The sequence below is a fragment of the Telmatherina bonti genome, assembly GCF_933228915.1.
Source record: "Telmatherina bonti genome assembly, chromosome: 15".
NCBI lineage: Eukaryota > Metazoa > Chordata > Actinopteri > Atheriniformes > Telmatherinidae > Telmatherina > Telmatherina bonti.
Window position 1 is genome coordinate 10,304,963 of NC_136613.1, and position 144,179 is coordinate 10,449,141.

Sequence of the window (144,179 nt, forward strand, 5' to 3'; positions counted from 1 at the left end):
TGGAAAACAGGGGCAACACGCGCATGCCCTTGATTATTAAAACGGATTGGAGGATAAAATCCGGTCCAGACACCCGATTACCGCGGCGCCGACCACTCGACCAGTTCCCTTCTCTTTTTTTTAATCTAAAACATCTAATAAAACTGTAAAAGAGAAGGTCCAAAACTTTGATCAAGGGTAATAAAAACAAGTACCTGAGCCGAGCAACTCTTCCATAAATAACCCGGCTGAAGGAAAGGCGGGCTCCCAAGTTGGGGTCCAGAAGAAACGTGGTTCAGGGTGTTCCGTTCCGTTCCCACCCCTTGCCCTTCCTGGCGCAAACAACCATTGGATTAGCGGCGGATCGAGGGGAGGAGAGCAGACTCAAAACTGCGCCATTATTAAAATGCATCTAAAAATACACAAAACTAACTCAAATACACAATAACACGAGCAAATATTGCACATTGATGACATAGCATGACACTCAAAACACAACATCAACGCTTGTTTTCTGCAACGCAGCCCATATTCCTCGTTTTGGTTGTTATGTCTGGTCCCAGTCACGCCAGTGCCATGAAAGCAAACCCGAAATCAGTATAAAAAGGCCCATTTTTATGATACCTGTGAGGCTGGGGGTTTTAATTGGAAAGTTACCCTGCACGGAGTCCACCCTGGCGCAATCAGTGGCAAATATAACCGGCTACCGCTAGGAGGCGCCCTACCCTGCACTATCACATGAACTGCCTTTTATTTGTGCCATGCTGCAACGCTGAAAAGCGATACTCAAATAAAACAGGCATCGAATTTGTATCAGTCTGCTGGGTATCTCGTTAGACTTTATCAGATAAAATCTTAACCCCAAGTCCACCCCTCCCCTCCACACCTCCCCCAGCGGAAAACAGCACTGCCTGCCGTCCGCCATTAGGGATCCGAACTGAACAATACTGGAGACCACAGGCGGCAGCAGCCGCAGCTCGCGGAGCGGAGCAGGAAAATGTGTTAAAATAAACTGTTTATTTGGTCCTTTCACGTGTCTCCTCGCCCCCGGTGTGACTCAGGGGAGACTCCACGGGCATCCAACCGATGCTCAGACAAGTTCACCAAACTTTGACCAATCAGGTGAGAAAGTGGAATATAGAAAAAGGTCTGTGGAAATCTCTTACCGGAGTAGAGCTGGAAACGGTGTAGCGCCACTTTTGTGCCCTGACATTAATCCCGGGGAGCGCGTGCGCACAACGTAGAACTTTCCACTTTCCGTCCGAAGATCGTCTAAGCGAGTCGATGACTTACTCTTAACGAATTTAACTTAATGTAATATTGCGCAGCGGTTCTCGACCTTTTTGCAACACAGTAAAATATTTTTTCAGCCAAGTACCCCATAACCAGTGCAAAGTACTTTTGGTTCAGAAAAAAAAAACACGAAACACAGCATATTATCGTTTGTGTTTGGCCTTTTAAACTTTAATTGCACATCTCTACTATAGGCTTCAACCAGGACGCAATTGTTTTTTGTTGTCAAGGCGACAGTGCAGTTCAGATCACGTCGGCATCTGGGAATTTGGGAGGAATGAAATACTGTAAATCTAGATGTAAATTCAGTTTATGAATGTACACTTACATTTATAGGAATATGTTAAATATTTACATGATATTACATTTATATTATTCTATTTAAGGTTGTTTTAAAGAAAACAAAAAAATATATATTTTTAAAAAAATATTTCAAGTACCCCAAGGAATGCCTTGAAGTACCCCAAGGGGTACCCCCATTTGAGAAACAGTGACATAGAGTGATCTTTCTCATGTCTTGTGGACATTTTCTTTGTCTCAGCGGTAAAAAAATATAAAACGAAAGAAATTCTTGTTAATACGTTCAATCAGTTTAACATTTTAGTAGATTTTTAGATATTATATTTCTCATATGTTCTCACATACAAATGAACAGGTAAACTGTTAGGGTTACCTTTCTGTAGTGTACCCTGCTGCTCATGGTACCCCTCCTACCCCGCTGTGGAATAAGCCATTGACATCCAAAATTAATAATAATAATAATAATAATAATAATAAAGATCCCTTTTGATCTTTTTCATATTTTGTTTTCATATCAAATCAAAGATACTTTGTTTATCCCCGAGGGGAAATTCAAAGTTCAAGCCAGCTCGTCCAAGGTTAGACATACAGACATTTACATTTGGCAAATTTACAGAACCGAACTGAAGCTGCAACAAAAAAAACACACCTCTATATACTGATTTAATGCAACCGATTCCATCCATCCATCCATCCAGTACTTATATGAACTATATAATAGTCTAGGAAACCAATGGACTGCTAAGAATCTTTTTTCCTATTCATCCTGAGCGTACATGTGGTGTCTGTGGAGAGGAAAACACTCTTCTCAGGGAGGAATACCTCCAGTAGAGCCAAACTCAGGAAGAACAGCCATCTGCATTGACCAGCTAGAAATTGAGAGCAAAAGAAAGAGGAATGAATGAGCACCAAAACTGTACATCAGAGATATCTCCTGACAAAAAAAAGAAGCACACAAACTAAAAAAGACCATATACATGGAGAATAACATGTAAAGGGGGAAAAGTGCTTCACACAACAAGAGACAAAACTCAGCAGCATAATCTTGTGGCATCTTTCCAGCTTGTATGCTTCATAATTTTGTGTTGAACATACAAAAATTAGACCAAATAAGCAAAGTTAAACAAAAAAAAGGAAAAAAGTCTAAAGATAAATGACTTTTTTTAAAAAGAAAATGAAAAATATGAATATGATGGATATATATACATATATATATATATATATATATATATATATATATATATATATATATATATATATATATATATATATATGTATATGTATATATATATATATATACATACAATATTCACAAAAAGTTAGGGATATTCAGCTTTTGGGTGAAATTTCACAACAAGCCTAAAATGCATTCAAACCTGTACAGGTGAACTTAATGTGATCTTCTCTAAGCTTTTAAATGCACATGTCCAACTGTTAAATGTTTCAATAAATTTTGCACAAGTTGCTGTTCTCTAACAAGGAGCTTAACGGCAAAAATCACGGCAGGTGTGTGATCCTTGAATTGACCAATAAATGTCCTGGTTCAATTAGAGCTGGTGTTTAAACAGTTGTCCTCATCATGCTGTTCACATTTTGACATCATGAGACCAAGACGACACCTAACAATGGAACAACAGTCCCTTGCCATTGCGATGCTTCAAACAGGACGTTCTCAGACAGAAGTGGCCACTGAGCTTGGAGTGTCACAGAGTGTCATCAGCAGGTTGCAACAGAGATATGGAGAGACTGGAAGAGTCACAGAAAGGCCTAGAAGTGGACGTCCTTTGGCCACATCCCGTGCTGATGACCGCTACATTGTGAACACTGCCCTGAGAAACCGGATGATGAATGCCACTCAACTCCAGGCACGTTTAAGAGAGGTGAGAGGCACCCAAGTGTCACGTCAGACCATTGGAAACCGTTTCCATCAGCGTGGTCTGCGTGCTAGACGACCTGCACGGGTACCTGACCACACCACCAGGCACAGGCATCATCCTCTTGCATGGGCCAGGGAGCATTTACGCTGGACGAGGAACCAGTGGGCCTCAGTGCTGTTCTCTGATGAAAGTCGATTCACACTGAGCAGAAATGATGGCCGGCAACGATGTTGGAGACGTCAGGGAGAGCGCTATGCATCAGCCACTGTTGTCACCAGGCGAGCTTTTGGTGGTGGCGGTGTTACAGTGTGGGCAGGGGTGTCCACTTGGTACAGAACTGCCCTACACTTTGTGAATGGTACAGTGACAAGCCCGTACTACCTGAATAACATCATTAATCCAGTGATTGTGCCCCTACATGAACAGCACAGGCCTAATTTCATCTCCATGGACGACAATGCTCCTGCTCATCGAGGCCGCATCATCAGGGAACGGCTGTTGGAGACTGGTGTACCTCAAATGGAATGGCCTGCACTCTCTCCAGACCTGAATCCCATTGAAAACCTGTGGGATCAGCTGAGCCGTCGTGTAGAGGCTCGAAACCCTGCACCCCAGAACCTCAATGACCTGAGGGCTGCCCTTCAAGAAGAGTGGGATGCCATGCCTCAGCAGGCAATAAGTTGCCTTGTGAACAGCATGAGACGTCGTTGTCAAGCTGTAATTGATGCTCAAGGGCACATGACGAGATATTGAGACGTTCAAGTTTTTTGTTGTGGTGTAACTACCATTGTTGTTACCTTTTGTGTTGAATGAATTTTTTGAGATGAGGAAATCAGTAGTGCATCCTTCTACTTAAATGTCTTACTTTTATGATATTATATCACTGTAGCATGAACATATTGCATTTTCCATAAATTTCACCTGAAAGCCAAATATCCCTAACTTTTTGTGAGTAGTGTATATATGTGTGTGTGTGTGTGTGTGTGTGTGTGTGTGTGTGTGTGTGTGTGTGTGTGTGTGTGTGTGTGTGTTCAGTCCATTAGCTTTGACACTCAAATCAGGGATCCTGGTCATTGAAGGCCATTATGTCTCAGGTTTTAGAAGCTTCTCTGCTGAAACACACCTGATCCAACTCAAAAGCTCTGAACAAGTCTAATTACACCCATTAATTTGAGTCAGCTCAGGTGTGTTAAAGTATGAAAATCTCTAAACCCTGAGGATGCCTTCCATAAATGTTGAGATCTGGTGTGGTCATGTACTGTTCATTCAGAAAACCTATTTCAGTCTTCCAGAGAATATAAACAGGGACGGACGTTTGGTCATGAACTTTAAGCATGCAGCTACTTTGAACAGTTTAGGAGATGTGACTGAGTTAAAGCCCATCTTTCAGTGTCACAAAGAATCTGAGACGTGACGGCTTCACAGCAGCAGAACCTTTTATATACTTGTCCAGATGTCCAGATTATGAGCAGAAAATATCCACCATGAAGGAACAGAAGAAATGTATGAAATAGACAAAAAAAAAAAAAATTTTCTTTAGATCTGTATTCACCACATTTTACAAAAATTGTGCCAATTTAAATAATTTGCCATTACAAGATTAGATGTGTTTCAGTAATCAAGACGTGTAGCCGATGAATGACTTTAAATCTGATGAGATGGGGGTTAGCATGGATAGAAAAGGCTGAAGCCAACTTTAGGCTCTTAGAAAAAGCTCAGTAAGTCCACCTGCAGCGCACACCTTGTTAATATACCTGAGCTGAAATCATGAAATTCAGCTTAATTCATGATGTTAAAGTGACAGTCTGTGAGAATGACTGACATCTAGTGGTGAAGTTGAAGATAGCAGCTATCTCAGATTACATCCATGTGCTGTCTAGCAATAAACCATGACTCTATCATCCCCTCACAGATCTTTGTTCTTCATCTGCCACACCAGTGTTTATTTGTTTACTGTTCTCATTTCAAAATCATGTTGCCTTCGTATGATTTTTTCTCTTTTGATCAGTTCATTTCATTCTGCCTGTTGATGTTGTGTACTATTTGACAAATGTAACCTGTTATGTGCATTTTATGATGTACACAGAGGGGGGCCTGCTGCAGAAACTGATATTAAAAGGTTAATTGAAAGTCACACTACTGAACTTCCTCAGTGATGGCTTATACAGCATCCATCATGCATTCTACCTGTACTCTGAGCTCTCTCCAGTCAGTAATAGTCAGTCTGATGTTGACTCGTGTTTTATCTTTTTTTTTCTGTTCCTTTCTGCGTTTCTTTTCACCTCTTCTTCTGACAATGTCATCTTGCAGTGTCCCAAAAGAAAAAGTTGTCTCAGCCTCAGGTAGGCAATGACATCTCCAGAAATGTACTTGTCAATGCCACTGAGCCATCACACCAAATCAATAACACATTTTTCCAAGGTCAGATAGTAACACAGTACTACTACTACTACAAAGGTGACAAAGGTTGTACTTTTTCTGTTTAATAAATTCTCACATTAATTTTAGCTTGTCATAAAATCTGTTATACAAATTGTATGATAGCAAATTGTTAAATTTGTTAACCACATTTGTATAACCTTTGTATGTTATTTATTATCTGATCATTGCATTTTAAAAGAACTGCATGCTAGCTATTAGTTTTTAATTAAACAAAAAGAAAATTAATTACAAGTTTTGTATTTAAAAAAAGAAATAAAATGAAAAAAGTAATTTACTAAAAATGAAAATTCTACAATTCACCCCCAAAACAATTACATCTGGAGCTCCCGTTCATGTTAACTGGAAATTCAGGCAGAGTGAGACCTCATTTTAATTACGCTCTCTGATGTCATCCATTCGTAATTCTTAGTATTTTTTTTTTCGCTGCGCAAGCGCAGAACGGGCAATCAGGGGTTGCATGGCAAGCAAATAAATTGCCCCATTAAGTTAATTACATTTTACACATACGTATCATACCTGCGACACCAATTTGCTCCAGTTCAGCTTTTGAATAAGAAAATATTAACATTGAAAAGCTTTTTCCGTCTCCAAACTAACTTAGTAAGTGTTGAGCGCAGGTCCAATCAGAAACGGGGATGAGGGTTGAGAGAGTTCATGTTCCCAGCTGTGTCGGTACAACATCGGGTTTCCTCACTAATTTCATCCAGACGTCCACCAGACACCAAGCGGCCAGTTAAACCACTAATAACCACAAGGCATGTGTGGAGATCCTGCACGTGCCTCAAAAACGCTCCTTATACAACTGCATGGGCACGATGGGGATTAACACATTTAAATGATTAAATCTCACTGCTGATCAGAGATGGTTCCTAACAAATAAAATGAAAACTACAAGCAGTCGTGTGTGTGAGTGTTTGCATGTCTGAAATCAAGATGAGCAGATGATGATCATGTTGTTAACATGGCGGATCAGGTGCGTTCAAATGTCAATAAAAATGCGCAGATCGGATTCATGTCCTGGACCAGTGGTGCAGAAAGCAGTCGCTTCTCTTGTAGCCTCCCACAATTAAAAGAAAAAATTCACCAGATTAAGCGAAACATGAGAGGTAGACATGATTATATTTCTATGTGTCATCAGTCGGGTTGCCAGGTTTGTCTGTATGAGATGACGCTTCCATACATGTGCAAATTATGCATACATAGAGACAAAAAAAAAAAAAAAACAACAAAAAAAAACCAAACAAACAAAAATAAAATCCACCCAGGATCCAGCTTCAACATGGAAAGGCACAGACTATATGCAGACGTGACCAGTGGGAGTTGATGTGGTTGTACAACAGATGTGATGGATTCATGGCAAGCACATGATGCAGAATATCTTGAAATGTAAATGCAAATAAACTGATTTCATAGGAGCCTATACCTGCTATAATTGACTTAAGATGATGGTGAACAACCAGCTTTATACTGAGAAATTAAAAGAGACATTCTGTATAAAGCCAGTGGACATAAATATGGAGTCTTTTGTTGGATTAAATGTATAAAATGATGCCACATTTTTAAGGAAAAGGCATTTACAGGACGAGCAGCAGAACAGCAGGAATGAAAATTTGCCAAATGTTCTGTTCTAATCCCAAACAGCTTATTCTGCCATTAGACCCTTGTTTGCATCTTCTGGTACCCCAGATGCTGATAATCAAGTCCCTGGTTGGTGTCTGGGAAACAAACCTGATCTAGTGATTTATTGCCTAGAAGTGTAAAAAAAAAAAATGGACCAAAACACAATTTCTTTACTTTTTGTGCTCTTAGTTTAGATGAGTTTTGTGTTGTTTATGGAAACTGGGGAGCCAGTGGCTCCAAACCTGAGCTAAGTGATCAGATAGATTTATGGTTGTGTATGTATGTAAGAAATATGGCTGAATTTTCACAGGTTTTTCAAGGCCTTTTTAAAAAGTATTCCTCTTGTAAAAGCAACTTTACTTGCATATTCTCTGAATGAATAAACTGATCTGGTGGTTGAAAAGCACCCAACTCAGATAGCAGGAACTTTTCATGTCTTTCTAAGTAGAGGAAGTCTCGTTTTCTCTTTTTTTCTCTTTTCTTTTCAGAGAGTTTACAGATTTCATCAAATCAGCATTGCACATGTAGCTGATAGCCAGATATCTGACAGTAGTCTGTAAACAATGTATAAAAGAGGCTCATGGAGCAACTGTGATGTCTAGCACTTACTAAGCTTGGATGCAGCAATTCATGAAGCAATTTTCCCTCCTTTACCTGCTGACTAGCTGCGAGAATATTGAATATTTCTGTACAAAATATGCAGGGGTCATTTATTTGACAGAATACCTTGAAGGTTTTTGTCCTTTGGAGAACTCCAAAGTCTAGAGAACCCTCAACAAACACCAGAAGTGTCTGATGGATCCATACACAGTTAAGTTGGGATATAATTATGTCTAGCTTAACCTCATGGTGCTGACAGGTGGGCTTGTATCTGGAAGAGCTGGGCTGAGCCAGCGGAGGTAAACCCCTCTGGTTCCCTGTGGAAAGCTTGTATTCCCTCAACTGCTCCCTGGCTGCTGAACCATGGCTGCACACTGCTCTCTTGCCTAGACAGGTAAAATGCAGAACCTGATTGGAATAAATAAAGCAATAATTATTATTATCAAGGCGTGGCTTGATAGTTTAGTCAGGATTTGTTCCTTATCCCGGGATAAAACTATTTAGTTGGAGTGGAATCGGTTTATAACTGGACGTATGTGTTTCTGATCACTCTGCAGTAGGTGGATTTTCCCTTTTAGCCTATGGGCTGTTTTTAGTTGACATACTGTGTTTTATGAAATGAAAATTATATGAAAAATACTTTATTAATCCCCAAACGGAAATTCGATATTGTAGTATACAATAATAATTAATTTGAGGAGGTCTTGTTCCAGAGGCTGATGGCTGCTGGCAGGAATGATCTTCTGTATCTTTCAGTCTTGCATCGGACCTGAAGAAGCCTCTCACTGAACACACTTTGTTGTTTCTTCACTCTGTTGTGGAGAGGCTGTGAAGAATCCTCCATCATCTTCATCAGCTTGTGCAGCATTCTTCTTTGGACAATCAGCTCCAGCAGCTCCAGAGTTACTCCAAGCACAGAACCAGCTTTCTTGATCAGTTTATTTGGCTGGTAATAAATTTGCATAAAATCAAGCTGTAAATAGGACTTTTTTACAGCTCTGTAAACGTTATATGTGCTTTGAGTTTCATTTCCTACTGCTTAGATGGAGAACATCCCTTGCTGGGCTGTTAGCAGCTTCTTTCTTTTATTGTTTCTGGCTTTAGGTGGGAACTCTGGATGAGTTTGAGCCCCACTGAGTCAGGTGTGTTGAAGCAGTGACACACTGAAAATCTGGAGGATTTTTCTCCCCTTCAAAAGACTGACTTTGGACATCGCTGATGTAAATGTATCAACAATTGTTTGCTTCAGAAATAATTAAAGTAAATGTCCTCCTTCAGCAGATAAAGTTACAATAAAAACTCCTGGTTTTTCATCAGCTCATTGGCTTTACCTCAAATCTAGCTTTCTAAAACTCTATTTTATTGTTGCTTCAATACATTAACTGCCTCTGGTATAGGTGAAAGAAGTGCACTCACACATTATGATAGCACCTCTGCCATGCTTTAGTGTAGGTTGGGCGTTTCTTTCCTTATAGACTCTGTTTTGTGGTCCATAAACAAAATGACCACCTTAACCTACAAGAAACAGCATATGAGAAATACAGTTTCTAAGATATTTGGCATCACAATTATTCCAATTATCACAATTATCTGCGGCAATATTGAATTTCCCTTTGGGGATTAATAAAGTATTTTTCATTTCATTTAAATTTTTCATTTGCATTTTGTTTATGGGACAAATAACAACCTCACGTTTAAAATAACTTGGACCTTTCTGATGATTTTTTCATTAATTGTTTGTTTATGGGTTAATTCCCAAAGAGCTCTTTGGTTTCCCCCTCAGTTGTGCTTATATAGTGTTTGCTTTTTGGATTTTTTATTTTTTTCCTCAACTTAATTTCCTGGAACTGCCAACACATTTTGATAGTTAATAAATGATTTGATAACCAGCCAATAAAACCGGCATATCTTTTTTTTGTGTGATTACAACTAAAATAATTAATTTCAAACACGTATAAATGCATGATAAAACTCATTTTCTAAAAAAAAAACAACAATATTTATTAATTTTATTATAAACATTTATTTTGTCAATAATCTTTAAACATATATTTCAGTCCAGTGACATGTTGCCATGACATAAAACTGTTATTAATGAGGATTTTTTACATGGGACCATCTCTAGGTTTTGCAGAGAAACTGGTCAGTAGTTGTCTGGACCAAAAGGCCTTGCTGAGGTCAGAGGTCAGAGGGGAATGAGTAAAAGTTAACAGTTGCTAAAATAACTACTGGGTTCAACCCCGATAAGCAGAATCTTGACTGTGGACCCATGTGTGTCTTTAATAAAGTAAGACCTGATCGGATGTCTGATCAACAAGCCTAACTGTCAAGCAGATACCTGGTGCCACTCCTGTCGAAAACAGGTTATAATCTTCAAGTTCCCTCTGGGAGACAATAAAGTATCGTTCATTTAATTTCAACTCATCAAATTTAAACAAATGAGGTGGATGCGGAGCAACTGTGTGATGGTTCATGTCAATGTGGAGAAAAATCTCTGAGGAAAGTTTCACCTTGATGAGTGTCATGTCATGAACATATTCCTTTCATTGTGCTGCTTTCTTTGTACTGAAGACTGATGTTTTCCTGAGATCATTAAATCCAGTCTGTCTTTGTGAACTCTAATTTGTGACTTCTGAAGATAAATGACAGAAACAGATCATATTTTAGGACTTTAGAGGAAAGAAGGGTAAATATACATACACTGTTGCGGCAAAGATCAATTATATGAAGGCCGCTGTGGGCTAAACTCGGGGCTCTTTGTCCGACGCGCGTTCCAATGAATTCCAGTACTTCTGTATTAGCAACACATTTATTCTTTCCATTAAGTTCCATAATTATTTCCCACACATGAATAAACGTTACACTGATTATACAGACTCCTCCAGAATGTGTGATGCGATACGCGCTCAACAAAAAATGGACAACCTCCGGCTCACCCCACTTCCTCATCCATTCATCTAAACACCGGTGAGTTGGTACCTTTCAAACATTTTGACACACACACACACCCACTAACACGCCCATACCGATGCTGAGAGTCCTGTGCCACCTCATGAATATCCACACATACTATTATGGCTCCTACATTCCGGCCCCTAATTATTACACAATAATTACCCAGTATCTAATACACAGGAGACAAATTATGTACATACTAATAATAAACAGATTAACATCAACGACTCAAGAGCCAAACACCCAACCCAAGTGATTAGTCAAGTAAACAAGTCCAACAGTCAAAGTCAATTGAAAGAATCTTCAACATGCAGGTAAAGAAGTCCATCCTGAAGATTACAGTCCATCAGCTTCTTGGAGAAGACACAGCTTGGTAACAGGTCTTTTCAGTAAGCTAGTCTTTCTCTTAATCCAAACTTGACGCACAAGTCCTCCCTTATCAGGAACAGTCTCCACAACTCTACCAGTCATCCATGAGTTGCGAGGTGCAGATTCATCCAAAACGACAACAATGTCCCCTGGAACCAGATTTCTTCTGATGCTCTGCCATTTCTGCCGTTCCTGAAGCTGAGGCAAGTACTCCTTCAACCAGCGCTTCCAGAACAAATCAGCCATATACTGTACTTGTTTCCATCGACGACGAGCATAGACTTCATCCTTGGAAAACACTCCTGGAGTCAATGAGGGCTTGGACTTCAGAAGAAGTAGATGGTTGGGAGTCAAAGCTTCTAAATCATGAACATCAGTGGAGGCTTTGGTAATGGGGCGACTATTAATGATAGCTTCAGCTTCACACAGGACTGTATGAAGACCCTCTTCATCAAGACTCTGTGACCTCAACACAGAGTTTAGAACCTTCCGTACAGACTTTATCAGTCGCTCCCACACTCCACCATGATGCGATCCAGCAGGGGGATTAAAATTCCACTTAATTCCCTTCTGAAGCAGAGTGTCGTTAATTTGAGAATGATTCCATCTTTCTACTCCTTCTCTTAGCTCACGTTCCGCTCCAACAAAGTTGGTTCCATTATCTGAATGCAGCTCCAACACCTGCCCACGCCTGGAAAGGAACCTTCGGAGGCCATTAATAAAAGAGTCAGTGTCTAAAGATGACAACACTTCTAGATGCACAGCTCTTATTGCCAAACAGGTAAAGATGACTCCATACCGCTTCACCATGCCTCTGCCTCGTTTGACCTCGAAAGGACCAAAACAATCAACTCCAACGCGAGTAAAAGGAGGTTCATCTGGACGTACTCTCTCCAGTGGAAGATCTGCCATTTTTTGCCATCCTGGTGTAGCATGTAGTCTGCGACAAGTAATACACATAGATAGAATCTTCCTAATCGCAATACTGGCGCCTGGAATCCAGAATCTTTGTCTTAGCTCAGCCAGCATGTGGTTGCGTCCACCATGACCTGTCAGTTGATGCACATATCTTAGAACAAGTTCAGAAATGTGTAGATCCTTGGACAAAATAGCTGGATGTTTTGCTTCAGCTGGCATGGCTGCTCTACTGAGCCTTCCCCCAACTCCGTAGGACACCATCTTCTCCCAGAATGGGATTAAGTTTGTAGAGATGGCTTGTCTTCTTCACACTTCCTCCTTTCTGCAGACTTGCCACTTCCTGTGAGTATCTCTTCCACTGACAATAACGAAGGATAGCAGTTTCTGCCTCCTCAAATTCCTCCAGTGACAAGGAACCAGATCCAACATGCATCTTGACCAAACCAATCTCTGTCAATTGTTGCTGGATTGTCACTCCAACACCAGAGTTTGTCTGATTCACTTTCAGCTGTCTCTTTCTTCGAACAAGTGTCAACAACAATGATTTGAACCTGAGTAGCCAACCAACCATCCTTTTCAGTTTGACCCAACAAGAAAAATGGTCAATGAAACTCATGAGTGGATCCACCTGCTTACTGACATCTGTAATATTCACAGTCACAAAACTCTTCACCTCTGGATCTTCTGGAGAGAGCTTACTGAAGCTATCAGGATGTTGTGGCCACTTCTTTCCAGGCTCCTGCAAAAATTTAGGTCCTGCTACCCAAGTACCAGTCTTCAAGAAAGACTCCATACTGGCTCCTCTGGATGTAATGTCTGCTGGGTTACTGTGGGTATCGACATACCTCCACTGAGATGATGAGGATAAGGTAAGTATCTCTGCGACTCGATTAGCCACAAAAGTTTTGAACCTTGATGATTCATTCTTGATATATTTCAAGACAGAGGTACTATCTGTCCAGAACACAGACTCTTGCAGGTCCATCCTTAACTCTTTCCTCCAGAGTTTATCCATTCGACTTGCAACCACTGCTGCTGTCAATTCCATACGTGGTATGGTGATGGGTTTGAGTGGAGCAACACGTGCCTTCCCCATTATGAATGCACAGTGCACCCTTTCTTTACGGTCATGCTGTAACAAATAGGTCACCGTCCCAAACCCCTCCTCACTTGCATCACTGAAGTGGTGCAGCTCAGCGCTTGCAGTTACCCCAAAGTCCAGAGGTTTTAAGCATCACTCGACTCTAAACTCTTCAAGCCGATGAAGTCCTTCTAACCATTCTATCCACTTCTGAGCAACATCTTGTGGCAGAGGATCATCCCAACCAACTTGCCTTCTACTCAAGGTCTGAAGGATTCCCTTTGCTACGAGTACAACCGGTGCCAAGAATCCCAAGGGGTCAAAGATGGAGCTTATGATAGATAAAACTCCCCTTCTTGTCAAAGGTCTGTCTTTAAGTTTGACGTTAAATTTGAACAGATCAGACTGGACACACCACTGCACACCCAATACACGCTCCACTGGCAAATCATCACTGTCCATATCCACGGTTTTCATCTCTGTGGACCTTTCATTCTGTGGTATGGCAGCAAGAACGTTGCGTCGATTGCTAATCCATTTAGGAAGTTGAAAACCTCCTTTGTAGCAAAGAGTACGAAGTCCACGATACATTACAATTGCCTCCTCTTCAGAGCCCACTGAAACCAAGCAGTCATCCACATAAAAATTGTGAAGCACAGCGTCTGTCACATCTGAGCTGAACAGTTGCTGGTTATCCTCTGCACATTTCCTCAATGCAAAACTTGCACAGTTTGGAGATGATGTAGCACCAAACAAATGAACAACCATCTTGTATTCCACGAGATATTGCTTGTAGTCTCCATTTGGCCACCACAGAAATCTCAATAGATCAGAATCAGATGGTGTTACTCTGACCTGATGAAACATAGCTTCGATATCCCCCATGATGACCACAGGCTCCTTCCTGAACCTGGTGATGACACCAACCAACGAACTGGTGAGGTTGGGACCTTGTAAAAGTAGAGCATTCAGTGAAACTCCTCTAAATGTAGCACCACAGTCAAACACAACCCTTATCCTTTTCTTCTTAGGGTGGTAGACTCCATGATGTGGTATATACCAAATCCTCCCATTATCTAGTTCAAGATCTTGAACTGGAACTCTCTCAGCATAACCCTTAGAGATGATGTCATTCATGAAATGCGTATAATCAGTATGATACTGATGGTCTTTGACAAACCTCCTCTGTAACATCAAAGCACGCTGTTCTGCCACTTCTTTATTGTTTGGCATCTTTAAATTCATCTGCTTCAAAGGTAAACCAATGACATAATGACCATCTTCCAATTTGACTGACTCTGTGACTAAGTCCATAAAGCGATGATCTTCTCTGGACCATCCTGGCTGCTCATCTTTAACACATTCAGGGAAGTCTAGTTTCATCTGCTGTTGCCACAGATCATCAGGCCTAGACACAGATATCCTATTAACAGTGACACTTGACTGTGTATTTGATGTGTCCCCTGCACTGTGAACTCTGAGTGGCCCGTTTACTGTCCATCCAAGAATTGTCTTAACTGCATATGGACCACCATCTACACTCCTTATGACATGCCATGGCTCAAGTGCTTTAGGGACATTTGTTCCAATAAGCAGATCGACTCCAGAATAAATCTCTGTAATCCACAACTGTGTCAAATGTGGCCATCTTTGCAGGTCTTCTTGATGAGGAATATTACCACTGTGTACAGGCATGATCTTCTGTGTAAATAAATCAGGTAATTCGCAAAACACATCTTCATCCAGTCCAGCAATCTCCAGATCTGACACAATGTCACTTCCAACCATCTTCTCCTGACCCATTGTCCGTAAAAGGATATTGGTTCTTCTGCCAGTGACATTCAATTTCCTCATGAGTTCTTCTGTGCAAAATGATGCAGAGCTACCAGGGTCTAAGAAGGCATAAGTTATCATAGTTCTTTGGCTCTTCTTGGACTTGACTCTTACAGGCAAAATTGACAGTGCAATCACGCTCCCCGGCCCCGGTTAAACCACTGGATTGGACAGCAATTGAAACCTTTTTACTTGTTGTCTCAACATTATCCTCCTTATGGACTGGACCAGTTTCCTTTTCTTTGGAGAAAACATGCAACATTGTGGGATGCTTTGAACCACACACTTTACAGTGAAGTCGTCTTCTGCAGTCTTTACTCATGTGCCCGGTGCACAGACAGTCAAAACATATCCCCTTTCCTTTCAGAAATGTCATTTTCTCCCCATGTGTCCTCCTTTCCAGTAGTGGACACACCTCCAAGTGATGTCCTGATCCACAAAAAAGCCAGTTCTTAACAGCAAGCGAATCTCTTTCTCTCATACCGAGCTCCACCTTCTTCTCTGTTTCTCCAACAGTGGTAGCAAAGCTACTTCTTTTAATCTTTGCGTGTGACTGTGACTTAGAAGCTCCAACATTCCTCTTTGTTGATGAAAAGGAATCTTGAACATCACCAAACAGTGGATCACTCGCAATCTTCACCTGTTTCTCAATAAACTGGACAATGTCCTGTAGGATGGCTCTTCTGTGAAACCTCTCTTGTATATCACAAACAACATTCCTCCATTCGTCTCTCAGCTTATATGGCAATTTCCTGATAATTATTTGCATATTGCCAGGAACATCCAACTCATGCATAAATTCAGTGTCCATCATAACATTGCAGCATTCTCGTAGCAAAAATCTATATGCTTGCAAGGCTCTCACATCCTCAGATTTTATGTCAGGCCAGGATAAAACTTTATCCATGTAAGCAGTGATTACTTTTATAGAGCTGCCAAAATGTTCCTGAAGTAATGATTTGGCATTGACATATCCAGAATCATTGGGCATGTGAACACAGCTCCTCACTAGTTCCCGAGGCTGACCCCTGGTGTATTGTTCCAAGAAATACAGACAATCTTTTGCATTTTGTGTTTTTGCTTCAATGCTATGTTCAAAAGCACTCATGAAGGTCTTGTACTGGAGAGGATCACCATCAAATATTGGAATGTCCCTTCTTGGCAGTGAAAATAAAGACTGTTGATTAACCAGTAACGATGTAATTTCGTTTTGTCTTTCCAACACTGACATTAATTGCATATTTTCATTAACTGTTGCTGGATGTGCTTGACTTGTTGATTGGGGGAAAGACTGATTCTGAGTTTGAACTCCATCTTGCTGTATTGTTAAGTTGTCCTGACTTAAAGATGTATCTTGTATATCTGTACATCCACTTGTTTTATTTTGTGGCGGGCACCCAGATGTGTATAGGACTGCCAAGCTGAAACACTGTCACAAGCTTGTTGTCCAGTTACTGTTGGCATAAATGCTTTAGCATAAGCATTCAATGTTTGAGATCTCTTCTGTTCTTTCTCAAAATAGGAATTCATTCCATCTGATCCAGTTTGTGAAACAAATGCTGCTTGAGAACAAACAGATCCCTGCTGTAGCACCTTTACTTTAGCTATTGATGCTGCTATTTCAGTCTCTAAATTCAGTTCCTCTTTCTTCTTCCTGAGCTGTTCCACTTGCTCTTCCAAGGCGTGCTTTTGTTTTAACATTTTTTGTTGACTTAATTGTTGCGGCAAAGATCAATTATATGAAGGCCGCTGTGGGCTAAACTCGGGGCTCCTTGTCCGACGCGCGTTTCAATGAATTCCAATACTTCTGTATTAGCGACACATTTATTCTTTCCATTAAGTTCCATAATTATTTCCCACACATGAATAAACGTTACACTGATTATACAGACTCCTCCAGAATGTGTGATGCGATACGCGCTCAACAAAAAATGGACAACCTCCGGCTCACCCCACTTCCTCATCCATTCATCTAAACACCGGTGAGTTGGTACCTTTCAAACATTTTGACACACACACACACACCCACTAACACGCCCATGCCGATGCTGATGCTGAGAGTCCTGTGCCACCTCATGAATATCCACACATACTATTATGGCCCCTACATACACTATATTTGTTCTGAATCTGACAAAATCCAGAAATATAAATATTTCAACAAAATAGTAAAATTAGCTTATATTTTCTCAATTTGTATATGAATATATTTGCAGTGATTACATCTGCGACATCATGGATATTTTATTATTTTGCCTTGTTTTGGGGTTTTAGTTCCTTATTTTCTACTATCTTATTATTTTACGTTTGACTTTTATTTTATTAGAATATATTATAAAACTAACATTGCAGTTCTGTAGGGTTAGAAGGACAAGAAATAACATTTACAAGATGGCAAAAAACTTGTCAGAAAGCAGCAAATAACTACCAAACCTTTTTATTTCAAACCAGGATAGTTTATTCTCCATTTATTCATATTCTACTAAAAGCAAACAATCAAGCAGGTAGCTTGTATTTTAATATTAATGTTCTAATGGTATTAACTTCACATGATGAAGGAATACAGGCAAAGAAATTACTGTTGAAATCTACAGATTTTTTTTATGACGGACAGAGACACAGCCTTAGGGGTAAATGGCAACTGTCTGCAGCAACTCTACAGCGAACTTTCACACTTACATGCACACACACACACACACACACACACACACACACACACACACACACACACACACACACACACACACACACACACACGTCTATCTGCAGGGAATATTCAGAGACAAATGATTCAGATTCAAAAGAAAGCCACTTCTTCACTTCGTTCTTTAATGGAGGATAGCCGTTTACTTCTGTCATGATCGCAAAAATATTCTGTGTATTTCACCACCAATTGCGTAAAAAATATTTCACTTTGTTGCAACGTCAAATAAAATTCCAGTTAAACTACAGACTACTCCTACTGGGATCTTTTCTGCAATGATGCTGGATTTTACACTCACTGGGATTGTTCATACAACCAAAGGAAGAGCCTATTTGACTCCATTTGGAAAAAAAAGATCAACCAGTGTGGTAAAAGGTAGCAGAAACCTGCTAAATCATCTGTGAAGTAGTAAAAACAATCAAGTCTTTGGTTCTTCAGACACTGAGGGCTTCATGTGATCGTCTTTAAGTCCAACACTTTCCATCACAAAGGTCCTGGCAGTCAGCTGCACAAACCCATGAGACAATTATACAAAAGCAAATCAGGAGCTGCAAAAGATAGTTTTTGTGTAGTGCTGTTTTCATTTTTTACTCGTTGCAGCCTTGTAAGGTAAAAAATAAACTGGATGCATGAATCTACTCTGGAAAGTGAAAGAGAATAAAGTAAAAGTCTCATTAAACTAAAAGCTGATGATTCATTTCTGTAGGATGTATGTTTGGTGTCCAAAGCTGTGGGTTCCAGCTCTGTAGTAAACTGACTGACAAGATTATGGTGAAAATGTTTAAAAAAAACAAAACAAAAAAAAAAACCCTCCCTGAGCCGTCACCTTATCATGGTGGAGGGGTTTGTGTGTCCCGAAGATCCTAGCAGCTATATTGTCTGGGGCTCTATGCCCCTGGTAGGGTCACCCATGGCAAACAGGTGTCTAGGGGAGGGACCAGACCAAGCACGGCTCATCGACCCCTATGATGACAACAAACCTGAGCAGAAATGTTCCCTTTCCCGGTCGCGGGTTACCGGTACCCCCCTCTGGAGCCAGGCCTGGTGGTAGGGGAAAAACAGCGAGCATCTGGTGGCCGGGCCTTTGCCCATGGGGCCCGGTCGGGTTCAGTGTGAAAGGGTTACATGGGCCCCACCTCCCGTAGTCTCAACATCTGTGGGAGGAGCCGTAGGGGTTGGGTGAAGTGTGAGCTGGGCGGCAGCAGGGGGCAGGGACCCTGGCGGTCCTATCCCCGGCTGCAGAAGCTGGCTCTAGGGACGTGGAATGTCACCCCTCTGGTGGGGACGAGGCCTGAACTTGTGCGCGAGGTTGAGCGGTTCCGGCTAGATATAGTTGGACTCACCTCAATGCATGGCTTGGGCTCTGGAACCAGTACCCTAGAGAGGGGCTGGACTTTCTTCCACTCTGGAGTTGCTCATGGTGAGAGGAGCCAAGCAGGTGCAGGCATTCTCATCAGCCCCCAGCTTGGTGCCTGCACGTTGGGGTTTACCCCGGTGGATGAAAGGGTGGTTTCCCTCCGCCTCCGGGTGGGGGGACGGGTCCTGACTGTTGTCTGTGCTTATGCGCCGAACAGCAGTTCAGAGTACCCACCCTTTCTGGAGTCCTTGGAGGGAGTGCTGGAGGGTGCTCCTTCTGGGGACTTCAATGCTCACGTGGGCAACGACAGGGAAACCTGGAGAGGAGTGACTAGGAGGCATGCCCCCCCCCCCCCCCCCCCCTGAACTCAAATGGTGTTTTATTGGACTTCTGTGCTCGTCATGGATTGTCCACAACGAACACCATGTTTCAACATAAGAGTGTCCATATGTACACCTGGCATCAGGATTCCCTGGGTTCAATGATTGATTTTGTAGTCGTATCGTCGGCCTTGCGGCCACATGCCTTGGACACTCTGGTGAAGAGGGGGGTGGAGTTGTCAACTGATCACCACTTGGTGGTAAGTTGGCTCAGATGGTGGGGGAGGAAGTCGGTCAGATCTGGCAGGCCCAAACGTGTTGTGAGGGTCTGCTGGGAACATCTGACTGAGTCCCCGGTCAGAGCGAGCTTCAACTCCCACCTTCAGCAGAGCTTCAAACATGTCCCGAGTAAGACGGGGGACATTGAGTGCGAATGGGCTGTGTTCTGTGTCTCTATTGTTGAGGCGGCCAGCCAGAGCTGTGGCCATAAGGTCGTTGGTGCCTGTCGTGGCGGTAATCCCAGGACTCGTTGGTGGACACCAGCAGTGAGGGATGCCGTCAAGGCTAAGCGGCATGCGGCTTCGGCTGTCGCCTAGGCAAAAACTCGGGCATGGGAGGAGTTCGGCGAGGCCATGGAGAAAGACTTCCGGAGGGCTTTGAGGTGATTCTGGTCCACCATCTGGCGGCTCAGGAGGGGGAAGCAGTGCTCCATCAACACTGTGTACAGTGGAGATGGGGAGCTGCTGACCTCAACTCGGGACATTGTGGGTCGGTGGAGGGAATACTTCTAAGACCTCCTCAATCCTACCAACACGTCTTCCGATGAGGAAGCAGAGCTGGGGGACGTAGGGGTGGACTCTCCTATCTCTGGAGCTGAAGTCGCTGAGGTGGTCAAAAAGCTCCTTGGCGGCAAGGCCCCAGGGGTGGATGAGATCCGCCCGGAGTTACTTAAGGTTCTGAATGCTGTGGGGCTGTCCTGGCTGACACGCCTCTGCAGCATCGCGTGGACATCTTGGACAGTGCCGCTGGATTGGCAGACTGGGGTGGTGGTCCCCCTTTTTAAGAAGGGGGAATCAGAGGGTGTATTCCAATTACAGGGGAATCACACTCTTCAGCCTCCCTGGTAAGGTCTATTCAGGGGTCCTGGAGAGGAGCTCTATACCCTCTTTGGCATCCTGGAGGGGGCATGGGAGTTCGCCTAACCAGTCTACATGTGCTTTGTGGAGCTGGAGAAGGCATTCGACCGTGTCCCCCTGGGGCTCCTGTGGGGGGCACTCCGGGAGCAGGGGGTGCTGGACCCCCTTGTGTGAGCTGTCCGGTCCCTGTACGACAGGTGTCAGAGCTTGGTCCGCATTGCCGGTAGTAAGTCGGATTTGTTTTCCGGTGAGGGCTGGACTCCGCCAAGCCTGACCTTTATCACTGATTCTGTTCATAACTTATATGGACAGAATTTCTAGGTGCAGCCGAGGTGATGAGGGGATCTGGTTTGTTTGCTTCAGGATTGGGTCCCTGCTTTTTGCAGATGACGTGGTCCTGTTGGCTTCATCTGGTCGTGATCTCCACCTCTCACTTGAGAGATTCGCGGCAGAGTGCGAAGCGGCTGGGATGAGAATCAGCACCTCCAAATCTGAGACCGTGGTCCTCAGCCGGAATAGGGTGGATTGCCATCTCCGGGTCGGGAGTGAGGTCCTGTCTCAAGTGGAGGACTTTAAATATCTTGGGGTCTTGTTCATGAGTGAGGGAAGGATGGACGGCGAGATCGACAGACGGATCGGTGCGGCGTCTGCAGTAATGCGGACTCTGTGCCGGTCTGTCGTGGTGAAGAAGGAGCTGAGCCAGAAGGCGAAGCTCTCGATTTACCAGTCGATCTACATTCCTACCCTCACCTATGGTCATGAGCGAAAGAACGAGATCTCGTATACAGGCGGCTGAAAATGAGTTTCCTCTGCAGGGTGGCCGGGCTCTCCCTTGGAGATAGGGTGAGGAGCTCAGTCTTCCGGGAGGAGATCAGAGTAGAGCCGCTGCTCCTCCGCATCGAGAGGAACCAGTTGAGGTGGCTCGGACATCTGGTTATGATGCCTCCTGGATGCCAAAAAAATCATAAAGAGGCGGAGTCTTCAGAGAATCTAGGCAGCTGCGTGGATCGGTATGCGTGCGTCTTTGGAGAAAACCTTCGAACCTGCACCTGAAAGAACGGATCTGTTTACGTATTGTCACATCTAGACTCTCCGCTATCTGACCCTTTGAAAGACGAGATTTATGGATTAGTTGCAGTGATTTTACTGCTCAGTTTTCTTGTGGATGGGAAAGAACGACATCGTTTCATGTTTGTATCGTTCTGCTTGCTTGTGTCAGGACTCCCTCCCTTAGTATCCCTTTCAATATGCTGATGGAAAAAGATCGTCAGAGGAAACAGGAGGAGAGAATTAAGTCAAAGTTTTAATAGACCTTCAGAGAGCCATGGTACATTGTTGGTGTAAAAATGTCTGAAATCTCTAGCGGTCACACAGCAACTACAAGGCTTTTTTTTAATAGTAAAATATGTGGAGAAGAACAACTAACAGGTCGGTTTGAGACATTTGAGCCTTTAAAAAGGTACATTTACAGAGCTTCTTAATGCACAAAATAATTTAACTTACTCCTATAGTGGCAAAAAAAAAAAAAAAAGAATTGCAACCAGTCATCACGACATTTCATAGCCGCATTTATGTTTATATTTATATATAGTATGTGAATATACACAGACCAGAAAATATAAAAAGCAACTTTGTGCATTGAAGGCAAAAGAAACCTCATTCACTAAAACATCTCACTTTAAAATGAAGTAACTCGTGTATTAACAGGTGGTAGACAAAACAACAAACAGAAAGGACACACGGTGTGTCTGCGTCCAAGAATCAGTGTTTCAACTTCTGCCTCTTCTCTCAGATGAGATGTAGTGACAACCAATAAACCATCTCTGATGAGCACAACTAGCACACACCCGTCAGATCGGACACATTTAAATCTAAGATGAGTGTAGACAATTTACAAAAAGAACTGGTTTTCATGTGTTTTTGTGCCTTTTGGAAATGTTGGCAAGACCAGACAGAATTTTCTGGGGAGTGTACTCCAAAGTAAGCCTGTTGTAACGTTACTTTTATCCATGTAAAATGCTAAAAATGGAAGAAACAGTGATGCATAATCCCCTCTTTATGTTACTCAAATGCAGAAACTAAAGTAGTAGGTACACAAATGCACCAGCTAGGCTGATTATCAACACACACACACATCTATCTCCTCGACACTGTCAGGAGGTGGAACTCAGAGAAAGGCACAACATAGGAAGGTTTTTAGCTTTGAGAGCTACTCCAGGAAGAGAGAGAGAGGAGGGATTATACTCCTTCCTTCCTCCCAGAAGCTCATGGTGATGGCTTCACTACCAGAAGCCGGAGTGCTCACAGGCTGATCTGATGGCGCATGATCCTCAGAGTAGCGCTGGGATCAGGTGGCAACATGGCAGACATGCTTCTACATGATCGTCACTGCAGCTGGACTCTGTATGCACAGATGAGGAGCTTCACCTGAGGACGAAATGTTGACAGATGGTTAGCATACTTTTATAGATTCAAATCTGTTATGAAAGACTATTTTTTTGAAAAGCTGAGAGGAACAAGATATTTGGTTTTTGCCCGCTTTAGAGTGGAATCACATTGATTTTTTTTTTCTAAGAAGCCTTTACAGAGATGGGAATAAATTCCCGTAAATATACTGTTTGCATGTCTATATCTAAACTTCAATAATATTTCTTTGTGCTACTAAGTTATGTTACACAGAAATGAATTTTGGCTAACTTCCTCATCCTGTTTGCAGATGTAAACACTTGATGCCGTCAAACAAATGCATGGTTAAAAACTCTTTCACTGGAATAGGTTTTCAGGGAAACCCGCCGTCCGACTGCAAGCTTGCTTGGGGCCAAAGACAGCAGTGAAAGTACACAATAAACTCTTTAATCTTTCAAAAAGAAACTTCTAAGAAGAAAGTTTAACAAATATATATAATAAAAACATGAATACTGAAAGTGTCATTGATCACATCGACCTCAGCTCATTTAATCGATCAAGGCAGCAACCAGAGTTGTTACACAAACACGGAAATTTGAACATTATTATTAGTTAACATTTATTTATTGATAGAGAAATAACCCCTTGAGAAACACCATCTCATTTTCAAGGGGGTCCTCTAAATAAAGTAACAACACAAAACAAGAGCAGCAGTGTCTACAAAAAAAAAAGGAAGAAATTTACAAACAGGAAAAAAAAGAATAAGTAAATAGATAAATAACAAAAGAACAAAATAAAAATAAATAACACATGTAATATATGTAATAATCATCATCAATCATACATACATCTTCCTAAGTAACTTCAGTGGCTCCCAGTACAACACAGAATCCTTGTCAATAAAGTGACTGATTGCAACCTGACCAGGTCATCCGGTGCAGACCTGCTAGCTGCCCCCAGAATAAGGTCAAAATCTGCAGAGGGACATTTCTATAACTGTGGTCCGGCTGTCTGGAAGTAGCTGACATAAGTTACAAATACAATGCATCTACAGTTGTGCTCACATTTATTTATGCCCTTTCATTAAGGAAGGAAAAAACAGCTGCCTGTAAAATAAGCTAAAATTGACTAAAGTAATAAATAAATACAAATTCTATGAAAATCATTACATTATTTTCTAATTCTGGTTCAATAGAAATATTTTTTTAAAAGCAAACAAATAATATAATTTATGACATATTACAACATCACTCATAAACTAATATTTTGTTGAACAACCCTTTAATGTTTCCGCTACAGTCAGGTGTTTTCTGTTCCTCACAGTCAGACTTCTGCACCTGTTGACAGGTATTTTGTCCCACTGTTCAACAGAAAAGTGCTCTAATTTGTCCAGGACCAATTTGTGTTTTTTTTTTTTTTTTTTTTATCTTTCTTCAACTCAATTAAATGAAAAAACAGTGTCTTATATTACTAAATAATATTTTTGCAAATTTTTAGTTATTGTTTCTTTTATAAGTCTCCAGTTATTTGAGTGACTGTTGTAAATTCAGCCTTTTCTTTAATAAAAGGGGATGAATACATATGAGCACAACTGTACATTCATTGTGGCTCTACAACGACACACAAGCTGTACTGTACAGGCCTCATGTTAATGCAACACCACCACACGGCTGTATTGATGAGGACGGCATTCCACATTAAGGAAGTTGTGCATATTAACATGCCTGACAGCACAAATGGAATGCAGCCATGGTCAACCCAACCTGAAACTAGCACCAAATATTAACCACAATGGTTTTTATAAAGCAAGTCATGTCATCATGACAGCATTCAACTATAATGCTGCATGTTTTCCGTGACGTTAAACACATTGATTTATGTGTGATGAAATGTGCTTCATCGATAAATGGCCCCTGCCTCCTGCAGCACCTCTCTGTGTGACTAAAACACATTTATACGAGACAACATTTCATCCAGGCAGGAAGAACTGACGTTTCCCGAGCTTTTTCCTCTCCGCCTAGTTCTTTATCACTAAAGTCTGACCTGAAACTCCTGAAACTGAAGCTCCTGAAACATGTTTGAGTCAAAGCTTAAGAGCACATTTCACATGATTTACGGGGTCATTTGGTTGATCTTTGACATTATGTAGGTCTTATTTGTGGTAGCTTGCTCTTTAATAGATAATGCAACCAAAAACCTTAAAAAATGTTCTTTTTTTGTTTTGACACTCTGAACTGACTCCAAACACAATAGTCTGTTCTTCTTTTGGGTTCAAGATATTATAACTATTTCACCACATTTAGAGGAACATTAAATAACCATGTAGAGGCACATGGCAGATTTTTACAACACTGAAGCTAAAATAGTTGAAATCGCTCGTCTTGATATTACAAGTAACTGGTATCCAGGTTACCTTTGCTGTTGGTGCTTCTGCTAAACGAATGAAGAGCTTGTTGATGCCTGGAACCGGGCTAAAGGAGTAGATGAAATGACTATCCTGAAACATTCAAGACAAAAAAGGAAAGAACATGAAGGAAGTTTTGCACATCGCCACTTGATACTTAATCTATCAAGCTAATTCTAAGCAAACTTTAGAAATGCTGCATCAGCATTTTTCGGGCTGAAAAGTACTTTCATGGACTGTAAAACAGATGTCATGGATGGCAGCGGTTTACTGGAGGCTAACTGGAAACAAACTTCAGCAAAGACAATGCATACATCACCCATGTCTGCATACTGGAGAAAAATAGAGACAGGTCTAGAGTAATTAGTATTCATCAAGTATTCTGTGTTTAATCTCTCAAACATGGGTCATGATTATTGTCATGACATGTACATTCCTATGATCAGTAGGACTACTATCCTCTTAAAAGGCATTAATCCCACTACAAAAACCTGTGGAAGAAAATGTTCACATTTGGTAAACTGCTTTAGACAGTTCTGCATTTATTCCTCATACACTGCTCGAATATTTGACACTTTCAAAGCTACTATAAAAGATGCTAATTGTGGAGTGACAGTGGAATGAGCTGCCCCTCCACATTAGACAAGCTTCATCATTGTCCATTTTAAAACTTATCTTAAAACCCTTTTTCATTCCTTGGCTTTAAGCCCAGTGTGAGACTGCTTCTGGTCAGTTTGCTATAGTTTGGTTTTAATTATTGGTTTTATTTACTATTTATTCATTTTGCTTGATTGTGTTATTTATCTCTCTTTTAACTGTTTTATTCTCTTGTTGTTTTGGCTGATTGTGTACAGCACGTTGTCCCAACTCTGGTTATTTTACATGGCTTTATAAATAAATAAAGTTTAGTTGAGTTAATTAAAATAAACTAGTCGGTCATGGAGGGCCGCTGTCCTGCAGGTTTTCAATGTATTCCTGCTTCAATACACCTAGGCAAATGAAATGAGACTTCAGCACAGTGACTCATTTATCTAAGTCAGGTCTGTTTGAGCAGGGACACGTCAAAAACGTGCAAGACTGTGGCCGTTGTGGACCAGAGCTAGTTACTCCTGTAAAAAAAAAAAAAAAAAAAAATTTCACGACAAAAACCAAAAAAACTGCCATCGAATGAAATTGTTTTGATTTTAAAATCCTCAGAACATTTTAATCCCGACTGTTTCTATTTGTTCTGGGAAGGCGAAGAGTGGCATTGAAAAGCCGTTGAACCAACCAGGAAAATGGGAAGCTGGAACTTGTCGTTGAGCACCACGGCGTGAACGCTGCAGGGTCCGCAGAGCCTGGCTGTGATCTCATTCAGGAAGTTGGCATGGAAGATGAAGAGGAGGATGCCTGAGCCTAGAACAGCAATGAAGAACAAAGAAACTGTTGGAAAAGACAAGTTTCACAGGGAATCCACTTCTAGAGCTAGAAGGAATTCAACGCTGCTGAAGGTCTCAGTGACTTTACTGGTTTGACCAATGGCAGACATGAACACCAGTCAGGTGATTTGACAGATTGAAGAAAAGAAAGCCACTATTACCCATTAAATATTTATTTTATGTGGCATTTAGAAATGAGATAACAGGACAGTGTGACATTTCACAGGTCTAGGCGTAGAACAGGGGTGTCCAGTTCTGGCCAGGGAGAGTGACAATCCTGAGCCCCTTTGCAGAACTTCATACACTGTTGGTCCTCAAGGGTCCCTCAAGAACAGACTCTGGACAGCTGTGGTGTAGAGGATTTATCTCCGCAAATGTCTGTCTGGATATTCACTGTATACTGGGTCTGGATATTCACTGTATACTGGATCTGGATATTCACTGTATACTGGGTCTGGATATTCACTGTATACTGGATCTGGATATTCACTGTATACTGGGTCTGGATATTCACTGTATACTGGATCTGGATATTCACTGTATACTGGATCTGGATATTCACTGTATACTGGGTCTGGATATTCACTGTATACTGGGTCTGGATATTCACTGTATACTGGGTCTGGATATTCACTGTATACTGGGTCTGGATATTCACTGTATACTGGGTCTGGATATTCACTGTATACTGGATCTGGATATTCACTGTATACTGGGTCTGGATATTCACTGTATACTGGATCTGGATATTCACTGCATACTGGGTCTGGATATTCACTGTATACTGGGTCTGGATATTCACTGTATACTGGATCTGGATATTCACTGTATACTGGGTCTGGATATTCACTGTATACTGGATCTGGATATTCACTGTATACTGGGTCTGGATATTCACTGTATACTGGGTCTGGATATTCACTGTATACTGGGTCTGGATATTCACTGTATACTGGGTCTGGATATTCACTGTATACTGGGTCTGGATATTCACTGTATACTGGGTCTGGATATTCACTGTATACTGGGTCTGGATATTCACTGTATACTGGGTCTGGATATTCACTGTATACTGGATCTGGATATTCACTGTATACTGGGTCTGGATATTCACTGTATACTGGATCTGGATATTCACTGCATACTGGGTCTGGATATTCACTGTATACTGGGTCTGGATATTCACTGTATACTGGATCTGGATATTCACTGTATACTGGGTCTGGATATTCACTGTATACTGGATCTGGATATTCACTGCATACTGGATCTGGATATTCACTGTATACTGGGTCTGGATATTCACTGTATACTGGGTCTGGATATTCACTGTATACTGGGTCTGGATATTCACTGTATACTGGGTCTGGATATTCACTGTATACTGGGTCTGGATATTCACTGTATACTGGGTCTGGATATTCACTGTATACTGGGTCTGGATATTCACTGTATACTGGATCTGGATATTCACTGTATACTGGGTCTGGATATTCACTGTATACTGGATCTGGATATTCACTGCATACTGGGTCTGGATATTCACTGTATACTGGGTCTGGATATTCACTGTATACTGGATCTGGATATTCACTGTATACTGGGTCTGGATATTCACTGTATACTGGATCTGGATATTCACTGCATACTGGATCTGGATATTCACTGTATACTGGGTCTGGATATTCACTGTATACTGGATCTGGATATTCACTGTATACTGGGTCTGGATATTCACTGTATACTGGGCCCCTACCCAAGCTCAGGGAAGAATTACATTGTGATCAAAAGGCAGAGAAAGGATGGGTCTCCTCCTCTGACTGGCTCTGACCTGACATTGTAAACCCACTGAGTGTTCATATGAAACTGTGTCCTGTCCGAAGAACGAGATGGGAGGGGGATGTGGAAACTGGAATCCGTTGTTTAATGTGGAATACAATAGAGCTTGCTCCTATGTGGGTGTGATCCATTATTCCCAATTTCGACTCCTGCATTTCCCTACCAGTGTTCTACCATCTGAGCTGATGGAGATTCTTCTCCTGAAGTGCAGCTGTGGCTAAAAGGCTGGAAACAGTTTGCATTATAAGAAAATAATTCAACGCTGCGCAGCTCTAAGTAAGAATGAAAAAGTTGCATCTGGTGAAGCATCAACCTGAGAATACAAAAAATGTAAAAAACAAAAACAAAAGCAGCCTCGAAGACTAGCGCTCTCAGTGTCTGAGCTGCGATCGTAGGCTCTCCTGCACAAGATCCATGGAAAAGAATATTAATGATGCAAAAGTGTGATCAAACTGCTGATAAAAGAGGCTGCTGTGAATTTAAAACATACAAAAAAAAAAAAAAAAAAAAAAAAAAAAAAAAAAGCCATTTATGGCCAGAGAGGATATGTCTTACTCAAAATTCAAGTCCAAGTGGATCATTCTGATGAAAAAGATGAAATGTAAACCTGGTGGTTATTTTCAGAAGCAGCTCAGCTTCACGTTTTCCAAGTTTGAAATGTTTCCTTTCTTTCTGTTTGTTGAAGCTATCAAGTTAAGTATGTGTTTCCTACTTAACATTTGTGCTGTAAATACATAAATGCTTTTCCAAACTACTTTCTTTCACAGTTACTTAAATATCAATGTCTGTGGGCAAATATCAAAAAGCAGTTCATAAAATACAAGTTATTAAAAAGTTAGGCACACCAGTGCACCCAATGCAAAAGGTCAGTGTTAAAATGGACTGTAATCCGTTTTGAGAAATTAGTGACTAACTATTATTCAGCACAATACGGCATCAGACCATCATTCTGCTGTCATGATGGTACAGGACTGGTTTAAAAAAAAAAAAAAAAGAAATTAGCATCTGATAGTTGTTAAAAAGACCTTTTTGGACAAAGTCTCCTTAAAATTTAACCTCAGTGCAGTTTGCTTCTCAAATGGTTTTAGTTAAAAGCAAAAGCAGATTATTACTCATGATGTGTGAGATGATGATGTTTTACCTTCTGGTTGTGGCTGGGCCTTGAAGCCAAACTCCAAAGAGAAGTCAGGTCCTTCACAAAGTCGGTGGCAGGCCAAAGGGAAGACGGGCTCCAATAGCACCAGACGGGACTCAAAGTAGGCTCGGATGGTGTCTTCTGCCACACTGGACAGCCTACAGGATGAAGACATGCATAGGCGTATTTTACACTGATTTATAACAAGCTGGTACCACCGAGCTCACCTCCAAAAAGGTTCGATGAAAACATCAAACCTTGATTTATTAAAAAGATTTTTTTTTTAAAAAAAGCAGTAAAATATTGTAATTTCGTCAACGGTAGACTCTATGCATCTGTTATCAGTGAGGCTGAAAGCTGTCATAAGAACTTACATGTTGATGTGGTCTTTGACGAGGTCATACACCATCAGATTGTTGCTGACTTTGGCAAAATACAAAGCTGTGTTCTTGTGTTTAGACATGATATTGCAATCAGCTCCATATTCCAGCAGGAGGCGCACTATGTCAGTGTTCCCTCTTTTGCAGGCCTGAAATGAAAGACAGAATTTGTATAAATTCCACCAAAATGAACCAAAGTGTACATTAGATAATCTACACCCAATAACTTCTTATAAAAAAACTCCTGGATAATGTAGATACTCAAAAAAACACTCTTTTCCCAGCAGCCTCAACCACATGGTCTAAAAACCCAAGTTTAAATGTTTATTAAGCAAATTTTTATACCTTGATGTCACAACATTTAGCAATAACAAAGCAGACAAGTTTGACCAAAGTAGCAACAATGAACAATAAAAAAAAAAAAGAAAAAAAAAGAAAAAAGAAAAAAAAGCTTCAGGAACTTGGAAATGCAAATATATAATTATGTGGTGGACAGAAATGCAATTTGCCAATATGTATATGTTTTATAAGACCTGCAAAAATAAAATGGTCTTTTTTTTCTTTTATAGCGTACTATAGTTTTAACAAGAAGATTACATTATGAGACACTGCAAAGTGAGCATGGATGGATGGATGGGTGGATGGATAGATGGATAGATAGATAGATCATCACCAGCTGCATAAAATATTCAATAATTATTCCCCAGAAATGACCGCAAACCAGATTTCCTCATCACACTCACCTTGTTGAAAAATAAACTACACCGCAGGGTGTAGTTTACCATGATTTGATGCTGAAAATTATGATTTCATAAAGTGCTAACGTTCAATTTATCATAAAACCTGTGTGAAAAGTTGATCAGCTGCATTCATGTAATATGAATGCAGAAGTTAACATCTGCAGAAGAATCTTTGCAATGCAGGAAGTATCAATAAAATTCCTTTGGTTCACATTTTCAAGTGAGCTTCACCTTCATTAGTGCTGTTTCCCCTCCCAGTGTCTGAGCGTTGACGTAGGAGCCTGCCTCCAGGAGGATGGCAACAGTCGTCAGGAAATTCTGATGGTGAATAAAAAAAAACAAAAATACATTTAAAAGGAAAAAAGTTTGAATATTCTGATGATTTATTTACACCAGAGGTATCCAAAGTCGGTACCTAAGAGCCGATGTCCTGCAGGTTTTCAATATATCCCTGTTCCTACACACCTGCCTGTCATTAAATGGATCCAACAGCCATTGAAGTTCTGCATAATGACTGATTCATTTGAGTCATGTGCATTGGAGAAGGGATATGTGGAAAACTTGCAGGATTGTCACCCTCAAAGTCCAGAGCTGGACAACCGTGGATTAATAAAATGCAACATAAGTTACAGGGCAAAAAAAAAAAAAAAAGAGACCCAAATAATCGTGTGTGGGAGGCCGAGATACCTTTTCGGCAGCATGCATCAGTGCTGTGGTACCATTCTTCTGTCGAGCATTTACCCTCACCCCTTTCTTAAACATTAGCCTGAGTATGTCGTCGTGCCCTCCTGCTGCTGCTAGCATGCACAGCGACATGCCGCTGACATCCTGTGGAAAAACAGATAGAAAGCTCCAGAATTACAAACCAAGAAGGTAAAACTGACAAGCTCCTGCTTCCACTGGATTTTCATACTGAGGAAAAAAAAATTACCATGAAAGCAAGCTATTAGGATAAACTCTATAAAGTCAAACATATCATATTTCATACACAGTTTGAGATATTTTGCATGACTTTATAATAAAAACTTTTCTTACAATCCTATTAAACACAACCTAATCTAGTCTTTTGCCTCCTTATAGATACCAGGAAGCAGAAGACTACAATATAATAACTGACATATCACATATTGTAAATATCCTCCCCCAAGAATGTTATGGTTTTTTTTTGTTAAAAGGTCAAATGAAGACCTCACATTCAAAGCATTTTCTCACCATTTTTTCATGGCTCAGGCCTTAAAGGGTTAAAGGAGGAGCAAAAACTAGTGTTTGTGAGCAGATGTCTCTGATGAAGCAGCACGGGGAGGGTTCATAATTTCTTTGTATCACATTTAAAGCATTACTGCAGAGGTGTCAAACTCCAGTCCTAGAAGGTCGGTGTCTGGCAGGTTTTTGTTGTTTCTCTCTTCCAACACAGCTGATTCAAATCAAGTGGATCCAGGAGCTTCTTATCAACCCATTTATGAATTTTGGTCAGGTGTGTTGGAGCATGGGGACAACAAAAACCTGCAGGATACTGGCCCTTGAGGACTGGAGTTTGATATCTGTGCATTACTGTATAGCAAAATATAAAGTATGTAATAAAAGGCAATTATTTTCATGAGTTTAACACAATTTTTCTTTACACAATATTGCATTTTGTGTCATTTTTCTAGAACTGAACATAAGTATTTTTATTTCCTGTATTATTGTCTACCTAGATGTTGCATAATTTCCTTTATTATTTCCATTAGTATTACTGTCTGGCTTTCGTAGTAGTTATTTTCTATTTAATTGGTCAAGTATTTTAGCTAATGACTTTGAAAGAAAGCTAAACAAGAAGATGGTAATGTCAGTTAGACCAGCTACTTTAAAAAGAGAAAAAACAAAACAGATGCAACTCAATTAAATATCCCTCCTTTTGGCAAGGCTGAAGAACTGGACAAAGACACAAATAAATTCAACTTTCGACCATCCGAAAACAAATAGATTTCCTTTTCACAATGAAGTATCCCCAAATTAGGCCAAGAAGCTTTATTTGTACAAGCTGAAGTTAAGTTCCTTACAATACTTGATAGGAGGCATCACACGAAGGCAATATACAGCAACAGGGTGAATGACAAAACATGCTCATATAGCAGCAATAAAATAAAAAATACTGCATTAAGTAAACAACAAAAGGATGCAGTATATGCTGAAACACCAACAGTATACAAAAGCAGCAACACAGGAAACAAACACACAAAAAAACAACAAAAACACTCCTTCTGGCATTAATGAAATGATTTGAAATAGGTTGTATGACCCGGTTCCACAGAACTTTTCACAGTTGGGATTTTGTGCATGTCTGACACTAATGACTGGTACAAAAGGGTGACCACTGGTTTTTTAAAACAGTTTCACTACAGCTGCTACAGAGGAAAACACATACTTCAATGACAAAAACAAGTGCTGTCCACTCCTCACAATAATACTTTCCTCTTTATTTAATCACAAAGAAAACTTGAAAACCAAAAACTGTGGCTAAAGTATGCTTGTGGCTAAACAAACAAAAAAAAAACCTAATTCAATGATAGTTCCTCTACCTACCTCCAACTTGCTGAATATTTGGTGCAACAGAAAATGTGTGGTAACAAGAAAACATTTTGGACCTAATATAAATAAAAATGTCCAGCCAGACCAATGGATGCAAAGCCAAAACAATCTGTTTTTAGAAAAATGAAGACTGAACTTGTGCTCAATATTTAATCTTTAATCCTTCACAATTAACAAACCTCGAGTTCGACCAAAAATAAAATGGTGAATACTTCTAGTAATAAAACTGCATGTTTAAAAAAAAAGTTCTTCTGGGTATGTTTTGTTATGTATTCTCAAAATCAGACAGTATTTAATCTTTGTAACAACTTGACCTTTTTTAAGATATAAAAAAAACCATCCTATACTACTGGATTACCAGTTCTTTTTTCGGTTTTGCCTTTTTTTTAAAATCATATTTCTTTTGAAGTTGCTATTAACAACTGTTAGAAAACAAACACATAATAAAAAATGCACATAAGGCAACATGAGATTGACAACTGGATTATAAAAGTTTATGAAAAAAAGGGAGATTGCTGAAGTGTACTCATCTCAAGGTAGACCAAATACAATACTAAAATGTTCTAGACAGTCACTGTGTGGAGTTACAAAAAGTTTGGCAAAGCAAAGCGGAAAGAAGATGGTAGGAAAATAAAAAAAACAAAAAAACCCCAAACATAATAAAAACACACGACTACTCAAAACTTCCTTTGTTTCGGTGACACATATATACACTTGAGTTCCTATTTTCGAGTGTCAGAAAGTAAAATATACTGTTACTTCTGCAGGCTACTTACAATACAGGCTAGTGGCTAAAGCAAGAATATATTTATATATTTGTACATTTAATACACCTGGGTTTGGCATTTGGGAATGATGCAAAGGAAGTGAACCCACTTCTCACGTCTGAGGGATTAGCTACAAAGATTTGCTGGTAGGTTTCTTATTTCAACTAAAATAAAGGAAATGCTAATGAACACAGTTTAAGCAAAAAAAGGTAAGTGTTGATCAGCTTTCAAGTAAAAGTCCCACAACAAATGCGGCATCATAAAAGCTTTGATCAGAAAAGGTGAAAAACGCCCCGTTTACTACAACTGGTCATTTCAAGCAGCTCATACATGGGTTCCATCACTGTGAAAGCATGACCAGGTAACATTGTTACTACTTCGCACAGCTAATGACTACGCTATTAAATGTTTAATCTCAGTTGAAACATTTAATAGAGATAACTTGTGGTGGTCCAAAAGACACAGTGTTTTTGTAAACATACCACTACAAATCAGCTTTTTCTACACCAAAACTTCACCTATTTGACTTTTTTTTTAACCAGGTAACTAACTAAGAGCAAATTATTCCCACTGATGGCCTGGCAAAAGCTACAATACAAAACATCCGGGCTTCCACCCATTTAGTGTTTCATTACTGCAACAAATAGCTTGGTCAGCTGGACTTGATATTGAACACATTAGGAGACCTTTGGAGATGTGTATAATTTGAAGAATGGCAGTACGGACTGTAAATGTAATCATTGACATTGCAACTGAGACCAAACTTTACCAACAGTCAACAAACAGAAAAGATCTGCTTAACTTTGAAGCTACACTTAATCTGAAGTTAAAGCCACATCCCTAAAATCCTAGTTTTCATCCATGTCCATTAAGAATTTTTACAGGGAGAGATAAACTGGACCATCCCAGTCAGTGTTTGAAGTCTGAGTCTCTGGTTCTGTTGGGCTAGTGGTGATCTGTTTAGAGGCGACTGCATGACCTCTTCTCTTCAGTGACTGGATTGAATTGTGTACATAATATTTAATTTCCCTCCATGTTCTGCTGCTTAGTACAGGTTCAGCATTCAAACATGCATCGCAATCCCTTTTCCCTGGTACTTTTATCAGTTTACAGAAGTCTCCAAGCTGACGCCTCACTGCTGCTTGTTCCTCCTCACTCCACAACCGCTTGTTTCTCTTTTGAGGTTTGACACCTGGAGTGGCTTGTTTTCCTGCTGAAGACATGGGTTTGCCTTCCCGTACCATTGGTGCTCTATCAGAAACACTATGTCCATGAACTGATGGGACGACCTGTGCAGATGACAGGACCCCCGTTGGGCTTGTATGATAAGCTGGTGCATCTGAATGGTTTAGATGTGTGAATGAAGACATGATGGGTCTATTTCTGTCATTTAGTGCTGAGAATGCAGAGACCATGGGTGGACTTGGGGTATTTAATTGCGTATATGTTGGGACCATTGAGGTACTTGGGGTATTAAGGGTAGTATAAGAAGGAATCATTGGCAAACTTGTGTCATGTGGGGTGTACACAGAAGGGGGAAGCATACTTGTAGCATTCTGTGTATACAAAGATGACATTTGCAGACTTCGGTTGTTGTCTGAAGTGTAAACTGGAGGCATTAGGGCATTTGTAGTGTCGTGTGGGGTAAATGTAGGGACCACTTGAGTATCAGTTGCGTTCAATGGTGAGAAGTTAGAAATCAAATGTTGATTTGTATGGACCATATTTGTACTAGAGTAACAAAAAGATGCAAAACTTGCAGTCATCTCTTGGGAGAAAGGTGAGTCTCTCAAGTTGGTTGGTGGTGGCACTGTCATACAACAGTCTGAACTTTCTCTCAAGTGATCGGGATTCACTGTAGTCATAGTGCACATATCATTAGTGTCTTCCATGTCTGTCTTTGCCGTTTGGTCTTCAACTTTTGGACTCTTTGGATTCAGAAGATTTCCACAACCATCAGACTTTTGTTGGTTATTTCTCCTTCGTATTGTCTGTAGTGTGTTATGTACATAATTTTTTACATCAGTCCAAGATCTTCCTCCAAGATCTGATTCAGCAGCTATGCAAGCATTACATTCTTTTTTCCCCGGAACCTTCATCCTTGTGATAAATTCACACAAGTAACGTTTAACAGCAGCTTGTTCCTTGTCAGTCCACGGCCTTCTTTTTAGAGCAGGTTTCTGTCCAGTCCCTAAAAAGATTTAAAAAAAAAGTACTGAGAATCCATGTGGTCTAAGAGAAATATAATATATTACAGATTCAATAGTCTGATAGTGTAAAACTGATGTCAAAAGCTGCCTTACCAAAAAAAAAAAAAAAAAAAAAAATCTGCTTTGTTTCAACATTTAATTATGGGATGAGAAAATTGAATCCGTCAATCCACTGTGACTGAGCAAACTTTATCTTTAGTGTCTCGAGTTGTATTAGAAATACCAAATGCTGTGTAGTCATGGAAACAGGTAATCTGCCTCACAACCTTAGATATACACATCAATACATTAAATAACCAATTGAAGAAAATATACTTACCATTTTTTACAGTGCTGGGTGGATTTGATGGCAATGCTCGGTCCATCTTTAACAGCTGTTGGCTAACTTCCTCTAGCTGGGATGCATTTTGAGAGACTCTGTAACACCCCTGGCTGCTCTGTCCCAATAACTTTGCCACTTGATCCAGCTGAGGCTCACCAAGGCTCATTAGCTGCCAGCAGCTGGCAATTTGCTCTCTTAATGATGAAGACAGTAGTGCTTCTGGGTTTTTAACTCCACATTCCACTGCAGCCCTTCGGAAACAATCCAATCCTCTGATGAAGGAGGGTCCTTCAGTCCTTGCAAATAGGTATGGGTTACTTTTTGAAACACCTGCTTGCTCTCTATGTTCAACAAGCAAGTCAATGGACAAAACCATTCTGTCTGTTAGCAGCACCAGCATATTTCTTCCATACTGACCTTCTAGTTCCAATCTTGTGAAATTGGAACCGAGGTCCATCTCCAACTTAGTTATTTTCCTTACTTGATCTGCAGATGGTGCAAATACCCCACTGCTCTTTCTTTGAGTGTAAGTTTGCAAGAGAAGTCTTCCAATATTACCTACCCTGCCCCTGTTGAAGAGACACACATCCGCTAAGGTGGCTTCACTGAGCTTTTTCCATGTTGACATACTTGGACTTTCTTTTAACTCCTTTCTTGCTTCATCCTCTTCACCAGTAATAAACTTGTGGAGTTTCATTAGATCTTCTGTCACAGTTGATTTGTCTACTTCGATTTTCTTGACCTCTTGTTTTGTACACTGGATGAGCGTTTTGCGAGAAAAGGACTCACTCAATTTGGTATCAAGGAGCTGTATGAACTTTTTCAACTCACTTTCAGCTCCACTGTCCTCTGTCACACGACTTTCTCCAAAAGCTATCTCTGCAGCTCGCTTTAAAGAGTAGCCAATCTTTGAGACAAGAGAAATGGTTTTAAACTTGCTGGAACTTGGGTCAAATCCACTAACTTTTTTGATCCCTTTAATCGCCAATTCAAATCTGGATGGTAGACATATTTCATGCAGGTACTTGACGCTATTGTCAAGTTCATTTACCGCAAGCACAAATCTACCCAATTCCCTCATTTTTTGTGCAATGTAAGCAAACTGAGATTTATCGTGGTCATACTTAGCAGACAGTGTATTGCCGTATTTACAAATAAGGGGGTCAATTCTAATATGGTTTGAGATTTCATCTTGGTGCATGATTTGGATGATCTCCTCACAGCTTCCAGTTAGGAACTCAGACATTGGATGCACTGGAGATGAGCCATTGTGACCCAGAGTTCTTTTTGTATTCTCTAAGGATTTCTGATCCCCCTTTCTAATTTTACATGATCGTTCATGTCTCCATAAATCTGTTTTTCGATAAAATGCAAAACAGTGCTGGCAAGGCAGGAAGTCCCTAACAGATGTGCTTGGTTTCTTCACCTGCTTCTTGGTTACAATTTCTCCTTCACCACTTTTAAGAACTTGGCAATTATGTTCATAATCTCCTTTATTGCGAATTTGGTCAAGCAATGTCTGTCTGACTTTGGAACCTCTTGGAAAGTGTATTGCATGGGCAACATCAGTTTCCTCTGAATGCTTATTTTCCAAATGCTTGATAAGTTGGGTAAAAGCCATTTTGCAATACAAACAAAAGTGCTTTTTGCAAGATTCTTTCTTTGCTTCCTCCATTTTGGTGGCCTTTGTCTGAAGTACTTTCTTACAGGTCCTTAGACTTGTTCTTGTTGGTAATTTGTTCTCCATAACTTTTCTGCGTTGACGTAATCGTGTTTTAATCACTTCTTTTGTGCTCAACTCAGAAGAAACGTGATCTTTGCCATCGGATTTATGTGCCACCAATTTCTTCGCACCACCACGTGAGCGCTTTCCTCGCTTGGCAAACTTGCGTTTTTTAGCTGTGGCTCGTTTCTCCATTTGGTCATCTTGCTTTTCCCCCAGGAAAAGGCTTTTTGCCTTTCTGGTTACATCTGAATTGTTACTGTTTAAAGTCATTTTGGTTGATGAAACACCCTGGGTATCATCTGATGCCTTCTTTTCCTCTGCTGCCACCTGGTCTTCCTCTCCTTTACTTTCCTCAGGGGTGAATGAACCACATGCTTCACTTTTGGATTCCGTTATATTGTTCCCACCTTGTATATTCTCATGTTTCCCCTCTGTCCCTTGCTCAGCATTAGCACTGGCAGAGTAGCTTGGTATTGTACTGTCATTGCTTAAACAATCCAATGCTTGTGGGATATTCTTATTTGGTTTAGGAGTACTGTCTTCATTTCTTGCACTTTCAATCAAAGATGTGAATTCAAGACCACCACTCGAACTTCGCTCCTCAATCAAGCTCCTTTTGCCTTCAAATGATCTCTTCTCACCAAAAGTACACGCCTGTAAAAGAACAAGTATATGTAAGACTCGCTGCCAAATCAGATCTCAAAAATATTTTGAGTGAACTTAAAACATATCAGAAAATAAATGTGGGTGGAGAAACAAAATCTTTGTTTATAATTTTGCATTAGTGGCTATTTTTGGTTGATTGCTTCGGTATTGCGTTTGGAAATTCTTTGTGCATTTTTTATTGCTATTTTAAACACCTCAGCACCTTGGCAATGCCCCAACAAGATCCAGGCTCATTCAAACAAAAGTCAAGGTGACGGTCACAGATAATCTTTTAAAATCCAACATCTGTACCAAAACCACCCTGACACCATATTCAGTACAAAAACCACATGTGACCCATTCAAGAACAGTTAATGGCTTTATTGGATCAAGCAGCGTATTGACATTGTGAGTGTCTAATCAAGTAAGTCATGGGGTGTCGGATGAAATGCTACATGAAGCAAACAGAAAACACCAATGCTAAACCCACATGCAGAACTTATAATTACAATAAATAATTGCTACTTTTTAAGTCATTTACATAAGAATTTTGGCTTCATATACCAGCGTTGTTACAACCTAAACTGGTAATTCAACATAGCATGTTTCCAATATGGTTAAACTTTCAAACAGAGTTTAGGACATGGCAAGGTACAGATGCAAAAAACTAACACTTTGAGTGTCCGGAAACGTACATTTTTTCTACACATAATTTAAGTGAAGTATAGTTTATTTAGATGTGACATGTGCTTCATGTTTTCAATCAAAATAATAAAGATGTTGGCAATGTAATAGTTCCTAGTGGACGATACATTATGAATGATGATACATGTTCTGAAATCACTATGTACCTGCTTCATCTTGTCCAGATAATTCATGTGTTCACCAGGTTCCTCCACAGACTTGTTTACTGCAAATAAAGAGTATACTATAATATCTAATGTGCGAACTTTGCATAAATATCAAATAAACAATTGATAATATTAGAAATATACTGTCAATGTACAATTATGTTTATATAGTGGCATACAACATTATAATATAATTTGGTAGTACACACTGGCATGTAATTAGTATTAATGACACAAAAATTAAGGGTGTTTTTTTTTTTGTTTTTTTTCTCACTTGAGAAAGCAGAATGTGACCGAAGTTTACAAACCATAAAAACATGGATTGACACTGCCAAAGATGGAATCAAGAAATGACATCGTAACTATGTCTAAAACCGTTAAACATCTTCATTTTTTAAGTTACAGTCCTCTTATAAAATAGCTTAATGATTACTGGTGTCAGAGCCCTGTAATGACATATACATAAAATGGCAGTAAGAAGGCATAACAAAGTGTTAGACGTGAAACCAAAGTCTCATCAAGGAACCAGAACGAGACACTAATGTAAAATCTCATAATCTCTCTGTTATTACATATCTACAGTTTAGACTTAAAAGTAAGCAAACTGAATTAACCTTAAACCTAAAAGTTACCTCATAGCGCTGCAAGTTCAAATATGTCAGCAAACTAATTAACATAAAACATTTACACTCTTAAATTAATTGGAAAAAAAAAACTAATTTTGATATAAATAATGAAAAAAAGAAAGAGAGACCATGTCCTTACCTTGGTTTGTTGTAGGACCTATGGCACTATGTGGTGGCGAGGAACATCTTGAAGCGCTGAATTTATTATGAAGCATGAAACAAATTCTGTAGCTCTTGAAGACTTTGGTGCATACTTTGGAAAAAACATCCCTACTTACAGAGACGCTTTGAATGTGATGAGAGTCATCACTGCTAAAACAGGCAGCCTGAGTTACAAACTACAGTTTTACCAGATTGTTGTAGTAGAGAACCTGCTTGCATTCGTCCTTCCTGTTAAAATTTGCCCCCCCCCCACTTTTTTTTTTTATTGTCACCTGCAACCTCAATCATGGGGGATTTAATTAAAGACAAGATTTCATGCAATCTGTTGGTTTTTTACTCTACTATTTTTTATACATTGCCTTGTATTAACACAGTTATAAACTGGACTAATGTGGATTTGTTTTAATTGGATCACTGTGAGGTCTATAAAGTGTCTTCAGATGACTGTTGTGAATTGGCTCTAAGCAAATACAGCATAACTGTGTAAAATAATGAGGCTATTTACAATGACAGTATGGTATGTGCAAAAACAATGAATATAGTTAGCTTTCTCAAACTGTCAGTCACATCAGGATCTTCTGACAGCTTTTGTGAAAAGCTGCAACAAAAACAGTGGTGGCTTTGTGTGTTTTTCCCTTGCAAAAGAGCCAAAAACTTATTTAAAATAACATTTGTTATATTACAACACTTTTTAATGAGATAAACAAGCCAGGAACGTATGCAACCATTCAGCAGATTAAAGCTTTTTGTTTAAATGGCACAGAAAAAGGGGAAAAATATATAAATATACTCTCATTCTTTCAGCATTAACGGCAGATTTGATCGTTTTAGACCCATCATGGTGATTGTTCCCATATGTTCAGGCATTTTAGACATTTTCTGGCAGTGTTTTCTAGTAGAAAAATGTCAACTGGCGAGTTTTGTCTTCCACCACATTGTTGCACAAGGTACAACACGGCTCCCATCTACCATCATGCTCAACACTGTAGTTTTAGGCTCGAGAGCAGGGGTAACAAACTTCAGTCCTTGAGGGCAGGTATTGGCAGGTTGTTTTTTTTATATTTCCCAACAACATTATGCCTGAATCAAATAAAATAAAGCCAACAGCTTCTTGTCAACCTATTCGTTCATTTCAGTTAGGTGTGTTGGAGCATGAAGACAACAAAAACCTGCATGATACTGGCCCTTGAGGACTGGAGTTTGACATCTGTGCTCTACAGCCTTGATTAACAGCTGCTTGTCCCGGAAGAGAGAGAAAAAAGTGATATGCAGCAACAAGTGCCGGGGATTCAAACCTTGGCCGGTTGCTTAAAAGGGTTGTACCCTTTGCATGCGAGGCTGTTACTCAACCAGTCGAGCTTAACCCCTTTGCAATCACGGGAAAACTGTCATGCTCAGTGGTTGGCCATAATTTTTGACAGCAGATGTGACACATTTCTCCTTCACACATTTGCATGTTGATAATCAGAAACAAATACGTGTGTATATTAGGTAATGCGAAGAAGCACTCAGACATTACTGAAGTTGCACTAATTTGACCAAATTTAGAAAGTGTGTGTGCAGAATTCACAACAGCTGTCTGAATTTGAGGGATTAAACTGTAAATCTGAGATTACATCACCAAATTTATGTTTCATGTGGAGACAATCCACATTAGATAAGTGACTCTTTTACTAACAGTTTATAAATGCTTTGCAAACGGTACCAGTTCAGAAGTTCAAGTAAACCTACCCCTGCCAAATTCAGAGCTGGTGTGTCCAAACTTTCAAACTGGTATTGTTTTGTCCCACCATGTTGCTTGTAGCACAGTTTTGAAACAATGATACCTGACTGAACACGTTGTCATACTCTAGTGACAAATTTTTTAAATAAAGACAAAACTCGCCTCTCATCATAAAGAAAAAACATTTATCTCCCCATATTTGACATCAATCATAGCCAAACATACACACTGGGGGCAACCAAGGTGCAAGCTGTAAAATGTGTTTTTTCCCCCTTGGGGAATGAGGGCAGAAAGCCTCAAGTTAAATGTGAAAACATCACAAAAAATGAAATGATGTAAAAGCTGGTCATGAAAAAATAAATCAATTTTAAATAAATTATGATTTGATAAATGAATAAAACCTTCCAAAAATAATTTAAAGTTAGAAGTACATACATACCTCTTGCTCAAGATTGTAGTCCTCTTTGGAATTTAGTGCCAGTTTAACAGCCCTGTAATCTCCACTTTTCACAGCATCTCGCAACTCACCTGACAAGCACAAAACAGAGTTGCATGAATTTTCCAGAATATAAAATACACTGCATACAACACAAGGAGAAAAATAATTACATTTTTTTTTAGATGTTACATTATATATATATATATATATATATATATATATATATATATATATATATATATATATATATATATATATATATATATTTATTAGAGATACTTTGTTTTACAATAAAAAAAAATTAAATTAAAAAAAAAAGAAGTAAAACAGTAAAAATAAACAAAAAGATTTAATTAATTTCAGTATAAACCAGCTATTCATTATATAGCCAACTCAGAATATCGACATCTTAGCATGGAACAAGTGGAGAGCAGAGGGAAGATTACATCTATGTTAGGAAGGAAAACATGTCAACATGTGGCTGCAGCAACATTCAAGTCCACATAAAAACATAAAAAGTCTGGGAGACCGTTTACCACTTATTTAACTGTGTGAGGGAATGTTAACGTATGGTCACATATCAAATAAATATGTGATTGTCTTAGGTGAGGAAAAAATAAACACTCACTGGGCGATAGTGGTGGACCAGATAAGATCTCATCCTCCCCATTGAGATGCTTCTGAAAGTCCTCCAGGGTCATCCAGTCCAGGTTCAGGTCCATTCCTAGACTTAACGTGGCTTGGCCTTTGTCTATGCAACACACAATACAGAGTAATTATTGGCGGGAAGGTTAAAATATAGAATTCAGTGACAAATTGTCCCCTCTAAAAGTATAAAGCTAAAATCAATGTTAAGCATGGACATAAAAGCAGAATGTGACATGTGGAAGCAGCAAATATAACAAACAAACCAGATTTGTCTGTGCCCTCTGGTGGGTCCGGGGTGTCATCACACGCCATAAAGAGTCTGGGCTCACTGTCCTCTCTCCTCTTCCTCCTGTCATTGATTGGGATCTTCTTCTCCCACCCCGGACGCTGCGCCTCTCCTGGCCTGTCCTTTCGTTCCTTAGAATCATCTGCTGGCCGAAGTTTTCCGGTGGATTCCTCTTCCCGCTCATCACTGTCTAAGGTGAAGCCGTGACTCTGTCCAGGTCTGGTTACTGAAGGAGAAACAGACATATCACATTTCACCATCCATCAAAACTGCAAATGAAGCTGTTGTCTGTTGCTCTTTCCCTGAGTAGACTGAACATACAAAAGACTGAAACGTATTGAAAGATCTTGCTCATATCTGAGCTAAATACCTGCAGCGAGTGTGATAACTACTAAAACACAGCTTGCATATTAATATGATGCTTGGAGTAATCTTTAAGGCCTTATAAAAAGCTGTAACCAATCAAACTATTGCAAGACTGATTAAAATCCACTGGAGGGGGTACAGGATCATCTTATAATTCTATCAATCTTTTTAACATATGAAACCACAGTCAGACTTAAAGCTTGTTAAAAGTTCAATGACAATATTGTGTGACCTTTTAAACTCTTGTTATTCAAAAAACAGTCACAGTCGTGGGTTTGTTTGTTGGAGGGTTGAAACCTCCTCATGCAGATATCACAGAATAATAGTAAAAAAAGGGTTTTAGTTCTCCTTATTTCCTCAATAACTATTATTAGCATTTTTTTAAACATTTAATTGGAAAATGTCCACACATATACAAACCTACAGATGTAGGTATGATATGTCATTTACTTGTGTGGTGGTACAGGAATGAAAATGTTTTGTAATTCAGTGGTGAGTTTAATAAAGAAAAATAGTTTCAGATTAAATCATTTCCAAATCTTTATAAAGACATTGCAAGTAGGTTTTGGAGCATTGCAATGTTTACTCCACTATCTCTAAACAATCAGCTTCTTAGTGAAAATCAAACAATTAAAACGTTTTTAAGAGGGAAAACTCAGAGTTGAACTTATTTCGCTCACAAAGCCACTGATCCTGCTTCAAATTTTAAACACAGAGACTAAAACAATCTGAAAATGTACACAATGTGCCTTTGGCCTATACATACCATCTGATTGTTTGGTCCTCTCCGTCTTGTCGGGCTCCGGTTTCTGGGAAGATGACTCTTTTGCTGGTTTGAGAATCTTCTCAATCTTTCCAATAAACTGAAGTTAGGACAGAGAGAAAACATTAATGCTTTGTAAAGTTCAAGAGTCTCTGAACTTCTTTTTCCTACACACTGGAGGAAATAATCTTACAGCACACTGGAAAAAAAAAACAGGGCTTCCTGTTATTGCCATTATGGGTGGATAATCTGATGGGGAAAAAAAATCTATGTTTTTGCTTCACACATTTAAAACTGATTTTTTGTTTTTGTCATTTTTGATGTTTTTATTGATCTTCTTACTTGTCTTCTTGAGCATTATAGCACAATGATGGTCTGGCGACTGTGTTGTTTTTTTCCTTATTGAGATTAAGAAAAATGATTCTCAAAAAAAGTTTTGTAAATTTTCTGTTTTGTTTTTAGTCTACAAAAATCAGCAATATGGAAGAATTCTGAGAATTGCAATTTAAACCAAATTGGCACCCCAAAAAAATTGGAACTGAATTGAATCTGGACATATCGTCACAGCCCTCTTGCTAACACAACAATTGAGTCCCCAGACTTGGCTTTTAGGGTCGGGTTATATAAGTTTTTGTTAGGTTTAGGCGCTCGGTTGTCATGGCTAAAGTTCAAATCTGTTGAAATGGGAAAAAAAATACCTTTGTGGGTTTGCTGGTACTCTTCTCTGCAACAGGCTGATGAACTGGTGGCCTGCGAGGGGCTCGGTCCTTGGCCTCACAGTTTAACAGGAACTTTGCAAACAGGCTTGTTGAACCGCTAACATCCTTTGCCCCCAATGCCTCCTCTTTGGCCACCTCCTCCTCCTTGGTCTTGGTGGTGCTCACAGCTGCGATGGAGGATGACGATGATGATGATGATGTGGAGGAGGAAGGGACTTTCTGTGGGGCTGGTGTGCTCTCATTCCCTTTGCTCTTGGCCTTTTTATGTAGGGTAGAACTGTCACTTGAGTCTGACTGCAGAGCTATATCTTCCCTGTTTTTATTACTCTTAAGCTTTTGCAGACTGCTTTCTTTCAGGGTGCCGTCTTGCTTTTTGCTCTTTTTATCGTGAATAAGGTCCTTGATACCCTGCAACTTCACTTCCCACTTCCCCTTCTTTTGTTTAAACTTATCCTCTGAACCAGCTTTTTCCCCTGGCTTTGTTATAGTCTCTGTTGATCCAGAATCATCCATTTGGGACTCTGATGGGCCATCACTCGGTTCTTCTTCCAGAGGAGCAGTGGCCTCATCTTCAGAGGATTCAATTTTCCGGTCCTTTTTCCCTTTCTTTTTCTTTCCCTCCTCTCCTTTATCTTTCTTGTGTTTTAGTCTTTCTTTTCCCTTTTCCTTCCTTTGTTTTTTGGAGGGAACGGGCTCGTTGTCATCCTCATCAGAGTCAACAAAGTGCTTTTTTAATTCAGTCTTTTTCTCTTTGGGAGGAGAAGGCAGAGTTGGGACCCTCTCCTCTTCATCATCCGTCTCTGGTGCTGGAAGTGGCCTCAGCTCGTCTCTACGTTTGTCTTTCTTCTTCTTCTTTTTCTCCTTTAGAGGTGGTTCATCATCTTCCTCCTCTTCCCGGATCTTCTTCTTTTTCTTCTTCTTCTTGAGGGGAGCCTCGGTTGGCCGGTCTTTGTCACTGTCGCTCTCAGAGTCAGCATCAAACACGTCGCTCTTTGTAGGGAGCTTCTGGTGAGAGGTGGATAACACCACAGTTGTGACTTTTTAAGTAATATTTCCATGAAAACTTAAACTTAGAATCAAATCTCAGGTAGATGGCCAATCTGAACTGAAATAATTACAGTCAAACACGTATAATTTAAGCAAAAATACAGAAGGTAAGCCACTGGCTAACTAATGTAGCAGAGTAAACGCTAAGTTCAATATGCAGATCAGGTCACTTTCTGAGACAGCGCAGAAATACAGCTGCTTATAGTCTTTGTTTAAACAATTCACAATGCTCTTTAAATAACCACATACCTGTTGTCCATTCTAAACAAGAAGTCAAGATTAATAAAGTTTCTACAAAGGTATTTCTGTTAACAGAATAAATTAAATGACCATCACTTACCACAGTCTTCTTGGATTCTGTTTCCTTCTTGACTTTAGCATCAGCCAGGTGCTTCTTAAACGCCAAAAGGACTTCGCGACAGTCCTCTAAATGAGCCTCCGGCTCCCACGTATCGTCGTCTGAGCAGTAATTCTTCCAGCGAACTCTGTAGAGCACTTCACCCTGAGACAAATAAAGAAAAAGAGATTAGAAAATCTGCCAGAATTTAATATTTTTTATCAGCTATCTGAGTTCAGAACTAATATTTCTATGCTTACAAACAAAGCTATCACACTTGATAAAAGTAGTCATTATAGATTTTTTAAAAAAGTTTTAAACCCACTTTTACTTTTTAAAGCATCATTGTACTTGTACTCAAAAGATTTTCACAAGAAATCTGTGAGCATATGGCTGAGCTATGATCAAGCAAAATAAATTAGGTTGAACATTTTTTTTTCTTTTAGACTTAAGAAGAGATGAGAACAAATGAAAAGTGGAGCGCACAAGGTTACAGTTATGCCAAGGGCTAATATTCTTACAGTCAGATTAGACTGTAAGATATAAACAAATACAACTGACCAAAACAACCCCAAAACAAAACATGAAAACAAACAAAGAAGCCTTTATTTAACATATATTTAAATGTACATGATCTGACAGTCACTTAATATTTATCATGTTTTTATCTTGTCAACAAAAATATATTAGGAGTCGGTCTGGATTTCCACAATCAAGGGGCGAGCAAAACATGTTCACAAAGACAACTTAGCAGAAAGCAGAACAAATTTTCATTTTCTCTAAAGCATAAACAATGCTGGACACCCAATTTGTAGCACTGGGCTGCTCACATGAAAAATTACATTAATGCATCATCTGTTCATCTTCATCTTGTCCAAAATTGACAGTACAGACCATGCATCCAGATTCACTTGTTTGCTTTACCTTCACCCTGACCTTCCTGAGTTTTTTTGTCCACAAGAGGGATCCCAAAGACTAAAGATTAAGAAGCACATCAAGGTTAAACCACAGCGTGTTAAGAATAACTTGCATGGGTTTCTTCTAGGGGTGGGAAATTCTAGTAGAATTGCTTCACAATTTTAAAATAGATTTTTTTTTTGGTCAAAAATCAGTTTTTTTTCCTAATAAATAAAAATAATTTATTATAAATTTTTTGTCATTTTTATTGCTGTTTTACTTGTCTTCTTGGGCATTACAGCAGCAGAATGATGGTCTGGCTACTGTGTTGTTTTTTCCCTAAATAAAATCAAGAAAAATGACTAGCAAAAAAAAAAAAGTTTTATCCATTTCTTGTTTTGTTTTTGTGTAATCTACAAAAATCAGCAACATCAAAGAATTGTGAGAATCGCAATTTAAATACGATTGGAGCCAAAAAAAAATGGAATCAAATCGGGACAAAAGTTTATCGTCACAGCCCTAGTTTCTACAGACCTTGCTTTATCCTTGGACAAAGAATATTCTTATGGATTATGATTTTATTTATATATATTAGCGAGAAAAGATAACTAGCAAACATGTATAAAATAAACATCCTACAGAATCTAAACTCTTACTTTACTTAATACTGCTACTTCATTTGAAATATGCAGTACAGCAACTAGATCCATATTTGTGGGTATATGTGGGTATATGTTTGCAAATCGCAGCTTGTAAACATTATAAATTTAACTTTATCTTGATCAAAACATGGTGCATTTCTGGCACACGACTCTTTGTTGCTGCATCTTTGACAATATTTCACTACAATTTCTCAAGCGCCAAGCCAAACCATACTGCTTTTGGCAATCCTTTAGTTGATTAGCAAACCCAATGCATTCATATGGACAAGTATTTAACATAACATACCACTTTTTAAGGGAGATCAACCATAAACTGATATTTTTCACAGCCAATATAATGGCGCATGAAGCTGTTGCACCAAAAGCCCTTCCGAAGGTCACATGATTTAAAATGTCGCCATTTATAGATCTGTCCTATGAAATATTAATGTTATTTAGGATTGTGTAATATGTCCTATTAAAAGAAAGCAGTTACACAGAAAAGCGAGTAAAATGTTACTGGCTGTAGTACTCCGTTGTATAGTAAATGTACTTCACATTATGTAACACAAACACTTGCCTCACAGAAGTTTAATTAAATAAAGAAAACTAACATATATTTATTCATATTTTAATATTTCATATGGTTAAGGGCACATTCAGCACAGCGTTTACCCAAGGCCGGATTATCCAATGGGCATTAAGAGCACAGGCCCAGGGACCCAAGCACAGTTGGGGCCCATGTGGGGGCCACGTAGGGTAAACACCAGCAGTTTGGACATTAAACAAAATATACATAAAAGCCAGATAGTTACACTACAGTGTCTAGTGTATTACTATTGGTACCATTGCCTGAGAGATGTGAGAAATGTTGTTTTACAGTGTATCATTCACAATTTTCACAATGTTGCGGTGGGGAAAGGGGCCCCTGGAACACTCTGGGCCCAGGGGCCTGTGCACATTTAACCCGGCCCTGAGTTTACCTATAGAAAGTGTAAAACAAGTCTAACATTATATTGTTGTAGGTACAACAGGCACAATGCTAACATGCTAACTGTTGTAATGGAAAGGTTGAGCTAATCCTCAGCGCTACGCTAGCACATCACCTTTCACAATGAAACCCCCTCGCTTTATTCCTGTTCTTAGGAACTAAATGTGCCATCGAGCAGCGACAGCTACCATGCAAACATCGATGAGCTTGCAGGATAGCTGTCCTTGGCCTCAGCAGGGGAGAGGCGAGCGGACATCATGGGAGAAGTTGTGCAGGGAAACGATGTATGGGAGAATAACAAAAAACCCAATATGAGCACGTGTTTAAGTAACTTAGAAAATATTTAATGCGTCAAAGTGAGCTGAAATGCATAACAGATCAATGTTTTGTTTACATAATAGATTTGACCAGGATTGTAGGTGGGCAATGCGTCGTTGTGTTTAAAAAAAAAAAAAAAGCCAGCCATGTTTGCCCAGCTAGCCGGGCAGCTACAGTTAGCTTTACCTCTTCCACCCGCATGTCAATGATCCTTTCCACTTCATAAACATCCTCCTCTTCGTCTTGTTCACTATCCGCAGGTTCTACCTTGTTGGTTTCAGCCGCCATGGCTGGTTGGTTGCAAGGATAACTACAAAAAATTACGCTGTTTTGGATTTAGCACTTGTAAAGGCCCCTGTGTGTTGAAAGTGGACGCTCGCGAAGCTGGCGTTGCTGTGCGCGAGCTCTGCAGCTCAGAGGGTTGTACCTCGCTGCGCGAGCAGCTACCGCCCAGACACTCGACGCATTCAAATCCTGCTGTTTGTAAATGTTGATGTCCAAGTTTTAGCTTCACTTTTGCAAAACATTCTCAAAAGGAAAATGGTGAGATTTATGCAATGACGGAATAAAATAATGGGAAAGGAATAATTAATTAAATGCAGCAAATGTGCTTTGCGTTATTAAATATATGTAAGGAAAAAGTAACACACTATTCAGTCTAGTTTCATTAGATTAGGCGGTTATATAAACGTTTTCTTAAAAATAAAATGGTTTTTAACTTTCAGTCACGGTTTGTTGAAGTACAGACAACATTGGAAATAGCTGAAGTACAAACAACATTGGAAATAATTAAAGTAAATAATTTAACACACGCTCACACATGCAATCAACATACCATGTGCACATTTTGAATGAGGAATTTCAGCTCACTGCACACAGAATATATACACTGGCAGCAACTTCAATTGCACCAATTTATTTTAAATGATAATGATACAAATATATGCATTTGCACAAAATAATAAAAAATTCAATCACTAGGCACCAATATAAAGGCAATAATAAATAATACAGAGGGGAAAACCTTTTTCATTCATCCCCCATTAGTAAAGAAAAATCTAAATCTAAGATAACATTTGGGACTGGAATAACCTCAAATAAGCCCTTGAAACAAATTTTTTAATTATTATTTTAACAGTATCTGCACTTGCTATATTCTCAGAAGAACAAAAAAGAAAAAAGACAAACTCAAATCTGTAGATTAAAGTAACTCAAGAGTGCTGCAGTGGTTGTTGCCATTATTTGCCCCTCAGCATCACAAATCAGGGGTAGTTTACTGTAGTTCATTATCATTTATTACCATCTTATATGACCAGTTGAAAAATCTCTCAATGGTTTATCTCTTCATATTTTACGAACATAAATAAATCTGTAAGAAAACATGACTTCGCAAAGGGGTGGCAGCTTTAGTAGTCTGCTTTCTCAGACACCAAAAATAATTCTGAGATCAGCCAGAGAGAGTTTGGAGAGGGTGCTTCCTGTTCCTGATAGCACATTCTGGGCCAGCTCCTTCTTCTTTTCCTGCAGCGTGGCAATCTTTTCCTCGACCGTGTCTTCACACACAAACCTGGTAGCATACATAAACAAACATGACTAAGTTATGCAGCTTTATTTATTTATTTTTTTACATCCCAGTGTTTAGAAGTCAAACCTAAAATGAAGAAGCATTTTGTAAAGATTACATAAAGTATAAATCCACAGGTCACTAAAAAATCTGATCAGTTTGGAAAATATTTAATGGAATCTCTCACTGTACAACGTGGCCCTTTTCCATCCGTAGTCGTGTCTTTACAGGAATACTGTGTTTTGTATGTACAAATGTGTGATAATGATTTCCAAATATTTGTTACCTGTGGATGGTGACATCTCTACTTTGTCCTACTCTGTAGATCCGGTCACAGGCCTGGTCCTCCAAGGCTGGGTTCCTGTCAAAGTATTAGTTAGGTAGTTTTTTCTTTATATTTTTAAAGGGTTCAGTTTCCAGGGTTCTTAGTCAGATATTTAAAGCCACGTTCGACTTTTGAGGATAAACAGTTCAGATAAATGTTGATAAAAGGGGTTTAAAATATGATCATAAACATTTTTAATAAATTCTGAACACACATGCCATCAGGTCTGTAAAGGTTGTAATGTTACAGCTGGTTAAAACTGAGCCAGTAAAAGGTTTAAGTCAAATAGAGAAAGACTCTTCAACAAACAGTACAGACATAAAACTGGAAAAAGTACTTATATAAACTTATTTGTACTGATATTCTTATACAAAGTAGCAGGAAGTTAGGGTATTTGGAAAATGACAAAAAAAAAAAAAAAGGACTTAAAAACAATGCAGCCAAAAGGCATCTGCATCTCAGAAAGAACCTTACCAGTGCATGTCAATGAGGAAGAGGTGATTCCCACCAACAAGATTGAGTCCAACTCCTCCAGCACAAAGCGAAACCAGCATTACCTTTGGAAAAATAGATGAATAAATGTTGTAAATAAGGACAAAATAAACAAAAACATTACGGTTACAACTGTGTTGAGAGGACCATGGTGGGTTTTTACTATATTTAAACAAAAAAGTATACTAAATTCATTGCAAGTCAAGAACATGTATTAGATCCTTTTTTCATTTAAACTTAATAAAATAAATTAATGTTCTTCTTTTCATCTAACAGGACATTTTCAAGCTTTCAAAGTTTTTCTAGACTTAATTTCCAGTCTATTTTTCAGGCCAAACCTCATAACTTCACCTTTTAGCAAATATGAAAAAAAACAGGTCACAAAAAAGGCTTATTATAATCACCCAGAACCAAATTGCACGAATGTTGAGAGTGCAAAGGAACCCTGAAATGTGTCCATCTTGTAAACATGACCACATACATACACATCATTAACCCCCAAAGGGTCATGTAAGTATTTTTCATTTCATTTCATAAAAGATACTTTAATTTTATTCTATTCTAGTCATTTAACAGATGCTTTTATCCAAAGCGACCTATATATGAGAGTGAGAACAACACGTGCAAGAAAGAAAACAGTAGAGGACATCATTGATCGGTTCTAGTCACACTGCTGGGCGTCCAGTTGGACGCAGGTGTTGCCAGGCAACACTACAGGCATAGATTTATTTGTTTTGCTCCCTTCCATCCTGTAATAGTCCCTTCGATGAAATACAGAAACGACAGATCCCACAATATGGTCTTGGGTGCAGCCAAATCAATGCTGATTTGTTGAAAAGAACTGGACCAAGTTCTCCAACACTTCTAAGGAACAGGAGAGTTAAACAGTTGAGAAAGACACAACTCTTTTATACCAGTAACAAACTTTGTCATTATACAGTTTGTTGAATTAAGGATAGGTATTCCTGTCACTACTGAAGTATGAACCATCTCTAAACTAGTAAAGTTCCCAGAGTGTTTCCAAAAATTGGCAGTATTTTTGGGTGAGATGTACCTGCGGTCCTTTAGGGTTCGTGTTGAATTCTTCCACCAGGTCAATGCGACGTTTAGGGTTAACGGTTCCGTCGATAACTCCGTATCTGAAGCCCATCTGCCGCAGATGAACGGCAACGATCTTGAGCATGCTGGTCCACTGTGACACGATCACACTGCACAATCCCAGACCAGAGACAACATCAAGTGGATTATATAAATTAAAATCCCATTAAATAGTTGTACAATTATTTTGAGCTGCGGGTTAACAGGTCATTTTATATGTATTTATTTTAAAAGGGGATAATAATATGTATTTATTTTAAAAGGGGATAATAATGCACAAAGGAGGTAAATCTGTCAATACAAACATATCAAACATGCTTCATTGGGGGATTGAGACCTTTCAAGTTGATTTCCATCTTTATTAATCAACATCTTTTATGATTTTTTTGTGGAAATAAAGAGATTTAGAAGAAAAACTCAAGTCTAAGCTTATAGTAAGATGTTCTTGTTTTACCTTTTATGACTCTTCTCTCTGATTGTCCTCAGTTCCCACATGATGGCAGTAATCTGGATTTTTACGAAGAAAATAACTTAATTGTTATTTTGACAAAAAAGAAAGAACAATAAAAATGATCTTTTAAACTCCTTGGTTTTGTTAAACAAAAAAATTATTAGTCGTGTCTGTGTGCATCTGTGTGTCTGCACACAATCTTTTATCCTCCTGTTTTTAATTTTGTAAAGCACTTTGTGCTGCATTTATTTGCATGAGAAGTGCTTTATCAATAGAGCTTTGATTGATTTTACTTTTGAAATCATGACAAAGATGAATTCAAACCTTTGAGTTATGGAAATATCTAAGACCATTTATCACTAGTTCCAGTTGAGGTTCTCAGGGTCTTTGCTCAGGGCTGGATTAAAAGGGCACAGGCCCCTGGGCCTAGAGTGTTCCAAAGGCCCCCTTCCCCACCAAAACATTGTAAAAATTGTGAATGATACACTATGAAACAACATTTCTAACATCTCTCAGCCAGTGGTACCAAAAGCAATACACTAGACATTGTGGTGTAACTATCTGGCTTTTATATACATTTTGTTAAATGTCTAAACTTGTGAAGTATGCCCAACATGGGCCCCACATGGGGATGGACCCCTTGGTCCGAGCCCATAATGCCCATTGGATAATCTGGCCTTGTCTTTGCTGAGTCCCATTTTTCACATTCAGGGGTTAACTATCATGTTCTGATGCCGACGACAGTAGTTTCTCACTTTAGTGCTTTTAGTAGTGTCCTCAAACAGTTGAGAGGGAAAGTGCGTCCCGTTGAGGGCCACTGTGTCTTTGGGGCCAGGGCCTGATGGCGACGGACTGGAGGACAGCGACAGAGCACTGAGCTGCTCCTCCAGAGACAAGACAATACCATCACCTTGCAGCTCAGATGAGTCCAGCGTCTGAGAGGAAAGTAGGAAAACATGTCTTTTTAAAACCCTTATTTATCTTTTTTTATTGGGTTGAAATTAGTAACGTTGGCATTAAAAAAAAAAAAAAAAAAGACAAAACAAGCTACCTTTTTAAGAAGTGATGGGTGGCAGCAGCACTGCCGGAGGCGCAGCAGTAAGGACAGGATGTGGATGGTGCTGGATGCCTGCTGAGGCTGCTGAGAGCCTGACACAGCAGCATCAGCCTGAGACAAACCAAACTCTTGGGCCACTAAAACAATAGAACAATTCATTTTCAGAATATGTGCTGTTCTTATAGTCTATGACATTCAAATGATGTCTCACCTTTATCAAAAGGATTGATACTGGAAGTGTGTTTCTTATTCACGTCGTTTCCTTCATGTTTCTTCAGGTAGTTCTGCAGAGTAGATCTAGAGGAAAAGATAATCAACCCAGTTTCATTTCTTTGTTTAACCATCTGTATCAATAGATTTAATTCTTTCTATTATTTAATTCTGTCTCAGAGTTAAAAAAAAAAAAAAAAAAAGAATTTGAATGTATTAAAATACTGTTTTTACTAAAAGATGTCAAACAGATGGGCATTTTTAGAGCATGTGCAGAAGGCATCAGCTTATTTGGGTCTTGCTTTTATTTTCCCTTTGTACAATAGTAAATGATCTTTTCATCTAATACCACAAAGCATTCAGATCTAGAAGTAAGTGGACCTCTTACAGCGTTATCCGAGAGGTGTAAGTCCTGCTTTAAAGAGTTATAATTTCATACGGCTTTGGTTTGACTTGCAGAATAATTCTTTTTATCTGTGTCATGTAAATGGACTCATATTCATTTTTATCCTGTTTCTTGCCATTTTTAAACCCCCAAATAGAGAACATAAAACTTAAAAACATACCTCTTAAAAATAAGATATAAATACTATTTTATATTTAATAAAATACACAGGATTTCTTTTGATTGCATTACCAGCTGGTTATGTTCTTTATATTTTCCTTATGAGTATATAGTAGTTTCCATTCCAAATGATTTGTCTTTTTAATTTAATCCTGCTTTATTTCCCCACATTTTTGCAAAATGCTCTCATTCATGTCCATTTGCTGTTCTTTTAAACCTGCATTAATTTTTAAAAAATGTATGCTCATTTTGAAATAGATGCCAGCAACAACATTTGAAAGTCAGGAGCTTTTTCATCACTTTGCTCATCATAAAATGCTCTGCCCAGACCCACTGCTGAAACTGTGACAGTGTTAAAAGAACAGAAAAAACAACATGGAATACACGCTGGAATACTATACCGTTGTCATTAGGGGGAAGAATAAATATTATTAAAATTAATATTTTACCCAAATTTTTATATCTATTTCAATCAGTGCCCATATTCTTAACAAAATCTTTTTTCTCACTCATAGATAAGTTGGTATCATCATTTATATGGAATGGAAAAAGTGCACGCATTTCCAAAAATATCTTACAACGACACAGAGAAAATGGAGGATTCTCACTTCCCAATTTTCAATATTACTATTGGGCATCGAATATCCGTGCAATGTTGTATTGGTCTTTGACTTCAAATAATGGTGGCTCTAAATGGTTGATACTTGAGAATATGTTATGCAGATCTACTTCTCTACACTCTTTGCTGTGCTCAGGATTACCTCTGCCACTATTGATGACTCCTTTACTATCTGGGCCACACATGGCTTGAGGACTTTGAAAGACATGTTTGTCAAAGGACTGTTTGCATCGTTTCAACAAGTGAAAACAGCTTTCTAAATACATGATTGTCATTTCTTCAGATATCTTCAGCTTCGCAGTTTTGTGTCTACTTCATTCAGTTACTTCCCCTCACGACCGCCTGACTCACTCCTGGAAACAGTTTTGGATCTGAATGCTCGCTCCAAGGGACTGATTGGTAAAATTTATTCGGCAATTAATTCTTATAACTTGGAACCACTGGATCGTGTTAGGCGAAAATGGGCGGAGGAACTTGAAATTGTAATCTCTGAAGACGTTTGGAAAACTGTTATAAATAATATTTACTTATCCTCAATTTGTTTAAGACACAGGGTAATCCAATTTAAAATTGTTCATAGATTGCACTGGTGTAAAGTGAAAATGGCAAAATTTAAACCAGATTTGGATCCTAACTGTGATCGTTGTGGAACCGAACTTGCAACATTATCTCATATGTTTTGGTCCTGTTCAAAGCTGGCACAATTTTGGCAATCCATTTTCAAATTTCTATCGGATGCATTTGGGATTAATATCGTAGCTGAGGCCAAAACTGCAATATTTGGTATTTCACCACGCATTATCAGCAGCCAAAAACATAAAATAGCAATTGCTTTTGCCACACTTATTGCTCGCAGGCTTGTACTGCTTAAGTGGAAGGAAAAGCATCCTCCATCTTTCAAATTATGGTTTATGGACCTTTTTCGTCATTTAACACTAGAGAAAATAAGGTACTCTCTAACTCTCTAAGAGGCTGCGTTAATAAGTTCTTCAATATCTGGCAACCTATTTTGGATCAGATTAAGAAGGTGGATCTGTCACTTATCTCACAAGAGTAATTTATGTTTTAAATTATTATTGTTTCTGTTTTTTTTGTTTTTGTTTTTTTTTTTATGGTGCAACAGGGTGGGAGGGTTTGTTTTGGGGAGTTTATAAAAAAAAAGAAAAAAAAAGAAAAGATGACTGTATTGTATTTTCAACAATATGTCTAACAATATTTTTTTCAATAAAAAGACTTTGAACAGAAAAAAACAACATGAAAACATTTCTATCACACAAGGAGAAGTGCGACAAATGCAAAGACAAGTAACGCACATGGGAAAAAAAAAAGAAAAAAGAAAAAAAAAAAGATTAATTCGAGTGAACTTTGTCTTGCAGTTTTACCTGGACTGTGCAAACACCACGTCATACACAGTGCGCTCATCCTCAGACAGTTTGAGCTGATGCACCTCACAGGTCCGGTTAGGAAGAGACACCTGAAACATTTAACACAGGGTCCACAGTGAGATAGGGGACTTTTTTAAAATTTTTTAAAAATGCTAAACAAAATCAAATAGTTAACATGTCATCGCTATCCGATACAGAGACACAATTTAAGATGAAACCCTGAAGTCTTGTGAAAGATACTTGAAGAATTGCAATAAAGATGTTTGAGTGAACGTCTCTACCAAAGGCTTTCCTTTGGAGTCCATTTGGTCTTTGGTTCGTCGCAGTAGCAGACTCCTCGTCAGAAGGTTGAGTCTCTCCCTGCCTCTGTTGGAGCCGTTGTCGACCTGAGCTTTCCAGAGTTTGTACTCATCGAATGGAGAACAACGCAGAAACCTTAAAGACAAACGGTGAATAAACATGCTCTAGTTAGAAACAAATTCTTCATCTGACTGCAAGCTGAAACGTTACTTCTACCATTCCATCGCTATGTGGTGATTTCCCCGCTGGATGCTTGGTTTTCAGAAAATATCACTGACAGTATGAAACCAGTTTCGAGTTATTTATAAAACACTTTTCCTTTATTCCTCCTGAGCCATTAGGAAAAACATACGTCTTGGATTTTAGTGGAAAAAAAAAGTTAAATTTATCTTTATTTCACCTTTATATTACCAGGTAAAAATCAATTGAGAAGAACTTCTCATTTACGATGATGACCTGGCAAGAGGCCCCAGCAAAGAAAAAAAAAAAAAAAAAGACAAAGACAGACAAAACAAGATCAAACGGGGCCAAAGAAGAACAAGTAAAAGAAAAAAAAGGAAATAAATTCTTTATAAAATCAGAAAAAAAAAGGTTTTTGGAGTCATTCTCGCTTTTATCCTACTCTAAAGTCACAACACTAAACATATCTGCATTATTAGTATAGAAAACTATTACATATCCAGCTTGCAGACATAGAAGACATTAAAATGAAAATAAAAGTAAATAATAATAATAATTTTCCCACGTGTTTTAGACTTACTTGAGCAGCGAGTACATGTCCAGCAGGTTGTTCTGGATCGGTGTACCTGTGACCGCCCAGCGTGCACCGGCCCTCAGCTGACAGACGGCCATGGAGGTCTGCACTTTTGGATTTTTAATGTTGTGGGCTTCATCTAGCACCACGCGGGCCCAGGTCACTCGTAGTAGAGGAGCTGAGGGGGACGCCTGAAGAAAGATTACATGAAATGTGGAATGTCTCTACTGGTTTTTTCTTTTTTATCAGTGTTGGTATTTTTCTTCCATTTTGCTGCAATTTACAACTTTTGCTGTCATAAATAAATATATAATTTACCACATGGTCAGGATCTTTGCTGGGATTATCAGCCTCCTCCTTTTGGACTGGAATCTCCTTAGAGACCAGGCTGTATGTGGTCACTACCACGTCATAATCTGCCAGTCTGAGGGACAAACACAGAACTGGTTTTAGTCTGTGATAGTTTCATCAAGTCAAACAGATGGAAATCCAATAAGTTTGAGCTAAAGGACAACTGCTTCATGTGATTATTGCGTAAAATCTTTAAAAGCTGCTGTTTGTTAATAGGAGCTGGAACAACATCTACTTCTTCTAGACACATGGTAGTCAAACCTATTAAGCTTTGTAAAGTGTGACATAACCTCAAGAGAAACAGAATTAATGTGTGTGTTGTTCTCACACTCTGGCACTTTTCTCACGGTTGGTTCCGTGGTACAGATACACAGTCAGCTTCCCTGTTTTGACATGTCTGTCAATCTCCTTCTTCCAGTGGTGGATCAGCGAGGCGGGGCAGATGATCAGCGTGCCTTTGGACACAACAAGGCTGGAGTCTGGAGGGTTAACAAGCAAAGATGTGTTTAAATATGAACAACTGAGAACTTGTTGAGCTTGACCAGTTTCACGTCATCTCTGTGAGGTTCCATTTACCGCTTTTAGAAATCCAGGTTTCCAGTTTCTTCTCCTCCTTCTTTGCATCTTCCTCTTTTGCTTTTATTTTCTTGGTCAATATGAGTGAGATCATGGTCAAGGTCTTTCCCAGACCCATATCATCCGCTAAATCCACACACCAGAGGGAAATACAAGAAGAGGGAATGGAGAAGTTCAAGTGTTATATGCATTTTATTCATTCTGTAAAAGGTATGTGAAGGCAACAGAGGAATCTAAGCTAGGAAAGCAGGAATCTTTCAACATATTTAAAGTTTTATAAATAAAGCAACAGTTTTTTTTCTGACTGGAAAAGTTGGATCTATTATTATTATTATTATTATTATTATCTTTATGTGGTCATCGATCAGTTAGGATGAGAAAAAAGTAAGATTACCCAGAATTCCTCCACAGGGATTTTGGGTCTCTCTCCAGAGAAGCCACGCTAATGCTCTCTTCTGGTGGGCCAGGAGCGGCACCTGAACAAACAATGGCCGAAAGAGTGTGTTACTAGAGAACACGTAGCAAAGTGATGCAAAACATTTTTTAGCAAATAGCATCCTTTCCTCTCCGTCAGAATCTAATTCGATACCTTGATGCCTTTGGGATCCGGGGCCTCAGCATCGGGATCAGGACAGGATTCCAAGGATTTGTGAAGATGATCAATGGCTTCGCAAGTGGCATTCTTCACCGCAAGCAGACGATCATTAGTCATCCTGCCGCCATAGAAGGTGTGCATCTGTGGATCTGTTGGGAACACAAACAACAAAACGTTAGATAAGGAACAAAATCACAGAAAGACAGTTTAGAAAAATGCATGACCTACCTCCATACATCTGGGTGCTTCCCTGGCTCAAGTGGAGTCCCAATGAGCTGCCAGATGCCTGGTGTTGGAAAGAGCCTGGAGCTGGAGGGATGGGGAGGAGGATGGTCCCACCCGGCCGGCTGAATGGGTTGATCTGGACCTTTTCAGTGCAAGAATCTTTGCTGTCACATCCATCCACAGAGCCTGAAAGCGATTGGCGTATTGCAGTACCAGTGAGCAGACACACTCATGAGCACTAATCTAACTATATTAAATCATTTTGTGAAACATACTCAGGTCATGCATGTTTTTCCAATGTGCTTTAACCTTTTCTGTTTAAATCACATTATTTTACCGTCCTGAATTAATCTATTTTTGTAAATTTAAAGCAGAATTGCAGGTCATGTGACTTTAAATGAGACTAAAACCTGTACGTCCATGTATCAAGTCAGCTTTTGTGTTTACGACTGACTCTGTATCTACTTTAGAATTGGACAATGACCTGTTGATTGAGGGCTAAAGTGAGGGTCTTGATGGAAAAACTGAAACTATACAACGTCAGTGAAATATGATCCAAACAGTTCATTGCAACTCTCACCCTGCTGAGAAGCAGCACTGAGGCTCAGTGACTCCAGAGCATCTTCCAGCTCTTTGACCTGCGTCTTCAACCTCTCTCCTTTATCCGGCAGAGCCGCAACATTCACCGAAGACAGAGTGGCCTAATCAGGGGTTCAAACGTATGAAAAAAAATTATAAAGAAAAAAAAAAATAGATAAAGGGAAACACTTGTTTAAATACTTTGCAGATTCATGCATCAAGCCTGCATTAGAAAGAGTTACTCCATGTTTTTAATGTAACAGTCTGTACTACTAAAGTATGCTCTCAAAATGCAAAATGTGCGCAAAGTTTAGTGGTTTTTGTTTCAATCACTTGCATTGAGACATCAGAACGCTCATAAATCTGCTGACAATAAAAAATACAAGTTTACTGTGGGTGTATTGACTTTTGTTTTACTTCATTCTAAAATAAACCAGACTCTAAGGATGCAGAAAATGCTTTAGTTACTCAAATGTTTTTACTTTTTATCACTCACCTTTTTCTGTTTGAGCTGTGCAGTGAGCAGGTTGTGCATCCCTGTTGGATCTTGACCCTTCGCTGCTGACTGGAACCCTGGGAAGTTGGTTATAGTCTTTTGGACAGTGACAACAGAAAGAATTTTCTTTGGAGCAGGTTTCTCTGATACAAACACTACATCATCCTCGGCCTCATCTTCATGTGTTTCAGTTTTACTGGACTCTACATCTGATGAAATGACACCATCCGAATCTCTGGAAGCTGGGCAGCTTCTGCTAGGTGCACATTTAGTGTCACTCTTTTGTTCTGCGAGCTCAGCCTGGTTTGCAGAACGGGTCTCATCTCTGACTGAATGCTGTTTCACTGTTTTGTGAAAATCTGGAGGGTTTTTATTTATTTTCATACTGCAAACAAACTCATTGCTGGAAGGAGAAATCTTTTCTTCTGCCTTTTTCTGCTCAGCGTGCTTGTCCTCAGTCTTATCTGGTATTTTTTCAACACTGACAGCTTTGGAATTGCTGCTCTCCTCACTTGAAATCCTCTTCTTTAACTTCATCCCTGGGGGAAGCGCTTTACCTCGGTAAGTATCTGAAGAATTAATCTTTCTTTCCTCTTCTTCTACCTCTGCGCCCACAACCGCCACGTTTTCCTTCTGAAAACTTTTATTTCCTTCCACTTTATCGCTTGTCTTGCTGTTTTCCTTCCCATTATCCTTCTCCTCGTGTCCATTACTTTGCATCTTTCTCCACTCAGAGTCCTTGTTTGTCTTGTTGGGGGCCTTGAAGGGGTTTCGGACAGGTGGAAGGGAGGAAACCTGGAGTTGTGTGTTAGACATAGGGCTTCTCTTTTCTTTATCTGGCTGAAATGAAAAGTAAATGAGAGAAAAAATAATTAATCATCATAGTGAAATTATAATGCAAGAAGCACAAGAACAAGATACAAAATACAAGAATACTTTATCCATCCCCGAGGGGAAATTCAAGGTTCAAATATAATAAATTATAATAATAAATACAATAATAATTAATTATATATACAAGAATAGCTTTTTATTTGTACCACCAATCAATCTACAAAATCTGTAAATGAATTGTAGATACCATTAGTGTGCTGCAGCTGAACAGAGCTAAATAAAAAATAAGAGGCGGTGGTGGAGTTTAAATAAATTAAGCCATTTAAACACCTCAAACAGCAGATGTGATCAAATGGCTAATTACTTTTACTTAATGAATGAATGAATGAATGAATAAATGAATATTCCTCGATCTGAATGAATTCAACAGGGTTGAAAAACAAGAACAATCTTGTCAAGAGTTAGCTGATGACAAAATATAATAGGATATATAGACAAGCACACTTGGTGATATTGGTTAAAAGTCTTACCACAGTCCAAGGCACATTTCCGCACCACTTCTGGCCTGATTTCTTACCCACAATGCATCTGTAGTACAACCTAGGAGAACAAACATAATTGTCACACATACATCAAAACTTAAACACACAATGGGTCTCATTCATCGATATCTTCATATGAATATTCTTCTTGTCATTACATAATCCACTGTATGCTCCAAAGTTTGTAAAGCTAATTTCCATCTGCTGTAGCATCATTTTAAGATGCGACTCGCCTGTGGAGTGAGTGGTGCATCTGATGAATTCTCCAGGTGAGTCTATTAGGTGGTATTAACCAGGTGGCCAAGAAATTACCTTGATTTGTTTTTAAAACTAATCATTAGAATAAAAAGCCACTCATGCAAAAAATTTGAAATATTATTACACGGTGACTCGGACATTTATAGAGTAATATTCTTCAGTTTGAGGGAATGGCTCTGATGTATCTGCAGATGGTGTTAAAAGGACGAGCAACAGAATTAAATTGATCTTGACTGCGACTTGTTCTTAAATAAATTAAACAGATGAAAGTTAGCTAATTCTCCCTTAAGGGAAATTATAATAATTGGATAGGACCTGCAATATCTTACTATTAATCTTAAATAACAAAATGCTTTCTACTTTACCAAAATTTTAATCTGATAAAAAAAAAACTTTCCTGTGGTTTAACTGTTGTATTTCAATGAACAGAAAAGCAGAAAACATCACAAATGCTGATTCTGTTTGAACGTGTCAACACTAAAATGTTCATAAGAGGACTCCTGAGAACAAATGCAAGATACAAAGATTTTGATCAATGTCAAAATTTTTTGTAAAATGTTCCCAAGTAGGATTTAAGAGCACACTTGTCTGTAAGAAAGAAGTGTGAATGAATCCCAGTGTCAACAGGTCTGCCTTGTTTAGTACCTGTAGTTTTGATGTTGTTGACTGTAGCTGAGAGCTTGAAGTTCCACTAATGAATCCTCATGATGGAGGCAGTGGGAAGGTGAGATGCTAGAATAGGTGATGAAGATGTTTTAGATTAAAATCAGAACAAAACATCTGGAAAATAGCACTTCTCTTGCCTATCCATGTAATCATTATTAAAACTACAACGTCAGACTGTGTTCATAATGTTAAATGGTGGTAAAGGTAAACCACACAAGCCTTTACAGATGGTCAGACGTTTGTCAAACGTAATATATAAAATATCTATAGTTTCCTCCAGGATACCACAAATAAGTAACACATCAATGATATGGTTCAGATATTTATGTACATCCCTGATTCCAAGAATCTCTGCTTGCAGATACGAGACTTTTGGGTCTTTCAAATAACAGGACGTCTGTGAGGACAGATGTAAAAATTAATTTAGTTTTGGGTACCTGGCCTGCTGGCTAAAATCACATCCTTGCTTGTCCACGCATACGTAAAAGCTCTTGCCTTTGCTTGGTCCATCTTTCACGCCCGTTTTTAACATGCATACGCCATCTGGATGAGGACAAGAAGAATGGATCATTTGGCAAATCATGTAACCTTTCTTTCTCTGTGTTAATAATTTCTAAACATGGTGGAAAAATATAAAATATGTAACTAAACGTCTCTTTCGGTTTCGCAACTTACCATGAATGTTACATACAACCTTTTCCATAGTGTTAACGCGATTAATTTACTTTCAGTTGCAGCAGAACCGTATCACTAAAGTTGGTATTTTTGTATAGACCAATCACAAGAGTCAGATACCATATCCGGTTTGTTGGTGTCAGTATAAAAGTCCATTTACTTCTTGGAAAGGCAAACATAATTATTTTAAACAAACAATTGTTTAAGGATAACAAATAGCTCACATATCTTCATGTGAATCGTGTAAAAGATTTTATAGAAATTCAAACTAAACACAACACTAGATCGTTGTTACTACGATAATATCATTGTGAAAACTTAAACCGGAAACAAAAGTATGCCGTTTTGTCCTCCTAAAATATAATAATTAAAAAAAAAAGTGTTTTATAGTTTTGAAAAATTATAAAACACTTAAAATATTACTTAGCTAATATGTTAGTTTCATGATAAAAAAAAAAAGGTCAACATGAAAATGTACAAAACCACATTTTTAAAAACTACGTTGGACTACATTACCCATAATGCACAAATCGTCATTCGCTCTCGCGGGCTTTGTTTTGATATGGCGGCAGGCTTCGAAACTTTTGTCTGTTATGTTTGTAAAACGTTACTTTTTACACCATTAAAGCAGCTTTTCTACCGTATTACAGGTAAAGTCGACGTGTTTCGACACAAATAATATTTCTAACATTTTATGTATTGTCACTACGCTTATAACCTTAAAAACTTTATGTATGAAAAAGAGAACATTTCCAGAAGCAATATATACTGTGACAGCCAAGCCTTTTAAATGCTACGACATCCAAACAAAATGCCCACTGGCTACTGCTTAGGTATTTTTCTAAAGGGTTTTTTGTTTTATTTGCAGTATTGTTAACACTGGTGTAACTACCCAAACATTTAAAACTGACGCTCTTGGTCTTAGTTCTGGGATAGTTTTACGAATCTCGTTTTTTAATTTTTAATCAGTAATTACATTATTTACAGTTGTATGGATCACGTAGACTGTGCTGGACAGTGTTTATTCATGATGAAATTGACTCTCAACCTGTTACTATAATCTGTCGTTCAAATCCGGGATTAGCAAACCCTTCCTGAAACACCTCGGTCAACATGTCATCTCCAGCTGGGTTTGACTGCTCCCAAGGGGAAATCTTGGCCCGGTGGATGCCAAGTAGCACTAGAGCCGGGGTGATCCTTAATCCCTCATCGGAACTGGCCGGATCTTTGCGGCACATTTCTGCTATCGGAACCATCCCACTGCAGCCAAACGACTCCTTTTCCTCTGGATTTGCTCCTCTACCAGCCTCCGCAGACAGCAGCTGCATCGGTGGCGAAGGAAATGCACGATCACTTGAAGGAGAGACTCCTCGGCCGGTGAACAATTTGTTCCCCGTACCAGCAAAAATGTCAGATAGCCCGATCGACAGCTTTGATGAAATGGCTAGTAAATCACAGGATCTTCCCCTTATGATGAAGCTTGAACAGGTAAGAACGTGAATAATTTCCATGTTATTTCTACCAGGCTTGGAACCAGTTTCACTATATATTAAGAGATTTTTTATGATGTGTCTCGTTTTTTAAACATGCTGTATCATATTAATATAGACATTTACCAAGTTTTGATCCTGAAACATCTAAAAGACTTAATCGTTATAGCTTTAATTCGCTGCTAGCCTCAGTCTGAAATGGGTATTTGCAATCACAAGGGATTTTTCATGCTTAAAACAGATACTACCTTGTGTTTATATTCATGCTGTTAGGAGATCTTTATGTTGTACCGTTTTTAAAAAAAAAAGAAAATAGAGGCTGAGTGGCATCCAATATGAGAATAAACCTGCAAGGTCATACTCATTACTGAAGTTGCAAGACAAACATGTTCCCTAAAAATGTAAACGGTCGGCATTTTTTCCTGTTTACATCATAACTGAAGCACAAAAGGCAAGGCAGGTTTATTTCATATACAAGACAATTCAAAGTGCTTTATATAAACCTTAAAGCATTATAGCAGGGTGCAGAGAACATAAAAAAAAGCAATTTCCCAAACCCCTATTTTTCTTTGTTTCTATGTGTTTGAAAGAAAGATAATTGAAAATGTACGAATGCATAAATGGATCCACGTGCACCTATTGGCATTGTTTGCCTATAGTGCATTTGACACCATTTTCTCTTTAGTTTAAGACATTTCCTCCCACTGGCATGTAGTAGTGCACATAAAGGATCAAAACTGTAGGTAATTACAGTGTTTTCCAACTCATACTGAGGGAGAGAATAACAGAATTTATAAAAGTTTGTAAGTTTGATGATCTAAAATAAGAACTGTCTAAGAGGGTACGGACTGTGTTGAAGTTACACTTTAGCACAGCACAGACAAGCCATCTTGTGTTTTATCTAAGCGCTCTTTAAGAATAATACTCCAAGCTTCTTGAATGACGTCTCAAGCCTCTCCTTTACATGTTAACTATGTTTTGTTTTGGTCTTTGACAAGATTATCCCACGTGGTTTCACTAATGTTGAGGTCCAAGTTCTGGGAAAGACTCATCACTACAATAGGATCTGCTACCATTTCTTGTATTTTTTGCCATTTTGCCCCACTTCTGTTCCTTAAGAATGGCCTCTTATTGGCAATCCTTCCTGATGGTGCTTACCATAGCTGTTTTTTTATGTTGTATTTCTAAAGCACATCACTTTCAGATAATAGTAATCTACGTTTTAGACCTGCCATGCCTTCTGTCCTCAATTTGGCCATCTCCAGAAATTTCTAAGGGAACAGTAATCTAACACTAATCTATGCCAAAATATACCAAGTGTAAATCTTGTAGTTCATTATGAATCACTTTTATGGTGTAAAATACAATTTAATGCCTATAAATATCTTATTTTCTCATATCTTTGGGATAGGTCAGGGCTTTCCAAATCCTGTCCTCGAGGACTGGTGTCCTGCAGGTATTGAATGTTTCCCTACTGCAACGCATCTGATTAAAATAAAAAGGATCTCCACTGCTTTTCAAGTTCTGCAAAAGTCTGGTAATGATTCATTCATTTGAATCAGGTGTGTTGCTGCAGGGCCACATCTGACACCTGCAGGACACAAGCTCTGGAGAACAGGATTTGGTGATCCCGGCATAGATGCAAATTTGGTCCTTTGTCAGACTGTTCACTGCAAAGTGACAATTGAAGAACTGGAAATAGGTTATTTGCTAATACTGATTCCTCCCTTGAGTAAGGTGCCTTTTTTTTTTAAATAAAAAAAAAAAATCAGCAGTAATTATAGTGATAATAGTAATATAATAGTAATAATAGTAATAATAATGAATAATAACCCTCTCTGAAAATGGTCAAGTAGAAGAACTAGACTGAACCTGTACATTTTATTTTATTTTATTTTATTTTATTTTATTTGAATGTATTATAAATGTTCATGTAAAAAAAATTGGAGATGTGATGCAGACTCTGGATGGTTTGGGCTATTCTATGCATGGATAAATAAAGCACTTAAAAGTAGCTGTAGTAATATTACCCTAACATAGCCTACAGTTTAAGGAGTGAATACCGATGTACTCAGTTACAAACACCACTTTGACTTCCCTTGCTATATTTAGCATCCCACAGTTGGGGCTATTTATATTCTTGAAGACTAAAATAATAACAAAAGCTTTAGTACAGGTCAGGAGCAAGTAAACAGTTTTAACACAGGCTGGGATTAAAGGTAACCTGTGGCAACCCACAGCTAAAGAAGCTGTAATCAAAAGTGTTAAGTTGACCTGCCTTCAAGTCAACTAAAATAGATTGGGTTTTGCTGTATGTGTAATTACAATGTTGTATTGTGTGTGTTTGTGCAGTTAAGGAAATGGCAGCAACACATGCAGGAGCAGCTAAAAGCTCATCAGCTAGAGGAGCTGCTTAGCCTCCAGGAGGAGCAGCAGAGGCTGCTGGGAGTTGTGAATGGATCCAAATTCTCCACAAGAGGTTAGAAACAGAAAAGAACCAATTGTTTGTTTTCTCTTAAGATTGTTAGTTTGTAAGTGTTTATATATCTGTTTCACTTAATAAATTAGTAACTAAAATGAATTTTGAATAATAAACAGCGAGTTCAGAGATGTCAGAAGCAGAATGGGTTGAAGATGCACTGCGTCACAGGACCGACATGAACTGTTGGGAGGTCCCACGTGAAACCTGCATGCTCAGACAAAAGCAGCAATCTAAAGGTCAATATCCCGATGATGACCAAGAGGAAGGTAAGGAATGTTTTTAAGGTTTGCAGCGACTGATGGGTCAGACACAAACACAACACGCTTAATTGTATTCCCGCAGGTTTGTGGAACTTCAGAGAAGATGATCAGGACCAGAGTGATGATACCAGCTATCTTCCTGAGCACAATGACACATTAATCCAACCGAAAGGTGTAGCGAGGCTTGAAGGGAACGGCAGAAATGAAGATGAAAGCTGCCATGATAGGTGAATGCAATTTTATTTGACTAAATATCAAAATGAAACTGGCTTGATGAGAAAAAGCCAAGGAAGCTGAAACACATCGATTTCTTTTTGTCGCATCTTTCCAGACCGATAAGGCCAGGAATCGGTGGTCAGAAGCAGACATTTGAGCAGCTTCTGGAGGAGCAGCTGAGGCTTGAAGAGCAGAGGCTGAAGTGTGCCCAGCAACAACAGGTAAAAAGAGATCTATCTCAACCAAGACGGATGATGTTATTTTCATATTTTTACCATTTTTTAATAAGGATAAAAATTAAACCATGTATTGTCACTTTAACAGAGCCAAGATGGAGCCAAAGCCCATCCTAAGAGGACCTTTCTGAAGCGAGGAGAGGGCCTTTCTAGATTTACCAACAAATGCAAAGTTCAAAAAGTGGATGCAACGGACAAAAGTCAACCCCAACCTAAAGCAATTGCCCGCTGCAACTCGGCACCTGCTTTCATGAGGAACGACAGTTCAAACTGTGTCCCACGGTTTCCAGTCCAACGTAAAACTGCCGTACTCAACAAGGAAAACAGAGCAAAGGGACTTTGTTCTTCACCTCAGGTTATCAGAGGAGAGAGCAAGGCAGCACACACAAAGGTTTTGGCTAGTCATCAAAGACACAACACAGAATTGATTCAAACAGAATGTCAAGATGGGCAAACTGAGCAATACAAACCCGGGCATGGAAACGAGCATACTAACCGAAAAGCGGGTCAAGCCGTTCAGGTTTTGAGAAATTGTGGTCCAAGCACACAGCCAAACCCTGTAATCAAGCAGGTGGGCATGGTGGGAAGGTCGGGAAAGGCTGACAAGGATGCTGCCAAAGACAAGATTTCTGGTTTAGGAGCAGAATTAAGTGGAACAAAAACTGCTCAAGTGGAGGGAAGGGGACTTCCGCAGGATTCCCTTGAGTTGTCGTTTCAGGAGAAGCTCCAGCGCTGGGAATGTGACCAGCAGCTGGAAAGCATGGAGCTGGGAGAGTTTGAGCTGCTGGAGCAAGCAGCAGAGGAACTGTCCTTCTCATCTAACTCCTCGTTTGTCATGAAGGTACTTTCTTCACATTACTACAAACTGTATTATTGAAAGTAAAATTCTTTGTTTTTCAACCTCAGTCTTTTTCACTTTGGATTCAGCTGTGAAATATTAGACAGGACATTATTTTGAGGATAGCCTCAGAGGGCCTCCTTGCAATGATTTATTCCCATGCCAAGACTAATTGTGTCACTGTTATTTTATTATTTGGATGATTTTCATGGGTTTTATATTCTTATTCTTATGTTCATGTTTTATTTTCTCTGTAAAATCCAGCCAGCTTAAAGCATCCTCTGTCACTCAGGTTTAAGCTTTAAGAATGACACTTCTAACAGAGACTACAGGAGAAATTTCTTTTCACATCTTTGTTAAACTTAAAATAATATTCTGAGCTCATTTGTTACGGACATGCTTTTGTTCCAGTCATCTTTCCCACCCAGATTCCAAGCAAAATATCAGTTTAAGATTTATTTTTCCAGGCTATCAGAAAATGATCATAATTTTGTTAGTTTATGTAGCCTTAGGTTATTTAACGTGTTTTGGCTTACTGATTTCTTCTATTGGTGTTCAGTATAGTAATAATGACTAATGATAAGATGAGATGAGATAATTTCAGATAAGATGAGATGGGATAAGATGAGATGAGATGAGATACGGCTGTCATACAAGATGAGAAGGTTTGAGGTTATCTAACTTGCCAATGAAATAGAGTGTAGACCAGCTGTTAAAGAAAAAGCTCTCCCCAGGTTAAGCCACAACCTTGGAGCAGATTTTCAGCCGTTTCCTTATCCTTGACTTTAACTAGACAGACGTCAGTATACTTTATGGTTATGCAGCAAAAGCAGTTTTTCTGCTGTTTTAAAGTTGTAAAACCTCAATATTCAGTTTTTGTTTATAGGTAGTTTCTGCAGCCCTCAAGTGGTCAACTTGTATTACTGCAATTTTATTTAATCACTAATGGTTCAAAATCACTTTATTCTACTTATTTTATAGTCTATTTGTCCTGCTGCAGCATTTATCTCAAATGACTTAAACATTTCATCCCCAAAATCTTAACAGTAAAAAAGTATTCAATTATTTGCAACATATGAAGCAAGAAGTTCAAAAAGAAATTGCAAGATTTATTGCAGTCAGACAGCTAGTAAAGGCATTCAATTCTTCTTAAGTTACCACACTTAACTTTTCAATATTTTTTTCTGCGTTATTTTATTCATTTACTATAAAAAAGTGCTATTCACAAAATATTTTATGTCCTCCTAGGTTCTTAAAATGGACCAACAAAAACGGCAGCAGCAGCTTATCAATGGACGCCATCAGAGACGACTCTCTTCCACTCCCATTAAGTCACCGACTCCGAAATGCCCTAGTGATGATTTAGCAGGCAGAAGCAGCTCTCTGGCCTCAGGAGCCCCTGCAATGGAGATAACAGGTGAAATGCTCATGAATAAAGTGAGCCCAGAGGTGGAAGATGGACAAAGCTCTGGGGGAGAGGACAAATATGAAACATCTGACTTATCATCCAATGGTGGCTCTGAATCTGGAGACCAGGAAGTTGTGGTCAGAGGGACCATGTGCTTCCCTGCATCATCTAACCCTCCATATGACAAGCGACCTTATCAAGGTGACGATTCAGCATCAGATGTGGCACAAGGGGACGATGAGGAAGGCGATGATGTCCTCAGCAATGCGGAGGACTCCACTCTGATAGAGGACGAAGCAAGCCAACACGGGAAGGTCGTGTTTGATGATGATGACACCTGGAATGACATGGAGGATACAGCTACTAGTAAAACCAATGACAGTAGAGAGGTTAGTCTGGTTTCCAAGACGATAGCCAGTAGAATTTCTCCACCTGAGAAGACTCTATTGAGGAAGGTGGCGGCAAGCAAGGCTGTGGAGCTGGATAAGAGCCCGGAGTCAGATCCTGCACCTGCCTCTAAACTCATGACGAGGTTGTTTCCCTCTTTGAAGCCGAAAGCTTCCACTGCACCTCTGGGTCCGGAGCCTGCAGCCTCCGAGGCCAGAAAGCCAAAAGACGAAACAGGTTAGACAAATTATCCCATAAGTGCTTTAATTTTTCTTTTTTCTTTTTAACCTTTTAGCTCCAGTGTTTTCTTCTTCCTCATGGGGATCGTCTATGTTGGGGGCCGCACCTGTTTGACCAACGGGGCCGTTGTGGCGGGGGTCATCCTGCCGAGGATGTTGGTAGGGGTTCTGCATTGCAGCCATATGGCTGCGATGTGGACCCCGGCTGGGGCGACTCCTGACATGGACAGACTCCCCAGATGTCGTTTCCTCACAGCAGTGTCAAGCCAGATACAGATGACCGAATCCTAAAGTCATTAGTTTTTATTTTGGCATCAATGATCAGGGGAAGGGTTGGGTTGTGTGCATGTGTGGGTAACGGGTGTGTGTGTGTGTTTTTAAACTGTTTTGAATTTTTAATGTTAAGCACTTTGACATGTTTTTGTATGAAAAGTGCTTTACAAATAAAGTTTGATTTGATTAATTAGTGGTTAATCAATATCATTGTAATTTTTTTCGTTAACGAGTTTGTGTGTTTGTTTGTTTGTTTTTTTACTCTTTTATTTGTTCTCATTTACAGCCCAGCAGGCCCAGTCCAGACAGCTACGAGAGAGGCTGGCTGAACTGGAAATAGAGATTGAAAGATTTAAGAAGGAGAACGCTGCGCTCACCAAACTCAGACAAGAAAATGAGAAAAAACAGGAAGAGCTCAGGTGATATGCTCCTCTGTACCTAAACCAGGGGTGTCAAAGTCAGACCTCCAGGGCTGCTGTCTGCAGGTTTTCCGTGTATTCCTGCTTCAACACACCGACTCAATTAAATGGATCTGACAGCCAATGAACTTCAGCACAATGACTCATTCATTTGGGTCAGGTGTGTTTGAGCAGGGATGCATAAAAAAACCTGCAGGATTGTGGCCTTGGACACCCCAGGCCTAAATGGTTCCCATGCTTCGTTCCAGGAAGGGCTCTGGATTCGGCTTCCAACATCTCAATAATAATGCACAAAATCCCATATGATAAATAAAAGCATTAAATTTTAGCTAAGTGTTCAGTTGTTCATGCAGTCCTTTTTTTCTTTAACCATGTCACTTCTTGTTTGAACCAATGGTGGATTTTTCTGTGCAGGAAAGAGCGTTTGGAGTTTGAGCAGACAAAATCAGAGGAGCTGATAAAGTTTGAGGAATATAAGAGAGAGGAGAACAGGAAGTTGCAGAAGGAGCGCAAACTGTTTGAGAAGCATGCATCAGCCGCTAGAGCCATACCCGACAAGAAGGAACGAGAAGAAATCCAGGTTAGTAAAAGGAAAACTTTGAAGGATCCAAGCTTTTCATAATAATAGTTGTGTATTTTACAGACTTATTCCTTAAAAATTTCACTGAAGAAAAAAATCTGTTTTGTACTAACTAGATAACCAACTGTTTATCAGGTCATATTATTTATTTATGTTAATGATTTTATTTTGTTTATTTAGTTTTTATTATACATTTATATATTGGAAGCGTTGGACTGAAATTTAAGCAATTGAATAAGTTTATTTTAAAACTTAAATATTTACTGACATGTTAGGGAGCCATTTTGATGGTTTGATAGTTGAAAAAAGTTTAAAAAACTGGAAAAATAACGAAAAAAAAATCAACACAAATGTGCTACAATTTACATTAAAAAAAAATATAAAAAATAAATGAACGACAATACAGAATAAATAATAAAAAATAAATACAAGTTAATCAATAAAATAAATAAATTGATTAAACCAATAAAATCAGAATAAAAAAGACTTTAAACACCATGTGTCAGGAAGGAAAATGCATCTAAATTCATTTGTAATTTATTATGTCACATGATGTCTTTATCTGTTTTGTCAACACTGATCCCCATTTTCATAACTAAAATAACCAAATGACATGATTCTTTTCTAGCTTGAGCAGGTAAACTCGTCTTTTACGCCAGATTTTAGACATCGGTTTTACACCTAATAGCAGCTCCATGTTTACATTTGCAGTTTAGTTAGCTGAACTTCTCTCAGTGATGGAACTGTCAATGTAAACAGCCTGTCTGCAACCCTTCACCCAGCCAGCAGTGTGTGAGCCTCCTCTCAGCATACCAGGGAAAAATAATGGCAGTATTCTAACTTTTATACATTTTAAAGAAAGTCGCACTGGAGAGTCTTTATTTCACTCTTATGCTCCTGAGGCTCATCACAGGTTTAAGAGCTAAGTTCCTGAGTTTGTACAAGTATTTTACATATTCAGCTAACAAATTCCAAACTTGATTTTATATCAATTCTTTATTATTATTGTTCACATCTGAATGGATTATTTTAAATAAAAAAACTGCATAAGTAATACGAGTAAAACATTCCCCTTTATTGTGTCATCAGTCCCTGAAGCAGCAGCTGAGCTCCCTGCAGGAGGAGGTGAGGAGGAAGGAGAGCCGCTGGGCCTCCACACACAGCCGGCTGCGACAACAGATCGACTCCCTCAGCCAGGAGAGCAGCTCTCTCCGGGAAGAGGTACCTGACTTCTAAGTTTTTCTTCTCTTTTTACTTTGTTGCATCCTGACATGTGTAAATGTTGGCTGCTTGCACTGCGGTCACATCTCAGGCAGGACTGACTGGAGTCTGTTAGAAAACAGCCTGTCCAGCAGCCTGCAAGTTAAACAAGTCTGGCTTGACACAAGTTAAAGGTAGCAGTGCATTGCTGTACTGAACTTGGTGAGATGATTTTAAATGAGTCTTGTCTGAACAAATCAAACCCAAATTATTCAGTCAAAGTAACATTTTAATTCAATCTGTAAATACAAAGTCAAGCGGACCAGATGCTGTTGTTTAATTGATGTATTCACACCCAGATCATATGTCAGTACTTTATTTTGTTTATGTTTATGTGGTATGCAACAAAAGAGACACCTTTTTAAAGTTTTCTTTTTTAATAATTTTTCATTTGGTTGTTTTTCATTTTTCTTTACTATCTTTTATTTTAATTTCAGATCCGGATGCTGGAAAAGTTGCGCATCAGTGCCTTAAAGAAAAGCTGCATTACTGCAGAGAAGGAAACGCAAACAAAAGACAGTCCGAGAATATCCGAGAATAATGTGCCATCTGTGACCAAAGGGGTCACATTTGCTGTAAGTCACTCAGTTTTTACTGTTGGTCGTGTTTTTATATTATTTTTGAGTAAGTGTGACTAGAACAATGTTTTTCAACCTTGTTTTTAGCCAAAGTACATTGCTTTCACTGAAAAGATCACATGGCACACCACAGTCCGAAAATGTTGAAAAATGAAACTCTGTTGCCTTTATTAACAATATAAGGTTGTTGTCAAAATATCTTGAATAAGACTCAAATAATCAGACTCAAAAACAATGAAAAGGCCTTTTATGATCGTTGATATTTCTACTCACTCGGTGTGAAACCTGGGTGTGTTTGGATGAGCAGAGAGCTGTTATTTAGACCAGTTAGGTGACATGAACTTCCCATGATGATCTCTCAAGGCGCAGCAGCGCGCCACTGCACAGTGGTAGAGAAACACTAGACTAGAGCAATGCGGGGGGGTCGTGGGATACAAATAACAAAGATACAAATAATAAACAACCACAAACAAAAAAAATAGGACAACCAGTTGCAACACCAGTAAAGAATCAGAAAACATCTGTAAATTAAGATGAATTTTGTTTATAAAGCACCTTTTATGCCAAAGTAGCCCAAAGGGCTTTATGTAAAAGTAGTTGTGGCACAATAAAAACAAGTCTTCACACACACAAGTATTAAACCAAACAAAAAACCCTGACTAGTCTGACTCACACATACACCCATCCATAGATACACACACACACACACACAACATGCATTGACCAACCTCACCACCACCACTCACACCCTTCACTGTATGTTTCCAGGGAAGTAAACAACTATACTGGCTTGACGCCGCAAACCGTCACCTGACTTACTGTGAAAAGCATTAAAAACATAAAAATAACCACAGCAGCAAAAAAAAATATCTGTGTGTGTGTGCGCCCAGGTAAACATGTACCTGTGCTAGACATCAGGGATGACTACGGCTTCTTTTATCTGCGTCTCAACAAGCCAGGTGACATTCAGTCAATGTTTTGTTGTCAGAGTCCCCTCGACTCCAGAGGTAGTGTTGGCAGCCCTCCACAGAGCAGCGCCGCTGCAGCCAGAAGGAACTCCAAAGATGTTGCAGGTGCAAGTAAGAGCTTCACATCGTTTCATCTCTAACGTGCAGCGTTTTGTGTTTAAGTCACGTTTGTGGTTTGGCTTTCATTAACTTCTGTAGGATCACATTATTAGCTGGTGTTTGTGGAAATAGTCGGAACTATAGGGCAGGGGTGTCCAGCTCTGAGCCTCGAGGGCCACAATCTTGCAGCTTTTCCACGTATCCCTGCTCCAACACATCTGACTCAAAATAATGTGCCATTGAGCAGAACTTCATTGGCTGTTGGATCCATTTAATGTAAGCCAGGTGTGTTGGAGCAATGATACAGCGAAAACCTGCAGGACAGCTGCCCTCGAGGACAGACTTTGGACATCTCTGTTAAAGGGCTGCACTTAAAAATAGAAGTGAAAGTGGACAGTCAAGATGAAAATGTAACACTCCAAATATTGATGGTAACAAATGATGTGCGTTCCTTTTCGAGGCTGCACACTAGTTGGTGGAAAGCAGCTGTAAAGCTTCGGAGCTTTTATCTTCTTGTGATGATTTTCCTTGCAACTTGGTTGTTTAGCTCAACTCTGTGCTTTCATGATGTCATTTTCAGCCACAGCCTGCAGCTATTTGCAGAATACACACTAACAAATATGTGCTATGTGAGGTATTTTAGCTGGCAGATATAGAACAGCAAGTAGGTTGGATGCAAGACGATTTTCAGTTTGAATTTTAGCATTTTATTAATTTGTTTTATAGTTCAGCAAATTCTTTCAAACAGTGCAGTGTGACCAAATCTTTGTGGGTTGTTAATGTCTCTGATCAATTAAATCGGTCTGATGACTGACACAGAGTCTGTGAAGTTCAGAATCATCACATTTGTTCCTCCAACTCTTTCAGCTGGTATGAAAAGCAGCCTGAGGAGATCAGTAGGGTCTTTTTCCTCATCCTCCTCTTCCTCACCGCTACCCGGCAGGAGAGCAGAGGAGAAGCCGGCACCTGCCAGCAAGAATCAGGATTACCCTCCAAACCAAGACGACTTACAGAACTACTCTCAGGTAACAGATCTCATTAGTGATGTACCGCAAACACTGCAGGTTCTGTCTGATGCAGCACATTAACCTACAGGTATACGGGCTTAAGACTGTTCACACACACACTTTTGTGTTCACGCTACAGAAAATAGATCTGCCACCAAAAGAAGCAGAGAACAGCAAAGCTGAAGAGCCAGAATCAGCCCAGGAGGTGATCACGCACCCTGATGGCAAGGTGAGACCATGTGCATCACCGGGACGCTAATTCCTGATAAATTTCAATTCAATTCAACTTTATTTATATAGTGTCAAATCACAGCAATGCCATCTCAAGACGCTTTACAGACAGGAAAAAAAACATAATGAAAGCCAATTCATAATAGCCTATATAAGGATATTTCTTGGCTGGTCAATTAGTTTATGTTCACTTTTAATGGCCAGACGTTGAGGGTTAAAAATGATTGCTGTGACCTTTAGAGATTTATGGCAAAAGGGATTATTAGTTGTGAGAGTAACACAATTTCTATTTGAACTGAGATTTGGATCTGATGCTTTCAGATAGAGAAGGTTCTGACCAGCGGCGACCGTCTTCTCGTCTATCCCAACGGAACCAGGAAGGAGGTTTCAGCAGACGGCCAGTCAGTGAAGGTCACCTTCTTTAATGGAGACACCAAACAAATCACAGCGGACCAGAGAGTGGTGAGACTTTGGTTTAAATAAAGCTAGTCAGTAAAGTGTAGCTGTGCTGGGAGAGCTACAGGGGACCAGGTGCCTCGCTTGAAGGCAGGAAATGGCGACAGACTCGGCGGACTATGTGGTCAATCCATCACATTCTGACTTTACAATCATGGTTCATCATGGGAGGCAAAAAAAATGGACAAATACTAAATTTACCAATAAAGTCAATGCATTTTATTCAAATTTCTTTTTATAAATTGTTTAATAACTAAATATACAAAAATAAGAAAGAACTCCTTGAGGCCGTTATTGGCTCATCTCAGCAAGCTTCTAGGGCCAATTCCAGTTTGCTTATCCTAAGTGGTTTGGTGTTGAAGAGGCCGTTGTCTACCTGCTTCATCAGGCTCGCTCTCATCGAAACACATGACAACACTTTACTGCCCACGTTGATCATGTTCTTTGATTTCCAAACTTCTTTTAATGCAATTCAACCCACACTGCTGTGTGAAAAGTTCCAGAAAATACAGGTGGATACCTCTACAGCTGTCTGTAATTCTGATTAGACAACATAAAGACCATGTGAGTCTGTGTTTAAAGGATAGTGTAAAATCACTCATCTTGAAGAAACACATTTGTGGAATTTTAAGAGGAAGAGCTCGGCAAAGTGCTGGTTCTTATCTACATGAGGTAGGAGGATATAAAAAGTACCAGGGAGCTCAGCTGAACAACCAACAAGACTGGAAATGCAACTCTGAGGCTGTCAGAGGAACAAGTAGAACAGACTACTTTTTGAGGAAGCTAAGCTCTTTCAATGTCTGCATAAAGGTGTTGCATATCTTTCAGAAGTCTCTTGTGGAAAGTGCAATCAGCTTTGCAGTAATCTGCTCAGCTGGTTGAAGGTTGGTTCTGAGCCGAGAATAACTGGAGAAGAACACAATTAAACAAATCTGGTGCAACTCAGTCAAATAAAATCAGCTTACAATGTACACAGAAAAAGATTTAGTTAACCGTCTTTTCTCAACTCTGCTCCCTGTGCACAGATCTACCACTACGCTGAAGCTCAGACCACACACATCACATACCCAGACGGCATGGAAGTGCTACATTTTCCCAACAACCAGACAGGTGAGAGCAGACATGATGCTAAACCTGCTCAGTTTTGCCTGGAAAAAAAAAAATTAGAAACTGGTTTTCTGGTCTGTTTACATAAATGGCTCATTTATCTAAAAAATAACTAAATTATTTTGCACCAGTTTCTTAAATCAGTGGAGTTTTGCCCTACCTGACTATCTGCTGGGTTTATAATGATACAGCTGGCATTAGAGGAAACCTTTTATATTTTCACTGCTCGTGTTATTCCTCCTCCAGAAAAACATTTTCCAGATGGCCGTAAAGAAATCATCTTTCCAGACCAGACGGTGAAGAATCTGTTCCCTGACGGCAAGGAGGAGAGCGTGCTGACAGACGGGACCATCATACAGGTCAACCCGTAAGTAAACGACACAGCCCAACTCATACAAGTGAAAACTGCACCAGTTTTACAGGAAAAAAAATCAAATCTAAATGTACTTCCTGTGACTATGTACTTTAGTACCAGTCCTTGAGGTTGTCCAGTTGGTCTAATAAGCAGAGAAAACTGAATATGGATTCAGAACAAATTTTCACATTTACCAAGCTTGAAAGTTATTGTTGCTTTAATCATATTTATTCATCAGCAAAGCCTGAACCTTCAGCGAACTTTATTTCCTGTTTACGATGTTTAACATGAAAGCTAACTGGATGTCGTTTCCTTCAGGGACGGCACCAAAGAGATCCATTTTAACACGGGCCAGAGGGAGATTCACACAGCAGACTACAAAAGACGGGAGTACCCAGATGGGACAGTGAAGACCGTTTACACTGACGGCAGGCAGGAAACCCGTTACCCAACTGGACGGCTCAGGATCAAAGACAAAGAGGGAAACGTCATCCTGGACAACTGGGCATAGCTTGCAACAGAGCTATCTTTATTTATGCCGTACTTCTCCCCGTCCAGCTGACCCAAAACTCAAATAGCTGTCTGGTTGGGACCTGGTGCTTTTTCATTTCAACTCATCGCTTCAGAAGATGAATGTACAGAACAAAGTGCCACTTTTGCCACAGATTCAAGTAGCATTTCTTCCCTGTCATGTTTTTAAAGTTGTAAAAATATTAAATATTTATTTTCTTAGCTGTGTGTGCATTTTGTAAAATAAATTCCACCTTTTTCATTCGTAATTATTTATTTACCTTTGAGATCCATCTGGCCAGGACATCTTGTTGGAAATGAACAGAGGCAACAACTAAAAGAGATTGAGAACTTTAATGTGAACCTTCAAACAATGAAGTCTGTTCTCACATGACTTAAATGAGTAGAAACAAAAAAGCCAACGGCACAAAGCTCACTCAAACAGCAGTCAAAATGAAGAAGTTACAGCAATAATGTAAAAGTAAAGCTTGGTGCAACTTTTCTGCAACAATGTAAAAGAAGAGTAGTGAAACAGAATGAAATCAACACAATCCTCAAACACGTTGCCTGCATGGAGACCTAGAAAGAGACAAGATGTGGTTAAGTCCATGACACATAATCAGCTTCCATTTGTTTCATTACATTTACCTGTAATTATCTAGTTTTGGTCTGAAGTTACAGATTATGTCCACTTCACTTAAGTGGAAAAACTACATTAATTTCCTATACTGCTTATTCCAGTTTATCCCAGTTATTAGCTGGGAGGAAGCATGGTGCACCCTGCAGAGGTCGCCAGGCTATCGCTGGGTTAACCCAACGAGACAACCTTTAAATACAATCCAAGGGAGAATTTATAGAAACCAATTAATCTAATCAAAGTATTTAGGAAAATAAAATCAATCATAAAAATGACTAATCTCTTCACAGACTTGAATAAATTATATCAAATTATCAGAATTATCAATGATGCAACTAGAAAGTTGCTACATAAAACCAAATATAAGATTACTTTTAACAAAGCAGAGTTCAGCATTACTTCTGAGTGACTCACTGGCACTATTCAGATGCATTTTGAGAGCCCCCCTCCTTTTTTTTGTTTAACAAAGGTACAACTACTTGGTGACCCTCATCTGTTAATGGGTTTTAGTTATTTTTAATAGTTTTTTTCCCCAAAACTACTGAAGCAGCAGGAATGACACAAAGCTGAGCATGCAACAGCTGTGTGTTTTCCTCAGAGCTAATGCAAGCAATAGTTCATTCCAAAACATGGAAAGCCTTCAGCTGCCTGATATTTCTGTCATACTAATGCTTTTTTTCCCATTAGTATCAGCTTATCTCAACTTAACTCGCCTCAACTCGTCTCAGCTTGGTCCTGTTTCTTTTCCATTACAATTTAGTCCCAGGTGTAAAATGGGCTGGGTTTGTGTGAAATCGCTGTGACGTCAGTGTTGTGCACAACAAGCTCTATAGCAACACAGGACCTAGAGACAATCTGCTACTTGGTCTGCAGCTCGCCGGTCGCTGACTATAAATTATATCCATTTTGTCTGTTTAATCCACTCCGACCATTGTGGTCCTTGACCTGCCGATAGTCACTTTTGAGCTTTTTCAGCTTCTCTCGACACTGCTGAAAACTCCTTTGCTGCCCGTCGGAAAGCTCTTGATAGTTTTCATATCGTGGTGCTTCATCTAGTTCCCTCTTTATCCTTTCCTCAGCAACCAAGCAAAGAAATGTCTCCACCTCAGAGTTGGACCATGGAACAGACTTTTGTTGCACCATTGCTTGTCACGTAATGTAAACAACTTGCGAGTTGAAGTTGCTCTTCCAGTGATGTTAGTCCCTGAACCTGACCTCTGATTGGCCGCGCCCCTGACCAATAGTGGCATGTAGTCTGGCGACGTCACACACAACCTGATTCAGAACGCTTAGAACCTGGGCTGAGGAATTACAAAAAAAGTACTGGTAAATGGGTACAAAAGCCAACAAACCGAGCCGAGGCGAGTTAAGTTGAGACAAACTGATACTAACGGAAAAGGCCCATAATTCACCTCTAAGAGGTGAATTATGGGCCTATCCGCTAATTCTTTTAAAGAAATTATAAAGATCGTTGTGCAGCGCACTGGCTTAATGAACTAGTAATAAATATACATAATTTAGGACCATTAATTAATCTATTCTACTGTAATGTGATGGGAAAATCTGTCGTTCACAAAGTAAATGTGTGTGGAATTTGGTACTAATCGTGCAGTAGTACGACTCATTTTTACTTTTATCTGAAGTATATTATCAATGATTAAAAAAAAAAAATCCTTTTATTACAAAAATGAAAAATACTTTATTAATCCCCAAAGGAAAATTCAATATTGTTAATTATATACTACAATATTGAATTTCCCTTTGGGGATTAAAAAAGTATTTTTCATTTTCATTTTTGTAATAAAAAGACTGATTTTTTTTTGTTTTTAAATTAAGATCTACTTCACTATACAGGAGTTTTTATTTAAAGTATAAAACCAAACAAAACAAAAAAAGATTTTTCTACCAAAATGTGTTCAGTAATTAAGATGGAAAAAACAAAGTGTTAATAACTTTTGACAGACTGGTATGCACAACAACAATAAGTCACATTGCTGTGAGAACAGGATCATGCAGGAAAATATTTCAGAGATTAATGCAAAGATGCGTATGAAAAGCCTTTTCTTACTTTTTCATACTTAAAGTGGAGCAGAGTTCCCATCATGCTTCACTCCAGCTCTGCTAGTCCGTTTTCCACCAGAGGCAGATGGACCAACTCTTTTTCCTTGTTGTACAGCAGCACCGACAGCTCTGGCTCTTCTGCCTGAACACAATGAGGAGCACACACACTGTGCTATTAGATTAAAATAAAAAAGAAAAAGCCTGCTTATTGTTTGACTTTTCATTTACTACTTTCTGTATCCAACACAAACAAAATAATCTAAAGGATAAAATGATTATTTTTGTTAGTTTATTTAATCAGGCAAGACGATCTGAGCATCAGACAAATGTCAGCTTGTTACTTTCTGGAACAGCCATACGCAACGTTTCTTACCACAACAACAGCTTTCATGTTGCCATGCAACAGCTCAATCATGTCTAATACAGCTTTCACGCTCCATCCGGGGCTGTAGGGCAGCACCTCTTCCTCCCTGTTGACCCTTGGTGACTTGAAGCCGGCAACCTTAACCTTTAGTCCCTGCAGTGGAAACCTGAGCAGCTCAGCTGGTATCTGACGCAGTCTGGCCAGGAGAAATGGCATGATAACAAAAATCTACTTTTTAACAAAGTTAACATATTTTTGGGATTTAGCCAAAATAATTGTAGCAAAATGACTTTTCCTTTAGAAAAAACTGTATGAATCCTCTCATAATAATGATGTTTATAGAAATGTTTTCAGCAAGTTCAGAAAATGTGTTTAAGCATCAGTGACGACAGCCACAGCTTTAACTTTAATTAGTCACCAGGAGACCAGCAGCAGACCTCTTCAGGACTGTGGGTCTGTGACGGGGATCTTCGCTGGACACAAACTCTGGTGCATCTCGGCTCTGTTGAGGTGATTTTATTGTTTTCCGCAGTGCAACGACATGCACAGTGTCCAGAAGGATATTTTCAATATTTACAAACCCTTCTCACCAATAACCCTACTATTGTTGCCAGCTCTGCAAACAATTCCATGTCTTACTTCTCACGCTGTTTGGCTCTGAATCAGCTCCTTATATCCTAAAGCCCCTCCCTTACGGCAGGAAACTTCCCAATTACCACATATAAATTGGTTTTCTCAAGTTCTTCTTGTGCCCCCACAACAAATTCACACACAGGAAAAACAAATAACTTATACACACTGGAAAAACCAAACCATCATTCAATCATCACAATACCACAGAAAATAAGCAGAATAATCGACACTATGCTGTGTTTTCCCGAGTCACGAGGCGGTAAAGACTTTTTCGTATTCTACCTGCATAGATGTTTTAAGTGCGGATGGGGCGCTGCCTCGGTTTACAAACACTAGAGTGAGTGGAAGGAACACGGTAAGTAACAGACCAGCATGACACTCACAGTATAGTTACTGAAAATATCAAGTGTGCACCTGTAATATTTCGCTGTATGGTAGACGGAATGGACTCATCCTCATAAGATTAGCCAGGTGAGTATGGGTGTGTGTGTGTGTGTGTATGCACTCGGCGTCTGCTGGCGGGGTACGTGGCAAGGCTACGTTGTCACAGAGTCTCAACAACACTGACAGGAAGCAGATCTGGGGGAAAAAGTGGTAGACAGAAATGGTGACTGAAAGTGTGTTGGAGCCATACTTGCTGGTGGGAAGTGTGTCGTCAGAGCCAAAGTCCACGTGTAGAACCAGGATCATGACGGGCTCTACACTGGTAATTTTCAGCAGCTTGGCCCGGTAGTACTTTCCATCACTGTACTCTGCCAGACACGGACCATCTGTAGACCACGGACAGTGTTATCAATCAACTCACCGAATTCTGTCCTGAAACAGTTTTATCAAAAGTCAAAATCAAACATTTACCACAAGGAAAGCTGGTGAGTTGTGGAAGAGTGCCGATGTTCGCATTGATTCTGGTCAATGCTTCATCCAGAGTCTCTTCATCAATCTCCTCATCAGCCGTTTCCTCCACAGGCCACAGGAACAACTGCAGGACACACAGACTCTTCTCTAAGTGTTTATCCACCAGGGAAGACGTTAAAAAGCCACAAGCTGATTCCATGACTTCATTTCTTTGGTACTTGTTGTACTGCATGTAGACCAGAGTGTCTTTCGATCTATTTAAATGTGGTCATTTGTGTATTTGGAAGATACCTCATTAGGGGTCCACAGATGCTTGACCGTGGCTTGGAAGACCTCCCCCTTCTGGGGCAGGTTCGGGTTAATAAAGGGCCCAGGCATCAACTCCTCCTGACCTCCCAGGCCCTGGAAATACAGCGGTATTTTGTGGTTACTATATTTATTGGAAAGTTGGAGAACTTAGCCCAGTTCTTTACAACAAACTTTATGGTATTAATTCTTTGTATTGTAACATAGGTGATATTACTGGGGTGGGAAGGGAGTAAACAAAAAAACAAAAGCCTGTTGCACTTAATGGAAGAATCTGCGTCTAACTGGACAGTCCACTAGCATCTTCCTACGATGTCTACTGTTTGATTTCATGCTTGTGTTGTTCTCACTCATACACTACTCACAAAAAGTTAGGGATATTTGGCTTTCAGGTGAAATTTATGGAAAATGCAATATGTTCATGCTACAGTGATATATCATAAAAGACATTTAAGTCGAAGGATGCACTACTGATTTCCTCATCTCAAAAAATTCATTCAACACAAAAGGTCACAAAAATGGTAGTTAGTGAGCATCAATTACAGCTTGACAACGACATCTCATGCTGTTCACAAGGCAACTTATTGCCTGCATGGCATCCCACTCTTCTTGAAGGGCAGCCCTCAGGTCATTGAGGTTCTGGGGTGCAGGGTCTCGAGCCTCTACACGACGGCTCAGCTGATCCCACAGGTTTTCAATGGGATTCAGGTCTGGAGAGAGTGCAGGCCATTCCATCTGAGGTACACCAGTCTCCAACAGCCGTTCCCTGATGATGCGGCCTCGATGAGCAGGAGCATTGTCGTCCATGAAGATGAAATTAGGCCTGTGCTGTTCATGTAGGGGCACAATCACTGGATTAATGATGTTATTCAGGTAGTATGGGCTTGTCACTGTACCATTCACAAAGTGTAGGGCAGTTCTGTACCAAGTGGACACCCCTGCCCACACTGTAACACCGCCACCACCAAAAGCTGGCCTGGTGACAACAGTGGCTGATGCATAGCGCTCTCCCTGACGTCTCCAACATCGTTGCCGGCCATCATTTCTGCTCAGTGTGAATCGACTTTCATCAGAGAACAGCACTGAGGCCCACTGGTTCCTCGTCCAGCGTAAATGCTCCCTGGCCCATGCAAGACGATGATGCCTGTGCCTGGTGGTGTGGTCAGGTACCCGTGCAGGTCGTCTAGCACGCAGACCACGCTGATGGAAACGGTTTCCAATGGTCTGACGTGACACTTGGGTGCCTCTCACCTCTCTTAAACGTGCCTGGAGTTGAGTGGCATTCATCATCCGGTTTCTCAGGGCAGTGTTCACAATGTAGCGGTCATCAGCACGGGATGTGGCCAAAGGACGTCCACTTCTAGGCCTTTCTGTGACTCTTCCAGTCTCTCCATATCTCTGTTGCAACCTGCTGATGACACTCTGTGACACTCCAAGCTCAGTGGCCACTTCTGTCTGAGAACGTCCTGTTTGAAGCATCGCAATGGCAAGGGACTGTTGTTCCATTGTTAGGTGTCGTCTTGGTCTCATGATGTCAAAATGTGAACAGCATGATGAGGACAACTGTTTAAACACCAGCTCTAATTGAACCAGGACATTTATTGGTCAATTCAAGGATCACACACCTGCCGTGATTTTTGCCGTTAAGCTCCTTGTTAGAGAACAGCAACTTGTGCAAAATTTATTGAAACATTTAACAGTTGGACATGTGCATTTACAAGCTTAGAGAAGATCACATTAAGTTCACCTGTACAGGTTTGAATGCATTTTAGGCTTGTTGTGAAATTTCACCCAAAAGCTGAATATCCCTAACTTTTTGAGAGTAGTGTATGTAAGTCACTTTGGATAAAAGCGTCTGCTAAATGACTGTAGAATGGAATAGAACAGAATAGTATTAGTGTTAGGGTGCATTCACATCAGGATAGTCTGCTCGACTTGGTCCAATTGGGGACTCTGGTAATTTTGGAGGGAAGGGGGCGACATCATTATTCCAAACCAAGATTGAAATGGACCTTTTAAAAGAAAGAAAAACTCTCCACCAGAGGCAAAAAAATATGGAGCTGCATTTGATTGTAGTGGTCTGGTTGATCAAATTTCTACCAGAACTTTTGCCCAGGAGCCATTTCTCCCGTGCAGAGCGGTCCATTACCCCACACTCTCTTTGGTTGTGTTTACCCGCAATGCAGGTGAAGACTGTGCGCTGAACTCACACTGCACTTTGTTTTGTATCCACTCCCTTTATTTCTGTATTTCGTCTGCCTGAAACGGACCGAGACCTGCGTCTGTAGGCAGACTGAGTCCACTTCCTTGATCCGAATCAGAACTCTTGTGCATTCACGTTTCCCAAAATGAAGTTTGGCTTTCTGAGCAAAAGGACTTGGATGAAAATCAAAAAGGCTCATGTGAGCCTGAAGAGCCTTTTACACACAAAGCTGACAATCAGCTGTTGAATGGATCCTTTATCAACATTGTTTAGCACACATCTGTGTGAGAATATTTTCTTGTGAAGTGTAAAATTCATCATTTTGTACTTAGAAATGTTCTTAAACAGCTTTTAGCATGCGTACGCACGAGTCTGGTGGTAGAGCAGGGGAACTGCATCATTTCTGCAGCTGTCACATGAATCTCAGCTTCTACACCTACATGGATCAATTGTTATTTTTTTTACATAATTACTCAGCAAACTTTGAGAAAAAATAACTAAACAGACATATATCTTAACTGGTTACTAAACTTATAAAAAGATACCCTTGACATACAGACAAGAACTTCTCTGGAGTAGAGTTGCATCTCTAATCTCATTTTTGTTCTGCTACAATAACAAAGTTCTTACTTTACTGATTGATCTTGTATCATTGAATATTTTAAACTCCTCTTCCAGCTGAAGATACATCTCTTCTGTCTGCCACAAGAATGTGTTGAAAGTTCAATATTGAACATTTAAATAAATCTCCATAAAAAAAAAAAAACAAATTGAAAATAATTCTGGACTCATTTCTCTCATGCAGCATTTGACCATGTTCACGCTCAAACTGATTTAAAGTCACAGCTGAAAATATGGTTCAGGTAAGTACAATCATTTAACTTTCTGATTTATTTCTAACTTTAATACCTCAGTATTAAAATTCCAGTCATCTAGCAGGGTGGCAGCAGGCATTACTGTGACCTCCTGCAGAGAAAAAGATATACTCCAGAGTAAAGTCAAGCTAAATTGTTTCATATGGGGAAAATAAAAAACATGCATGCAAACCTTTTGTGTTGACAGAGTCCTGTCCATAGAAGCATGCTCAAGGTGGCACAGGATCTTACTGAAACTCAAACCATCCAAAAAGAGCTCGACTGTGAGAGGCCCCCTCGGATCCGCCGGCAGTTCCTACACACAAAAAACAAACACCAACTAGAATCTTAGCTTATTAAAGATTCTTGCCATGAGACAGGAATAATGCCAAGATTCCTGGCAACACTGGTTTATGAAAATGTTATGGAAGCATTTCCACAGTGTGACTTTCATGCATAACCGCTTAGGGAACAGAGGACATTATACCACGACTTGCAGGTCAACAGAGCGGCTCAGCAGCACCTCCTTCATCAGTGCAACTGCATCCTGCTGCCACTTACCACCAACCTGGAGAAATGGGGATATAGAAAAGAAATGAGATCGACTAGTGCAGTTTTAATAAAACACCAGCTGTTAAGTGGACGATTACCAGTTTCAAAGCTCAGACGGACGTCCTGCAAAAACATCACACATCCACCTGCATCGAGCAAGTAATAGTTTCAGGTTATTTAAGGGCTGCAATTTGTTTTATTTAGCAAAATTAGGATGTAAACAAACATCTCTGAATAGGATGCTGCTACATTATCAGTGTCTCACACCAACGGCACCGAAGAAGACAAAGGCCCAATTTTACATTCATCATCATGTGACCACAAACACTCCGACTTCCTGTTGGAATTAAATGCAGGCAGTCTAAGTTGTTTCTGATTGGGTAAATAGATCTCTGGATATTTGTAAAGGTTTGAGTTAGGTTGCTTTCAAACTATTTAAAAAAAACAAAAAACAAAAAAAAAAAACCCAAAAGGAACTTGAATAAATCAACCACACAAGAAAACTCTTACAGGGTTGATGCCGAGCAGCTGGCAGGACATACAGAGCTGAGGAACATCACCATACAGTAGGATGGGGTACACATGGACCACTGGGATGTTCTCCACCAGGCCATAATCAACATATTGTACCTGTAAACACACAGACCTGAATGTTGCTAGAGCGCTTGGAAATTCTGTTTACTCTCTTGTTTTATACTTTTTCAAAAGTTCCAGACTGGTTTCTAAAGGTCCATTACTGGTTTTTCCCCCTTCATTTGTCTTTCTAACCTTAACGTGTCCTCCCAGTACCTCCAGCAGCTGTCCTCGGTACCACAGCATGTCAGGTCCAATGACAGCACAGCCTTGGACTGACCTCCAGGTGTAGTGCTTCTGTTTGGACCATGTCTTTATGCTCTGCTGAATCTTCTCCCTAAGCTGCTCCAGCTGATAGTCTGACAGATAATGTGCACTCACTGTCAACTTTAGATGCAAAATTTCATCATAATACAGTCCAACAAAGGCAAACTAAACACACAAGCCTTATTTTAAGAAAGGGAGATGCAAAGTGGTGCAGCTGTATGAAGTTACTGTGCATTAATAGAATGAGTATGTGCAAATATTTCAGGCCCTTAGTTACTCGTCTTCTTTTACAGTAAAGGTCTTAAGTTTGGTTACATATAATTATTCAAATGCAATGACTAGATGTGTCCAAACTAATGAGCACTGCTGTATTTATCTATTTTTTAAGGATACTTTGGTTGTTTCATTCATTCATTCATTATCCTAACCGCTTAGTCCAATCAAGGGTCACAGGGAAGCTGGAGCATATCCCAGCAGGCTTTGGGCGAAAGGCGAGCTACACCCTGGACAGCTCGCCAGTCCATCGCAGGTTTTGGTAGCTTGTTATTCTACTTTTATGAAATGTGATTTTAAAATGTGCTGCAACTTTACTGCACAAGGAGTGGGATGCTATACTTAGTGGTGCAGAGTTTGGGGTTGCTGCAATTTGCATTCCCGGGTTATTAAGCTCCGATGCGAGGACATGAAATGCACTGGAGGATGAAAGTGTTTTCTACATTACAACTGGTTTGTTTAGACTCAACAGTTACATACATGTATCCTAACTTGAATAACTAACTCTCGACAACTTTTAACTCAGCGCTGTCAAATCAAGTATCCAAAAAGAACTAAAATACTATAATAAGTAGCTTAACCAATACAGTATTACAGTAAAGAAAATAATTTAACCTTTATTTTCACTCGACTGTGCTATTAAAATAGCATTTTCTAAACTCATCACAGCCTAATATTTCACAAATAACTGAAACAAAAAAAAAAAAACAAGAATAAAAACCATAGACTTTTAGGGTAAATGATTTCGTCTGCTATAATTCAGAAGAAAAGTTAATTACAGTGACTGTGACACTTCTGTATACCTGCATTCTTTGTTCTGACATAAATGAGACCATCATCTCCAACTGCAGAAACACTCATCTGGATGTGGCCGAGAGAAGGCAGTTCTGGTGGGAGGTACAATGACGTCTTTACCTGTGCAAACAGAAAAAAAGACTGGATCAGTTGATATCTTTGCTCTTTTGTAGAACTTTTTCTTTGTTTTACAGATTTTTTTTCTCATTTCAGGGTTATTATCTAAATAAATTAAAAAGTAAAAGAAATCCAGAAATGGAGCATCCGTTTACACTATATGTAGTGTATTTCTTATAAAACTGACTTTATTTAATGACTGTGACGTGTGAGTGATCACCTTTTCAACAGACATAATGGAGCGCGGAGCTGGTTTTGGACGGAAGGGAACAGGGACGACAGAAGACGAGGAGGAGAGAGAACCAGGGAAAATATCTGGGTGGGTGATGGTTTTTTTATCTTCACAAGTTGGAGTCTCACTGAGTGACGTCTCTGCATCCACTTTGGGTTCTTTAACTACAGCGGGTCTGCAAGACAGATACAGGAAAAATAAAAAAAGCTGCAGAAAAGTTGTTATCAAAAACATTTTGTTGTATTTTTTAAAATTAATTTCCAGCTGCTGCTGATTAATAAACACCAACAAAATTAATGAGCAGACATGATTGGATGTTTTAGAAGGGGCTGTCTAGGTTAATTAAGATGATCGATGCTTCTTCCCGTGCTTGCGGCGGATGTGCACACACACCTTGTTTTTCGCTCCCTGAGGGCAAGGCCTTCATTGACAAGAAAGTCTGCGATGCTGATAAACTGCCCCATTTTGTTGGAGCAGAACAAAATAACAGGGACTGGACGCTCATCTGTTAACTCCTGCATAAACAAAGTAAGGAGAGATGAATGTAAATGTAAAGGAGGAAAGATAGAACACTTCTGATAAATATAAACAAAGTGTTTTGTCACTTAAAAAGGAAGAAAGACATTGGAAGAGGAAGAAGGGAAGACCTTGATGGTCATTACAGCCGAGGCTCCAGTCAGGTAGTATGAGAATAAGTCACAGGCCGTATCTGTCCAGGTGGATCGGCCTCCTGCTGGCCTGATCGGAAGAAACGAGTAATAATCATATAAATTTTGGTCAAATAAACTGATCATGTCCAGCTTTTTGCAGTACTACTTAATGCAACATGGTGTGTGATGGGAGTGAGATGTGCGTTGGTAACCTGATGTCACTGAGAGTGCATTCAAGTGCGAAGGAGCCCATTAAAGAGGATGGCAGCGACCTCAGGCTGCTGACATGAACCATCACCTTGTTCCCATGGTCACAGAGCTTCACCTGGTATCAGCCAACACAGAGCAAGCATTATGCAACAGTAAACATGTTCAGTTCATATTTGTCTTTTGTTTTGTCAGAATGAGCCTGAAATCCATGATGACCTCTAAAGGTCAAACTTTAATTCAGCTTTGAGTGTCTGAACCATGAATTGACCACTGAATGTTGTAGGGTTGTGGCGATAGGATTTTGTCCCGATTCGATTCTGATTTTTTTGGTGTTGATTCGATTTAAATTGAGATTCTCACAATTCTACAATATTTCAGATTTTTGTAGGTTAATAAAAAAAAAAATGTATGAAAATTTTTTTTCGCTCATCATTTTTCTTGATTGCAATTAGGAAGAAAAACAACACCGTAGCCCGACCATAATTCTGCTGCTATAAAGCTCAAGAAGACAAGTAAAAATATCTATAAAAACAATAAAAATGACAAAAATTTTATAATGGATTACTCTTATTTATTTGGGGGAAAAAAAAAGATTTTTAATTTAAAAAAAAAAAAAAAAAAAATCAATTTTAAAATTGTGAAGCAAAAAATTCAGATAATCGATTTTTTTATTTGATTTCCCCACTCCTAGAATTTTGTATTGCTTGTTTTTAACCCTGGAACACCAAGATCGGGTGATTTTCACCCATGCTACATTGATTTTCACAAGAAACTCATGCAAACAGTCCTCTTCATCGTACTATTCATGTCATCATCAGGCTAAGATGGGACATCAACATTTTATGTTAGCTTTTCTAAAAGCCTTTGCATTGAAATACCATTACACAAGTCTATTCAACTGTCATAGAATTATATTTTATACATCTTATAACTTTTTTTTCCCCCCCTGTCTGTAAGGCGTCTTGAGATGATTTGACGCTATATAAAGTTGAACTGAATATTAGTGTAGAAGGTACTTTGCACATTTCATGTCAATTTCACCTGAAAGCTAACTTTTTATGAGTATTGTCTCTACATCTAGTTGTGCTGGTAAATCTTCTGATACGTACGAAACCGATCAATATCTAAGTGAATAATTGATCGTCACATTGAAGAATCCTAATTGCCTGCATAGGATTGCCGTGTGAACTTGATTAAAGCAACTTTAACTGAATCTATCTTGCAGTATCACAACTGTACAAGGACAGTCTGTAAGCCGCAGTGTGAGGAACTTTTTTACGCATCAGTGGCGGGACTGAATATTACTTTGCATTCCCCTTCTTTATTAACATAAAGTTGCTGCGCCAGTAAAAATTTTATCTAATACGACAATAAAGCTTGATGGAATTATATTAAAAAAGAAACTTCTGTCTCACGCAGTGTTTTCATACTTCCACAGTGTTTGATGTGACATCAGAGCAGATCTGTCCTCTCTCCCAGACTCCATCAATTTGCGCAGCGCAGTACATGTCTGCTTTCCACACCACATCCTGGGCCTCCGTTTGTGCACATTCCTGCTTCACAAGGTCACATATTCTGAAAAACAAATCAAATCCCAACTTCAAATGGCTGTGATTGTAGGCTAGGTTGCAGATTGATTGCTGTGATTATAAATACTTACATAATCCCTTTGAAGGTTTAATTTGCAGCAGTCATTGGTTATACACACACACACATTCACACACTGTAATGAATGGTTGATTGTACAATTTCAGCATTAAAAGTCATGAACAAATTGCTTAAGAGGGATCACTGGAGGAAAAAGGTGTTCATGCTGACAATGGCTGATCTCAACTCCAGACAAACCTTCAGAAACCAATCAAAATGCCAAATAAATAAATGATTGACCAATCAAAAAGTATTGTGGGTTCTGAAATAAATGTTGACATGATGAAAGAATTTGTTTTCCCAGAAAATCCTCATTGCATCAGCATAACATCACGTCCTGCCTAAAATACAAAGATCCAACATAAAACCTTGAAATAAGCATTTAATACCAAACAGTGATTCTTGCAGCATGTATGAACTACTCTTCCATGCTTCTCTGTAACATCTTACTGTGTCTCCATCATCACTGCAAGATTATGGGGAAAAACTAAAGCAACACTGGATGGAAATAAATCTTGTGACATTGCGGAAGCGTATTGAAACTACGCCAGAGAGACGGTGTGCTGTAATGATGACAAAGAGGTTAAAGGAGCGCTAACCTTTTAAGTTGAGAGTTGTTCTGGGTGAACTGGACGTAGAAGCTGCTTGGTGAATTAATAAAGCTGACTCTGACTCTCAGGTCTTTGAGGTTGGCAGGAAGCTTCATCTGAGGCTGAAGCGGTTCCTCCTCTCCAGAGATTATCTGGTCCTGGGTTTCAACCGGCTCTGCAAGTGAAGCAGGCTCCAGTGGAGGGTCCCACACAGCAAAATCATCAGCAGAGGGTTTGGCATTTTCAACCTGCAGTCTGCAAGAGAGTACGAAATAATGACAAAAAGAGAAGAAAATGAGTAAAAGAGATGGGTTTAAAAGCTCTTGAGGAGGTGAGAAAAAGATTAAATTATACACTACAGTAGCATGAAAAGATAAACACCCCAAGGCAAGTCCTACCTGTCTTTGAAGCAGGCCAGCTCCTCTTTCACCAGCAACTCAGCTATGTTGGTTTGTGGCCCGTTCAAGCCACTCTGAAACATTTTGACAGGCAAAGGCTCATTCTTCAGGGCTGTTTCTGAAGGAGAAAATTAAAACCATGAGAAAATACACACCACAGAAACCAGTTAGCTGAAAAATGGAACATCCAGTACCTGTAGATACAATCGTGACAGACTGTTGGTGAGCTAGGCTAATGAATCTGTTGGTGCAAGCTTCACTCCACATCTTTCCATCAACAGGAACCACATCAGCCAAACTGCAGTGAATTGCCTTGGAATAAAAGGGAAATAGTTCCTGGTGATTGAAGTCGTTATTAAAGTGTATATATAACATGCAAATTTTAAATGCATTAACATACATATTTACTATTACATAAACATAAATGATAAAAGTTTTTTAAAAAAGTGCCACTTTTGTATCTACATTTTTGTAATACAACTCAATCTGAGCATAAAATATATTCTTACCTTGACAGGAAGGGCAAAGAACTCATCTTTGATCTTCCTCAAGTCGCTAACAGGCAAGATTTTCTTATTGCCAAAGTCAACATACTGCACTTCAACCTTACTTTTCCCCAAATGATCTATGCACACACATACAAACACACATCAAGTTATATCAGTGTACTGCTGTATTTTTTTTTTTTTCTACCCCGAGTTATTTAAAAAAAAAAAAAAGAAAAGAAAAACCCACATCCTTGCACCACATCAAACTGGAAATACAACATTATTTCTAACTGATCGACCTCAAGTTTTTCTTCATGAACACCTTTGACCAAGTTTTAATGGACTTTTAACGGACAGTAAAACTCCAACCATCAGTGAACTCAGGTGTGATGTAGGCCGGTCAAGAGGACTTGCACTCAAAAAGCTTCAGACTGGCTCAGACTCACGATTAAAGACTTTTTTCATGATTTTCTCTCTGTCTGATCTCCTGTCTGCCGTCATTTTCCCAGATGCACTGACATAATGCCACATAAACACAGATGCATCTGTACACAGAATCAATCAAACAATAACGGCACCAATACATCTGTTGCTACAGCAAGACTTAGGAGAAACAAAAAAATGCAGCAAACTGCAACATCTGCGTTATAAAAATCCCGAACATTAGCGCCGCCACATACACTTTGAAACACAACTGGTTTTACTGGGATTGTTTTTTAGATACATAGTTTAGGAATGTAAGAAAAAGTTATTAAGTCTTTAAGTATGGGATCTAAATTGATTAAAATATATATTTATATTCTTTATCATTCTATTTAAAAAAAAGTTTAACATTTATATTCGGAACTTGCCTCAGTTATTTCAAGAATCACCAATTGTGGACCTACTGAGCCACTGTCCTGCAGATTTTACATGTTTACCTGGTGCAATTAAGAGTCAAATTAAGTTTGAGCGGGGAAATATCAAAAACTTTCAGGACAGATGGTGATACCTGCATGAAAGTGTAACACATTGGTCCTCCTTTATGTTCAAAGGGAAGGACGATAAGAACTGCAATATTACCTAAAATGTCTCTGTGGGTCCACATGGATTTTGGTTCACATTGAAAACTCTTGGACAAGTTATCCTGAGAGCATATTTCCTAATCTGAAAAAATTTCTGAAGATCGGTGCTGTTACTGAATGCTGGTAGATAAAGAGTGAGTACAGATTCTAAGACCTGTATTATAATTCAGTCTTCTAAGCAGATTATCATGTGGAAAATAACTCATTACAGTACAAGTGACCTGCAACGTTATCCATAAGACTTCAGACTTGACTTAGACTTACAAAAAAGGTCTTGTGCACATCCCTGGTAAAACATGTAATAATACAAAATTAAAAAATGGGGGGAAAAAAAAGTTACAAAAAGAGAATATTGTTGCCACAAGTCATTCATTCTCAGCCTCTTTAAAGTGGAACTATTACGTGCATTTCAGGCTAATTTATTTTTATTTCTGAGATCAGAAGGGCTGGGATTGATCGAGCTATTGTCACAAATGGCTTTATTTACTTCAGACCGACCCTCTCTGTAGGCTGTCAGATCAGCCTGTGGGCAAAACGAGTGAATTGAGACTCTTCCGCATTAAGCCCCGCCTCCCGCCACTGCACTACATCGGGAGCGCGCACCGCATCTGCTTTCACCGTCATTGTAACATCTCATAAACAGAAGGATTAGGCTAATATAAACCCAATAAAAAAAACAAAATACAATGTCAACACATAGCATACAGCCCTACATGTTGGAACCTGAATCCGACCCTGAAAACGAAGTGGAAAACAGCAACCCACAGCAACGAATGCAGCAGGATGTCTGTCTTTGGTAAACTCACCAGCCATCGTTGGAAATAACTTTATCCCACGTTTTCCACCCGCCTGATGTATTTGTACATGCCCTTGTTAACCAGTAGAAGGCAACCAATCACCAAACCTTATCCCCCGGGACGTCACAAGGATTTCCAAGTAGAAAAAACTCTCATAAACGACGCGTTTTTCGTTGCCGTGGAAACCGAACGGAGAGCGTGCTGGAACTCAAACTCAAACATGTGTTTAGGTGATAAAAAAACAGTGTCATTCACATGTCTGATGAGGATTCAACACTGTAACACTGTAGAAAGCTCAGAAAACTTGAAATACCATAATAGCACCCCTTTTAAGTTTTGTAAAAAAAAACAAAAAGAAAAAAGAAAACTTACCATTGAATGTTGCAAACAAAATTAATAGTAGGACAGAATGATATACTTTGATCCAGTGTTTCCTTTACCAAATCAGATCATACAGGATGTACCGAGGCTTCGTTACATAGCATTTTTAGATAAAGACAAGTTCTTGATGTAGCATTGAGTTCGATACTTCCAGGTCATTTGACTTCGATAGGAACCTTTCTAAGTGGAAAAAAAGAAAGATTGAATGCCCCCCGATGCTAAGCTTGCTCAACATCCAAAAGGATGCAAAACAAAATGTGGATCAATTTGATGCTCCCCACCCCCCGAAAGCCACATCCTAAAATTTCTGCAGGAACAACTTTCACTACATTATAAATGCGCAAAGACTATAAAAAAAACAAAGAATGGCAAAAACGTCTTCATAGCACAGTATCATGTCTTGGCACACTCACAAAAATTGTTTTGCCATCTAGCTTGCAACACAATGTGGCTGCATAACTAACCAAAACCAGCTATTGCCACATTTTATGTTACACTAAATAGTAATAGTTGCTGGTAAACTATTACTTTATTTCAGATTGCTCATACACACATCCTCACCAGTGACTTGAGCTCTGTACCACAGCTTGTTCTCAAAGCGGGCAACACAGGCCTGTTTAGCCACAGGGCAATAGACCCTCAGATCATCTTCTCCGTACACTGGTGTTGCATTGTAGCAATCCTGAAGCTTGGCTGAGAGCAGCAAGGACTCCATGTTATCAACCTGGGGAGAGAGTTATGAGTTAGATTCATGTAAAATGTAATAACTGAAAAACATTAAACAACAAATTATCACTCAAACATATAAAGAGAAAGATGCCCTCTGTCCTATCAACTTCTCTTCCCAGAATCTCCATTAAATTTTCTTAAACAACTACGATTTCATTTAGGTTTTATTTTCATTCGCTGCCATCTGTGTGGTGTGTATTACCAGCTGAATGTAGAAGTCAGCAGGGCTGTTAATGTGGCAGACCATTGCATTGAGCTCTGTGTTTTTCTGTGGATAAACAGGGGGGTAGTACAACAGAGGTTTCCTGCCCCCGGTCACTGGAGAGTAAAACCTAAAAGCAATGTTGAGAAGATATTACCAAGGTAGCAAATCAATGCCTAATAAAGACACATTTTATTTATGATTACCTGGCCACTTCAATGAAAACAAGGTACTCTCTGACAGAGATAGGCACACAGGATTGTTCCATGGGAGTCTTCCTCAGATCCACCAGTAAGGAATCTCTGTCCTGACCCAAAGGCAACATCTCCACTACTGCAGAGCCAACTACACTGCAGAACTCAGCCCATGCCTCTTTACTCCAGCCCTTTGTCTGCGCGCACACACACACACACACACACACACACACAAAAACAAACTATTAGTACAGCTGTTTTTTTTCATTTCATAAAGCAACATATTAAACCTGTCAATGAGATTTTCCCTCCTTGGCAGATAAAATACGCCTGGGTATCAGAGGACCTTACAATTCAAGTAGTGTAACAAACATTAAACAAGTATTCTAGGATTTTTACACTTTTCCCACAACTTAATAAAACAACCTGTTCTTTAAAAGGTTTCAATGCGTGTACTGACATCATTTATGACAAAAATGCAATGTTTTTTGTAACTCCTATAAAACTGGAGTTACAACAGTTACCACTTATTAAAAAGAGAAAAATATGCTGTATTATTTAATCTTTTGTGGTCTTACCACGTCATATGGGACCAAGTCTTTTAGTGAACATCTGACAGCCTGAGGGGAAAATCGATCCAGCTCCACCTTCACAGACTCCTCCACCTTTCTGAGGTAGCTGTTCACAGCCTCAAGTGAAGACTCAGTCGTCCTTTCCTTACTGGAAACGGCGCTTCATAGTCCAGACATTTAAAATTAGTCACATATGCATTAACTGTGTACTGGACACACCAGTAGCACAACTTTCCAGATGCAATTAAAATTGGGCAGAAACATGTCCAAATTTACTGCTATTTTTAAGATTCACTGCCCAGTCAAAAAGTTACCCGATAATATTTTGTTGGGCCAGTTTGTTTACAGCAGCATTCACTGAAGCACTGCTCTAATAAGCTTGTGTGGTATCACAGCATTAATTTCTTTCCAGAGTTGCATCAATTTTTCTCCAATATCTTGCAGCGATAATTTAAGCCTTCTCCAGCACATCGCAGAGTCTGAATGGAGTTCAGTTTGGATTCTGTGCTGGCCAATTCATGAGTGAAAATGATGTGTCATGCTGCCTAAACATCCATAAATCCTGGCATTGCCATCTTGGATTATGCCTGTGCCATCAGGGAAGAAAATAATAAATGATGGGATAACTTGCTCAGTTTATTGAAGCAGTCATCGGACATCTTTCTTTGTGATATAATGTTGCTGAACCTTGACTTAACTATCTGTAGCTACACCAGAACATAAACTTCCCCCACAGGGTACTAGGGTATCAAAACAAAGTTTATTTGTATAGCACCTTTCATACAAAAGCAGTTCAAAGTGCTATACATAGATTAAAACAACAGTAAAACAAATAGACACATCATCATGTTGCCTGATAAAGCTTCTAAAATAGTCTTCAGTTTGTTTAAAGTGGATTTCAGGCTAATTTATTTTTATTTCTGAGACCAGAAGGGCTGGGATTGATCGAGTTATTGTCACAGATCGCTTTATTTACTTCAGACCGACCCTCTCCGTAGGCTGTCAGATCAGCCTGTGGGCAAAACGAGTGGATTGAGACTCTTCTGCATTAAGCCCCGCCTCCCGCCACTGCACTACATCGGGAGCGCGCACTGCCACTGCTTTCGCCGTCATTGTTACGTCTCATAAACAGAAGGATTAGGCTAATATGAACTCAATAAAAAAACAAAATACAATGTCAACACATAGCATGTTGGAACCTGAATCAGACCCTGAAAACGAAGTGGAAAACAGCAACCCACAGCAAGGAATGCAGCAGGATGTCTCTCTTTGGTAAACTCACCAGCCATCGTTGGAAATAACTTTATCCCACGTTTTCCACCCGCCTGATGTATTTGTACATGCCCTTGTTAACCAGTAGAAGGCAACCAATCACCAAACCTTATCCCCCGGGACGTCACAAGGATTTCCAAGTAGAAAAAACTCTCGTAAACGACGCGTTTTTCGTTGCCGTGGAAACCGAACGGAGAGCGTGCTGGAACTCAAACTCAAACATGCGTTTAGGTGATAAAAAACAGTGCCGTTCACATGTCTGATGAGGATTCAACACTGTAACACTGTAGAAAGATCAGAAAACTTGAAATACCATAATAGGACTCCTTTAACTGACAATAATAATAGAAGTAAAAGAATAAACATAAAAGAGATAACATCTGGCTTGACAAACTGTGAGGGTAGGCACTAGGGATGATAGGTTCATCAGTTCATCTTCATCATCTTTTACCCTGATGCTCTCTGCACTGCAACCAGGTAAATCAGGACTCATCAGTCCAGATTTACTTGACCTTCTTCCATTGCTCTAGAATTTAATATTCATGCTTCCTAGCAAACTGAAAGTACTTCTCCAGTTAGGCTCACTGATTAGTTTTTTTCTGGCTACACAGCTGTTCAGTCCCAGACCCTTGAGTTACCTTTGTATTGTGCATGTGGGAATCCTCTTACCTTCACTATTAAACATAGCTGTTGTTTTATTTATTTATTTTTTTTACATTGTATGTGATGGCTGATTAGACTTATTCTAGATTTTATTTCTGACCACATTTGTTCCTTAAAGATGACGGTTCCCCACTATCCCTCAAGATTTAAGTGTGTTGCACAGCTCTTTTCAAGACTCTTAATTTGTTGACACTGTTCATATCAACATTATGATTTAGTGTTTTGTAGTTTTGTAATAAACAAAACCAACTGCATCCTCATGGTGATGTGTAATTTTGCAAAATATGCACATAAAATATGTTTTACACCATTACCATTTACGTGCAAGTACCTCTGTATGAAGATGCTTTTGGTGAACCCATAGTCTGGGAAGAAAACTCGCACACTGGCCAGCTGGGTGACTAGGCAGCCTTTCACAGCCTCCACAGAGTCTCTCTGGAAGACTTCGACCACTCTGCTGCGGCACCACAAGCTCTCCTTCCACTTTGTAAAAATTAGGGAGCCTACAGTGTATCAGACAGACATCATGTATGTCAACTGTACTTTACTCAACTCTTAGACAGGAATTAAAAAGTAATACATTTGTTCCTATTAGGTTGCAAGGAAATAAAACAGTAAGAGTGACAGAAATGAGGAGCATGGTCAGTAGTAGGTCACCATGAAGGATATTACTTTACTCATAACTGACAGTGGGTCTAATGGATGTGTGTTAGGCAGGTCTGCTGAAAATAATCAATTTAAAGATTAATCTAGATTCATAATGGTATGATTCTGAATTGATGCAGTTATGCCAAATAATTGATTTTTTTTTATATTGAAAATGAAACCAGGTTTATTGCTGCTTTTCCCCCTTGTGCTGGATAATAAATGTTCAAAATTTAAAACCATAGTTGTATGCATTTTGGGCATATTTGCACAGTACATGCAACTGTTATGGATAAATTCTATTTTATTGATGCTACAGAGAGGACAAGGCAGCAGCTGATGTAATAAATGTAGTCCCTGCAGAAAGGGACTACATTTATTACAGACTAACACAGCTTCAGTGGGACAAGGGGAAAGCCAGTCACTTATATAGGGCTCATCCTGAGAGCAATACTTCTTTACATGGGAAGGCATGTCACAAGTTGCTAATTATACACTGTCCAAGCTGACTGGTGATGTTGATATAGTTATTATGTTACTTAAATAGATATTGTTTACCAGGTGCAGAAGTTGACCTTGGATCAAATCTAACTTCCACAAAACATGGTGGAGGGAAACAGTAACAGTGTGAGATAAAACACAAAATCTAAAAGCTGACATATGGAAACACTTTGGATTTTCTGTGGTACCTGGAAAGCGACAGCTGGACAAGATCTAAGCCACCTGTGATCTTCCCACAAAAACATTTAATATGCCAAAAACATAACTAATATGATTAACATTAGCCAATATCACACCAAGCCTTGGCTAACAGTGATATAAACTTTCCTAAAACCCAAACACAAATATCCATGTCTGAGAGGATAACTAGATGTATCATGGTACTTACAGCAAAGGACTAAAGACTTTGTAGCATCACCAATGCTTAATTTTATCAGCTGGTAAAGACGGTGGAACAGCAGTACATGATGCCATCTCCGCATGATTACAGACACACAAGAGGTGTAGAGGAAAATAAAAGCCCACGAAGCAATACATTCAGTGAGATAAGCTAGCTGTGATTCCATGTGATTCATGGAGCTCTGTGGCGACAGAGTCCGATCTAACGGAAAAGGCTCATAACCATAATGGCAACTGGGATATGCTCAGGGATTTAGTGTAAACAGGAACAGTTTTTGAGAGCCACACTGATATTCAGGTGCTTAGCTTCTGCTGCATGAAGTTCAGGAGTGGCAGCTAACAGAGAAACCAGTCCTAAGTGAGCACCTGTATATACATAGAGGAAGTGCTCTTGTAGTTGTTGTACTGTGTAAATGTATCTAAAGCATTTCACTACTTCCTTTAAGAAAAAAAAAATTAGTCATTTGTCTATGTTTATTGATGAAAAAGGCATGTGTGTTAACATAAAATTGAGAATGTTTTATATTGTACAATCAATCTGAACTCTAGACTGATATTTGACTCGGAACAGTGAAGATGCACATAAATACTGGTAACTACTTGTAAACAAAGTTTAAACATGGAAATTTTCATTATTTTCATACATTAAATCAGACTTACCGCTCTCAACTTTGTCTTCCACTTTGAAGAGACAACCATCTTCACAACAGAGGTCGTTAATCTTCTTAAAGAGAATCTCACTTTTCCTGTTTTCAGCCACATAGTGAATGTAGAAGTGACTTGGATTCACAACGTGGGTTACCACCACCCACTGCGTAACTACAAGAGAGAATAAAAACTGTGGGAAGTTTTCAGAACAGGCTATGAGAAAAATGATTGGGGTGGACAATTAAAGATTAGCAGAATCTTAAAGATGGCAGATAAATAGTTCAGTTTTCACCTCAGAATTTGACCGTCAATTTTGAACAATAATAAACCCGTGACTGGAGAAGGTCACGATAATTACGTTCTCCGAGAGAAACAGAGAAAGAGACAGATCCTTCAGCAACCATGGCCAAGTCCTAATATTCGCACTTCCACCCTTGTGCCCCTGGAAGGCATGTTCCAGCTGAAAGGTTTGAGTCTGTAGTGTGTCCCAATTCTCCAGAGTGCACATTCACTCCATCCCCTTTGCATTCTTGTCCACACTTTGGCTAAGCCTGCATACATGCACACTTCGCTTAAGCATATTACTCACAATTCATAGCTGCATCTGGCATTTTGAGCCAAAATGGTGAAAAAATGGCGACATTTTCTTGTGCATCCCAGCAACCTGTAGCCTACAGCATTAATCTTACTGTTCAAACAAACTCCAGTGCAACGTTGAGAGTCTATCATATCAGTCTCCTTCAGTGCCTCCATTTCTTTCTTCTCAAAATAGTTGTTTGTTGTAGTTTAATAAATTTTTTCAGGAGAAAAGTAGCAAATGCAAATGTTATGCATGCGAACCCTGAAGTGCACTTCCAGGTGCACACTTGAGAAAAGACTCCAGGGCCAATTGCACTCCATAAGAGCGCAATAAGATGCTCGTGATCTCTTATTTATCAAGATATTTTTGTTTTCATATTAAACATTTCTTTTGCCAAATTGAACTTATTTTCCACATTCCAATAAAGCCCTTTTGAATCTGAAGATGCCTCGATTTTATTGTCATGGCAACTTCAGTACATTGCAAACTTGTGCTATAAACACCACCAAGCAGCGCTTTGCCCTGGCAGTAATACACATGTTCTTCTAACACAGCAGGGAAAAACCAACATTGGGAGTTTATGTATAATAACTGGTTAAACTGTGAATAAATATTGTAAACATGAATTAGAGTCCCTAACAATCTTAAGTCACACTGTTGCTTTTTTCTTTTTTTGTTAAGTTTTTCATGCCATCAGAGCAGACGCCGTTCTTCTCAGGAATTTTAGAGGTTAATGTCAGGCTGTGTTAAGTTCTACAAAGAAAAACTACAATCCCACTTTGCTGAATGACTACTTTTGTAAGTTGTCAAGACAAACCAAAGTCAACCCAATCATTTGGTGGTACATCACCACGAGCAGATCTGCTTACTCAAGTGTGCTACCTGCACTGGTAGTACTACTCTGTGTGCGCTGTTAAGGCTATGCATTTGCAAGGGTCTCAAAAACCAATCAAATTCCATTTATAAATGACGCAGTAGACAGATCTGTCTTTTACATAGAGCATAAACAGGCCTTTAAGCTGCTGTGTACTTCAGGTAGGTCCTTTAAAAAAAAAAAAGGCATATCTAATTTATTTTATATAGAAAATATAATCACAGGAATGCTTCTCTTTACCATTTCTCTTATTGCCAAATAAGTGATTTTTTCTTCTCCTGTGAACTCTCCACTTGTCATTGGCCAACTCTGGACCAGTCGGAGGATTTGCTAAAAAAAAAAAAAAAAAGAAAGAAAATATAAAAACTATTCAAAAAGACTAAATTAATAAATTAAGTCAAAAGAACACATAGCAATGTCACATACCACATTCTTGTCTCTCATCGTGAAGCTCCTCAATAACTATGTCTGAGCTTGCAAGGTCTGACGATGAGCTGTAGTGAGAGGAGTTCATTCTGTGGCGAGGTCTTGGGGTTGGGGAGAAGCCTGTTGATGATGCACTGTTACTCCCTTTATTGCCCTGTATGTCTTTACTGGCAGTGGGGAGCTTCCCATTTCTGTCTTGAATCACACAGTTTCTTTCGTTCTCTGTTTTCCAGAGAGATTTACTGTTGGAGTTGTCTGACTGGCAGCTTTCAGTGGGTTTTAGAGTGAAATAAAACGGAAAGAAGAAAATATGTCAAAAACAACAGAAGTGTAGAGCCATGTACAAAAATTCAAGAATGTTGAATAATAATAAACTAGGGCTGAACTTTTAAGAGTTATCTGATTTGATTGATTAAAAAAATTGATTAAATTTCTAAAACGTATGTACAGTATAATTTTTTTTACTGTGTGAAACCACAGTACCAGTGGTTGAAACAACCACGAACAACTGCGTAGTGTTCTAGATGTTGTGCATTTAAACCATTTTCGTTTAATCCCTACAAAAACAAATGTTCCTAAATGGCTTTACACAACATTTATGTCATATTACAATATTTTATATATATATATGTATATATATATATATATATATATATATATATATATATATATATATAAAAGTAATTTCTCTTTAGTGATTAATAAAGTATTTTTAAAGAGATTTAGCCAATTAAAAGATTTAGCCAATATTATTTTCAGCAGTTCAGGGACGATAAACATTTAGGCATGGTTTGTAATAAAACAACCAACTCAATTTGATAAAATAACTGTATATTGCATCTTGCATTAAACAATATTTAAAAACAAATAAGGCAGAAAAGACAACCATTACTGCAGTGGTTCCCAAACTGGGGGGCGGGCTAAATAAAACTTGGGGTTTTTACACTGCATAAATTAGTAAAAGTACTCATAGGAAATTATGATAAATCAACAAGAGAGACTTCAAGTAATAAAAACTAAACTATGAAGGAGCATATCTGTCCCTGCTTGACCAGTAATGGTAATCAATGGTGGGGAAAAATGAGACCACAGTCCTTTGCATGTATTATATATTTGTATGTATTATATTATCTAATATAATGAAGTATGAAGCAAAACAAGTTACACCACTACTTGAGGATTTTTTATCCTAAACACAAAGAAAAGGCTGCCGGTTACTTTAGAAATAATCTATCCAACAAAACTGACATCATCTCATAGAAAACTCCACTCACCTAAGGTAGTTTGTGGAGATTGTTGGTTTAAAATGTTTCACACTAAAGCAGACAAATGGATAATAATACTGACACGGTTTTAATTATAGTTACCTACAATACAGCCACTAAAACTATAGACGCATTTCTTAGTATATTTCTTTGGTTCATGTAATGGGAGGGGGGGGGGGGCTTGACATTACTGTCATCGATGAAAACGGGGCCCCGCAGAAAAAGTTTGGAAATCACTGCATTAATGAATGTTATGTGACGGATAATGGACAGGTATTCAGGAATATATAATTAGCAAAAATGTGCTTGTTTAGGTTTAAAATATGAGAGGCAAAGAAGACGAAATAGATGTAAAAAAGTGAAGAAAAGAACTTACTGATTTGGGCTTCTGACCTCCATCTTGAGAGACAACACTAAACTCTGGCTCAGACTCTCTGACTGGAAAACACAGCTACAACACAAACACCCATGCCAAAATTAAAAATTCTTAGAAAAACCCTCAATACGAACATAGGTAAATATGTGAAAATAATCTAAACTGTGTTTTGGCAATTACACAATCATTTGTATTATGTACCAATTGCAGAAAGTAGCATTTGAAAAACAACATTACTAAAATGGAACCTGCAGAGGAAAAATTCTAGAGAATTTTTTAAAAGCAAAATTCTGATGCAAGCTTATTTTTAAAACAAAACACAACAACAAAAACATTAAACAAAGTTGCCAGCACATTCAAAACAAACTTACAATGTTCCCAGAATAGAAATCCCAAGACAGGACTTTCAAAAGTGAAACAAAGGTTACATTCATACTGCAAACAAAAGCAACTTAAATATGTTTTTTTTGTTTATTTGTGACCCATATCTGACTTTATTTGGTTAGTCTACCCTGCAGAAATGTAAGCATTAAGATCTTCAGTGGGAACATAGTTAAAGACACAAACAAAACCAAGCTAAATCTTTATAATGTAAAGTTTAAACCACAACGTTTTTTAAAGCCTGAACAATATTTTACACTCGCTTTTATCCATTTACAAAATGAAACCTCAGTCACCGCATTAATTTCACGTTTGAAGTCTGGTTGCTCTGAAGTTTGGTGCGTAGGGCCTTTTGGACATCTAAAAGGTAATAAGGAGGACTTTGTAAAGGAAGCAAGTAAAGACAGGATAAAGTGAGACTCAAAGTTGGGGTGGGTAATGTTGGGGAGCTATCTAAAAGTAGCACCCTGTCTTGGCTCCTCCCCCTCTGGTTTTGCTCCTTGTGTAATCCAAGGCTTTATAAGAAATGAGCAACTCTGTTTTGGTCCCAACGTTTGGATGGGTCAAAGTTTTTACAGATTTACAGTAAACTGTGGGGTCTAAATATATTTCTTATTGTTCATGATTACAAAATGCACTACTACTACTATCAGGATAAGCTTCAAGAAAACAAACAAAAAAATCAAAATGCTTTTTTAAAAGAGATTTCCTGGCTAAATTTACAGAAAAAAAAAACCAAGCCCAAAGGCACTTATAACAAGCAGACTTGGCAACACTGGGAGAAAATGGTTGCAATCACTATACCAACATCCATCCAAGCAAAATTCTTATTTCGAGTCTACTCTGATGTGTGAACCTTATCAGCACATGGGTTTAGCCTGAAGCTGTAAGTGTAGAAAATTACAGCATCACAGCTGACGAAGAGGATGCTACAATCCAAACGCGCCATCATGGGTAAATCCAAAAATTCTACATGTATTTTATGAGTGCTTTGAGCATGTCCATACTTGTTGTTCTGCACTTTAACCATTTATGTCATCACTTGGTTTTGTACTTATCTCATCCATTTACTCAGCTGGCCTCTAAAAGCAGTGTCTTATTATTTGACTTGGTTTATTCTATTAACACACACAGACTGACACGATCACTCTGCTCCGTACACTCTTCTCTCCGTATATTCTGTTTGATGACAGTCACTGTGTTGTCTTGCAGGTTTATTCAGTAACAGTAATTAGTTTTCTTTGTGTGTTTCTGGCTTCAGCTGAACTACATGGTTTATATTTAGCTTGTTTGTCTCTGGTGCTCCTGACAGTTGTCGACTTGTCCTCCCTCAGGGGGACCATGACTCGCACCATGTTAGGTTTTGGTATAGGTGTAGCAGAGGATCCAAAATCTGTGGTTTACTGGCATTGTTTTCTATGTGGTGTTTTTCTGTCTTTTCCTTGTTCTCTGTATAGGGTTAGGGTTTCCTTTCTTTATTCTTTTTTTTATGTTCTCTTTTTATCCTTTTCAGTCAGGTCCAATAGCAATTTGCAAACTCTGTAATACAAACACTTAAAACAAAATAAACAGACAAATAAAATAAGAATTCAGATTATTAAGGGGATCGTTATATCTAAAAAGCTTCTCTTGACATAGCAAATTGGCTCAGCAGGACACAGCACCCAGACCATCATTCTACTTTCATCAATGCTGGACAAAATAGGTAAAAAAAAAAATAATATATATATATATTCTAAGAACATAATTCTGTGATCTTTACTGTTCACGTGTGTGAATGTTTACTCAGCAGCACCATGGCTTTGACAAATAGCTACTTCAATTTTCTGTATGGTACCGATACATGGTGAATTGATGATAAGCAAACTTGACCTTAATTACATGCTGAGAGCAACCTAGCATTATTACATTCTGGGGATATCATTGACCAAAGACGATCTCTTAAAGTCTTAACTCTAAACTAATTGTTTGTTGTTTTTTTTTTAAATTAAAGAAATGGTACTACAAAAAAAAGCCAAATGTGAGAAGGACCGTTTGTAGAGAGGCAACTTTTGGAAGAATAAATCTTCCTTTATCTGAAAATGTGCATTATGTCCCCATTTGGGCCTACAATAAAAGACTGCATATAAACCGCCAGACTTTAAGAGAAAGGGCATTCATTTTTAAGTTTCTTTATTCAGTATAAAGCGGCCTGAGATAGAGTTTGTTGGGGAATTGTATAACATTTAGCAGATGCTTTTATACTAAGCGTTATAATACAACCAGTCACTTTCAGATTCACAAATTACAATTCTACTTCTCCTCCAATAACATTGAATCAGTTATAAAATTCACGTTTGTTGTATATTCAGCTGCAAACAGAACTGAATCAAAATGACAAACCTCATTTCCAAGTCTTTCGTAATACTTTTCGTATCAAAGGACGAGTCATCCACGGGAGCCTTTAGCGTCTCTAGTACCTATCAACCAGACACAAGTAGCTTAACTTAGCACCACATGTTCCACTGTGCAGAATATTTAACTTCACATTAAAATAAAAGCAACAAATATTTTTCATAGAGACAAGGTTGTTTTATGTCTCACTATGCAGTGGTTCATATCCCTCCACCTTCACCACATGCAACACAACTCTTACAATAAATATATGAGGAAATGTGCAACAAAACAGCATTGTTTAGCAGAGACATTGTCTTCAGCTTATTGAATTATCACAGTTGAACAGTTTATAAAGTGACCAGGAGGTTCTCTTTTGGGTTAAGGATGAGAATTCCTCAAGTGGTGGTGTAACTTTGTACTGCCAGATGCTGATATTGAGACAATCAAAGCCCTGTGGTCTTAAAATAACTATTACAAAAACATGCAAATATAATAATTTCAATTTATTCTAGCCCTCCCTCCCACCCCAATCCAGTTGGGAAAGAACTGCATTATGGGATGTCTACAAGCATCAACACCTCAAACCTTATCAAGGATGCAGTACTGCTCCAAGAAGGGGACGCGGCATATTTCTCTGGCCATCTGTATGGCAACCACCAAGGTTTTAATTCTCTCCTGGACATGGGACACAGCTGCTTGGCTGGTGAAGAATTGGCCCTCCAGTTTTGTTAAATGATTCAACTGCACATCCTTCCTGTTGATGTAGACATGACGCATTTTACAACAAAATCAGCTTTCATACTTGTGTCTTTTAAGTCTTGAAGATAATTAGAAGATATGATCAAGCACTGATTTGATAATGTCATGATGTTATGTTTCATGTGTTTTCTCGGTTTTGGTTTAAATGTTTTGAAATTTACGTCAAAAACTTAAAACGCATTAAAAAAAAAAAAAACATACTCAAAACCGTCAAAAAGCTGGTTTTGGTTTAAATTTAACAAAGTACTTTTCAAATCATTTCCTGTTTTATTTCATAGTGTTCCTTTAGTTCCTCCATGTCTTGTTCCGCCTTCCAGGTAATTTAGTGCATGTGGACTAATTAGTGCATTCACTTCAGCCATGTCTTGTTCTATTTCCCAGTATTTACAGCCCTTGGTTTCTGTTCATTCTGTCACGGTGAATGGAGGTGGAGATGTGGACCCAAATGCAGAGGAGGAGGCAGGGATGCAGAATCACAATGCTTTAATAAACTAACTGAAAACTAGAAGGCTCAACTAAGGCACAGAGAACGACAAACACATGAAACAAACACAATGGACCAGCAACTGGGAACAGAAAACAAAGGCTATAAATACTGGGAAACAGAACAAGACACAGGTGGAATGGATGAACTAACTGAGTCTAATTGAATGGAAGGCAAAAATAGAAATAAGACATGAGGGAACTAATAAAAAACTACAAAATAAAACAGGAAACCAAAACCGAGAATACACATGAAACATCACATGGTGACAGATAACCCACCTTCCCCCATTTATAGCTTAAAAAAAACAACAAAAAAAACCAACGCATTTTACATTGATAACTAAATATTTTTAATTGTTTATACCACTTTTGAACAGCATGTAAAGCCTTATCTGTTGCCTGCTTGATCTCCATTTCTAGACCAGTTCGTTCCCTTTTCACTCGTTCTGCTACACCAGCCATCAGAGTCTGGACAGATAAGCATTCAGGACACATGCAGTTATATAACAGTTGTTTGCTCATATGATTACCCTATTCTTTATGCTTTTGCTTAAGAAATAGCATGCAAACAATTTCACACTGCAATGTATACAAGCATTTATTTTTATTTCATTTGACAGCTTTTACCTCATTGATGTGTTCCAGCTTGGCAAGATTTTCTGCAGCTTGGACCAACGCCTCATGCACTGCTTTCTCTATTGTCTTCATATCGGTTGGCTAAACGTAAGAGAGAGTTGTGATTGAATCTCCTCTATGTAAACAGGAAAGGTTGCATGCTTAGCGAAAATCAAAATGCTAAAATGACTGCATGCTCCTTGTTCTTCAAACGTTTTGCAGTAAAGTCTGGAATGCAAGGACATTGATCAAGGTGGGCTACTCAAAGGAAGAATTTACAACTAAAAGATTTTTTTTAAATATGATTTTCTAATTTTAAAAAAATGCTGTAATTTCAAGACTAATCTTAATTTATGGTATGTTGGTAAATAAACTAAATTAAAATATATATCCATTTGATTTGGACTTGCATGGTAAAAACAAGAGAGATAGCTGACATGGCAACATTAGAAGTTTACCAGTAGCAATTTTCATCCAAACTACCTGCTTCGCATCCTTTATGTTGGCTTTGATGTCTCCAGTTACTGAATATTTGTTTCTTCCCTGATTTCTATATCTGGCACACCGGATGCTTCAAAAGATGGAAAAATAAGGCAATTATTAAAGAGTTGTTTTTGTTTTTTTTTTTTAAATCAAATCTGTGATATTTGTTACACATGTAGGTAGAATACATCATTACTGTATCTCATTTCTGAGTTGGAGTGACAATCAGAGTGCAGACAAAATGATTTTTGCAAGTAGATTAGTTTTCAACAAAAACATTAAGGCTGTACAACATTGGAAAAAATTGACATTGAGATTTTTTTCTAACCCTTCGATATGAAAACAAGACATGAGTAACAAAGTGAAGAGCAATGATATCACCCATTTTAGTGAATGTTAGAAGTATTTTTAGTCTGCATTTGAGAGTTTTTCTTATTTTGTATTCCTTGCATATATTATGCCAGGTCCTGAGTAAATGTTTCCTTCTAAAATGTGCAAAAGTGAATTGTGATTTACCAAACTGGTTTGTTTGTCAGGTAGCCTTGAAATTGATGACATGTCGAGTTCATTTGCCTCCTACATTGCAGGACCTGCAATGTGACAAATGTGCACACACGTATGTTGCGAAGATGATGCTGAAACGCGGAAAGTTAACAAAAATTAGCTCTGTGCACATAAAGTAGAATTTTTGTGCTTGAATACATTGATGATAAAACTTCTCAGTCTGCTGCTCACACAGTGTTCTCTGCATGCCATCACACAACTGTGCACACACTCAGTGAACCATCTCTGGTCAGTTCTGTCAACACGCTCGTTCAACTTTATGCAGCGCCATAAATGTGTGACATTTTCAACTAATAGCTCAGACAAAGTCATCTAGATTGGCTGCTTCCCTGCAAAAGCGGTCCTTCATTTCAAATGTTCATATCACTTTTTAAATTTGTGTTATAATCATTACTTATTACTTCACAACAATGAGGGGGAATGTTAATAAAATTGAAGAAACAGTTTCATACATCTACATAAATTACAAATAAGAAAAAATATTGTGTACAAACTCAATGTGCTTGTTCAGATAAATCTATCTTTTTTCTTTTTTACCCTAAAATGTTTTCTACTTAAAATCTAACTGATGTACTCGCAGAAATCTTTTGTCTGCACTCTTAATGGCCCCAGCTTTACGTTCAAAACTGCATTTTACCTTTTCATCTTGTTCGTTTTAGTAGTGTAGATAAGGCCCACGATTCTGCTGTCTTCCTGCAGACCATGTACCCCTCCTTCAGGAAGAGCGAACTCAACCTGTAAAGATTTTAACTGTCATGCTACCACAACAACAGTGAAGAGGCATGCTTATTTGTCTTGCTAAGGAAGGAGGGTCAGTCAGGCTAAAGACTGATTAAACACATCTATAATAACCACAGAACAGTTCTAACTTTAACTTTGTGTAACTCCTTACAAGCAAGAAGCTCAACAACTGAGTAAGAGTCTGTTAAATTTGCTATACTAGATCCTCTCTGTAATACCAAGATCAATGGCTATTTTACCTCACAATCGGGACATTTAATCACATTATCACACTGAAAAGACAGCAGGCAAAATGTGCAGAAGACGTGGCCACATATAAGCACACGAGGAAGGTTGCCGGGGTTGTCATCCTCTGAAAAGTGACAAGTAGTAAAATGACAACATTATACAAAATGACTACAAGAGGATAATTCTACTTATTACCCTTCAAAAGCTTAAAGGTTGATTTTATCAGGTTTCGTCTTCCTGCACTGACAAAGACTGTCCTGTCAGCTTTGGTGGATTTGGCTGAATCCACAAAGACAAAATGCTTCAGATCTCTTTCTCCTGAGATGAGGCTCCTCCTCATCTCTGTCACATTAAAATAATAGCAAGTGTCACCCATAGATTGTATATACAAAGTATGTATGTATTTCATATACGGTCTATGGTGTCACTACAAGCCATGCGTGTCAGTAGACAGTCCACGTGCCCAAAGCATTGAGTTCATAACATGCATAAAAAAATCACATTTTGACCACATGTAAAACCAAGAAGACGAGAAGCTATGAGTTTAAAATGATTACAGACTTTAAAAATGTTTAAAAAAAAATAAAATAAAAATTCAGCATATTTGAATTCGCTTTTGCAAATTTGCAAGAGGACGCTTCCTTTCAGCTAAGGCAAACGCAAAGTTAAATTACTGCAGTACAAAATAAAGTTTAACTATATTTAAAACGTTGCAAAACACCAAAAAAAGAAAAGTCCAAAAAGATTGGACAACTGTATAAACTGCATAATATAAACCGTATAATTTTAGGTTTTAAACTCAGAGCTAGCACACGTGCTACTAATTAGCTCCCTCTACTCCAACATATAGCCACCAAACCATAACTGTCAACTAATTAATCATAAAATACCACATGACAACAGGTTTAGCTAAAATAAACAAGTTTTAAGTTCCCTACCAGGAAGCTTGAAGGGCTCCCCACAAAATTTGCAAATTGCAGCACGTGGACTGTCGTCTCCATCCATCTTTAATGTCTTTACGGGTTGTCCGTGCAGGCGGTTGTCTTTGTCACGTGACCACAAAGATACATTCACTGTCCCTTGGTTTGATAAAATGTATCCTATTTTAATCGTCTACAAGCCGTCTTTTAGTCACAGTTAGAGGTATTTATAAACCCTATTTCTTGTTAGATTGTCTATGAAGCAGTTGTAAACAGCAATAAACATCTTTTTTAAAGACTTTTAAGACTTAAAACAACCAGGTATTCATGTAACCCCAAAACGCCGCTGGAGACCCGAGGGGGACACGGTTACTCTCATAGGACCCGGTCCCAAGTTTAAATTTGGTGAAGTAGTGTGAAAAGCTGGTGAAACGTCTTTAAATTTAACTTAAATGTATGCTTTTTTTATTCATTTTCAACTGAGGTCATAGGAAACTATAAAAGCACTTGGAGAGCACAACCTTCGCCAAGCACAATGTTAAAGAATCCTTTCAATTTGCAGCTGTATTGTTATACAATTTCTTTAAATAAAGTAAAGAAAAGAAAAAAAAAACGACAGCAACAACCACAACAAAAAATAAAAACATTATAACTTTAAAAAAAAAAAAAAAAATTCTCTTAAAAATTCCTGGATCCAAACTGTGATCCGGATAAAAAATTTTTAAAACAATTTTAATTAGTTCTTCCTTTTCACATTTCTATAAACTCCTGAAAATTTTTAGGAAATTCCGTCCATAACTTTTTGAGTTATCTTGAACACAAGCAAAAAAAAACAAAAAAAAAAACAAAAAAAAAAAAACAGGCAAACAAACATATAAACCTCCTTGGCGGAGGTAATCACGATTTCAATGATAATCATTCATTCATTCATTCATTTATTCATTCATTCATTCATAGTCCGATGAAGGGAAGCTGGAGCCTATCCCAGTAGTCTTCGGGCAAAAGGCAGGGTACACCCTGGACATTTCGCCAGTCCATCGCAGGGCCATTTCTAGAATTAAGATCTTAAAAATACTAAAACTTCATCATCGTAATACTACACTATGGACACTTGGGGGCACTAAAGTATAAGGTAATCACGCAGGTTTGTCCGCGAGATTCACAAAGGGAGAAAATGTTCCCTCAAGCTTTTCAAATATCCAGTAAATATAATTTTATTTCCCTTCCAGAAACTTATAGAGGCTACATATACACAGTCAGAATAATGTCCAAACATTTAAATATGTCATATTAATTGAAATATCTACTTTGACTTTTCTTTGTGTTTGGATTTCAGGATGAACAGATGATAGATGATATTTTGGAAGATATTTATGAAAGAAAGACTCTTTTACTATTCCTGTTTTTTATATGTAAGGTATTTAATTCATCACACAGCTGATGAGTGAATTGGCGGTATTCCCATTTAACCTGTATTTTTTCATTTATTCTCTAGTGTGTTTCTTGATTTGACAATGTACCTTGCTATTATATGATACCCTGATACATTCCTTTGTTTCCCTTTGAGCCTATGGCAAAGCTTCATGGTAGACCTATGTCAGTCCTCCCTTTCTATCTGAGAGCAGCTGCCAACAGCGCTGCTGCCTGAGGACAATGGCAAGCCATGCAGTGGAGCAGCAGTAACCCGGAATGACAGCCAGTGGAAAGCAGAGAGGCACAGATGTCAGATGGTAAAGGTAAATCATCTCGTATGCAACACGGCCAAAACTTTAACCTTCAGAGAGCGCTCATCCAGATCCCTCAGGGGCAGGATGAAATTGTAGCACATACATGGGGACTTTCCAGTCAAAGTTGGCAGGATTTAGCCTGAAAGAACAACTTGAAATGCATGGGATTTCACTGTGCCACTCCCACCTCCGCAGAAGTGTCCACATGAATACAGGTTCCCACCTTGATCTGAAGTGAAAGCAGACCACCTTAGTGCAAGCTGTTAGAACGCCTGCAGGTGTAAAAGTACACCTGTCACTTAACAGGAGCGCATCAGTTAAAACAATGGCCTTAGGATGTTAAACACTGTAAGCCTATCTGGTAGAAATAATACAACAATACTACTTGAATAACACAATTAAACTGTTAGTGTCACTTTCTTTTTTTCACTGGCAAATTCAGTTTCATATAATTATATTTAATTAAACTTTGCAAAAGAACCCAGTGGAGCCATGAAAATGTAAATAAAATCACATCCAGACAATAGTTTTTGATAGTAGGTTACTTTGTATAATTAGCACTGCCAGACCATATGGCATTACAAGACAGAAGGAATAGTTTGTTGCAATTATGTCTGTTTATTTATACTTTTTTGTGTTCCAGCACACAGAATTTTTTTTTTTCCTTATAAAATCTTTGTGATGATCTTTACTTTGTTCTTTACATTGGTCTAAAAGAATAAAATTAATATAAAGACACATTTAAGGCACTTTTGCATCAATTAATTTCTTCCTGCTTTCAAATTTTGGGGAACTTTATGTGAAATAAAATATTTCCTCCATCAGCGTCCTGAATTCCAGCAGATGAAGAGAGAGTGAAGCTATGTCTGCTTCTGAAATGGGTGACTAAAGGAATGTGGATATTAGACATGATCGCTGGAAAGGGGGGCAGGGATGGATGTGTGTGTGTGTGTGTGTGTGTGTGTGTGTGTGTGTGTGTGTGTATGCCAGGTGGGGGGTTGTAGAGCTGTGTTTACTACGGATAACGAACCAATCAGTGGGCCTCTGAGGATGTAGGGGTTCAGTAAGTGGGGGAACGAGAGTTGCCCCCCCGTCGTCCCTTTTGCAAAATGTGGGTCACTTCCTGTCCTCGGGTGATTTCCCTCCTCTTTTTAGCAGCGACCGTAACCCTCCTACACCCCCAAAACCCCTACCAAATCACTTATTCATTAATGATTCTCTTAATTAAGCCGGGTTGTCTTGTTTGTACCCTTCTGATATCCCACCAAGACTTTGAACAACCACAAGACTGCCTTATTGCTATTATCCAGCTATTTCCCCAACCACCTTTTGTGGTTCATTGCATGTCACAGGATATGATGTCTATAGGAAGCTGTCTATTTGTGTGTACCTCAAAGGTCTTGCTAAAAAACAACAAACACAACCCCCTCCTGTTTCTTTTTTTTTTCCTCCTGTCAAGATAGTAAAGACGGTTGAATTTAATTGGAATGACAGTATGCTTTAAAACTAGATCAAGCCTTTAAGACACAACCTTAAAATGAATTAACCTTAATGCAAACCTTTATCATATAAAATATTGACATGGAGATACCAGGTATTATTTTTCCTTTTTCAAGTGTCCTTTGTCTTTTAATGTCAAATCACAACCTCATATGGAAATTGCTTCTTTTCACACCGTGTTCTGACCCTCTGAGTAAAATAAACATGGAAAGGTCAGCAGACAATCAAGGCACGAAGGACAAATACATGACCTCCACAGGCCATTTATTCACAACATGAAATGAACATGGCTGACAGTCACTTCCCAAATCTATTGTCTGGTCATGGAAAACCTGCCAACCAACAAAAAGGAATCCCAAATGCTCTCACTGCAGCTCAAAATAAGGCACAGCAAGGCAAAACAATCTCATTTCTTACACATTTGCACTACTTCTTGTAGCTTATGTCTGGCACATGTCTGCCTGAAAGTGGTTATGATTACATCCAGGTCAGATGATATGAATAGATACTGGACTGCTCCTTTAAATGGGAAGTGACTGCACTAATTCACAAGATGTACAATGATGATGATACTGGGGGGCTGAGGAATGTTTCCTGTTTGTTTGCTGTATGCTCAAAACCAAATTATTATGTTCAGGTTACAGCCTTGGAAGGCTTTTAGCCTCACAGCATTTTGAGGTCCTTCTTTTTGTTTAATCCATTATAGTAGTGAAAAAGCAGTCCGAATAAAATTAGTCTGCAGATTGCTTTTAATCAATGCAATGCTGTTTATCTGGATAATTAACTCAAGAAACACAGACATACACTGCACAATGTGAAGCCAATAAGTACCACCAATCTCCTTACAACAACTTTAGTTTCTTACTATCATTACTACTCATTTAGACACACAAAACAGGGTTAATTTGTATTTTTTATGCACAGCCCTTTCTGTTTGTTGCCTTCTTTTTCGTCTTCTTCTCCTCTTTCTCTGTTCTTTTTTGGTGGTTTTAATGAAGGAGTCAGTGTATCACTGTAGTTATCAATAACAATAGCTCACTGCTGTTTACACTAGAATAAGGACACACAATAACAAAAAGAATTTTGATAAAGAAAACAGTGGATTTGACTTCCCAGGTTGAATTTCTGAGATCGTTTTGGAAAAATTCTTGGAATGCCAAGTTCCATGGACAACTAAAAATGTCCATTAAGCCAGGTTCATTTAACGCTTTCCCTTGCCTTGTTAGATCCTGCAGCTACCGACAGGGTGCTGGTACGTCCAGCCAAAATGCAGGACAAACAGATACACATGCTCTTTTTTCCCCACTGCCACTGCTCTACACAAGTTGCTCTATTTTCTGTTTATTTATTCATTTTCCTCTTACTGTGTTTTTATTTCTGTATGGTTATTGCACCAATAGTTTTACCGCTAACAACCGTAAACTGACAAACTGAGTTTAATCATGTTACATGAGTTAAATATAAAATGTATGAGTGCATTATTCAGTCGACAGACTAATCGAATATCCCCAGATCTCATTCTGCTCAGCTCTTTTTCGAGAACTATGGTCCTTCCAGCAATCCCTGGATTTGCTTTGATGCTTCCTCCAAGTGGGACATGTCCTAATCACCTCTCCTGGGAGGTGCCCAGATGCTGTATTGTGGCACCTGTTTATGCAAAGCAGCAGGGATTCGAGGATTCTGGGTGACTTCCTGGATGACTGAATTCCTCCCTAAAGGAGAGCTGCACTCTTCTAATTTTAGAAGCTTGCACTTGTTACCACAGACTGGAGTTAAAAAATGTGTGTGTGTTTGATTCCGGACACAGTGGACATACAGTCTCCATTATTTCCATTGGTGTCTGGGTGCCTTCAGCTGACTGACTGATGGTCAGAATAAACTGCCACCCACTACATGAGTGGCTTGTGGAGAGACTGCAGTCGTATCTGACAGAGCAGTGACTCTTCAACTAAACTCTGTTGTGGCTTTTCTACATGAAAACTGAAGCTTATGATTTTCTGCACAAATAGAAAATGAGCTGCCACTTCAGACTGAATCCAGTTCTATCTCTATTCTCAAACAGGTGGATGTATATGTGTATATGAAGTGTAACACTTCTAGGATGCAGCTGGTAATGGTGGAGGCAATTGGCAATTGGTTTTTTTTTTAAGCTTATTGGTCTGCCATTAATGTTTTCCAAGAATTGTAAGAGGCATAACATGAAGATTATCTCTCCCTGGCTTCCACTAATAATGAAAAAAAAAAATTAAATGAAATGAAATGAAATGAAATTAAATTAAATTGAATTAAATAATCATAAACAACTACTATAACAAGAATTTCCTGCTGGGATATTAGTATTTTTAGTTTATTACATAACCTTTTATTCATTAGATAACACCTTCATGGTGGGGAAACCAGGTCTTTCATGCAATGTGCTAGATTTTGGTTGATGCATCATGAAACAGCACAGAAACCTGAATAAAAAATGGAAATGGTACATGTCTTGAGCTCCTTTCTTTGATTTTTGGACAGAACGCTTGATGCAAAACACCTCTCTCTCTCTCTCTCTCTCTCACCTAGTTGGATGGAGAACCCATCAGTTGTAAGATATTGTTTTCCTAACATTGACTCTGAGTGCAGAGCAGAGACGCTGAAACCCAGCCAAGTCTATCATGAAGCACAAGTCTAATTGTTGTCTCATGTATCTGGGCAATGGATTTGAATACAACAAAAATAGTATTTCTGCAGGACTGTTTTACGACAGTGAACTTCTTTTTTTGATGTAAGTGTCAATACAGCAAAACATTTGGGACCACTGTTTCACAACTTGGATATAAGAGGGCACAAGGTCATGGTCTTCCTGATAAAACCTCATTAAAAGTAGCTCAAATTCAGGAAAACAACCTTTCATACAGTCCATTCCTTAAGCCACCTTCCTCCTTTCCCTTTTCACATCTGTAACACACATTCACCTGCATGTGATATCTCACACTTAATCCCTGATATGCTTGGTCATGCTTCCTTCATCCCTGAGGTTCAAAGGCACAGTTGGGAAGTGTTGCCAGTGGATGACAAATCTTTGGGACTTGAGAAGTTGTTGTGTTTAAGACTGGCCTTTATCACCCCTGTGACCCCAATACCTGTCAAAAGCATATAGAAGGACTGGGAGAGACTGGGAGGTGGCTTGTTAGCACAACTCACAGATGAGTCTGTCGCTAATCATTTCAGGATCTGTCCGTCTGAAAAACACGACTGCCACCCTGCTTGTAACTCCAGAAGCTGCTGTCTTCAGGAAAGCAGCTTGTTTTGAATGCTGCGTGAACTGAAAAGGGGTGGGACCAAAGAGGGTGGAGAATGGATGATATTTAGGAGGTGGTGGGGTGGGGGAGGTTGTTTTAATGTAAGCTGAGAGCAGACGATGTTGCAATTATCTCACTTTGCTGCACTTACAGAATGCTTGACCTGCTTCTCAGCATTGATATGGCACATTTCTCAGGGCAAGCCAGGGGTCGACACAGAGGGTTTAGGTCCATAAGGGAGTGTGTGTGTGTGAAAGAAAGACGCTTTGGACCACGCGTGAGCGAAAGAGCATGAATAAGTGTGATAGTGTGCTGGTGTGTGTATGTGTGGGTTTATGTTTGCTGCCGTGGTGTGACTGAGACCGTGGGAGCCTTGGTCTTGCTGGGTGGGCAACTGAAGGGGTGAAGAGGTTGAAGATAAGGCACCGTGTTGGCTGATTTACCTTATCACATGATCCAAATACAAAAATCTCCTCCCAGTTCCTTCAGAAGTGGGATAAAACACTGACTTGTGTTGATGCACATGCTTTTTTGTCAAATGTCTTTCTTAAATTAATGAATTACTTTTGGCAATTTAAGTCTGTGTCATCAATAGTAATGATAACAACAGCTAATACTATTATTATTATTATATTACTATTATTATAATTACTATTATTATTATTATACTATTACTACTACTACTACTATTACTACTACTACTACTACTACGACTACGAGTACGACTACTACAACTTCTACTAACAATAATATGAATAATAATTCTAACAACAGCAATAATAATAATAATAATAATAATAATAATAATAATAACAACAATTATATTATTATTATTATTATTATTATTATTATTATTATCATCATCATTAATAATAATAATAATAATAATAATAATAATAGATTTGGAAATCAAGATGGAATATGTCAGTGAATGAAACAAGTTTCTTTCATCTGAGACAGTTGGCCAAAATTAAGCATTTTTTTAGCACGTTCGCACTTTGAAGCAGTCCACGTGCAGTTCGCACTTTATTTTCAATCCAATCCACTTTATTGATAATGCACATTTTTAAAAACAGAACGTCACCAAAGTGCTGCACAAAGTCAAATATCACAAAATAAAAATAACATGAAATAGTAATCTCGTTAACATAATAAAAACATGTAAAACAATTAAAAATAAATAAATACTCAATAAAATGATTAAAAAGATAAATTAAACAAATAAAAGACACAGAGGAAAACACAACTCACACAGTGTGAAAAGCCAAAAAATAAAAGTAGGCCTTTTTGGGGCATTTTGGGGTGAGTCCGTCATTTTTATCCCTACAGCAACCTGTACAAATTGCAGCTGCACGTCTTTTAACTGGCACACATAAATATGAGCACATCATCCCAGTTTTATTATCTCTTTATTGGTTGCTTATTCATATTAAATTGGTTTTATTTGTTTTTAAAAGTTTGAAGGGTGCTGCCCGGCTGTACCTCTCCAAGCTCCTCTGTTCCTACACATGCCCTCTCGGTCTCTCAGGTTGGCTGACCAATGTCTCCTGATTGTACCAAAGACTAAACGTAAGATCAGAAGGGACTGGGCCTTTGCCGTGGCAGCACCTAAACTATGGAATGAGCTGCCTTATATATTTGGCAGGCATCCTCTATTTCTGCTTTGAAATCTCTGCTGAAGACCCATCTGTTTACGCTGCCTTTTGTATTAAATGACAAGTTGACATTTTTGTTCTGATAGCCCTCCACGGAGGTGAACAAAGGTTGATACAGCTGGTGTTTAGTTGTGCCAAAGATGGTGTTAAACAAACACTTAAGAACGTACAACTTCAAGATGCTGACACTCAGACAGCTTGTGAACTCTGTTGGTACGGGGGACTGGTTTGCAACCGAGGTACAACACATGTTGCTCCCCCTCGCAGCTGTGTTCAGTGAAGAGCAGCTTTCAAACTGAGGAATGATGGTAATGACTGTGGTATATAAGTGCGGACAAGGCCCCACCCACATCATTACACACTATTTGTCTAAAGGGCGAGGACACGTGAGTGCATGATATCCCATACTATATGTGTTGTACCTCGATCCTCTCCTTCAGGGAACAGTAGATATGCATAACATTACGTTTCTTCTCTTGTATTATGAATGGATATGGATAAGCTTTTGGCAGAAATGTGATCTGAAAGTAAGTTTTTCCATTGTTTGATGTGTGTTTGACTTTTTGATTTCCAGTTTATGTGTAGGGCGGGAACACATTACACCTGTTCGCGGACCCTGAGGTCTTCTGGTACCGGCCTTGTAAATATACCAAAAGTCAGGACTAAAACATAAGGTGAGACCGCCTTCCAGTTTTATGGTCCTCGCCTTTGAAATAACCTGCCAGAGGAACTCAGGGTCGCAGAGACTGTAGGTGTTTTTAAAAAGAGACTCAAGACCCACATTTTCGTTTAGCTTTTACTTAATTTTTTCTTCTTCTCTTATTTCTCTGTTTATTTATTTATTTTTGAACAAATACATTTATTTCAGTATTTATTTATTTTTTCATTAATTTTTAATCTTTTAGAATTAGGTCATTGTCTGACCTAATTCTCTGACATATTTGATGTACTTTTTATTATTTTTATTTTATTATTTATATTACTCGGGTTTAATCTTATTGTTCTCATTATTGTTTTTCCAGAATTATTGATTTAGTTGTTTTATTTTGTGTGTCTTTATTTTATCTTTTTAACCTTTGAGCTCCAGTGTTTTTTTCTTCCACATGGGGATCCTCCGTATTGGGGACCGCACCTGTTTGACCAACGGGGCCGTTGTGGTGGGGGTCCTGCCAGGGATGTTGGTAGGGGTTCTGCACTGCAGCCATATGGCTGCGGTGTGGAGCCCAGCCTGCCCTGACCTGGGCGTTACCTGTGGCTGCGTCTCTGTTGGTCACTCCTGGGGCAGCTCCTGACATGGACAGACTCCCCAGATGTCGTTTCCTCACAGCAGTGTCAAGCCAAATACAGATGACAGAATCCTAAAGTTATTAGTTTTTATTTTGGCATCAATGTTCAGGGGAAGGGTTGGGTTGTGTACGTGTGTGGGGTAACATGTGTGTGTGTGTTTTTAAATGTGAAACTGTTTTTAATTTTTTTAATGTTAAGCACTTTGATATGCTTTTGTATGAAAAGTGCTATACAAATAAAGTTTGATTTGATTAGATTATTGTTTTCTTTAGTAGTAAGCGCTAAAAGGAGAGCAGCTTTGTCTGATTTATTTAGAGAAATATTTGAAGTGTCACCTCGTAGACAGAGTGAGGGGTCCAGACGGATGTGACAACCCTTTGTTGAACATGGTGTGTGGTGCCACATGGCATGGATGTGATTATCAGGGGTGTTTTGAATGCAACTGGTGCAGATGTCTGAGTGAAATCCCATTTTTAAGCACCCTGTGTTGGTAGTTCTGTGAATTATTTTGTACTTTATCAGTTGAGTACTTGCATTTCTGATTGTTGATTATGAGAAGTAGTGCCAGTAGTAGTAATGACAGTTGTGTTGTTTTAAATTCTTTACACAATCAAAGCATCTCCTGTGAAAGAATACACATTCTAAATAATCTCCATTTTGCTGAACAAACAAAAAACTAAAAAACTTATCAACACCAAGCGAAGACTCAGCAGGAGCATTACATTCCCTTTGACACACACACAAGAAAAAAAATTGCATCACTCGCTAGATCACATTGACTGTTTTACCCCCTCACTCTTTTGCCTCTTGGCTGATGGTGAAATGTGCTGCTGACAGATTTCTGTTCGTTCAAGAGGCAACATCTGTCAAGGGACGTGATTCGACTGACACACATTCCACCATCAGGTCTTTGGCAGTCACAAAAGAGGCACTCATCTACCTTCATTATTACTGCATGATTCAGATGGAGGAACAGCTGCTCGGGTGACTCAACCTTAATTTAACAGAATCTTTTTGACTTGAGACTCAGTGTGGTATTAATCTGTGACTGATTATAATAGTTTTCTTTTAAAAACATAAATAGAGACTATAGAATTAAAAGTTATATGGAATATTTTGGATGATATCTAAAGTATTTTGTGCCATATTCCTTGTGATGGAGTAGTAACATGCCTGGGGGGTATCTGGCCTTATGCCCAGCTATGAAAGGCTCTGGTCCCCTAACCTGAATTGGATAAAGCAGATATAGAAAATCACTTCAGTCCATTAAAAGGGAACAAGCCAACACTTGTTGGCTTCAAACCACGAGTTATGAATTTTCCCAGTCAGCCTGCTCTGGAATCAAACACCTATTCACCTGGCTTTCTTGGGAACTGGGGCAGAAGCCTCACACCTGGACTTTTTGGCAGAAAGCAGCTGCTGCCGTTTCTGTGACGTGTAGAGCTGTTCCAAAGCTTTGTTTGGAAATTCCAATAGTTTAACTGGTTCAGGTTAAACAAGGGTGTTGAACCACAATTTGTCACTACACAACACAGCTGAGTCAAATGAAATGGATCCAGCAGCTTCTTGTCAACCTGTTTATTAATTTGAGTCAGGTGTGTTGGAGCATGGAGACAACAAAAACCTGCAGGAAACTGGCCCCCGAAGACTGGAGTCTGGCACCTGTGCTCTAGAAGGACATTAATGGTTCAACTCTTCTTGTTAGCGCATATTTTATGTCGAATGAATTGTGTTTGTGAATGCTTTCTTTTCTTTTATATTTTACAGACTTAAAGCTGGGGTAGGTCCTGTTGGGGAGCCAGCAAGATGTGAAAGTGTCATCCTGTCTTGGTTCCTCCCCCTCTGGTTTTGCTCCTTGCGTGATTTAAGACTTTCTTCTTCCCTCCGCCAAAGAGTTTATGTTTTTATCGGCATTTATCTGTTTGTGTTCAAGATAACACAAAAACTTTTCAGGAGTTGTTGGAAATGTGAAAAGGAAGAACTGATTTAATTTTGGTGGCAATCCGGATGACCATTTGGATCCAGGAATTTTTTTAATGGCTTTGCTGGAAGTTTGCGCTCTGAGTGCTTTTCTAGTTCACAGCTTTTTCCACCAACAATTTTCTCTTACTCGGCTGTTTAGCGAGAGGAAGCAAATAAACCGGGTCGGGGAACTCCTTCCTGCATTTCGCTCAGCCATGTTTGCCTTCTGTGTTTCTTCTTCACTGCTTTGTATTTTCATCCTAACACACTATTTGTATGCAGGGTGTGGCTATCAGGTATGCGCTGCAGGAGGGGGAGAAGAAGCTTACTAAATATAAGAAATGAACAACTTTATTTTGGGCCAAACATTATGATTGGTCAGAGTTTTTACAGATTTACAGTAAACTGAGAGGTCTAACTATATTTCTTATTGTTCATGATTACAAAATGTACAGATCAGGATGAGGAACCACTTCACCCAGAGTAAAAAAAAAAAAAAAAAAAAAAAAAGTCTCTGAGCAACATTACCTACCCCAGCTTTAAAAAGCAAGGTCAAATTGGTCAAATGTTTGCTTAATAATCCATATTTATATTTGTTTTAAGTCTTAAAACTGAACTATTAAATCTTATTCAATGATGAACCTCCTTTATTGTATTAGAATTTGTGGCAAAGAGGTCTTGATGTCCCAGACTACTCATTATTTGAGCATTTCTTAGTTTGATTAATTTCAATGCTGGCATTATTATAGTCTGATGTGTGTTAAAGAGGCAACAGAAATGAAAAACATCCTTAAAATGAAGACCACATGTTCCTGTGTCTCTGTGAAACTTCACTGTTATGTATTATCAAGGTTACTTCTTCTGTAATGAGGGGCAGATGATGTTAATGCACTGGAAAGCAGATTTTAAATAAACTCAGCATCCTTATTGGACCAATTTTAAGACATTAGAGTTAAGCAGTGTTCTTTCCACTGTTACGCAAATATTAAACCTGCAAATAAAAACATATTTCAAATTTGAGAAAAGTTTGATTATTCAGGTATTTTTTTTTGACAAAACCTGTCTGGCCAACAGCGTTTCCAAGGTTAATGTTGCTTTCCTGAGAAAGGACAAGGAAAACCAGTAGAACTTGCTCATTGTTGTGCTCAATGGCTGGATGCTGCCGTTTGCACACATAAACCATGTAGCGATGTGTTCACCATATAAATAGAAAAGTATGTGTGGAACTGATTTTATGAGACACAACGCCCTCTTGACGCAAACGGCAGCCATGTTTGATTTTGATGTTGTGGCAGGTGAGGTTTGTCAGACTTTCTGAATGATCCGGTTGATTTTCCCACATGGAAAACAGTGAAATTCTTCCTTTAAAATCAAAAGTATTGTCAATATCATTTAACCAATGTCAGCAAAGTAATCCATCTCAAGATGATCACGAACAAGACAAGTTTTCAAAGAGATATACTTAAGATATATATACATATATATATATATATATATATATATATATATATATATATATATATATATATATATATATATAGTGTAATATAAGATATCCTCACTTTTTCATCATATTTTGCATGGTGTCACTATCTGTTGATTTTAATTCAACAGAAACTTTTTGTATATTAGAGTTATCGTTCCTATTTAGATCTAATCTTCTAAATGTAAATAAAAAAATCCAAACCTATTAAACAAAGAGAAACAATAAAAAGTAAAAAATAAAAATTACTTTAATTTGGCCCCGACCTATTTTTTTCCAATTTCACGAGTGCGATAAAGACTTCAAAATAATAATCTCGTTTCTCTCATTAATATTGTTCAGATCTGTCTATTAGAGCATCATTATATCCTAGAGATGTTAGAAGCTTTGGTAAATGGTTGGGTTTGATAATCTGGGGATAGAAATGGGTTGGTTAGTATTTCAGTCGGAGTTGAATTTTACAATGTCAAACTGTCATCCCTGATCTGACCGCCTTTTGGTAACGAGACCGTCTGAGAGGGAATCAAACAAGGTTGAAAGAGATAAAGAAAACAATTCTTCATTGTATCAGACAAGGCTCAAATATTGCTTCCTTCCCTAAGATTTCCATGTCTGCAGATAAGGTATTTATGTAAAGGAAAAACAACCCAAAAACTCTGTTTATGTGTTTTGTATCAGTTTACACTGACTCTGGGGAGATTAGAGCACCAGTGTGAGTATTTTGGCTCAGTGCTCGTCTGAACTGTCTTGGCTGGATTTACCGTGAGGTTTCAGTGACACTGAATAGAGATCAGATGAGATCAGTGTAGGCACGTGGTGCAAGTTTAGCGGGGGAGCACACGGTTATGTTTCCAAAACTTTAAAGATTAAAACACTTCTATTCCTTTCCTGCAGAAATCCAAACCATAATTTCAAACTTTTTAGATTTGCATAGGTTTTTTTCTTATATGCATGTATATATATGTATGAATCATAGCCTATATATGTAAATACATCCCTACAAGTGCAGACACAAACTAGCGCATATGTGCAGGTACAACTGAAATTCCTTTTTGACTGCTGTTATCTCAAACATCCTTTTGTTTTCATTTGCCCTCCTCTGGTCTCTGTCAGCTTTAGCAGACAGTGGGCCTCTTTTATCACCCTTCTTCTTCCCGTCTTTGTCTTTGTGTGTCACTGTAGACACTGACAACAATGCCACTGCTTGCCAAACCTACAGCCATAATTACAGCTCTAGAGCTCAGGACTGCCCTCTTGTCAGTCAGGAGCATAGTAAACCATGACAGCGATGGCAGTGAAACACCTGTGTGAACGTCTCAGAGGTGACGAAAGGCTAATAGAGTGGTGAAGTGTGGCGCCATGCCACAAATGCACTCAAGGCCCTGTAATCTGGGGATGCTTGAGGAAATGTGTGGCAGAAATACTTCCTAAAATGCAATATTTGTGGTTCGACTGTGGTGCTTTGTGTTGTTTCTGTTCCTCTCCTCCAGGGCCAAACAGCAGGTAGAGTCTGGGCAGTATGAAAAGCCGCCTTCATGAGAAAGTATGTGCTGCACGTGAAGCATCACGTGCAGCAGTGCCTGACACTGTCTACCCAAATAATTATCATATGGGTGGTTATAATGAAGAAAGCAGTAGTGCAGAAATTTCTCTGATCTTTTGCTTGAGTGCAATTACTAATAACACAAAGTAAAATAAATTTGTCATGGTTAAAAGTCCTTTTTCCCAGGTTTTTCCTGCCACATTCGATTATATTGGTGTTGATTGCCACTGTAAATTGACCATAAAGGAGTTAATGTCAGTGTGTGTCTGGTTTTATTCTTTGGGTTTGACCATCAATAGATGGATGTTCCCTGCCTCTTTATGTGGAAACATGCTCCTTCTAACAATTATCCTAATAAACGTGGTATAATTTGAAGTGAAAACATCATTTCATGTGAAGCTAATTTATTTAACAGAATCATAGCTAATGATGATATCTTTGTAAATGTTTATTTATTGTTAAATTTATTAATACATTTTTTTTTGTTCTAAAACAATTCTGAAAATTGCGACAAATAATGCTACTATTATCAAGAATCCAGAGACACAACCTTCACAATGCTGTTTTACTTTTTCAACAAACCAAACAACATTCACATCAAACACGTTTAAATTAATTCAAATTAAACCATGATTTTCTTTTCCTATATGACCAATTAATCTCAATATCTGTCAACAAATAACTCATTTATTATTCTACCAGTTTACATTTACAAATGCTGGTAAGTAAATAATTTATGAAACAAAATCAACCAAAAGCTTCATAGCTAGTAAAAATTGAATTTTGCAACCCCTGTGCTTGAGTTCAAAGCTTCCATATTATGCTAAATTTCCTTTCTAAAGGTTTTCTAAAAGTCATATATGTTCCAGTATCCTGTATATAAGGCCCAAAATGAGAAAATTCTGTCTCCATTGTTTGCTCTACTTTTTAGCAAATTTGTGCGCAAATGCGTGAGTCTGAGAGCTTTCCGTTTGTGACCTCATAAAGGAAAGAAAAAACACTCCCCCTCTACTGCTATTGACTCGCTCCTCAGCTAGCTGAGCACGCCCTCTAAAATCTCTGAGTGTGTGCCAGCTAAAGACGTATTCGGAGCATTATGTGTGAACAGGGTACTCATAAACATTCAAAGCTTCAGACACTGAAACAGCACATTCTCAGCTCACTAGAGCCACTTTTGGAATGGCTGAAATGAAGGATCAATGCTGAATTTAGGGTTTTACACTTTGAAAATAATGTTGTAGGACCTCTGACCCCCATATGAAAATGCTGATATATATATATATATAATATTGGACCTTAAAGACCTGTGGCTGGCTGTGGGACATGTTGGTGCCCTCTTAACAGAAGAAATAGAGAAAATAAGAGCAAAGAAGTGGCTAAATTGACTTTTTTGTTTAGCTTTTAAGTAGGTTTGCTGACACAGTAAACCTCCTGTTGCAGCCTCCCTTGTTGTTCGTGATTTCAGTTTTTGCTCTGTTTTGTGGCTAAAAGCAAAGCTATAGTGAAAAATTGTTTTACTTAAAGCCTGTTTTATTTAACATAGATACAAAGAAATAAAATTCAAGGCAGTCACATGATAAAAAAGAGGCGTTTTAGTGTTTCTTGATGCTAAAATGTCTCTTGCTTATCAAAGCAGATAAACAGAAAGGGTTAAAGGTATTGTCCAGAAATAATGATATCATGGTCACTGACTTCAAATAAAGACAGATGAATATCACTGCTTCTCTTTTATTATGCAGCTGACTGTGCATACAACTATACAGCTTTCATTTGACCTTTCTCCCCCGCGTTAACACACACACACACACACACACACACACACACACACACACACACACACACACACACACACACACACACACACACACACACACACACACACACACGTTTGTCACGTGCATCCCAGTGAAGCACCCTGCCTGTTACATTTCATATGCTTCCATAAATGGGCCTGCATTACCCACTGGCACTTAAGTATTCACTAACATGGTTAACATGCCAAACAAGATTTCACCATATATCCCTTCATGTTAACGTCTGTGTGCACTTCTTTGTGTTCCAGCTTCAGGCTGTACTCTTGTTTCTTATGTTTGCTACATTTGTACTGAAGCAGAGAAGAGGCACATTGTGTTGCTGTGTGACACCAACACAAGTATTACTCCACACATGCAAACACACACACACACACACACACACACACACACACATAAAGTCAAACATGTGTTTACTTGTATACATGACTCAAAGGGATGTCTGTACAATTAAATGATAAAGTCAGTGATACCTGAAGAGGTAACCAGGCACGTGTGCTTGATAGAATGCAGTCAGGCTGGTCCTTTAATTAACACTATGCTGCAAGTGTGTTGCTTCACTTTTAAAATAAACACTATAATCCTTTTAGAACATCAACCACATGCATGAACACCAAAACATAAAGAACTTTTCAACTTCTGCTGCATAATCAATTTCCCCAATTCCTCATGTATCCTTTAAACATGCCCTAAATATGCAAGTATATTACAAATTCTAAGTTTTTTCCTCAGAAGATGATGAGTGAATGGCTTCAATTTGTTATTTGCACAACTGCCTAGTATCTAGCATCCTACTGGGTCATTATTCAGATATATATGTAGTACATTCAGACACAAAGCGCATCTCTGAACACATATGTTTCCAACAAGCGGCAACCTCCAGCGGTTAAAAGTGAAGCCTATGCAGAAGTGCATAAAACTGCAGTTCCCCCTTCATCCACTAGGGGCTGCAAAACAGAGCAAATCCCCATAGACTCCCATGTTAAAAAGGCCAACTTCACGGCAGAAATAAACATGTTTACAGCCTGGTTCAAAATTCCATTTTCGGTTTATAGGTCAGGTTTACCTTCATGACAACTGTGGGGGGGGGTGAATTTTTTTCTAACTCGCCCGTTTTAAAGTAATTTAATCTCGAAGTTCGGCAAAATTAGGGGCGTGTCCTTTTGATTGACAGGTACCAATCTCCCGCTTCAAGTACGAAGAACGTAGAACAACCGCGGTTTTTAGCCGGTTAACAACGTGACTTAGCTTTAGCCCGCTTACCCCCGTTAGCTGGTTAGCTCCTGTTATCTCGGGGTTAGCTCAGTTAGCTCTTAGCTACAGAAAGCTCGGAGTTCGCTCGATGTCAATCATCCACCATGACACTCAGGGTTCCCCTCTCAGCTCCACCTCTTTGCCCATATTTGTATTTTCCGGGCGAGACGACACGTATGATGCTGCCAACATGGCGATGGTAGGAACCGACCACCGAGCTTCAATTCAGCTCTTCAGAAACCTATGGGTGACGTCACGGAGGCTCCGTCCATCTCTTTATATACAGTCTATGGTTTCCAACAAAAGTTCATTGACACATTATGTGTCTAATACATTTTCAACTTTGGTCCTCAAAGGCGTGTGTCCTGCAGATTTTAGAAGTTTCTCTGCTTTAACACACCTGATCCAGATAAATGAGTCATTATTTATATATAAACACACATTAATAGCACAGTTGTGTTATTTTAGGATTCATTTAACGCAGTGTGCAAAATCCGCTGAAATTCTTGCATTAGCTAATCTGCTATGAATTTGCCCTCAATTTCCTCCAGAGCCTTCACTCTCTATTAGTCTGAGCAAAAGCACGAGCCACTCAAGTCAGGTCCGCACCCTCCCTGTTTACACAGACGCTAATGACTTGTCCCTCGCTGCAGCCATCTACACATGCAACCAATCCCATGTGTGCACAACACTAGCATCATCCTGCAAAACAATCTGTTACCAAGGCAACAGGTGGCGTTGTGCACAAATATGCGATTCAAGCAGAAGCAGGAGTTGATTATGAGTGACCAGTCAGACGACATCACGGTCTGCACGTGCACGTTATCCAGAAACAGAATCATTGTGTTTGTCTTGGCTGCCTGTCTGTAATTGTTCGAGTTGGTCTTCTGCGTAAAGCTTGTCTCTGACTGTGATGCGTTGCAGATATCATCACGCACGTGGCCAGTAAAACAGTTTAAAGATTGATTTAATGAACATACGGTATTAATATAAAGCTCTATAAGTTTATTTGTTGAAGTAACCCTGCAAGATCATCGGACTGCCTTTGTATATGCACTCAGTAATGACTATAGGGGGAAAAAAGGAATAGTCTTGGAAATACACTGCATGGTTGCTATCATAAAATCTTAGACTGTAAATATTTGAACAAAGTGTGGATTTTTCCTGGTGTGCATTTGCTTTGATTTATTGTGCAGAGCGAGGGGCGGCAACGAGAGTCCTCCACGTGTCACATAATGTGACGGTATGGTATGGTATCGCTGATGTAGGTCAATGAATGAACAGAACTAAATTTATAGAGTGTAATATAAACATTTAGCCCCAATCAGTGCCAGCCTGACCACATTCTTCGGCGCTAGTGTGCCTTGTAATCTCACATTTTAACCTCAGGATGGCAATAAAACCCCTAACTCTGATGCACCCATGCATGCCCGTCATATTTTACATACCTTTTAAAATAAATACGAAGTGAGTCGTGATTCACTGTTGAAGAGTCCATTGTTGAAGTTTTCCTTTTTTTTAATTTTTTTTTTTTTATGTGTGCACTGTAAAGATGTTGCCGCTGGGGAATTTTACACACAAAAGGAGTTGACTTTGGCTTTTAAACTCTCTTGAAAACAAACATTGAGAACTGTTTATAGCCCTGGATTGCAACACACCTGATCGACAAGAACACAATGTACATTCCTGAGCAGATACTTATGAGTTTAATGCTTAACTGCTGCAACGTAGATGTTGATCTGTTTGAAAGGAAATTCTGCTGAATCATGTCTCTGGTTTGCAGCTTTGTCAGGTCGGAGTGAGCTGATTGTGTAGCAATCACCACATGATGTAGACCTCAAGGTGAGGAGGAAAATAGATTCATGACATGAATGACTCTATCCAGAAGTTTTGGCTGGTACCGCCGCCCAGACTGCTTGGGGGAGAGGGTGGGTAAAGTTGGGTGGACAGATTAGTGGGCCAGCAGAAGTTGCTTCCGGCCCTCTCTGGGTGCCAGCATCCAGACGGATAATGATTAACAGTGGATGAATGGTCTTGGCTGGACTTATAGCAGAAAAATAGAGCCTGACCACCATTTCCCATCAACCTCCCCCTCCCTCATCTTATCTGCACCCCCCACTGTTCTGTTTTATCTTCTTTCCTCTGCCGTGTCCTTTTCTTTTCCTTCTAATCACCCACATACTCTCTTTTTCACTTTTTCCATCCACCATGTTTCTCTCACTCCAAACCAACAATAAAACCCACCGTTGATGTTCACGCCTTTCATTTATATACCAAAGCTGACAAAAAAAGGGAAAAATGTTCCAGTATGTTTCTTCTTTGTTCACATCACAGGATCTACTCAGACCTCTGGCATCGGTCTGTTCAAGAGCATCTGAGAATGTTACCCATCATGCAACAAAGCAAGGGGACAAAACTTATGTTTCATTTATATTTCACTTTATATCAACTTTAAAAGTTAAAAATGAGAAAAAAACTAAGTTTGAACCCTATCTGACTGATTTCTAAACCAGTCCAACAACTATTCACTTCTAACCTTCACTGTCATTTACAGTTGGTGAGCGGTGGGTTATTTAGGGTTAAAGTTACAAAAAAACAAGAAAAACTTCATGAAGTTTATTTATTAATTACTAATAAACTTAATAAATTTAAGTTCGTCCTTTAATTTTCAAGTTATAATTTTGCCTTAAGGATTAACTTTTTATTTTATTTGTTACATTTAAAATGATCTTTTAAATGTAATTTAAAATATGTATTTAGCTAAATTTTGTCTGAATGTTAGCATCTACTAAACAACAAGCATTTAAATAGATGCTATTCCACAATGTTTGGCCCTTACTTTGTCACCTTCGCGTTTTTGCACATGGACAAATATTACCTATGAAACACCACTGTCTCTATATGTTAATATGACTTTATTTTTCTGTGCTTGAGTTTAGTACTCATTGTGGGCAAATTTATTTTGATGCTGTAGAAAAAAAAGGAAAGTATGTCATCATTGGCTAGTAACATGTTTGTGTCCAGTTTTAGTAGTTTTTTTTGTGGTGTACTACTTCAGGTCAAAATGGATTTGGGGACATACCCTAAGGACAGTGTGGTGATTGTGTGGCTGTTTAATCAGCACACATTCCAACTTTCCTTTTCAATCTTTTAGCTTTTGACCAATTTAATCAAGTATTAAAGAATATGAGGATTAGTCTCTCCTTCATTTTTTTGTTCAGAGTGAGAACATTATCTCTCCAACAATCATTGGTTAAACAGCAGAGCATGTTATCCAGTAGACCGGGGCAGTGCATGAGGTTGTACAGGAAATATTGAAAATCTTTCTGCCTCTGGCAGACAAGGATCACCTTCAATAGGTGATGGGTTGTAACTTTTTTAAACTACTGTATTTGCACATTTGCAAACCTTTAGCCGTGCACATCGAGAAGTTATTGCTTGTTTTTGCACGTGAATAAATCCTGAGATTTATTCATTAAAGAAAAGGCAAAATTCACAATAGTTAATGAAGTACCTGGAGACTGTGGAAAAATAATAGTAGATAAAATGTACTAAATTATATTTTAGCAAAACAAAAAACTGTTTTTGAATTAAAGTGAGTTGAAAAGAATAATTAAAAATAAAACTGGACAAATTTGACCTCTTTCCTGATGAGCAGTGGGCCAGCCATCAACAGGTGCAGAAGTCTGACTGAAAGTTACAGATAAAATATTTATATTGAATAACAATTCAAAAGCAGCGTCATGGTTTTTACAATTTTTTTTTCACTTATTACTATATTTGATCATTTGAACTTATTTTAGTGACATAATAATGAGAGGGTATGAACAAATTTAAGGACAACTGTAAATCTGGCCCTGCGATGGACTGGCGAGCTGTCCAGAGTGTATCCTGGCTTTCGCCAAAAAGACTTCTGGGATAGGCTCCAAGCTTCCCTGTGACCCTTCATCAGATTAAGAGGTTAGGATAATGAATGAATGAATGAATGAATGAATGAATATCAGGCCCAGCTTCACATTTGACAGTAACACAGTATATTTGTACACATTTATGCACTGGTACTTACTGTAGTCACGTTTGACTTTTTTTGAACTATAACGTAAATCTAATGGGAAAGTGAGTCCAGACTTTTGACTGGTTTGCATTCTAACTTATATTTAATATGTATATATTATATTTCCTTTCCCGTTGCACTTAATAGATTCTTTTACATTTTATATACTTTATATACTATAATATAAAAATACTATAATATACTTTATTATCTTGATTTATATATTTTGTATATGTATGTTGCACACTTGCAGGGAGCATTTTGGAAATCGGTGTAGTACAGGGGTGCCCAGCTGTGGTTCCATAGGGCCACAGTCCTGCAGGTTTTAGATATATCCCTGCTCCAACAAACCTGATTCACATTAAATGGCTTTCTTCAGCAGCTTTGTTTTCAACAGGCACGTTGATTCAATAAACTGATAAAAGTGTGCTGCAGCAGGAAACCTGTAGGCCCTTTGTGGCGGACTTTGGACACTCCTGGTGTAGAGTAATGAAAATTGAAATTGACCCAAATAATTATTGCTTGAACAAGACAGAAAGTTTGTTGAGCTACTCTTGGTTTAAGTTATATCACACCATGAATATGAGTTGAATGAAAGCAAATAGTGCAGCTTCCAGGAGGGAGCGTGCACTCTGTCATCTCATAAGTAATAATGACGTGGGCTTGAGGAGATTTTCTAAATGAATATAAACACAGCTGGATATTTTGGATCAGAAGGCATCATTAAGGTTATCAAAAAGAATTTGGTTGGGACGGATGAGGCTTTAACTTGCTGTGAAAGTGTCAGAGGCACCTGCAGTTAGGTCATGTGTGGATTTTCCAAATAACAGGCTGCCATTTTTAGTCACATGTTTGCAAAACACAGCAACGGCTTGTGTTTGCTGTCAACATAAAGTATAGAGTCCGACCAAGTTCTGCAAACGGTTGCCTAACTTCCTGCTTCACAATAACATGGAGTTATGTACAGAATTAGTCTGGTTGCACAAGCTAATGGCTGATGTTGGGTTTGAAACAAAGTAATGTCATAACAGGTTTGTCCTTTAACATCATGAACTAGCAGCATTTGAGTCTTTCAGAGGGTGAAAAAGTGCACCCTTCCCTCTTGTAAGAGAACGTGCTCCTTATTTTTCAATATCTTAATTCACAAATCTTTGAGTCTTATTACATATGGTCCCTCCTGCCCAGGGCCGGATTAAAAATGCACAGGTCCCTGGGCCCAGAGAGTGTTCTAGGGGCCCCCTTCCCCACCGCAACATTGTAAAAAATTGTGAATGACACACTGAAACAACATTTTTAATATCTCTCAGCCACTGTTATCGATAGCAATACGCTAGACACTGCTGTGTAACTATGTGGCTTTTATGTACATTTTGTTTCATGTCCAAACTGCTGGTGTTTGCCCTACGTGGGCCCCAAGTGGGCATGGGCCCCTGAGCCTGCCCCCATAATGTTCATTGGATAATCCGGCTTTGCTCCTGCCAGAAAGTAGATGAGGACGGCGTGGCAGCTGCAAGAGCTGAATTTTCTTTTGCGGCAGCATATAGCTAGAATTTATTGTTTCTGTCAGATGAGCATTGATCCTGTTTGTAGCAATGTTTTTATTTATTTCAGATTCAGTTTGTAATGTGGGATTTATTTGTCATTCTCTTTAGATGCTGGAGATTTCTGTAACAGACATGAAAGTGGATCCTTGATTGTAAAGCTTTCAGCCAGCAGACTCTTCAAATGACTTTCTCCTGGCGGACTTTTAGAATACTAGCCGTCTGAATTTCCAGGTGATTTGTTGGTTTTTGTTCTTCCTTGTTTTCTCACAGCAACAATGTTTCTGGTTTTACTCTTGACTGGGGCCTTTCTGGGAGGAACTTGCCTTTTCTCTTTGTGCCAGCATGTATTCTCCACACTGTCTACAAGATAACAGTGTTTACCATCTGAGAATGTCCTCATCTATTAACATGTGGAGATTTTGAGTCTGGCATCAACACATCTAACTTTTTACAGCCAAAGTTTTGCTCTTCATGGTCTGTTTTTACTTCCACAAAGACAAGTGCTTGCACCACAGATACATACTGATCTTCTTACAGTCTGCTTGGAGGACCATGTTTCTATGAGTCACCATCAATCAGAGAAAGGGGTATTCCACACATGAAATCACCAGAAAATCCCTGGCATACATTAATCTGCAAAGTTCTTTGCACACACTCTGATGACAAACATTTACTTTTCTTGGATCCCAGCAAGTTTTTATTCCTGCAAGTGAACACAACATGGTTCAGTTGTTTCACTGCTTCATTCCTGTGGTAAACTGTCACTGAATGTCATTGTGAGTGAAACACATCAGTAAGTATGATGCAAGTATGATATATGAAGGTCAGACAGGTTAGTGTGAGCGGTTGTTTGTCTCTACATGTTGGTCCTTCGATAGGCTGGCAATCTGTGGAGGACAAACGTGCCTCTGACCTCATAGCTACATGGATGGGCTTCAAACACCCTGTTGCCCCACATTGCAATAAGCAGTTATAGGAAATGGACGGCTGGCTTGCTGGATGGTTAGACATTGATTAGTCTAACAATCAGGAGGCAAAATGTCAAATGGTTCTTTTGCCATTTTTATACATTTATACATAGACTTTTAAAATATGACATAAGTTCAGTGTGAACTCCAATGATGAACCTATTCGAAATTTAAGTGGATTTGTTCATTGTTGGTGAAAATATCTGAAAGAATGTCTGAAGTGAATGCTGTAAATGTTTGCATTCACACTCAGGACTATCACTAGAACATTTGTGTGTGAAAATGGTTTCTGTTTGAGCTTTTAGACATATGTCATTGTAGTTCCGGTGCTGGTTCTGCCTCAGTTTAGGCATTTTTGAACATTGGGGCTTGCTAACCAGATGGCTTTTAAATGAGTAACCACAACCACAGAAGGAGGGCTTTCTTCTGCAGAAATGATTGCAGAAACAAAATGGCAGATCAGGTTGACTGTCTTCAAACTCTCATCCTATACGTTATCAACTTATATTTTTATTTGCGAGAACTTTGTTCTTTTTCTCAAGACCTCAAGAACAAGAAAAAAATCTTTTTCATCTGGTCCATTCAAGAACAAAATGATTTCATTGTTTTGTTGGCCCCTCGAGGACAAGAAAAACTTCTTGCTTCTCATGGAGTGTGTAACAAGCTTTAAGCTCAATCCTTATTGGTTCGGTGTCGGGGTGAGCCCAGCCTTTGCTCGCTGATGACGTAATGGTTTGCAGAGAGCTTTCATGTAGTCCAGGGTTTTCGCTGGTATACAGAGTATACTCATTTTTTAAAAGTCAGCATTGAGTAAACCAACTCAGTGCTGACTTAATTGTAATTGTAAAACCTCTTTTAGAATTACAAGCAATCCTATACATGTAGCTAAGTCGCCCAGCAGCTCATTTTAGGTTACCAATGCTACACTGGTGCAGTTAGCCATCAGCTGCATTAACTTTAGCCAGAACATAGACATAATTAAGATACATGTGCATATGTCTATGAGCTTGTCTCTCTTTAGTCTGTGTGCCAGTACTGGTTTAGTCATTTTATAACTCTTTCTTCCTGAAACAGAGGAGCATATACTATGTGACAATGAGCAAATACACTGATGGATTTTTTGGGGATAAACTAAATAGAGTAGTTTTACACACTTTTTCTGAAACAGCATTTTCTGGGCTCCTTTTTTCTGTTTTTAAAAAAAAAATGGAATCAAAATGAGAATATAACCACTTCTTGGGGAACAAAAACACCATTGGCAAAGAGGAGGCACAATTTTTGCTTCCAGTCGATAAAGAACTTGTCAGGTTTCAAATTAACTATTTCCTTTTGGTCTGAATATGCCAAGCAGTTTATAAATACTGACTCGAGCATACCAGTGTGACGGGACTACATGTGTTCCCTTCAGGTCACACAACAACCCAGCAGAAATAGTTTGTTGCCCCTTTTCTCAAAATTTCCTTGAATAATTCGGTCCCAAGCTTAAAAACGCTAACATTTCCTGTAAAATGGATGTTAAAGTAACCCAATGAGATTACATATTGTTTCCCTGCTTAATGTGTTATTACTGCAATTTAGCACAGTAATTACTCATTTGTAAAAACATTCCTTGATAGCCAACACACTCAGGACAAATGTCATCATTAAAGGTTTGTTTTCATATCTTATGTCCGTCTGGCAGTAAGAGCAGAGCAAACAAGAATCTCCCTCCAGGTGCTGATAAGAGTGTTGTCTCCATGACTAATTATACTGTTTTTGGCTGCTTTTTCTAATTCCTCGTAGACAACTAAATCCCTGCTCGCCGCCGGACATCAGCGTTGCCAGGAAAACCACACAGGTGCAGACTGTCTAGGACCTGCTGTCATTTTCCTCACCCTCCCTCCCATTCAGTATAGATCTCCAATCTTGTTATCCAAAAACAACCTCTCCAACCTCCTCTTCCCTCAACATCTCAGCTCCTCTATGGTTACTGAATGAGCTTGTCTGTGTTTGGATGAGCTCATTGGAAAAAGATGTGCAACAACATGTTCTTTTATCTTCTTGCACAGACATAATTTTGGACAAAGCACCCCGATGCTTTCGAATGAAATGAATTTGATTATGAAACAAAAATCTAGTTTTGTTTTCAGCCTAGTTTCATTATATTTGTCATACAAGTTGGACGCAACGTGCCAAGAATTAGAGATACGTCTTCAGTATTCCAGATGCATTAAGCAGAAACAACAATAAACCCTGCAATATCCTTCACATCGTACCTAAAGACACAGAACTTTGATCAAATTGGTAATTGTGTAATGTATTCAAACTAGTGTCCTGGATTTGTGTCTGCATATTTGGCAGTTATGAAGAGACACAGGACATGTGGACATGTGTAAATATTCCTCCTGACTGAGCAGCCAACACTGTGAAGTCCATCTGCTGCTTAAGCACTAACCCACAGGGACAGCAAGGCACATGAACGTGTTGAGGCTGTCCAGCAGGAATTCCCAAACATTTGAATTTGTTTGAGTTGTACAACACATGCTGTACCTATAGCTGGGATTTCACCACGTCTGTATTTCCCCTGATTCTGGAAAAGTCTAGTAGTAGGATTAAAAGATGGACAAACTGTCATGAATGGAGCATGGATCAGGAACCAAATGTGGGCTAAAACGAGCCTCAGGCAGATGTCGTGTAGAAAAATATGTTTAAACCAAGCACAGGGATGTCAACAACAGTGAACTGGTGACTGAGAACTAACACAACACAGAGGTATGTACATACATACACACATACACACACACACACACACACACACACACACACACACACACACACACACACACAGTGTCTCTGGAATGTGACGACAATAGCTGATCTGAAAAACAAAGAGTTGATCTGTGAAAATGTTTATGTCCATTAAATAGCTTGTAGGTAGTTTACGCTCTTAATCATTTAAGTTATAGTATTGTAATCACTTTAAGATATAAATTCTTTTGGGAATAACAACAAATGCGAATTAATTTGGAGTCTGAAATGAATCATGTAACTGCACATTTACAATGTATTTAAAACAGTTGGGATAATAACAATTAAATCAACTTTCTGCCAGGTAAGAAATGGACCGTTATTGGAAAAGATCTTGATATTCTAACTAGATCTAATATTAATGTATGAACTGGCTTTATAAGTATATAGCAGGGTTTATCAACCTTTTTTGAGCCAAGGTACACTTTTTTCCACTGAAAAAAAATCACAAGGCACACCACAAACAATTTTCTAAAGCCTAATTACTAAAATAAAATCCATCTTGTCAAAGTGTCTTAAAATAAATCAGATAAACACAAGAAAAAGGAAAATTTTATGATCTTTCACCTGGGCCGGGGCCTGTTGAATGAACACAGAGCTGCTTTTCAGACCAGTTAGGTGAAATTGGATCATTTCTCATGGCACACCTGATGATTTCCAGTGGCACAGTGGTTGAAAAACACTGGTATATAGTATACTATAGTATATAAGGAGTGATCCAGATTCACCATGCGGCCTGATTTGCTTCTTTAAGCTGTGAAAGAAGCCTGAGCAATGAGGATATATTTGCCATGTGCAGATGTTTCTATGACTACAAAGTAACAGCAGCAACCACCATACTGACCTGTTTGAGTCATAATACTCGCCTCCATATCCTACAAGAAACAGTTGTGGTCTTTTTCTCTATCTTGTGAGATTTATAATACCTGTGCCCAGAAGGCCCATCTCAAGACCACTGACGATATATTTTGGTGGTTAAATCAATTTATGAAACATATCCCTTTAACTAACTGCGGTATTTAGGCTAAACCTGGAAATTCATACCTATAATTTACTTGTACAATCTGGGTTAGAACATGAAATGTAACCTCTCATTCTGCCATCAAAATTAGGTGAAACTATGAAATATATCCCTGTTATTAACTTCAAACACGTCAGCTAAATGAAAAATTTTTTTAATTCATACCTACCAGTTTCTAAAGTCTCCACCTGTCAGATCTGACCCTTTCAGAGGCGTGAGTTACTGTAATAAAGAAGCACGTGAGGCAATCTGAAGACAGATGTCTCCAAATGTAATCACTCGTCTAGTCTGTTATTATACTGCCGCCAAAGCAAAGAATGTGTAAAGGTGCATGGAAACATGCAGGACAGAAATACATAAAGTGAATTATTGAAACGTAGCAAGGGATTTAAGGGGGGGAATAGTGTGTTTTTGTGACTATAGGTGAGAGATAGGTAAGAGAAGAAATGTGTGCAAGTCAAAAAGTTTAAACATGAGCATATGAGTAAAAATAATAATAATTAAAAAAAAACTACAAGAGATTAAGTGTGTGTGTGTGTGTGTGTGTGTGCATAAAAACAAAAACTGTGTGATCAAAGCAGCTGAGTTATCGTGTTTTGAGTAACAGGAGTCACTTGTTCCTTCCCAAGTTTGTGGTGCCTTGTTACGACCCAGCTCTGTGAGGCGTAACAAAGAACTGCAGACAGTGTTCAGATGGAAGTGCTGAGAATTTATTGTTGCAAGTGGTGATGGAGAACAAACAAATGGTGGGAATATTACCGGTGTTGGAATTAGTGAAGCTGCTTAAAAGCAAAGAAAGCAATAAAACAGCTATAGATACACAACTCCAAAATCAGCCAAGGACAAAGACGGAAAACCAAGAAGTAGAAAACGTGTGAAACAAAAAAAAAAAACTGGCCTGTTTGGCTGAAATAGAAACAAGTGAAACAGCTCCAATCGCTAAACTTAACCACAAAGCACACAATAACAATAAAAGGAACTGATCTCGCCCAACACGTTCTATCTTTCACTAAAAACTATCTATAAATGAAACAGAAAGAAAGCCAAAAGGCTTTAGTTTTATCACAAAACTTTACCAGTAAGGAAACAAAAAGAGAGCACAAAGCCAAACAGTTTAACACTGTAGGAAAACACAATTCTTACTAAACAAATTAGCACCCGCCAAAGCACACACTCAGTCACCAGCGGTTGCAAGCCATTGGCAGACTGTCTTTACAAACAGTTGCCAACAAGTCCACAGCTGCAGCTGGTTTATATCTTCCACAACATGGCTGCAATGTCGATGATAGGCCAGGTGATCATCCAATCAACTCGCACGGGACAAAGGTGTGGCGAGCAGAGCCAATCCACAGCGAGTGATAGCACACAGATATTTGCATATTAAAAAAAAGAGCAATTAAGCAAAAGGGCAGGCAGCCTTAACATGCCTCTTGTGTAGAAATTTGAGTTATGATTACTAATAATCCAGTTTTTATATTTAATTCTAATAATGTCCATCATTCCCTTTCAAGGTGTTTATTCTGAGGAGAACCTTTCACCATTCAGTAAAAATACCAGTTGAAAATGGAGTACCCTTGATGGGCGTCTCTTGGTCTTGATTGGATAATTAAGTAGATGTAATTTGGGGTTAAAAAAAAAACAAAAAAACAAAACAAAACATTGAAGATTGTATCAGTGTTGTTTTTATGATCATGTGTGAATTATTAAATCATGAATTAGCCAACAATTTTTAAATCTAATCTTGTTGTGGTATTGATTTTGTTCACTATTTATTTTCCAGAAATCTACTGTGATTGGCCTGTTTGCATTGAGAGGGGCGTGCCTCTATAGGGGATGGTTCACAACAGTCTGGTCTGCAGAGGGAACTAGAAACTGTGGTATGTCTAATCTTACAATTAATAGAAAAGCGTCTCACCACATACTGAATGCAGCATTTGAATGCCACCTGTTAAAGCTTAAAACAATTACAATTATTTTCTCCAACACAACTACTGCTAAGAGCCAGATATCTGTCTTTTTTTTTTTTTTTTTAGCTCTTTCTGACTGTTTTTGCTTATAAATCCTGTATTTATTTCCTGCATTTGTTTTGCACATTCTAACTTGCTTTTCAAAAATGTTAAACAGATCAAATTTGTTATTTTCTGCTTAGCTGTAGCACATTGTCCTGCTGATAATGCATCTTTGTTTGCACCTTGCACAGGAGAGCCCTGGGAACACACAGCAGTGGATTAAGACAGACAACAGTGGATGAATGGATACATGTTGACACCTTCAGAAAT

General features: G+C 38.9%; 4 protein-coding genes across 4 annotated transcripts; 1 reads left to right on the forward strand and 3 right to left on the reverse strand.

Annotated features, from left to right (window-relative positions):
• Nucleotides 1–22,109: 22,109 nt before the first annotated feature.
• On the reverse strand, nucleotides 22,110–50,537 carry mphosph8 (M-phase phosphoprotein 8). Its single transcript, XM_079254419.1, has 14 exons — nucleotides 50,348–50,537; nucleotides 47,318–47,479; nucleotides 45,910–46,935; nucleotides 45,215–45,311; nucleotides 44,060–44,308; nucleotides 43,777–43,899; nucleotides 43,149–43,237; nucleotides 31,794–31,934; nucleotides 31,338–31,424; nucleotides 30,361–30,515; nucleotides 29,993–30,144; nucleotides 26,865–26,989; nucleotides 25,604–25,687; nucleotides 22,110–23,211 (listed from the first exon to the last, which is right to left on the reverse strand). Exons 1-14 carry the CDS (start codon nucleotides 50,447–50,449, stop codon nucleotides 23,170–23,172), a joined length of 2,634 nt encoding a protein of 877 aa, XP_079110545.1. The 5' UTR covers nucleotides 50,450–50,537; the 3' UTR covers nucleotides 22,110–23,169.
• A 668-nt stretch (nucleotides 50,538–51,205) lies between these two features.
• Nucleotides 51,206–64,879, reverse strand: ttf2 (transcription termination factor, RNA polymerase II). The gene is made up of 23 exons (XM_079254171.1): nucleotides 64,779–64,879; nucleotides 64,541–64,646; nucleotides 64,083–64,169; nucleotides 63,168–63,237; nucleotides 61,804–62,643; nucleotides 61,309–61,429; nucleotides 60,732–60,914; nucleotides 60,498–60,652; nucleotides 60,303–60,384; nucleotides 59,909–60,034; nucleotides 59,661–59,811; nucleotides 59,300–59,405; nucleotides 58,988–59,172; nucleotides 58,209–58,362; nucleotides 57,925–58,016; nucleotides 55,360–55,445; nucleotides 55,143–55,285; nucleotides 54,847–55,026; nucleotides 54,095–54,147; nucleotides 53,597–53,750; nucleotides 52,525–52,607; nucleotides 52,012–52,086; nucleotides 51,206–51,728 (listed from the first exon to the last, which is right to left on the reverse strand). Exons 1-23 carry the CDS (start codon nucleotides 64,804–64,806, stop codon nucleotides 51,584–51,586), a joined length of 3,405 nt encoding a protein of 1,134 aa, XP_079110297.1. The 5' UTR covers nucleotides 64,807–64,879; the 3' UTR covers nucleotides 51,206–51,583.
• A 460-nt stretch (nucleotides 64,880–65,339) lies between these two features.
• On the forward strand, nucleotides 65,340–80,178 carry cpap (centrosome assembly and centriole elongation protein; the record flags this gene model as incomplete). The annotated part of the gene is made up of 19 exons (XM_079254347.1): nucleotides 65,340–65,428; nucleotides 65,863–66,266; nucleotides 68,621–68,747; nucleotides 68,867–69,016; nucleotides 69,093–69,237; nucleotides 69,342–69,447; nucleotides 69,551–70,303; nucleotides 71,549–72,332; nucleotides 72,894–73,026; nucleotides 73,441–73,606; nucleotides 74,696–74,827; nucleotides 75,304–75,441; nucleotides 76,433–76,523; nucleotides 77,379–77,536; nucleotides 77,658–77,747; nucleotides 78,071–78,211; nucleotides 79,231–79,315; nucleotides 79,559–79,679; nucleotides 79,986–80,178. The coding sequence occupies exons 2-19, from the start codon at nucleotides 65,892–65,894 to the stop codon at nucleotides 80,176–80,178; spliced, it is 3,888 nt and encodes a 1,295-aa protein (XP_079110473.1). The 5' UTR covers nucleotides 65,340–65,428; nucleotides 65,863–65,891.
• Nucleotides 80,179–82,921: 2,743 nt separating this feature from the next.
• On the reverse strand, nucleotides 82,922–114,108 carry rnf17 (ring finger protein 17; the record flags this gene model as incomplete). The annotated part of the gene is made up of 37 exons (XM_079254348.1): nucleotides 82,922–83,017; nucleotides 83,249–83,435; nucleotides 84,507–84,642; nucleotides 84,728–84,851; nucleotides 85,019–85,129; nucleotides 88,146–88,202; nucleotides 88,284–88,406; nucleotides 88,578–88,658; nucleotides 89,153–89,272; nucleotides 89,411–89,574; nucleotides 90,559–90,670; nucleotides 90,888–91,074; nucleotides 91,293–91,414; nucleotides 91,547–91,637; nucleotides 91,762–91,874; nucleotides 93,190–93,334; nucleotides 94,006–94,251; nucleotides 94,395–94,512; nucleotides 94,589–94,706; nucleotides 94,904–95,019; nucleotides 97,686–97,848; nucleotides 98,056–98,185; nucleotides 98,262–98,446; nucleotides 98,828–98,969; nucleotides 101,088–101,259; nucleotides 102,962–103,120; nucleotides 104,644–104,733; nucleotides 104,830–105,095; nucleotides 106,471–106,545; nucleotides 109,234–109,310; nucleotides 109,813–109,981; nucleotides 110,837–110,940; nucleotides 111,100–111,189; nucleotides 111,571–111,643; nucleotides 112,772–112,869; nucleotides 113,115–113,227; nucleotides 114,042–114,108. The coding sequence occupies 37 exons, from the start codon at nucleotides 114,106–114,108 to the stop codon at nucleotides 82,922–82,924; spliced, it is 4,740 nt and encodes a 1,579-aa protein (XP_079110474.1).
• Nucleotides 114,109–144,179: the final 30,071 nt, after the last annotated feature.

Coding starts and splice junctions, on each gene's coding strand:
- mphosph8 (XM_079254419.1), bottom strand. CDS start 50,449: ATGGCGGCTGAAACCAACAAGGTAGAACCTGCGGATAGTGAACAAGAC. Junction 47,480..50,347: donor TTGACATGCGGGTGGAAGAG/GTAAAGCTAACT, acceptor TATTTGTCTCAG/GGTGAAGTGCTCTACAGAGT. Junction 45,312..45,909: donor GTACCAGCAAACCCACAAAG/GTATTTTTTTTC, acceptor TCCTAACTTCAG/TTTATTGGAAAGATTGAGAA.
- ttf2 (XM_079254171.1), bottom strand. CDS start 64,806: ATGGAAAAGGTTGTATGTAACATTCATG. Junction 64,647..64,778: donor GGTTGTATGTAACATTCATG/GTAAGTTGCGAA, acceptor GTCCTCATCCAG/ATGGCGTATGCATGTTAAAA. Junction 62,644..63,167: donor GAAATGTGCCTTGGACTGTG/GTAAGACTTTTA, acceptor TTTTCATTTCAG/CCAGATAAAGAAAAGAGAAG.